The sequence below is a fragment of the Lagenorhynchus albirostris genome, chromosome 17 (assembly GCF_949774975.1).
Source record: "Lagenorhynchus albirostris chromosome 17, mLagAlb1.1, whole genome shotgun sequence".
Lineage (NCBI taxonomy): Eukaryota > Metazoa > Chordata > Mammalia > Artiodactyla > Delphinidae > Lagenorhynchus > Lagenorhynchus albirostris.
The window spans coordinates 62783996-62928174 of NC_083111.1; the positions used below are offsets into that span (position 1 = coordinate 62783996).

Here is a 144179-nt window from a genome sequence, read left to right on the forward strand (position 1 = left end):
AATTCAATGTCATTTTGCTCCAATGTCATTTTTTTAGAGAGGTCTTTCTGGATCATGCCATCTAAAACAGCAATTCCTGCATTGCTCTCTGCCTCCTTACTCTTCTTTATTTTTATTTTCAATATTGTTTTTTAACCACATAAAATATTATATACCACATTTAATTGTCTGTTTTTCACCACTAAAATTAAAGCTCCATGGAGCAAAGACTGTCTGTTTTGTTAGTGCAATATACGTAAAATGACCTACTTGGTTAAATAAAGGGGAAGTTTGTTAGGACAAATGCAAGCTCTACAGAAAGAAGAAAAAAGAGAATACAGATTTCTGCTAATAACTATTCTGTCATCATCGAGAAAAGCAGACCAAAGTACCATGTTCTGATCACTGCCGAGAGGTGTATCTTCCTTTAATTAAGATAATTCCTTTAAGGACGTTCAGTTCCCTTTACTGCTCTCTCATCAAGCAACTTTCTATCACTAAGTCAGTTTTCTAATTGCCTTTTTCCTAGTAAAGACTGTGAATGAAGGGCTATGGGGCACAAGCATTCTGATCACTAGAGTTGTTCATTCCCACTGTTCTCGGTATCTCCCTTAGTAATCAGTAAAGTTATGTTCCTGTTTATAAGAAGCATCAAAGGTAAAACTTAGGTAAACTCACAAAACCAGGTTTATGAACCTGGAAAGCCAAGGTCTCAACTCTCCACTGTGATTTCCCTCCAATGGGTAGCAGCCGTGATGAAACACATCTGGAAATGTTATCCAACCTTACCCATGGCTCTCATCTGCTATCCAACCTTACCCATGGCTCTCATCTGGCATACAAATTTTGGGACTGGTTAGTTTCAAGTTCATATGGGCTTAGATGCAGCAATAGTGGATCTTCATAATTAACCTAAATTAGCTTAAGGTTTATAGTGTGTTACTGGCAGAAAAGGGAGGCATTGCTGTAGCATTGACGGCACAGTTTACGTTTAATGGACAGATTTTCATTTAGTGAACTGCAGCAAAACAAAACAAAAATGCTGCAGACATTTATCTCTCAGTAGCTACCTAATAAAGCTTAAACTGGCCAACTTCCATGCCCTTCAGGGTGCCAGAAATACAAACAGGAAGTTAACATTTCCATAGCAATAACAATTCTGTAATAAAAGCTGAGGAGAAACAATAAAACAGAAGGTCAGGATAAAAGCAATTTACATTTTAACATCCTAACACTACATCAGAATAAATTTTAAATATCAAAATAGAGTCAGAGTAAAATTAGAGTAACATTTGTGATCAAATGACTTTTTTTTTCATTTTTAGGCATGGCTTCCGTCTGGTCTTGTAGCAAGGCGCGAACTTATATAGCATCTCTAAATTCCCTCAACTTGTAAGTTCTGCTGTGTCAGCCTATGGATAATTTTGACCAAGCAAGGCTCTCTATTTCAGGTATAAATGTTCTTTTCAAAGAAAAGATGATTCTCATATGATTCATTGTGTTGATCATTTGCTTATATTCACTCCATTATTGTGAGAAGCCATGCACAATAATGCGTGTAATGAAAACAGTGATTTTCAGCAAGTCAAATGGATTCTTCAAATATCCCCAGTAAGCCAAGAGGATGACAGATTATCCTTTGGGAATGGGCATAACCTGGAACTGGTAAATGTTCCTTGATTTCCCTGTGCTTGGACCTTTCCTTTCTAAACTATTAAACATTCTTTTCCTCTAACTATAGAAGATGGAGGTGGTTTTCTAAGACAGTGAGAAGATACTTTAACATTATGTAGAGGAAGGATGAACTGAATGTCAAGGAGACAGAAAAGGGACATTCTTAGGTTGAGATGAGTAACCAGGAGATAATAAACCAGTGTAAAGGACAGAAGAGAGGGAAGAGGGGATTTAGGTCCATAAACCATGAATTTGTTATTGCAACCTTGAGCTGTGCAAGCTTCCATGGCCTTCTGTCCTTGTAAGATAATGGGCTTATAAAGCAGATAAAATTGCTAACAATTGGGACACTGATACAGAAAATTAGAATACCTTTTATGGTGATAGACTCTATTTTTCATAAATTATCTTTCATTGTTTAAGGAATACATATTCAGTTTCTTTAAATGGTGTAAATGCCTTAACAGTAGTTTCTAAGCCTTCCACTCCTTTAAAAATGTGTTGAGCATCTAGTAAGACCCAAGTAAATTCTCATCCAAAAATGACTTTTTACCCTTTTATTTTCTCACTTTACCTCCTGTTACTGAAATGTGATTTTGATGTGGGACATTGGCACTGATTTTGAATTAGTTGCAACCGTGTACATTGCAGTTTACCCAGAATCCATAGAAAAATATCTCTATAAATCTACATCCTAGCCCTAGAATGTCCCCCCTTAATTGGGTTGACAAGTGTGTTTTAATATACTACAGTCCTGATGAGATAGAAGCATGATCTCCTCAATTTAAGTAAATGCAAGCCTGATAGCCAGAGAAAGAGTAAGATGACTCCCTTTTGCCTCTAGCTGTGATAAATTTATGTATTCACACTTAAAAAAGACAAATTACTTTTCTTAACGTAATCCTAAGGGGATTAATACTAGCAAATATTATGCCAATCTCAAAATCCTGTAATTTTAGTGTACTGAGCACTTACAGTAAATTGTGTAAGAAATTGTTTAAATGGAATACTGCCCTCTTATGGTTATACAGATCCTTCTAGAGCCAAACATAAAATCATAGTCCTTAGTTAGGGCAGTTAATAGAGGGATTTAATTAGTGGAGCGATCCAAAAAATGTAACACAGACTTCGATTTTACATGCTACAAAACGGAGTTGTATGGAGGCAACTCATTCTAGGTTTATATATCTAGGTTTCACAGAGGCAAGGATAGAACCCAGTTCATTGCTTTTTCCATTCTAATGCATATTTGAATAGAATTATAAATTCTGGTTTCATAATGCAGATATTTCAAGGGAAATTACAAAACATCAATTTTAGCAAAGGATTTTGTTAATAAGAGTCATTGTACTAAATCAATATGATGTCAAAACTTTCCAAACGTTAGAGGACTTCAGCATCTTGTCAAATCAGAAAATTTGGAAAGTTTTCAAATATCAAACTAAAAAACTTCCAGTTTTCAGGACATTTTATTTATATTCTCCAAAAATCATTCTTATTCTTATTTATCATCTGAGGAGTCACAGAACAAGTTGAATACATGTATCTAACACGTGGCAGTCTGTCAAACACTGGATAAAAAAAGCATTTATTTTTCCTAAAAACTTTCATCTCTTCCAAGATAACCATTTGCATTTTTATTTGTTCCCAGGCTGTTGCTTTTATTTGAATCAGCTTTATTGAGGTATAATTTACATACAATAGAATGTATACATTTTAGTGTACAGTTGAATGAGTTTTGATAAATGCCTGTGCTCATGTAACCATCATCAGAATCAAGATATAGAACATATACATAGATATATAGAAGATATATATCACCCAAGAAAGTTTCATTGTCCTTGATCTCAGTCGATCTCCCCATTCTGGCCCCAGGCAAACATTTATCTCTTTTCTGTCTACTCTATAAAGAATAGATTTGATCTATACAGACCTTCATATATAAGAAGTTATAAAGTAGATACTCTTCCATGTTTGGTTTCTTTCTTTCAGCATAATGGTTTGAGAGTCATCATTGTTGTTTTGTACATTAGTAGTTTGCTCCTGTTTATGGCTGAGTTGTGTTCCATAGTATGGATATACCACAATATTCATCTTCTCACTAGCTATTGGATATTTGGTTTGTTTCTAGTTTGGGGATTTTTATTAAAAAATACTGCTGTGAAAGTTCATGTAAAAGTCATAGTGTGGCCAGATGTTTTTATTTCTCATAGGTAAATACCTAGAAGTGCAATTGTTGGCTCATATGATAAGTGTATTTGAACTTGAAGACACCACTAAACTGTCATCCAAAGTGGCTGTATGATTCTACATTTCCACCAGAAATGTATGAGAGTTCCAGTTGCTTCAAATTCTTGTCACCACTTGATGGCATCAGTATTTGTGTGTGTGAATTTTAGAATTTTATTTATTTTTTTATACAGCAGGTTCTTATTAGTTATCCATTTTATATATATTAGTGTATACATGTCAATGCCAATCTCCCAATTCATCCCACCACCACCACCACTGCCACTTTCCCCCCTTGGTGTCCATACGTTTGTTCTCTACATCTGTGTCTATTTCTGCCCTGCAAACCGGTTCATCTGTACCATTTTTCTAGGTTCCACATATATGCGTTAATATACGATATTTGTATTTCTCTTTCTGACTTACTTCACTTGGTGTGACAGTCTCTAGACCCATCCATGTCTCTACAAATGACCCAATTTCGTTGCTTTTTATGGCTGAGTAATATTCCATTGTATATATGTACCACATCTTCTTTATCCCTTCGTCTGTCAATGGGCATTTAGGTTGCTTCCATGACCTGGCTATTGTAAATAGTGCTACAATGAGCATTGGGGTGCATGTGTCTTTTTGAATTATGGTTTTCTCTGAGTATATGCCCAGTAGTGGGATTGCTGGGTCATATGGTAATTCTATTTTTAGTTTCTTAAGGAACCTCCATACTGTTCTCCATAGAGGGTGTATCAATTTACATTCCCACCAACAGTGCAAGAGAGTTTCCTTTTCTCCACACCCTCTCCAGCATTTGTTGCTTGTAGATTTTCTGATGATGGCCATTGTGACTGGTGTGAGGTGATACCTCATTGTAGTTTTGATTTTCATTTCTCTAATAATTAGTGATGTTGAGCAGCTTTTCATGTGCTTCTTGGCCACATGTATGTCTTCTTTGGAGAAATGTCTATTTAGGTCTTCTGCCCATTTTTGGATTGGGTTGTATGTTTTTTTTATATTGAGCTGCATGAGCTGTATATATATTTTGGGGATTAATCCTTTGTCTGCTGATTCATTTGCAAATATTTTCTCCCATTCTGAGGGTTGTCTTTTCGTCTTGTTTGTAATTTCCTTTGCTTTGCAAAAGCTTTTAAGTTTCATTAGGTCCCGTTTGTTTATTTTTGTTTTTATTTCCATTACTCTAGGAGGTGGATCAGAAAAGATCTTGCTGTGATTTATGTCAAAGAGTGTTCTTCCTATGTTTTCCTCTAAGAGTTTTAGAGTGTCCAGTCTTACATTTTGGTCTCTAATCCATTTTGAGTTTATCTTTGTGTATGGTGTTAGGGAGTGTTCTAATTTCATTCTTTCATATGAAGCTGTCCAGTTTTCCCAGCGCCACTTATTGAAGAGGCTGTCTTTTCTCCATTGTATATCCTTGCCTCCTTTGTCATAGATTAGTTGACCATAGGTGTGTGGGTTTGTCTCTGGGCTTTCTATCCTGTGCCATTGATCTATGTTTCTGTTTTTGTGCCAGTACCATAGTGTCTTGATTACTGTAGCTTTGTAGTAAAGTCTGAAGTCAGGGAGTCTGATTCCTCCAACTCCATTTTTTCCCCTCAAGACTGCTTTGGCTATTCGGGCTCTTTTGTGTTTCCATACAAATTTTAAGATTTTTTCTTCTAGTTCTGTAAAAAATGCCATTGATAATTTGATAGGGATTGCAGTGAATCTGTAGATTGCTTTGGATAGTATAGTCATTTTTAGTCTGTTGATTCTTCCAATCCAACAATATAGTATATCTCTCCATCTGTTTGTATCATCTTTAATTTCTTTCATCAGTGTCTTATAGTTTTCTGCATACAGGTCTGTTGTCTCCCTAGGTAGGTTTATACCTAGGTATTTTATTCTTTTTCTTGCAATGGTAAATGGGAGTGTTTCCTTAATTTCTCTTTCAGATGTTTCATCATTAGTGTATAGGAATGCAAGAGGTTTCTGTGCATTAATTTTGTATCCTGCAACATTACCAAATTGATTGCTTAGCTCTAGTAGTTTTCTGGTGGCATCTTTAGGATTCTCTATGTATAGTTTCATGTCATCTGCAAACAGTGACAGTTTTACTTCTTCTTTTCCAATTTGGATTCCTTTTATTTCTTTTTCTTCTCTGATTGCCATGGTTAGGACTTCCAAAACTATTGGAATAATAGTGGTGAGAGTGGACATCCTTGTCTTGTTCCTGACCTTAGAGGAAATGGTTTCAGTTTTCCACCATTGAGAATGATGTTTGCTGTGGGTTTCTCATATATGGCCTTTATTATGTTGAGGTAGGTTCCCTCTGTGCCCACTTTCTGGAGAGTTTTTATCATAAATGGGTGTTGAATTTTGTCAAAAGCTTTTTCTGCATCTATTGAGATGACTGTATGGTTTTTATTCTTCAATTTGTTAATTTGGTGTATCACATTGATTGATTTGCATATATTGAAGAATCCTTGCATCCCTGGGATAAATCCCTCTTGATTATGGTGTATGTATGATCCTTTTAATATGCTGTTGGATTCTGTTTGCTAGTATTTTGTTGAGGATTTTTGCATCTATGTTCCTCAGTGATATTGGCCTGTAGTTTTCTATTTTTGTGACATCTTTGTCTGGTTTTGGTATCAGGGTGATGCTGGCCTCGTAGAATGAGTTTGGGAGTGTTCCTCACTGTTATATTTTGTAAGAGTTTGAAGAAGGATAGGTGTTATCTCTTCTCTAAATGGTTGATAGAATTCGACTGTGAATCCATCTGGTCCTGAACTTTGGTTTCTTGGAAGACTTTTAATCACAGTCTCAATTTCATTGCTTGTGATTGGTCTGTTTATATTTTCTATTTCTTCCTGGTTCAGTCTCAGAGGGTTGTGCTTTTCTAAGAATTTGTCCATTTCTTCCAGGTTGTCCATTTTATTGGCATATAGTTCCTTGTAGTAATCTCTCATAATCTTTTGTATTTCTGCAGTATCAGCTGTTACATCTCCTTTTTCGTTTCTAATTCTATTGATGTGAGTCTTCTCCCTTTTTTTCTTGATGAGTCCGGCTAATGGTTTATCAATTTTGTTTATCTTCTCAAAGAACCAGCTTTTAGTTTTATTGATCTTTGCTATTGTTTTCTTTGTTTCTATTTCATTTATTTCTGCTCTGCTCTTTATGATTTCTTTCCTTCTACTAACTTTGTGTTTTGTTTGTTGATAAGGTTAGATTGTTTATTTGAGATTTTTCTTGTTTCTTGAGGTAGGCTTGTATTGCCATAAACTTCCCTCTTAGAACTGCTTTTGCTGCATCCCATAGGTTTTGGATCATCGTGTTTTCATTGTCATTTGTCTCTAGGTATTTTTTGATTTCCTCTTTGATTTCTTTAGTGATCTCTTGGTTATTTAGTAAGGTACTGTTTAGCCTCCATGTGTTTGTGTTTTTTACATTTTTCCCCTGTAATTGATTTCTAATTTCATAGCATTGCGGTCAGAAAAGATGCTTGATGATTTCAATTTCTTTAAATTTACTGAGGCTTGATTTGTCACCCAAGATGTGATCTATCCTGGAGAATGTTCCGTGTGCACTTGAGAAGAAAGTTTAATCTGCTGTTTTTCGGATGGAATGTCCTATAAATATCAATTAAATCTATCTAGTCTATTGTGTCATTTAAAGCTTGTGTTTCCTTATTAATTTTCTGTCTGGATGATCTGTCCATTGGTGTAAGTGAGGTGTTAAAGTCCCCCACTATTATTGTGTTACTGTCGATTTCCTGTTTTATAGCTGTTAGCAGCTGCCTTATGTATTGAGGTGCTCCTATGTTGGTTGCATATATATTTATAATTGTTACATCTTCTTCCTGGATTGATCCCTTGATCATTATGTTGTGTCCTTCGTTGTCTCTTGTAATTTTCTTTATTTCAAGGTCTATTTTGTCTGATAGGAGAATTGCTACTCCAGCTTTCTTTTGATTTCCATTTGCATGGAATATCTTTTTCCATCCCCTCACTTTCAGTCTGTATGTGTCCCTAGGTCTGAAATGGGTCTCTTGTAGAGAGCATATATATGGGTCTTGTTTTTGTATCCATTCAGAGAGCCTGTGTCTTTTGCTTGGAGCATTTAATCCATTCACGTTTAAGGTAATTATCGATATGTATGCTCCTATTACCATATTCTTAATTGTTTTGGGTTTGTTTTTGTAAGTCCTTTTCTTCTCTTGTGTTTCCCATTTAGAGAAGTTCCTTTAGCATTTGTTGTAGAGCTGCTTTGGTGGTGCTGAATTCTCTTAGCTTTTGCTTGTCTGTAAAGCTTTTGATTTCTCCGTCGAATCTGAATGAGATCCTTGCCGGGTAGAGTAATCTTGGTTGTAGGTTCTTCCCTTTCATCACTTCAAATATATCATCCCACTCTCTTCTGGCTTGTAGAGTTTGCTGAGAAATCAGCTGTTAACCTTATGTGAGTTCCCTTATATATTATTTGTCATTTTTCCCTTGTTGCTTTCAATAATTTTTCTTTGTCTTTAATTTTTGTCTATTTGATTACTGTGTGTCTCGGTGTGTTTCTCTTTGGGTTTATCCTGCCTGGGACTCTGCGCTTCCTGTACTTGGGTGGCTATTTCCTTTCCCATGTTAGGGAAGTTTTCGACTATAATCTCTTCAAATATTTTCTTGGGTACTTTCTATCTTCTCCTTCTGGGACCCCTATAATGTGAATGTTGTTGGGTTTAATGTTGTCCCAGAGGTCTCTTAGTCTGTGTTCATTTCTTTTTATTCTTTTTTCTTTATTCTGTTCTGCAGCAGTAAATTCCACCATTCTGTCTTCCAGGTCTCTTATCCGTTCTTCTGCCTCAGTTATTCTGCTGTTGATTCCTTCTAGTGTAGTTTTCATTTCAGTTATTGTATTGTTCATCTCTGTTTGTTTGTTCTTTAATTCTTCTAGGTGTTTGTTCTTTAATTCTTCTAGGTATTTGTTAAACGTTTCTTGCATCTTCTCGATCCTTGCCTCCATTCTTTTTCCGAGGTCTTGGATCATCTTCACTATCATTATTCTGAATTCTTTTTCTGGAAGATTGCCTATCTCCACTTCATACAGTTGTTTTTCTGGGGTTTTATCTTGTTCCTTCATCTGGTACATAGCTCTCTGCCTTTTCAACTTGTCTGTCTTTCTGTGAATGTGGTTTTTGTTCCACAGACTGCAGGATTGTCGTTCTTCTTGCTTCTGCTGTCTGCCCTCTGGTGGATGAGGCTATCTAAGAGGCTTGTGCAAGTTTCCTGATGGGAGGGACTGGTGGTGGGTATAGCTGGGCGTTGCTCTGGTGGGCAGAGCTCAGTAAAACTTTAATCTGCTTGTCTGCTGATGGGTGGGGCTGGGTTCCCTCCCTGTTGGTTGTTTGGCCTGAAGTAACCCAATACTGGAGCCTACCCGGCTCTTTGGTGGGGCTAATGGTGGACTCTGGGAGGGCTCACGCCAAGGAGTACTTCCCAGAATTTCTGCTGCCAGTGTCCTTGTCCTCACGGTGAGCCACAGCCACCCCCACCTCTGCAGGTGACCCTCCAACACTATCAGGTAAGTCTGGTTCAGTCTCCTATGGGGTCACTGCTCCTTCCCCTGGGTCCTGATGCGCACACTACTTTTGTGTGCCCTCCAAGAGTGGAGTCTCTGTTTCCCCCAGTCCTGTCAATGTCCTGCAGTCAAATCCCACTAGCTTTCAAAGTCTGATTCTCTAAGAATTCCTTCTCCCGTTGCCGGACCCCCATGTTGGGAAGCCTGACGTGGGGCTCATTACCTTCACTCCAGTGGGTGGACTTCTGTGGTATAAGTGTTCTCCAGTCTGTGAGTCACCCACCCAGCAGTTATGGGATTTGATTTTATTGTGATTGCGCCCCTCGTACCGTCTCATTGTGCCTTCTCCTTTGTCTTTGGATGTGGGGTATCTTTTTTGGTGAGTTCCAGTGTCTTCCTCTCAATGATTGTTCTGCAGTTACTTGTGATTCCAGTGCGCTCGCAAGAGGAAGTGAGCGCACATCCTTCTACTCCGCCATCTTGAACCAATCTCAGCATCAGCATTTTTAAATTTAGGTGTTATAGTGGTTAATAGGACATCTCATTTCAGTAGGTGTTTTAATTTGCATTTATCTCATGGCTAATGATTTTAAACCTCTTTTCATGTGCCTATTAACCACTCAAATACCTTTTTTTAAATGATGTGTCTGGCCAAATCTTTTGTCCATTTAAAAAAAAATTGGATTTGCAGCCTGTATTTGAGTTTTAAGTGTTCTTTTTATATTCTAGATGCCAATCTTTTGTCAGCTACATGTATTGTTAATATTTTCTTCTAGCCTGTGGCTTGCCTTTTCATTTTCTTAATGATGGTTAGGCAGTCCCATGTGCTATAGATTGAATATTTATGTCTTCCCCAAATTCATGTATTGAAATTGTAATCCCCAAGGTGATGGTATTAAGATATAGGGCCTTTGGGAAGTGAATGGGTCATGAGGGTAGAACCTTTCATAAAGGATTAGTGCCTTATAAAAAAAGGCCCAAGAAAGCTCCCTTGCCTCTTCCACCATGTGAGAACACAGTGAGAAGATGCCATCTGTGAGAAAGTGACACTGAATCTTCCAGCACCAAGATCTTGGACTTCTCAGCCTGTGAGAAGTCGGAACTGTGAGAAAAAAAATTGTTGATGTTTATAAACCATCCAGTTTATAGTATTTTCGCTACAGCATCCCAAATGAAGTAAGACACTATGCTATGAAATACTGTACCCTCCTGTCACTGATCAGTATTCTGTTTAAAGATATCATTGGTTATTGAGCCTTTCAAAATATGACTCTCATAAATGACCACAATTCTAACAGGTATTCCTTTTTTAAAATAGTGCCATACGCATATTGCTTAATTACAGAAATATCTATGTAAAACTCAAGAATAAGCAATTATACTCCAATAAAGATGTTAAAAAAAAACCCTCAAGAATAGTGACTGGCTACTTAATGGGTATTGGGTTTTCTTTAGATGTTATGAGAATGTTTTGGAACTAGATAGAAGCCATAGATGCACAAGATGGTGAATCTACTAAATAATATTGAATTATATCCTTTAAAATGGTTAATGTTGTACGAATTTCACCTTAATTTTTAATAAAGAAAATAAAAAGGGGAAGAGGGGAGTGTACCTCATCCCATCTCTGAAGGACAGAATGATGCAATAGGGGTGGAGCAGGCGAGACTGAGCGCAGCAGTTAGAGGTCCCACTCCACCAACAGTCAGGCTCGCAGTGGTCCTCACGGCAGACAGTGCAGTGAGAGGCAGATCACGGCCTTCTCCCGGGGCCCTCCAGGCCCTCCGGCCAGCAGGTGAGCTACGGGACGTGGGGACAGGCTGAAGGCTGTGTCTCGCAGAGCTCCAGAGCCCTCGCAATGGCCACCCACTGGCGGGTCCCAGGCCTTGAAGCAGCAGCGAACCTCTCCCCAATCCCCACCTCAGCGACCTAACGGCAGTGGCAGTCTCCATGGGTCGCAGTCCACAAAGGCCTCAGCAACTGGAGTATATGGACACTGCCATTAAGGTAACAGCTTCAACTAGCTTCACTCTCTCCATTCAAATTTCAAAAATTGGTATAGCTTAGATCAGTTGTCTACCTCTACGAGGTGGCCAGAGGTCAGGGTTAAGTTGCAAGGACATTGCACAGCGTTACTTCAGGACAACCTCTGTGGTTGGGCTATTCTCAAAGAAGGGCAATTGTGAGCTGGGAATTAACCTGATTGATATTTGCTACAACACGTATTCCTATTGATACTATAAAAATGATTCTCTCCGGTTTAAATGAAAAGCCTGAGGGCTGGCTGGGTCCTGGGCGCCTGGCTCCCTCAGTGATGATGGCTGGGCAGAGTCTGGGGCCCTGGCCCTGAGGGCGCTGCCAGCTGAGATCTGCCTTTTCAGCCAGGCATGGGCACTGGCGGGAGGACCCAGACTGGGTGCTGTGCAAATACTCCCAGGCAGGGTAACCGGCTTATGCAGGAACCCCTCCCTTTAGCCTGGCCTGGACCTTGGAGGGCAAAAGTTGAGCCTTGGGCCCTTGCCCTCTCTTGCCAGAACAGAGGATAACATTTGTTTTGGTGGAGGTTAACAGGAGCATCGTGACCTGACCTCAAGAACAAAGGATCTGACACTAAGAAGTTTGCAACAAGGAACAGCTACCCGCCCTCACCTTCCCTATAAGAGGGCTTTGCTGAAAGCTTTCCGGAAGTTTGGAGTTTTTAAGGTATAAGCCACCAGTCTCCTTGCATGGCCCTGCAATTAACCTTTCTCTGCTCCAAACTCCAACGTTTTGGTATTGTTTGGCCTCACTGTGTTTTGGGCACATGTACTTACGTTCGGTAACAATGGGACTGCTTGTGGAACTGCTTCTGGAGAGTGGAAAAAAAAAAGACCCACACTTAGGTATAGTCTAAGTGGAACTTTAGAACTCCATGTACAAAGAGAAAATTCTAAAAGCTTCCAGAGAGAAAAACAGGTAACTTAAAAGGTACAAGAAAGATTGATAAGAGATTTATCATTTAAAAAACTGGCTCAAGAAAACATTTAAGCAAAATTTTCAAAATGCTGAGAAAAAAGATTATGAGCCTTGAATTTTATGCCCAGACCAATTGTCATTCATGTAAATGGCAAAATAAAGACAAATGAAGACATTCCTGGACTTAGGATGTTTATCACCACAAGCTCTATCTGAAATGTTTATTAAAGTTATATTTCAACAAACTTTAAAAAAAAACTTAGAAGCTACATTTCATCAGAAACATTGATAAGCAGCAAAACCAGTAAAACTTTTTGTTAAGAATAATAGCACTCTGATTTCAGCTCCAAGTGGTAGAGCTTAGAAGTCAGCATTCCTACCCTTAAAACAAGAAAAAGCTGGACAAACTAAAAATCAACAAATTTTTTTGGACCCACCAGTAAACTGGGGTCACATGGCAAACTCCAGAGTCAGATATGACACAGACTATCAGAGAATTTTAAATAACTATTTTATATTAAAGGCTCTAATGGAAAAAGTAGACAGCATGCAGGAACAGATGGATACTATAAGCAGAGAGATGGCTATTCTAAGAAAGAATCAAATGGAAATGCTAGAAATAAAAAACAAAGTAACAGAAGTGAAGAATGTATTTGATGCGTTCATTAGTAGACTAGACATGGCTGAGGAAAGGATCAGTGAACTTGAAAGTCATTCAAATTTCCCAAACTGAAATACAAAGAGAAAAAATAATGAACAAAACGAGCAGAATACGTAAAGCTGTGGAACAATATCGAAAGATGTAACATACCTATAATTGGAATATCAGAAGGAGAAGAAAAAGAGAATAGAGCAAAAGAGATATCTGGAGTAATAATGCTCAAGAGCTTTCCAAAATTAGTGACAGACATCAAACCACAGATCCAGACAGGTTAGGATACCAAACAGGATAAACTCCAAAAAAACCTCATTCATGGGCATAATACATTCAAACTGCAGAACACCAAGGACAAAGAAAATCTTGGAAGAATGAATAAAATCATAATCTTGAAAATTCTCAGATTGTGTCAGTGTGGTAGTAGCATGTGATGAAAGGATAAAGTTAAGCAAAAATTTTCTTTTTTATTCGTAAGCTATATATACAGATTAGCTCTATGTAGTAATAAATTTCTATACTCTGTATATACAGGTGTACCTCAGAAATATTGCCTAGGGATTCAGGCCACCACAATAAAGTGAATATGGCAATAAAATAAGTCCCATGAATTTTTTGGTTTCCCAGTGCATGTGAAATTTATGTTTACACTATACTGTAGTTAAGTATGTAATAGCATTACGTCTAAAAAAAAACTGTACATACCTTAATTTAACAATAATGAAATAATACTGTTGGAAAAATATTGCCGATAGACTTGCTCGATGCAAGGTTGCCACAAACCTTCAATTCATAAAAAAAAAAATGCAATATCTGTGAAGCACAATAAAGCAAAGTGTAATAAAGGAGATATGCCTGTACATACTGTAAAACTGTAAAGATAGCAACTTGGGAGTTTGAAAGAGGGCATATAACTTCCAAAACACTAGAGGAAAAGTGATAGATTAAAAAAGAAAAACGTATCAGCAAACTTACATCTATACTGAAGAATTTGAGATTATTAAAAAGAACAAGATAGATTTATATCCACTGAGATCAAAATCTCATCTGATATTGTTTAACAAAAAACATATATATATTTATATATATACATATATATGTAAATGCACAAAAAAGCTGAGAATATACTTCTAGGAAGGAGAAGGGAACTGAAGTGGGGGAGGGAGAAAAAACATTTTTTCTTTCCCATATTGTGTGTGTGTATATATATATATATATATACACACACACACATACACACACACACACACACACACACATATATTTGTGTAGAGTGTATGTAATTTGGAAAATGATTTTTTAAAACTACCAGCCTCTCGGAGTAGATCCTGTCTCAATATTGAAGAATGGAGGATGGGTCTAAATTTCTCATTTTTCACTGTAAATGGAAGGGCAAAATTAACATGGAGGACTATGTAAAAACACAAATTATTTCTCTCCACAAAACCTCCAGATGTCATGTTAGGAGACAGAGCTTCAAAGGGAACTAATTTGCTCCTGGAACACAATTTTTCATTTAAACACAATCTTCATTTTGAAGAGAAAACAAATAGACACGATATAACCTTGCTGGCCTTATGCCCACTCATGTCCCACAAGTGCCGTATAAAACCATGAAAGGAACCACATCAAGGCAGATTAGACCACTGAGAACTTCAAGGAAATCACGTCAGCCACGCACGATTAATCTGTGGACCTTTGTTAGAAAAAGCAAGCTGAGTGGCCCAGAGCTAATGGGAGCACTCATCAAATTAGAAGTCATCTTTTGAAATGACATGAGGAAGCAGGAATTTTGAAGAAGTCTGGAAGGGCCATCAATTTCATAGACTTGAGGCTTTCTTTCTTTTAGGGAATAAAAAAGAAGCATAATGCTATTCAGTGTGCTTAAAGGCATTATTATCCTCACGAATTGTACAACCTTTTATTCTTTCCGTTCAGCCCAAGGAAGAATTGTTTAATTAGTTTGTTTTTATCTTTATACATCTTTTACATATTACATATTTACACATTTATATATTTTTCAGCATTTAAAATATTTCTGGAACATCACATATATCCTTTATAACCTGAAAGTCAGTGTTGTATACTATGTTAGGAAATTGGGCTGTAAAGCCACACTGCCTGGGAAAGCATCCCACCTGTGACACTTACTGTCCAAGTGACATTCATCAAATATTTACCTCCCTGTGTCTTGAACTTGAGAATTGTGATCTAGAACACGTTTCATCGTCATTGTAAGGACTGAGTGAGGTACGATAAGCAAATTAACATCAGTGAAGAATAGCTCTTAAAATCCTCATATCAACCCCATGAGGTAGATCCTCATTCCACAGACAAGGACACTCAGACCTTGAGAGGGAAAGTAACTGGTCCAAGATTTTACAAAGGGTAGGTGGAAATGGTGGCGACAGAATGCAAATCCAGTGGAGTCTGGCTACAAAACCCCTGTTCTAAGCACTCATTAAAGTAGATTATTTTGTAGCTTTTTCATATCACAGTCTTCTGCCTTTATACTTAGATATAAACTCTAGTAAGTCAGGAGTAACTGTACCTTCTACTTGTAGGTTTTCCCATGTGACCCAGATCAGTGTCCTGAAAATATGTGGCAAAAAGTTGCTGAAAAAGAGGAAATTGACGTTTATAAAGCACTTAAGAAATGTCTGCGAAGAACTATGGCCAGATACTGAGATAAATTACATTTATATTTAATCTTTACAACAGTCTCGAGGCAGGTGTTAATATCCCTGTTTTACAGATGTTTTACAGATGTTGCCAAGAGGATAAATTTTTCTTCCTCAGACTATGTATTCTCTTTGTGGAACGCACACAGTAAATGAGAGCAGGACCTTAAAGCCAAATCAAACTTGGTACGAAGCTTGGTTCTGCTACTTACTGAAGTGTGTGATTTTGAATTATTAAACTTCTCTGAGATTCATCTGTAAAATGCAGACTACATATAACCTCTATCATTGGATAATTGTATTAAATAAGGCAATACATTTAAAGCCCTCTGTAACATCACAGTAAGCAGTTAATAAATGTTAGTTATTATTATTACTATTGTTATTACTGTTAATGTGAGTTTTAGTAGAGTCAGCTCAAGTAAAAGGACCTTTATTAAACTTTAACCTGACTGTCAGTGTCTGTTTTAAAATGAGAAATGTCCTCTCTAAAATGGGAAAGCTTTGGAGGTCAATTACACAGGTAATTGAATCAGATTAAATGACTCTGGGGGACAGTACCTGTCCAAAATAATCATTGTTTCAGTAAAACAGTTGGTATGACTATTTTAAATGAAACAGTGAAAATATTACTTCCTGACAGGAGTGTTGCCTTTAGGTTTATAGGAGTAGGCAGCCTGTGATGTGTCGGTAGAAATCTGTATAGAACAAGCTTTTCCTCTGAAGCTAAAGGATCTGACCTCAAAAGAAACTATGCAGCCAAACCTATTGAGATTTTATCATCATTTGTTGATTGCACTTCAGAAGTTCAAAATCCCTTGGGGAAGAAAACTTCACACATAATATTTTTATTTTAGAAGCTATGATAAACTATGTTTTATCCAGAATGATCAGTAAATTGAGAGTGCTAGTTACAATCAAATAATACTTGTCATATATCCTAAATTAAAAGCTAGAATATTCATATCAAACATTATACTGTCAATAGGAAACAGCATTAAACTTTCAGTGAGTAATATGATTCCTTTGGTTATTCTGAAACTGCTTTAGAATCTTAGCGTGTCCCAGTGTTATCATTATGAACCTTAATTGTTTTGATAACATAAATTTCAGTATAAAGTAAAGAAGATTTTCTCACAGAGAGCAGTTCCAAGATGAGATGGGTAATGCTGGAATTTTGTGGATTCCCTTTGCAGGGAGATTCAAACAAATGCTGCAGGATTGCTTGCCCGGAAGGTTACAAAACAGATGTTAGCACAGGATGAGGATTTTGTCCAGTCCCAGATCAAAGTGTCTCAGAGTTGATTTCTTCTGAGGCCTTTCTCTTTGGTTAGTAGGTGGCCATCATTTTCTTGTGTCTTCACACGGTCTTCCCGCTGTGTATCTGTGCCCTGATCTCCTCTTTTCAAAAGGACACCAGTCATATTGAATTAGGGCCCACCCTAATGACCTCATTTAACCTTAAATACCTCTTTAAAGACCCTATCTCCACATACAGCCACATTCTGAGGCACTGGGAGTGAGGATTTTAACATATGAATTTGGGGGATACACAGTTCAGTCCCTAACACTGGTTTTGCAGGAGAATCACTTGGGGCCCTGGTTAAAGATTCAGAATATCTCAGCTCTTCTATTGAAGATTCATTCACCAGGTCAAGGGAATTACATTTTTAACAAGTGTCTAATAGTTAGGAATTGTTTTTTTGCAAGTGGCATAAGGTGTATCTCAAGCTGGCTCAACCAAAGTAGAGAATTTCTTAGCTTGTACAACTGAATATTTCAAGAATAAGGTTTCAGGGCGACCTTGATCAAGAATCTAAATGATACTACAGTATAAACGATGTTATAACAGCCTCTTTCTACATCTCTTCCATCTGTTTTCTCAATGTTACCTCCATATTTTGGTCCCCTTGTGGTCGGAAGATGGCTTGACGCAGCCCCTGTGTCTTCAGAGGTTCATATTTCGTAGAGTTGAGGGGAAATCTGGTTAACTTTTTACCCGTAAAGTGGCAAAATGAATGTCAGTTTACAAAACTGTATCCTAAGAGGCAAAATAGAGGAAGGATAAAAATGGGTGAATTTCTGTGCTTTTGGGTAAAGTTGTCAAGTGACCTAATACAAAAGATACAAAGTATACAATTATACAAAACATAATTCAAAGTTTAGTAATAGCTTAATAATACTGATAGTGTTAACTTTGTACCCTCTCTCAGAGGGTACAGTTGCCCAAGGTGGCAGACTGGGTGAAGGAGGCAGAGCTGGGATTCACGTCTCAGCTCTTTGGTTTTCAAGTTCTTGCTTCCAGGTGTCACATTTTGCTGCAGCACTCTCTCTTTCTTCTAAAATTAATTAATTAATTAAATTTTTCCTTGTAAATTTTTTTCCCTTCCGTTTTACTGAGATGTCACTGACAGACAGCACTGTATAAGCTGAAGGTATACAGCATAATGACTTGACCTGCTTGTACTGCAAAATGATTACCACCAGAAGTTTCATCATCCATCCGCTCATATAGACACACACAAAAAGTTTTTTCTTTGTGAAGAGAACTTTTAGAATTGATTCTCTTAGCAGCTTTCAAATATACCATCCAGCAGTGTGAGCTTGAGTCGGCATATTGTACGTTATATCCCAGAGTTAGCTCTCTTTAGCAAAGCTGCACTACCTAAAATTTTAAAAGTTTTGATATGACAGTAATGTTGGTGATAAAAGGAAAACATATTCTTTATCATAATTTCTACACGTACTAGAAAGGCTACTTGTCTGACTTTTGCTTGCGAAGTTGTCTTCCAAACTCAATATATGACGGTCATTGTATCTCTTAGCCCTGGCCATGGGAATCTTCATAAGGTGACAACTTCTTAATTCAATTCAATATAGGCAAGAGGAAAAAGAGAGTCCAAAAATGCTTCTTTACTCCCTGCTGAAGCTATGAGTCTCACCTGATGACTAGGTCATTTGACAACCTTACCAACTTGCAGGCTGCAAAGCATGACCAATGTTACAAAACCAGCATTCAGAGTGTGTTGTCCTTATTCAGCTAAGTACATTTATTTAACTACTGGACAGTAGCAAAGGTATTGGTAGGTCTTTCCCTGGAATTTGGGCAGAATGCCTTTGTCCTATTGCTGAGAAAATGCATGTAAATGCCTGAGCCACTTTAGTGGTCTTTCCCAAAAATAGCTTGGCCTTTTGACTCACCCAGGCTGCCAGTAAACTGTTTTTTTTTTTTTTTCCCCTCTCCACAGATATGCTAAATCTAGTAACATCACGTCAGTCAGTGCATTCCAAATTGGAGGCAGCGCTGAATTTGTTTTAGTTTGGGAATCCTTATTATTGGTTCATAGGTTGAATCAGAGAACATTGGGACAGGAAGGGTCTGGCATATACTCAATATTCAACCCATCCTCTTAGATTTATAGATAAGGAACTAGAAGCCCCAGAAGGTTAAGTGATCCACACAGGCACACATTGCTGGTAAGTGGCAGACCCAAAATAACTCCGGGCTGCTGATGCGTGAAGCAGCCTGTTTTCTGCCAGAGTCTCAGCAGGAGATTTCATGGGTGGGATATGCCAGGTCCCCCTGGCATTTTACAAAAGCATTTTAGTAGAGTGATGGCAAGGTATGAGTCTTGGCTGTCCCTGTATCTACAGAATTTTTATTTTGCCATGTGTTGCTTTAGCAAGAAGGAATTTGAGAATCAAATAATACAAAACCCAGAAAAGCAAATAGATGTTTTGATGCTCAAACTTGGCCAGGGTTGGCTTTCTTAACAGGGCCTTCAGGAGAAGTTAATTAGCATTAGCAAGCTTCTCTGAGTCTTGCACTGCACCTGAGTCATTCCTGTGGCTAAGGTGTCTAAAGCCTCACACCTCCCTAGGTGGCCCGAGTCTACTGCTTTGCACGAGAAAAGGATCCCAGCAGTCTGCCCTTCACCTGGGAAAACTGGACCGCTACATGTAAAAGTATGAAATTAGAACACTCCCTAACACCATACACAAAAATAAACTCAAAATAGATTAAAGACCTAAATGTAAGGCCAGACACTATCAAACTCTTAGAGGAAAACATAGGCAGAACACTCTATGATATAAATCACAGCAAAATTCTTTTTGACCCACCTCCTAGAGAAATGGAAATAAAAACAAAAATAAACAAATGGGACCTAATGAGCTTAAAAGCTTTTGCACACAGCAAAGGAAACCATAAAGAAGATGAAAAGACAGCCCTCAGAATGGGAGAAAATATTTGCAAATGAGGCAACTGACAAAGGATTCATCTCCAAAATTTACAAGCAGCTCATGCAGCTCAATAACAAAAAAACAACCCAATCCAAAAATGGGCAGAAGACCTAAATTGACATTTCTCCAAAGAAGATATACAGACTGCCAACAAACACATGAAAGAATGCTCAACATCATTAATCATTAGAGAAATGCAAATCAAAACTACAATGAGATATCATCTCACACCAGTCAGAATGGCCATCATCAAGAAATCTAGAAACAATAAATGCTGGAGAGGGTGTGGAGAAGAGGGAAGCCTCTTGCACTGTTGGTGGGAATGTAAATTGCTACAGCCACTATGGAGAACAGTATGGAGGTTCCTTAAAAAACTACAAATAGAACTACCATACAACGCAGCAATCCCATTACTGGGCATATACCCTGAGAAAACCATAATTCAAAAAGAGTCATGTACCACAATGTTCATTGCAGCTCTATTTACAATAGCCAGGACATGGAAGCAAGCTAAGTGTCCATCAACAGATGAATGGATAAAGAAGATGTGGCACATACATACAATGGAATATTACTCAGCCATAAAAAGAAACGAACTTGAGTTATTTGTAGTGAGGTGGATGGACCTAGAGTCTGTCATACAGAGTGAAGTAAGTCAGAAAGAGAAAGACAAATACCGTATGCTAACACATATATATGGAATCTAAGGGAAAAAAAAGGTCATGAAGAACGTAGGGGCAAGACGGGAATAAAGAGACAGACCTACTAGGGAATGGACTTGAGGATATGGGGAGGGGGAAGGGTAGGCTGTGACGAGGTGAGAGAGTGGCTTGGACATATATACACTACCAAGCGTAAAGTGGATAGCTAGTGGGAAGCAGCCACGTAGTACAGGGAGATCAGCTAGGTGCTTTGTGACCGCCTAGAGGGGTGCGATAGGGAGGGTGTGAGGGAGGGAGACGCAGGAGGGAAGAGATATGGGAACGTGTGTATATGTATAACTGATTCACTTTGTTATAAAGCAGAAACTACCACACCACTGTAAAGCAATTATACTCCAATAAAGATGTTAAAAAAGAAAACAAAAAAAAACCCTCTGTGTTTCTCCTTATGCTTTTACAGCTGGGCAAAAGTGCCATTTTCATACGGAGCTTTTCTTTTCTCTCTCTGATCTTTCTATCATTTGCTTGGATTTCAGGATAGGTTTTTGTTGTGTTTTGTTTTTAACTGAAAAGGATATAAATCATTTCTATTTTAATTCAATTTGATAGACCTGTCTGTAATGTGAAGATGGAATTTGCAGTTAAAAAATGAAATTTGGTCACACTAAAGAAGGCAAGTATGCCTTTGCTGAGTAGCTATTAAATTTCTCTTTAAACAAATATTCAGAAGATAATAAATCCCAGATAATAACTGTTTCAGTTTAAAAAGGAGTAAATCAGGGATGGATCACGGAGCAGTGTTTATTGTGTGTGCCAATTTTGCAGGTGAGGAAACTGAGCCTCAGAAAATAAATAAGGAACTTGGGTAAGGTGCAAAGCTGGGAAGTAAGAAATAAGGCTTTAGACCTAGATTTAGATATGAGGTTCACAGGATGACTTGCTCTTTCCATCTTGCTGGACAATCAGTCTCTATAATCACTTTACTGTCAAACGTTTGACTTCTGGAATAGGAAAATTAAAATCTGGTGTGAAGTGTTTTCATATTCATTATGTCCTTTGCTCTTTCTAAAGCCTTGAAAGGAAACTAGATGTCACGTTCCCCATTCAAAAAAAAAAAAAAGATACCTGACCTTTTTGTTTTTTGCATTAGCAAGATGGTGGAATAGAAAAACCCTGACCTCACATTCTCTTATGAGCACACCCAAATCACAGTTGTCTGCAGAATCTATGAAAAAGACTGGAAGCTACCAGAAAAGATCGGAACCACAATGATATGGGGTCTCCCACCATCCCTATATTGAGGTATAATTGACAAATAAAACTGTACAATATTGAAAAATAAAATAAGATACCTGAGCTTCAGAGTAGTTGACTTCCGCAAAGTTGACTGCCCAGAAGCAGCTAATGTGGGACTCACATCAAGTTCTTGTACGTCTAAAGTAAAGTGACTAGTGAAAAGGATTTAGTATTTGGAGACCCAGGCTCAAGTTCTAACTGTTCATTCCACTTACTTGAAGTGTATCCTGGACAGATTACTTAAATCTGTGATCAGTTTCTAGCCATTCACTAAACGGGACTAAAGATAACACCCTGTGACTGGATTGTTATGAAATAAATATAAAATGCCTTTTAAGAATAAAAAGTAATTTATAAGTGCTATGAGTAAAACAATTTTTAAAAGTTATAACTTTTACAGTTTAAGAGTTAGAACTTTAAAACAATTTAAAAAGTTAATTGATCCATTTATGATGTGAATGTGGAAATTCTCTTTCGCTAATAAAGGTTGTTTACTCTTTTATCAATTTGATCCTCACAAAAAGATACTCATTTAAGTATTTTGGCCATTTTCTCTTCTAACTTGATGACTTATAGTAGAAACACTCAGCCTCTTTTACTTCCAGGATATCTGTGTAAGCTGTAATTATGGAAATACATCTTAAGCAGATTTCTAGATTCTGAAAATGAATACAGTTCACCTTCTAGTCCTTTTTCTTCTGTCCTTACTAATAATTTAGGGGCTAATTGAAGGAGAAAAACCATGATGTGGATGAGTAAAAGATGACATTTTTGAAAGAATAAAAGAGGTAGATTTTTAAAGGATCTCTGCATCTGATACATGAGATTATGTTCATTTATCAGCAAAAATCTTGCTGAGGAAATCAAAGCAATACCGGTCTAAGAGGTCATTTCTTCTTCAAACTAAACATAATCAAATTTGTATTAAGCATTTACTTTTAAAATGACATTTCAGTGGGCTGAGGATTATAAACATTCTAATACCTTTCATTCAGTTTTTCCTGCACTGAAATTTACAATTAATTTTTAAAAACAAGATGAATGCATTCCAAACAATTACAGAACAAAACAAGAGTGCACATTTGATTTTAATTACTCTCTACTGCACTTTGTAATAAAATGCCCGGTTAGAGATGGCCTTCCCTCTTCCTGCAGGGTGACATCTTTAACCAAAATGAACCAGTAGTTACTGAGGGCACTGCAGTGGGAACAAATACTTATTAAGCACGAATAATGTGTAAGGCACTTTAATCCTCATGATGATGCTGTGAATTAGTTATTAGGATCCTCATTTTCAGATGAGAAAACAAAGTATTTATGCTTCAAATGCCATAGCAAGGTGATGATGACCCAGCTCTGAGTGATTCTGAGCCTGCTTCTTAAAGAAATCTCTTTTCTTTAGCTGCTTTTGCCATAGCCCTTTCTCTTTCGTTGGTTATGCTTTGTAACTGGTGAGTGTTTGTGTGTCTTGCCTTATGGAAACTCTCAAGTGCTAATGTACCAGGTTTCATGGTTTGTAAAGTTATATACAGTAGACTAAAGCACAGATAGGTGCAGCTGCTTAGTCAGGGGGTATTAAGGAAACCTTTTAAATGGCAATAAAATAGACGTGCTGGTGTTAACAAGTGAAAAACAACCCATTCTATTTCATATAATAAAACCAGTTCATCACAAACTCTACCAAGGCAGCGTAATTGAGGACTCATACGGGAGTGTTCAGTAGACTAGCAATCAACAACTGCATTCCAGGAAGGAATTTACCAATTATAAACCATGGGAGTCCATTAACCTCAGTATTTGCAATTATCAAATAAAAATTATATTCTTCCTGACACCTCATAAGGTTGATTTAAAGATAAAATGAGACATTGTATGTAAAAAGTATTTGTATCCCTATAAAACTGTAAGAATTTAGAAGGAATAAGTTTGCCTTTTACTTATAGCATATTCCCCAAAGGGAGTAAATATTCTTATTATTCTCAGTGTGGATAGACAAACTCCATGTAACACCTACCCTAAGCTTCTATTCAGTTGACTCCATTCTTATGTAAAATAGAAGGAATGGATTGCCTTTGGACATGTGTGGTAGAGCGATGAAACCATCACCTTGACCAGATAAAATGATTAATCATTTAAATACTGTGCTGGGAAAGCTCATGAATAGAAGTTCTTGAAATGCCAAGTCATTTTGATAACCTTGTGCATCTGATCTTGGGATGAAAATTTAAGAACTTGGATTTGCTTGACTTAATTGTGCTTTTCCAAATAATGGCCCATCCCCCATATAACTAATATTTATTTTTGTGTTCACATTTATTGAGTGCTTTCTGTTTCCCAGGCACTATGCTAAGTGCTTCCGGTACATTATCATTTAATTTTCATGAGAACTCCAGACATTTAGTAATGTTACCAATTGAGGCATAAACTCATTAAGTAATTTTCCCAAGGTTACGCAGTAAGATATATACAAGATACATGCAAGATTATCAAAATAGTTGCACTATTGCCATTATTTACTTATCAAGATTAATTGAAGTCCTTTTATGAGGGAAATTGGTGTTTAGATGGCATTTAAAGCCGTAAGAATGGTTAAAATCACCTCAGGATGTGTGTTCCTAGAGGACCGAGCCCTAGGAGTTTCCTATACTTATAGGTCTGAAAAAGAGAAGGAGCCAGCAAAGGAAATTGAGGAAGAGTGTCCTTCAAGAGGGTAGAAAAAAAAAACTATATAAATATGGTCTCATAGCCTAGAAAGTGAAATTAAGAGATAGTAGTCAGATTTGTTGAATCCTTCTGAGATGTTGAGAAAAGTGAGAACCGAAAATTTGCCATGGACTTTGGGAAGACATAAGATGTTGATAACCCTGGTATAAATAATTTCAGTTAATGATTGTTCAATTACAGTCAGGTTAGCAAAGAATAGAATGTGAGGGAGTGGAAGCAATGAGTACAGAGAGTTCTTTCAAGTGGAAAGGGAACAGAAATCAAAATGATAACTGGAAAGAATTATGGGGTCTTTTAAAAGATTGGGGTTGACATATATACACGAATATGTATAAAATAGATAATTAATAAGAACCTGCTGCGTAAAAAAATAAATAAAATTTAAAAAAAAAAGATGGGTACTAAGGCACATCTGTGGGCAAATAGGAATGATCCTGCGGTGAGGAGGAAAATGAGGCTGCAGTAAAGAAAGAGAATAGTCCTGGTCTCGAGAGCATCAGTGAAGGGGAAGGCCTTACATGAGAGCAGGATAGCTAGTTCATTAAGACAGGAAGAAGGGAAGAGTGTACAGAGGCACATGGAAGGAAGTGCCTCTCATCAGAGAGAAGAAGATGATGTTGTTCTTTTCTGATTATTTTTGGGGGAATTATTGCTCAGTGTTTTCAACTGAGAATGAGACAAGAGGAAAGGGTGGCTATCTGAAAAGGGTGGTAGAGTGGAGAATGGGGAACTCATTTTCCTGGAGAAGTGTGATAGGATTATCAGACATTACAGAGGGCATAAATTAAAATGAGGCCAATCAACCTGCTTCTGTGCTTTCTTCCAGCATCATATAGCCTCCTAGGTGCAAGCGCAGAGCAAGTGGATAGCTGAGTTAACCAGCCTTGAGTTTCACCAGGCAAAAATGGCAGGGTAAGATAGAGGGAGGGGAAAGAGAATTGAGAGCATTTGCAAGGAAGTGACTGCATTTCTGAACATGGGATCTAAGCAGGAAAGGGAGCAAAATAAAAGGGTGATGGATATTTTTAAAAGAAGTAGTAGGGGAAAGTAATGGAGATCTGGTTGAGATTATGGAATTGCTTCATTGGGTATATTTGTTTTTCTTTTTTTTTAAGTTTGTATCGGAGTATAGTTGATTTACAATGTTGTGTTAGTTTCAGGTGTACAGCAAAGTGATTCAGTTATACATATACCTATATCCACTCTGTTTTTAGATTCTTTTCCCATATAGGCCATTACAGAGTATTGAGTAGAGTTCCCTGTGCTAGGTCCTTACTGGTTATCTATTTGATACGTAGTAGTGTGTATATGTCAATCCCAATCTCCCAATTTATCCCTCCCCGTCCCCTACCCCCTGGTAAGCATAAGTTTGTTTTCTACATCTGTGACTCTATTTCTGCTTTGCAAATAAGTTCATCTGTACCATTTTTTAGATTCCACATATAAGCAATATCATGTGATATTTGCCTTTCTCTGTCTGACTTACTCCACTCAGTATGGCAATCTCTAGGTCCATCCATGTTGCTGCAGTTATTTTGGGGGGAATTATTAAAACATCACTAGCCTGCTATTTCTTGAAACATATCACAATAATACAACTTAAACATTTCCCAATGAAATATCTGAAAGCATTTGGTTATTAAAAGATATGTTTCATATTACTAGAAGAAACTTCTTAAATTTTAAATTCTCTGAGTAAACAAATTACTTTTCCATTAAGATATTAAATATTGTTTGTACTTAAAAGGAATTGAACAACCATGGGTAGGGGCTGACACTCATCTGCTAAACATATTTAACTGATCACTTAATGGACTAGAATAAATAAGATCATGTAGACCAAATTTTCTGGATGATGGCATTTTATTTACAATGCTTGAATGTTCTATTCCAGTAACCAGATGCCTTCAAGTCTCTCCAATTTCTTATCTGGTTAATTACATTGCTCCACAAAGGAATCTCATTAAAAGGTGGGTGGAGTTTATCCAGGTTAGCTAGAAAAGGAATCAAATAGTATTTGGGGAAAGCTTTGTTGAAATATTTGGCCAAAAGTTACTACCTGGCTAGTGTAGGAAAGTAAAGCCAGAAATAGATAAATGCTTTTAGATTGGAGAGAGAGAGGAAACTGAGGAACTGGAAATTTTAATGATGTTGAAGAAAATATTTTATTGGAATTAGAGAACAATAGGAAGTTGTAGTTGGAGAAGCAATTCAAAGAAAGGGATTTGAATCAGCTCTGAGTAATTGTCTCATGAGGATGAAAATCCAGACGAGTGGCATAAATCACTGAAGACAGCTTCAAACATCATTCAAAACCCTGGACTTTGTTTTTTTTTTTTTTGGTGTGTTTTTCCAGAATCATGATTTAATTAAGGGAGCATATTCATTGTAGAGAATATATTGGTGATTGTAAATGTGACCCCTCATTACAGCCTTAAAATTTTTGAAACACCAAAGCACAAAGATGTCAATTATATATACAGGTACAAAACAAGTACATATATTTTCCATGCTCCAAAATTGAGTACACACTGTATTGTCAGTAGGGAAGGCAAAGCCCTGTCCTTTTGAAATCCTCTAAGCCTGGCTTTAATTCCCTACTCTTCCACTTTGTAACTGAGTAACTTCAGATAAGTTAGAGTAGGAAAGTTCTTTACGTAATCATATTTGATGTAATTTTCTCTTCATTGACCTGGTTCCAATTGAATTTACACGTTGCAAGGACAAATATTCTCACTGAATATAATTACTACTTTTAGTGACATATGTATAGGTAAACATTCAGGAAAAACCTCTTTGTGTGACCAGTTACAGTGGAAAGAAGAAGTGTAAGTACCAGATTGTGTTTTTCAACTGCTTTTTGTAAATCTTCTAAGTCAGATGACTTTGAAAGTGTACTTAATCAGAAAGCTGTGTTTCAGTGTGATGTGAAGATTCAAAGTCAGGGACCACATAAATGGAAATAGTGTGCAGAATAAATTACACTCTAGTTTACTGGTTCTAGTTTATTGGTTTTAAGGCTCCTCTGAAATCCTTGGTTGGGCCCCAAATGGTACAATTGTTTCCAAAAAGTAAGAAGTATTTCTCTTTTTGATAGAGTCTTAAAAGGAGAATACTTTCTGATATCATTGTCACAAAATGATTTCAGCATAAACAGAATGAGTCTGTTGTTTGCATCCCTGAGTATAGGATGAATTAGCTGGATGTCCTTTCTTATAGGAGGATGCTTGGAAAGCAAGGTGGTATCACTTAGAGGGAATCTGCATTTTTATCTTCTCTCTTCCGGTTTGATCTTTGTTGTGCCACTTAACCCATATCCTTGTCTATAAAATTGGCATAATAATACCTAGCAAGTTGCCCAGATTCTCTACCTTTTTCACATCATGGCACACATAATAATTGTAATATTGCCTAGCACACTAAGATGAATGGTGATGAGGTCAGAGGATACTAACCTGGGGTTTCCCAACTATGGTAAGCTGTCCAGCCTCCTTGAATAGATCAATATATTAGCATATTTATAACTAGGACGACCGTATAATTTATCATGTAGATATGGACACTTCTGAGAGCAAAATTGGACACATTAATAATAACATTTGGGTTGGTACACTAGGCAGAAGCTGAAATTTAACTGAGCCAACCAGAACATGTTCAACCAAACTATAACCACATCCACAGTAAGTGGCATACTTTTAGGGAAGTTCTAGACTCAAACAATACCTGATATATGAAGCACTCAAAAATGGTTAGCTGTCACTGTTATTTACAGGGAAACTAAGTGCGAAGAACCTTTCTGACCCTTGGGGAAATAATTTCTTCCAAATGAGATACTAGTCCAGCAATAATGCCCACCATCTATTCTAGCTCCTCCACTATGTAATCAAGGAAAACAACAACGATCCTAGGAATCCTGTATCACCTTTTCTAGTATCACAGACTGAAGTTCTTCAGTTTCAATCTTCTCCCTTTCCCCTCACAGCTGCCAAGAATTATCCTTGAGAGATCCCCGTGAATGAGTGGCAATCTCTCTGAGACTGATATTGTTTTCTAAGTATACCACCTTTATGCTGTTCTTTCCCACCCTACCCAGCCCAGGTCTCACTCTTGAACTCCATGCTGATATTCCCAATTATCTTTTGAATGTATACATCCAAATTTCCAAACCATTCTGCAAACTCTACATATCCCAAGTGAACTCTATGCAGCCAGTGCTTCACTGACACCAGTCAGCTTTTCCCTAGTCTATGTTTCTAACTTGTGTATGGCACTGTTAAGTCTCAAATTACTCATCTGGGAGTAATCATAGGTTCCGCTCTCTCCTATACCCTTCTTGCTCAACACAAACCCAGCCCATTGACTCTTCCTCCAAACAGCTTTCAAGTGAGCATTTCCTGTATATTTTTACTGCCCCGATTTTTACTATCATCATATCTCATCTCCTTGTGGAAAATAGTCTTATTTGTTGGTCTTTATATCACTGTACCAGCGTCTTTCATACTGCTTACAAACGTCATCATTCTAACAGGCAGGGGTGAGCATATTTTTTCCGTGCTCAAAATCCTTCAATTGTATCTGCTAACGAATGAAATCCAAAATAATTTTCATCACATAGAAGTATCCTTGGGATCAGGTCTCTGAGTGTCAAGCCTAATTTTGCTCAATCCTTTTTGCATTAGACTGCATCAGATACTTCTTTTATACCATGTCAAATCTTCTCAACTTTCACCTCTTACATCAGTCATGGTCATGTTATTATGAACAGTTCCATATAGAACTTGACTAGTTTCACCAAGGTACATTTCAAAATGCCTCACTTTGTCCTCAAGCCACATAGTTCTTCCTTCCCTAGGGCATATCTGAGGAAGCTTCTTAGTATCACACTTGTGTAGCTCAACAGTGGATGTTTACACGCATGGAGCCACCTTGACATGTGGGCAATAGAGGCCTGGACCAATGGTTCAGAGACATATTTTATAAATCTCTACTGCGTTATGCAGGTTTGAACACCTGTCACCTGTACCAATGGCCAACTCAACAATTCATATTTATATATTTTCTCTTCTTTTTTACTCCCTCTTTCCATAATTTTTGGCCCAAGAGATTACTTCCCAAATAAATTACCTTTATGTAAGCCTTTGACTGAGGTTCTGTTTTCAAAGAAATATGAAAAACTGTAATTACTAGAAGGGTTTGTATAAAATGGACTCCTGTGATGGGATTTAAAGCTGGATTACTCATAGATAAGAAAGAACTAAAACTCTGAATACTTGTAGGAAGTGGGTGATGATAATCTTTGGCATGCAAAGAAAATATTCCATATATATGTGTTAGCATACAGTATTTGTTTTTCTCTTTCTGACTTACTTCACTCTGTATGACAGACTCTAGGTCTATCCACCTCATTACAAATAGCTCAATTTCGTTTCTTTTTTTGGCTGAGTAATATTCCATTGTCTATATGTGCCACATCTTCTTAATCCATTCATCCGATGATGGACACTTAGGTTGCTTCCACGTCCTGGCTATTGTAAATAGAGCTGCAATGAACATTTTGGTACATGAAGGGACATAAACATTCAGCCCATAGCAGATAGTATAGGAGTGAGAGAATGAATTAAAATCATGTGCCTCAGGACCAGTTGCAGCAGCAGGAACTGGAGCTAGTTCCACTAGTGTACTTCTAATAACTGACTACTATTTTGAATGGGATTTTATGATGGATTGGACTAATGGAAGGCCAAAGTGGACCTGAGTAGTATAAGAGGTAGATGGTGCTGGAAGAGGATGATATTAGATATCTCTTGTGCACAACTTCAAATCCTCTTAGAGCAGTTATGAGACACATAAGTCTCCAACCCTCAGGCTCAAGCAACATGTTGCTTGTATCAGTGGCCAATTAGACAATGCAACCTTAAACTGGCTTATCTTCCTTTTCTGTTTCATTTTCCCTTGCCCATCACTTTTGCTTTGGGGGATCACTTTCTAAATACAGTATTTTCACTCAAGAATTTGTCTCGGGGGAACTCTTGCTAAGACATCTACTTTAAATAGTCTTCCTAAAATAAGTACAGTACTTAGCAAAGGGACTGATGCATGGTATGGACCCAGTAAATATTTATGTAATGAATACTGGTCTCTGGACATGCCATGCTCTTTCTGGATCTTTGCTCAGGAATTGATTTCTAACCCAAACACCTCCATCAGATTTATCACCTGTAAAACTCCTGCTCATTTTTCAAATCTCAGCTCATTTGCAACTCTACAATGTAAACTCTCTGAGTCCCTGTAGGAAACATAATGCAATTTGGTGACCAAACGATTTGATTTCTGGAAATACTGAAAGCGTACATTTCCTAGTCAGCACTGCATGTAGCTAGGACCATGTGGCTGAGTTCTCGCTAGGGACATGTGAGCAGAGGCGATCAGAGAGATTTACGACCCTAGCCATAAAATTTTATGCACGATTTTCCATTTTCTGTTTCTGACTATGCAGTTGTAAGTGAAGGATCAAAGATGACAAAACTATAAGTTGGAAGCAACCTGGTTCCTGGTTTATCACTTGGAAGGGAGTTGCCTAGAACTATCACCAAACCACATTAAACTTTACTTGAGTGAAACGTAAATTTGTGTCAAGCCCCTAAGATGTCAGTCTTTATTTCTACTTAAGTATACCCTACTACGCCATAACTAGTATATTCCAGGCAGACATAAAGAGTTTCTCTGTGTTCCTACTGGACTCTGATGTGTCTGTATTAAATAAGTAAATATCAGTTCTAATAATCTCATTTCATTTCCACTCATTTGACTGTAACCTTTTTGGATTCCCTAATGCTGGTACTACATTACATAGTTACTGATTGGATGGATGGAGAAGGGCGTATAGATTTACCTTGTAGGGTTCTAGGAGAAAAGTATTTGGAAATTATTTGGAGATATATTTTGATTGACTAGGAAAAAAAGTTACTAAAAATTTTAGCCTTGGAACAATGGGCTAAAAGGGCTGCTTGTAGAGGTGATGAGAAATTTATCACTGAGAGATTTACTTGGCCTGGAGTTTAGACCAGTTGTCCAAACTGTTCAACTTACTAGTGAATTAATTAAGTCCAGGGAAGTTAAAGGACTTTCCCAAAGCATGTTCTCAACAGAACTGGAAGTAAAATTGAATCTCTTATCTCTGATACCAATACACTAGTACATTAAAATTCAGAGTCTGAGCAACCAGAACATCAAATATGCAATAGATCTGAGTTCAAATCCTGACAATTTAATAATTATGTGTTTTTAGATTAATTACTTAATCTGTCTCAGGAAAGTTTTCTCATTTATAAAAATGGGATATTATATCTTCATAGATTTTCATGAGATTGTGTTAAATACTGAGCCTGGTACAAATTTGCAATTATTATTATCATATTTATTATAATTTTAATCATTACAAAAATATTATTCAAGTCTATTATTTACTTCACTGGTATGGTATTAAGTAAATTTCAGCTACATTATATGTCAGAGAATTTTTGGTAGCTAAATTGAGAATGTGAATCCTATGGAAAAATGCAGTTCAAGGCCCAAACCAATGAATTCTAAGGGAATTATGGAGCACGATAATTTTTTCAAACTGGGCACTCTCTGGGGAGATATTTTTATAAATGTGACTCCAGTCAGTTGCCAGCAGTGAGTGGAAGAGGTATGGGAAAGAGCGAACCTGGGAACTCACTGTGGAGCCAGAATGCCATTCCCCTTCTTAGCTTCCTAGTTTCCATTTTACTCTGAATTAGTATTCTTCATGATTCCCATGAAAATGAGCAATCTAGTAAATGTAAAATTATAGGGTCAGGGAAGGGCTAAATTGACTGAATCATTATCAAAAGAGTAATTTTTGTGTCATTAGGATTCAGCTTGTGCTTAAGTTTTGGGTCTATGATAGCTCGGAGGTTTGCAGTTGTTCAGGGAGGTGTTCCTAGAGAGTAGCCGTGGGATGGTCACTCCAGGAACCTGGCTGCTTGGGACGCTGGTGTGTGTCTCATGGGAGGCATTAAGACGTGTGTGTGATGATCTAGACTCTGACACACCTAGATAATAAATCCTGGCTGTGTCTCTTTATATCTTTGTGATCCTGAGAAAGTTAATTCAACCTTCTAAGACTCAGTTTCCTCATGTATAAAATAGGGATGATGATATCTGCCCCCATCAAATTGTGATGATTAAATATACGGCACCTAATAGGTACTCAAAAACAATTCCTTCCCTCCCTCCCTCCCTCCCTCCTTCCTTACTTTCCCTCCTTGCTTCCTTATTAAGCAAGAGTGAAAAGACATAGCCTCAATTAGTAAATCTAATTAGCAAATTCATTGAGCACTAACTTGGAATTCCTGAATACAAACACACACACTGTCCCATTTTCCTCCTTTGGGGCAGTGCCTTTCATACCCTGATATCTGCTGCTGTCAACACTGACCCATAAAATTCACCTTTGAGATTCATTTCAATAAAGCCCCACAGACACAGACAGGTGAGTGAGGGAGGAAGGGACCACTGGCTCAGAACCTGCTACGCAAATCCCTTCCCCTTAAGAACAGATTTTGTGGGAAGTTAGAATAAAGCCTATAGAAGTGACAGATTCAGGGGGCACAGCACAAGTGGGGATGTGGCTTTTATTTCCGTTCTGTTCCTTTGGGAAGCTGGGTAAATCACCTTTGAGCTGCTTATCTGTGGATTAAGGATTAAACTTACTTCAAGAAGACTGAAGACTGTGATTTGACTCTTGATGGTTGTAAAGCAGTTTAACAACTTACTCAGAAGTGAAGCAAAGAAAGCTTAGCTTTTTAATGCTGTCTTTATTAAAGTTAATAAAAAAAAACTCACCCTAGGGCACATAGTGTGTGCTAGGAAGTTATCTAATCCCCACAATTACTGTATGATATGGGCATACTATCATTCTACCTTTTACAAATGAAGAAACTGAGGCATAAAGAATCTAAGTAACATGTCCGAGGATGCATTACTAGGGAGCGGTAGAGTTGGAATCTGAATCCAGGAAATAGGTCTCCAGAGACTTTGAGCTTAACCATTGTGCTCTACTACAGAGTTTGGCAAGTGGGTTTAGCAACTCAATTAAAAGGCAACGCATCACAAGAAAATGTGTTGCATTTTTTGAGAAATTTTTATCGCATATCGAACCTCTAGTAAAGTCTTATCTGGCATGGCAGAGAGTAAAAGTTGCCAATTATTTCTCAAGGTGTTGGCCTTATAAAAAGAAAAGACTTTTCTTCATTTTATAGTTATATATTTCTCTTCTACCTATATAAATTCCATAGAAGAGAGGTCTTCTACATGAGGTATGAGAATCCCATGGGTGTGCACAGAGCAATCCATTGAGGTACAAAAAGAAATACTAGAGCATTTATTTATTTTATCTCATTTGTTCCACTGTTAGTGACTTTTAATAAGCAATATATTATTTATTATAGTAGTTCTACATAATTTATAAATTCATATTATACTCATTGGAGATTAATCCTCAATAATATCTTTTCTGATAAAGAAGAATATTACAACAAAGTTGGAGACCCTAGAATTTAGGAAACTAACCTTTAATGCTTTACTACAGTGAATCAGTTTACACTTTCACAGGATAATTTAAGCTGCATTCTAAAGAACCACTGGATTTATGGGCAATAACAAAGCTCCCAATATTTCTGAGGGATTCACCATAGCACAAAGTTTTGAGATTTCTACCATAAAATCTAATGCATAATAAACTCTCAAAGGATATAGTGGGAAGGAAAGGGGGGAGGAAGGGAGGGAGGAAAGGAGGAAGGAAGGAAAGAGAAAGGGAGGGAAGAAGGAGGAAGAGAGGGAAAGGTGACTTCTTCTTTACACAGTATTTTATCTTTAAGATTACAGATTTTGTAAACACTCTTGATCTTTTCCCCACAGCTAGGAAACTCTCTTGATAAGAAACACAGACTATCCTTGGGTTCATCCTATTGCAATGTTCATCTTAAACAGAACAAATCTGAGATTTGTTGAGAGTTGAGGGAAGCAGTCGCACACTGCTGAGGATATGGCACTTAGCAGACATGCAACAAATTTCTATTTAATGAATAAAAGTATGTCTCCTATTTATTGTGTGCTAAGCACGTAATGGGCACTGTTGCAAGGTTTACACATATTATTTCCTTTGAGCCTTACAGCATCATTAGGAATCAGGTTCTGTTAACCTCACTTTACAGATGAGAATATAGAGACCAGAGAGAGTAAGTAATTTGCCCAGGGTCACACAGCTAGTGGCAGATGCAAGATTCACACCGACATAATCTGGCTTCCAAACCCTTGCTCTGAAACCACTACATTACTACACAGGACCTCTCCCATCTCTTCCCTCTTTCACATTTTTAAACTTCTTTTCCCCTTTAAGGATACCTTTGAGTTTCATTTTAATATACTTATCCTGGATTTTGCAAGGTGGGGAGGAGGGGTAATGCCATGGGAGAATTCCCAGAATACTACGGAAAAATTAGTTAAAACCAATACCACGAGTATAATGAGGGACATTATCATGATCACCCACATCTTTTGTTGGTTTAACACTTCAGTTTTCAAAGTACTCTTATATATAATACTTTTATATTTAACATTTAACACTTTCAGAATAATTTCCCATTTCTGACAATGAAGGAATTTTTTTTTTTTTTTTTTTTTTTTTTTTTTTTGCGTTACGCAGGTCTCTCACCGTTGGGGCCTCTCCCGTTGCGGAGCACAGGCTCCGGACACGCAGGCTCAGCAGCCATGGCTTGCTGGCCTAGCCGCTCTGCGGCATGTGGGATCTTCCCGGACCGGGGCACGAACCCGTGTCCCCTGCATCAGCAGGCGGACTCTCAACCACTGTACCACCAGGGAAGCCCCAATGAAGGAATTTTTGATGTAAGGTTTAGCCACAGTCACAAAGCTAAGGCGTGAATGTGGATCATCTGATACTTGGTCTTGTGCCCTTTAAATAATTGATCCAACTGATACCCTTTGACAATGGGCAGTTTGGATGGATAACTGCTCTCAAAACTATACTAATAACAATTCCTTGCATTTGTAGAGAGCCAGATTAGCAAGTAGGGTCCATGCTAGCTTTGACTTATTGGTGGTGATCATCTGTGTTGAGAAGGATTCTGAGGCTGAAACTCAGCTCTGTCAAAATGAGTGCAGTGATTGATTTGTTGTGGCTTTCACAGGTACATAGGCAGTGATTGAGGGAAAACTTACAGCATATTCACTGAACCTCTTACTGAGATTTATACTTTGGAATTTGCTCTCTTATTTATTGCTTCTTCCAGATAGAGTTATCCCTTTGATGATTCTATAACACTATAGTCATACTTCTGTGATTTTATATTAATAACTGTATAAATATCTAATGATACTTTTCTCATTCTCACTCCTGAAATCAGAGACCTTGTGTATCTGGGCATTTCTTCAGCCTGACACAAATCCTGGCAGGTAGTAGGCCTCAATAAAGTTACTGAAAAATTTATGGCTGAAAATAATTTTGTGAGATGAGTATTATTAGCTATCTGTTTGAGACGGCTGAGAATTCTGTGAAAGCCATCTTGAGTTGATACAGAGTTAAGGAACTTTTCCTCTGGACTGTCTCTTAAGATGTAAGTGACTTACGTCATGACCACTGGGACTTCTCAAAGCCATTAGTATTCTAGGAGAGGACAGAAGAGTTCTGAAGTTGCTCCCTCTAACTGACCTACTGCACTTTGTTTGGAATTAAACTGCCTGTGTTTCCTGCAAACTTCATCAGTTCCCCACAAACATGAAAAGAAATCGTTTCCACCGAGCCGTCTTGCTAGGAGACCTTTACTAAAATTGTCCTGGAGAAGAAATTATTCTTCACCCCTGGGGTCACTTGGTAGCTAAAACAGACTTCTCCTTTTTCTTTTAATCTGTTCTACTTCACTGCCTCCTTTTTTGTGTGTTCTTGAAGGTATTGCCTTATTTACTTTGATGGTTTCTCAACTAATTGAATACAGCAGTGAGTTCTTTCTTCCTTGACTCTTTTGGATGTTTCTACTTCCCCAAGGGGACGGGTCCCCACCAGACAGCTTGACTTTGAGATACATGCTTATTGAAACTACTTTACAAGTTGTTATTTATGAGGCTGTTAAAAGTTTGCACATTTGGCTGAAACAGAGAACGGCTGGAGTGATACCAGCCTTGGCTTGTGGTGGTAGTATTCCTAATTTATAGAAAGGGAGAATCATCTCTAAAAACAAAAGGATGGATATATCCTGTGGCTCGATATTTAGGTCTCTGTGTATTGGGATCAGAAGGGTCCTGATATGATTTTTAAAAAAAACAACTAAGGAATTACTTGCATATGAAGATAAGAAGCACAAGCTAAGTCCAAATCAGGTAGAAACATTACTGAGGAGAAAGAAGTAATTGTCTCAGAACCGAATCCTTCCTTCTGACACAGAGATGACTTGTTTCTGGCCCCATAGTTACCAAATATTTTCTGATTCTTTAATACATGTGCCCATTTGTATATACATACACACCACCCACAGAAGAGTAGAATCTTCCATAACTGGTCATAATAGTATATATTTTGCCACTCTACTTCCTCCATCTTCATCTACTTAATCCATTTTATGAAACACTTTCAAAAACATTTTCTTCAAGATAAGGATTTTATTTGACAAGTTATAAAATTCTAAGAAAAGATTCTCACTGCCTTCTCCTTCTGCACACTGACTGGTACCCAACGAATCTCCAGGGCTCAGGATTTTCCAAGAGTCTATGTTTAGTATGCAGCATGTGTAATGAATCATAGTGTCCACCTGTAAGTGTCATAAACAGATGGTATAAATATGCTTGCATATTGTGACTCAAAACACATCTCCAGTTTTAGCTGGAGTTCAAACAATATTCGCAGTTCCAAGAAACCTGCGGCTTGCAACTTCCGGGTCAGTGGGCGGAGAATACCGGAAAAGGGAAAGCAAGTTCCCTGTCAGTACAGGCTGTCAGTGCAGTGAAGGGAGATAGTCAAGTGGGGGAGGAGTGACAGGAAAACCTGTTTTCCATTTGCTCTTGAAGCCATTCATTTTAAGGATTCCCAAGAAATTGGTCTTTGGAGCCTATGGGAATGGGTGGCATCACACATGCTCCTCCCTCGTCCTGGAAGGTCTTTCTCTCCTTTCCACCCACTCCTGTTTTTTGTTTTGTTTTTGTTTTTCCTCCCCTGTTTGTCTCTACTCTCACTCATCAGGTCTCAGCTTCAAAGCTTTTTCCTGAGGGAAGGGAGGTCTTCCCAACCCAAGGACATGCTCAGATGACACACAGGAGGGGTGTCCTCTAGGGCAGGGATTGTGCTGCCTCCTACATTGATGAGTGCCTGACACTGGGCACAGACAGTGCTTGGCATTTTTTTTTAACTTTTTATTTTGTATTGGAGTATAGTTGATTAACAATGTTGTTTAGTTTCAGATGTACAACAAAGTGATTCAGTTATACATATACATGTATCTATTCTTTTTCAAATTCTTTTCCCAATTAGGTTGTTACATAATACTGAGCAGAGTTCCCTGTGCTGTACAGTAGGTCCTTGTTGGTTTTCCATTTTAAATGTAGCAGTGTGTACACGTCGATCCCAAACTCCCTAACTATCCCTGCCTCCCACCCTTCCCCCCGGGGAACCATAAGTTCGTTCTCTAAGTGCTTGACATTTAATACATCCTGTTCGTTTGAAGGCCTAATCCAAGAAACAAGCAGTTAATAAAGCTTTGCAGCCCAGTTAAAATTTCAGTATGATGTTATCTGGCTTCTTAAAGAGTGATAAGAATTGACTTTTGAAGAAGAAAAAAGAAAGGAAGAAACAAAGAAAGAGAAAGGAAACTGATTCATCATTTATGCTGTGAGGTTTCATTCATTTCTCAGCATGTCTCCCTCACAATACCGAAATCAAGTATCCTGTCCTCTTCAAAGTCTTGTCTGACCTCCTCAGACAGGCAGTAGTCCTCTCTTCCATGATCACACAGAGCTCATTCCTAGCCTGGCTTCTTTGCCTCCTTTTATCCTGCCCTACTAGGTCACTAGCTACTTAAGGTTGTGAACTGGGTCTTTGGCTCTTCTGCCTCCTTCTACCTTTCCTAGGACCTAGCATATTGCTTAGCATAGAGTAAGCACTCACATTTGCTGAAATGATTAAATGTTGGTGCAAAAAATAGAACATCTATTCATTTAACCAACATTCAATAAATATTTATTGAGAACCCAACTGTTTACCAGGAACTGTTTTTGGTGCTTGGAATACATCAATTAAAAATTCCCTATTCAAATAAACATTTTAGAAGTTTTTAACTTTTCCAAAAGCTAGAGTAATGGTTTCCAGGTTTGTTTTGTAACTGTGTTTACCTAAGAGATGCACACAGATACCTAGTACAGGTTGCTAAATACTAGGTGTTAAATTCCAAGGTTCTGATTAACAGTTAAGCTTAATAGTATCTCTGCAGTTGTGGATGAACCTAGTACCCTGAAGCTGTGTATTCAATAAAGGCAATACAAAAAGGTAGCTGAGTTAGCAAATGATTTCTGTCCACCAGTTTCCCACGGGCACAAGTATAATGGTGAAGATTCTTTGCAGTTTTTCATTATAAGCATCCTAAAATGGCCTGAAGGTTAAAAGACTAGCAATCTTGAATCAGTTCCAAAAATTGTACTTAATTAAATTTTGGTTTTTTTAAAAGTGCCTAGTCCTTCTTGAGAAACTAAGCTTCTCTTTAGTATGCTTAAATCAAATTCACCTAGAAATATATTGTTTCTGTATGTTTGTTTTAAACTAGAATCATTAAAAATGCACAGAAATTTCATGCTGTGCAATCTTTATCTTTTCTAATGATGCTACTTCAGTTGTAGAGTGTTTAAACAACTAGAACTTGCTCATTACCAGTCATTTTGACATTGTGGATGATATATGGAATGTAGCAATTCATGTCAATTATTATCCACTGGCATACTTCATTTCTGAGCCAGTAAGCACAGATTTTAGGAGCAAACTTTCAGTGTTAATTGGAAAATCAATAAACTTCTGATGGAATGAATTTTGTACTTTCTATTTCCTTAATTTTACAAGCTGCCTCAATTTAAATCCATGGTGTTAGCCCCATTCATATTATTTTAGGGAAAGGCAGATGGTGACATTTTATTCTTCTATTCTGTCGAGGGGACATGTATTACATTATTTCCAGATTTATACTAACAGGACTTAAACTTTCTTAAAGGGCTTCACAGCACTGTAGACTTCATACACAGGTCCTCTCATTTGTCATAGAACTTTAGTCCCTGCAGATGAAGTACAGCAGCAATTATATCTAAGATAGGGACACTCTATAAGGAGTTTAGGGGCAGAGAATGAACGTCCTCTGCAGTCAAAGCATAGGGGCTGGCAGGAATTACTCCTGCTGGAGCCAGTAGAGGCTGAAGGCTTCCCTCTGGAGGGAAGTGGAATAGGCAGGGTTTCATCCTGGCTGAATCTGCATCTCAGGTCAAGGCCCTTAGAAATCCTATAAACTTATTAGCCACCATCACCATATGTTCCTGGAAAGACCCATCCTTAACAAGACTGTGAAATAATAAAGTTATTTTATGGTCCAGTTTCTCTTTCCAGATCCATCAACTGCAACATCGTGGAAATATTACTAGAGTTAAATTTTGACCCCAATTTTGAGCCTGGCTCTGTCATTTATCAGTGACATGACTTGGGGATATCAGTACACCTCCGTGAGACAATATGTTCCTCTGTACCATGCAGCCAACAGCACATAATCCACAGGTTTGCTGCAAAGATTACATAGGTTGACGTATGTAAAACAGCTTAGTCAACTGATCTATATTCTTGATCATCATTACCCATAAAGCTGCCTTTGGGACAAATATCGGCAAGGCTGTCTCATGGTATTGCAATCGTCTTGCTCAAATGCCAAGATTCCTCTCGCCTCTCTCCCAGCAACATCCAAATAGAATATCTTGATGTTTCAGAGTAAAATAAAAGCTGTTAACTGTCAGACGGTGATGGAATTGTCAAAAGTAAATTAGATCGGCCTCATAAATTGTTCTGTGACAATTTAAGCACTGGCCAGTTTTTTTTAAGGAGAGCAAATGAAAAACAAAGAAACTATCAGCATCCCCTTTCAGACAGGCAGGGCCCTCCCACAGTCAAGCATTTGTGCCCCTTAAACCTTTTATTTCCCATCTAAGTCTGTGCTGGATAAAATAGCAAAGATATAAAAATCTAGGTGAAATGTTAGCGTTATATAAAAACGATTTCAGCACTAAGCAGAAGAAATTTGCTTGAGGTGGGGAAGAGGTAGAAGAAGAGTTCATCATTCATGCAGCGTAATGACATTGGGAAAAGCAGCCCATTTTTTTCACATTCCCACATCCGATTTCTAAGGAAATCCTTTAGGCTCTTCTTTCAAAATAGATCTAGGGACTTCCCTGGTGGCGCAGTGGTTAACAGTCCACCTGCCAATGCAAGGGACACGGGTTTGAGCCCTGGTCTGGGAAGATCCCACATGCTGTGGAGCAACTAAGCCAGTGCGCCACAACTACTGAGCCTGCGATCTAGAGCCCTCGAGCCACAATTACTGAAGCCTGTGCACCTAGAGCCCGTGCTCCGCAACAAGAGAAGCCACTGCACTGTGAAGCCCGCGCACCGCAACGATGAGTAGCCCCTGCTCGCCACAACTAGAGAAAACCCGCGCAGCAGCGAAGACCCAACACAGCCAAAAATAAATAAATAAATAAATAGATTTATTTAAAAAAAAAAGATCTAGAAAGTGACAAAGTGAGAACTTCTTACCACCTCCTCTTCTTCCACCCTTGTATGAACTACAATCACCTATTGCCTGGATCTTTGCAGTAGCCTTCTAACCAGTCCTCCCCAGACTGTTCTCAACTCAGCAGTCAAAGTAATCTTTCTAAAATGTAAGAAGGGTCGTGACGTTCTTCTGTTAAAAAATCCTCCAGCGACTTACATCTCACTGAGTAAATGCCAAAATCCTGAAAATGCCAGGAGACCCTCCTTCTGTCTTTCTGGCATTGCCCCTTATTAGTCTCCCCTTGCTCACTCTGGATTCCTTGATCTTCCTCCTATTCAACAGGCACCTCCTGCTTGAGGACCTTTGCATTGGACACCTGATCATTAGCGGCAGCTACCGTCATCCGTGCTCGTCCCTCAGACACCCACCTGGTTGTACGTGCACCTGCTTCAAACCTTTCCCTAAATATTGCTGTCTGAATAAAGCTCACCCAACTACCCTATTTAAAACCACAAGCCACTTCTCTCTTCCCAATATTGCTGACTCCGCTGTGTTTTTTCTGTAGCACTAATCACCATGTAGTATGCCATGTATTTTACTTGCTTACTCTGTTTATTATTTATTGCCTGTCTTCCATCCATTTCCCCCAATATAAATTCCAAGAATGCAAGGATCTATATTTATTTGTTTCATTTATGTATCCCATTTGTAGAATGAATAATTGGATGATATTTCTGACCAGATATTTTTGAGGTTGGTATTTTTAAAGGAAACTTCAGAGAGAAGCAGAGAACTTGGTAGAGAGTACTTTTTAAATGTGGGATAAAAGTGACTGAGTTGTGGAAGGAGAAATGGTGCAATAGAATTTAATGAACAGAACTAAAACTGAGATTACTTATGTTCCAGAGAATGGTTTAAAATTCCCAGTTTCTAAACACGTTAAGTATTCAGCTTAGTTCTCCCTTTGTGATTTCTATGAAAATTGGAAAATATTCTGGTTTTAAATTTTAGTGATGTTGAAAGAATGGATAACATTTAGTGAAACAGAACAATGATGTTGTTTCTGTTAGAATGTATATCTCAATCATTACATCTTTCAGCAAAAGAAGCACCCCATTCTGTATTTATCTTTCAATCAATTTATTGGATGTAAAGACAATCTATGAAAGCTGCAATTACAAACCCTCACTTGAAATCAGAGAAATAGCTTTGTAAGAGGCAGAAGCAGGATTTTTTGTTGCTGTTTTTGTTTTAAGAGAGGCTGTGACAGTCCTGTACTCCAGCTGCTTTTGTCCAGAGCACACGGACACATATTCCTTCTGGGAGGTCTTGTTTGTCAGAAACATGCTAATGTGATAAGGGCTGGGAGGTGAAGAGTATACAGCACAGTTTAGATTTTAAATTTGTTTTGTTGTAAGAAAAAACTGTGACTTTTTCAGGCTTCTATTTCAAGAAAGTGTTTTAAACTTTGTGTTTCCATGCCTCTGGTTGGGTAGGGGACAAGTAGCTTTTGACAAAAGACAAAGTTGATGGTTACCTAGCATTTATTTCTTACCCATTCCTAGAATATTCTTTGGGACCTTTGGTCTCACTTTTTATGAAGAAAGGCTTCAAGAATTGGGAAAGGTGGAAGTGGAACAAATTAGGAAAAAACATACGCGCAGGCTCAGCGGCCATGGCTCACGGGCCTAGCCGCTCAGCGGCACATGGGATGTTCCTGGACAGGGGCACGAACCCGCGTCCCCTGCATCGGCAGGCGGACTCTCAACCACTGTGCCACCAGGGAAGCCCAGGAAAAAAACCTTTTTTAATATTTTTAGAGCTTTCCCAGAGATTGGGGGAGATGACATTTTACTTGTGGTCTTTAATAGTAGGACCCCTTGTAGGGCCTCGATTATGTGTGTGATCTCAAATGGGAATGGCCACATGGATGGTCTTGGGATGCTGGGCGCTGACTCTTAAGGCTCAGCCCTTCAGGTAGAATTGCCTCCTCCCCCCAACACACAAAACACACGTGGACACACATACACACACGCATACACAAATGTTCACACAGACACATCTATAATGAGGTGCCTTTTAAGGGTAGTGGGCAGAGTGACCTTCATTGAATACCTAGATGGCATGAAACCTTTACTGTTCTTGTATTACACTGAGGAGGAAGTGTCATATTGAAGCTTGGTTACATTTTCTTTTTTCAGAAACATGGAAGGTCAGAACAGGCCATCTGATTTACTGAAAGAGAATAATGTGAAATTTCTTGCTTCCAAGTTTTATAGAATAAAAGTTATACTTGTTAAAATGGTTCAAAAGGGAACCTGAGGGAGGTTTTTTAATTTATCAAGTTCTCACACTAGTCTTTTTTAAGCTACAAGAGGTCTGGGCAAGACCATTGACATGTCATCTCTCAACCCAGTTACAGTGAGCTGGGAGTTTACATGGATTATTATAACTAACAAAAAGACCCCACTTTCTATAAGATATTCATACAATTGAGGTAGCACGTATTTGCATCTGCGTAGCACCATACTTCAGAGCTCGGTCTCCAGCTCAAATCTACAGTGTCTGTTCCTTCCAGAATGTGGAAATTGACTGTGAGGTCATGCATTTTATCTTTGCTTTCCAAAGCTAAATGGAAAGAAAGTGATACTGAAATATCTAGCAATTCAATCCACTGAGTGGAACATCTGAAATATTCCAGTCCAACATTTGTTTTCAAATTTACCACAGAGATTATTTTTTAAAGTTTTAGCTGCTCTTGCCTCTCTTACATAATGCTCGGTACTGCAGTCTGCTGAGAATAAACAAGCACAAGCACCAGCATTTCAAACATGGGTTCTGTGCTCTGTGGGTTTGTGGGAAATACTTTCTGTGGTTAATTCCCCTGGGCCACCCACCCCTGTGGCCTTGGGTCAGGAACTTCTTACCTGAAACAGTTCCTGGTGTGCTTCATAGTGTAATGGTGGGGCAAGATGTTAGGGGAAACTTGGGCTTCCAAAAAATCGACAGTACGGACACCAAGCACAAAGTGACTAAGCACTCGGCTTGACCACATCACAGTGTGGGGTTTGAGGATTCACTTCTGGGAACCTCCAGTTCTTGAGAAAGGAGAAGATGTGGTGCAAATGAGTGTTCACAGAAGCTCAGATGTTTGCTTAAAATTTATGACAAACCGTATTACTCCAGGCTTCTTGTGCTTATGCAGCAGACATAGACCCAACTCAACCTTAACACATGAGCAATGTTAGAAAGCACCAAGACTCTATCCTGGCTCCTTTGAAAGCCAAGTTCCTTGACATCACAGTTTACAATCACTCCTCATCTTTACATTCTCTCATCATCTCATTTTCTCATCATCCCATTCTGTCTGTAACACAGCAGTATAATTTATGCTTACATTATGTCACGTCAACAGAACTCACTTGGATTGCTCAAACCATCCCATTGCCAGAGCCATTGGACGTTTATTAGTCCTTATCCCATTTAATCTTCCTTCAGTACTTGGCGTAGTTGACTAGTTCCTGTTTCTCGAAACCTTCTCCTCCCTTGATTTTGACAGTACCTGGTTCAACATCTTCTCAATTATCTTCTTTTCAAGTATAATTTTATTGAATGACTGTTCTGCATTATGAACTAATACAAAAAGTAGAAGTCATGATGAGTTGAGAATCATTTTTGCAGTCCTGGGCATTGCCCTAGGGTCTTTGACTTTGCAGAGCTATATAGAAAAGTGTTTAAAACCATGGCTATTATAACCAATCTATCTGAGTTCAAATGCTAGCCCTTTCATTTGGTGGCTGTTCAGAAGGGATTCCTCAGAGAGCAGACTCTGAGATGAAGATAGGTGTGTAGGATGTTAATTAAGGAGTGCTCTTGAGATCAACACTGTGGGGATTAAGGAGGGAAGCAGGATTGGGCAAAAAAAGAAGTAGAGCTATGTGGATTCTCATCAAAGCCAAACTTGTGTGAAGCTGGAATGGGCTTTCAGAGTTAAGTGAAGCTGGGGAGGGCCTTTGTAACCCTGTATCTATCAATCATTGGTTGCAGGCTGCCACTAGGAAGGGTATCATGACTTTGGGCAATATGGCTGTCTTCCCTTACTGGGGCTAGGAGCTGAGGACAGTCAGGTAGCAACATGGCCAGCCATTAGAGGAATATGTCCTGATCCTAAAGGGAGTCTGGGCAGAGCTTCACAGTCTGCATTACCATAGCTCTATATCCTTGGGGAAATTATTTAAATTCTCTGTGCCTCACTTTCTATAGCCATGGAATGGGAATAATGATAGTACCTACCACATGGGTTTGTTGTGATGGCTTAAAATGATATCTGACACATAGTAAGTGCCTGGTAAAATCAGTTATTATCTTAATTCCATAGCCACTCAAGACAGCTGCAGAAATAACCTTGTGCTACAGGGCTAAATTCAATAGATTGCCAAACCGTAAGCATGCCCACATTCAATCCATGCATTCTATTGATTCTTTGTTTTAAATATCTTTGTTACTCGTGACCTCTTCTCCAGCCCCAACCTCGCTACTTCTCTGGGTCAGATCCTTAGTTGCTGTTGTCGAGACTAATGTGTTTGCCTCCAATCTTTCTTCTTCCCAAATGATCCTTTATAGATAGCTAACGATCTTTTATACAAATTCAAACCCAACCATCATTTTCCTGCTTAAAATCCCATTTCCAGTAAGGCAGAGTACAAGTTTCTTAGCATATGGACAACCACATCATCTATTGCCACTCCCTTATATGTAGCTAATTTTCCAGCAACAGCTAATTTACTCTTTTTTTTTATTGAAGTATAGTTGATTTACAATATTGTGCTAATTACTTTGAAGTCATCAATCTCTTGCATAGCTCTGGGACCTTAACCGATTGTTTTGTGAGTTTAACTTCTCTCCACAGCTAAAATATCTTCTCTTCTATGAAGCTTTCTTCAACTCATATATGTGAGTGTAGAAATACACACAGACTTTCCTTTCTCTGCCGGTGGAAGAATTACTTTCTCTCTCCTCTGTTACCCTGCCTTCTCTATTCAGCCTGGATTAAAGTCCTTAACGTGTTGTCTCATAATGTCTTACGGTGAGCCCTGAGATTGGACAGTCCTAGGTTTAAATCCTAACTCAGCCTTTATTAGTTAAGTGACCTTGGACCAATTACACCCTTGATTTTCTCAGCTTACCTTGGAAGTTCCCTGTCAAGATTAAATGAGAAAATGTGTACAAAATGCACTAAGCATGTACTCAGTATTAACAGATACGAGTATTATCGTGGTTGCCTGCATGTCTCCTCCATTTAGTTATGAGCTCCTAAGAGGAGCTTTATCGTATCCGTCTTGGTTTCCTTGACATCTCGGAGAGTGTCTGGCACATTGAATGACTAATTGCTGGATACATGGTTAAGGAAAGGTTTGATACATATCATATATCATACTGAAATTGCACAGTAGTGTAAAGGACAGACTTTTGGAAAAAGTGAAATGTCAAGTGTATGACACAGAAACTTAAGGAGCTGTTATCTCTATTTTAAAATGAGAATGCTTCATAATCTTCTTTTTGAGAAAGTGAAAGATACTTCAAATGTTAATTCATATGTGGTCGTGTCATCTCAGGTAGAGAAACATTATTTTCCTTCCGCTGACAGGAATAAAAATCACAATGGCTAACTAATGGTAGTGTGGTATTTATTTATTCATTCATTCATTCAAAAATTATCTGAATGTTAACCATACTAGGTACAAGCAATTAAAAGATGAACAAAGACAAATCTCTGAGCCTCAATTTCTATCGCTAAGAGAGAGGGAATAATGGTAGTTACCTCATTGTGGTTGTTGGGAGAATCGAATAAGTCAGTACGTGTAATGAGCTTAGAGTGAGTCTTGGCACATAAACAGTACTTATTATCATATTGTTGTTCTGAAAATTTTTAAGAAACTGTAGTGCTTTCCATCAACAAATTACCATAAAGCTCTGAACATGTGAATGCATGCCTGTGGAACTAACCATATTTCATATCAAAGATAACGACTACCCTACCCCTCACCTACAATTTGGAGTTATTGTGTGAAAAAGTATTTATAATTATTCATCCTGTATTTTCTATGAAGATTTCAAAATTCCACTGATGACTCTGGGATGGAGGGATGGAAGTTGTGAGAGAGCATCACATCATGTTGGGTTCTAATCACCCCAGATGGAAACCATATTTAAAGGTCCAATGTATTCTTTGGAAGGAAAGACGTAGGGTGGTGCCAGTGTTACATCATATTCCAGACCAGATTAAAGGTTTCTGGAGTTGTGGTTGTGCACACCCTGTTTCATGGTTGTGAGAATCCACTCCACAACCAAGGGTACATGGAGCTTCCTCCAACATTCCATCTCTGAAATATGTGGACCAAATGAAATATCACGTGGCAATAACTGATTATCAGTCACGAGTCTAGATGGTTCTCATTCATTAAAACAAATCATTTGAGTACTCACTCCCTGCCAGGTATTAGGATAGACATGAGGGTACCAATAAGAAGAAAACACTTACCCTCTAGCCAGGAAAGTTCTAATTAGTGGAGGAAAGAGACAAGTAAAAAATTCCAAAACAGTACAGTAATAGAGGCATATAAAACTCACAGTAATGAGACCTGGGAAGTGAGAACAGGGCGCTGTTAGATACAGAGGAGGCTGCTTTCAGGGAGGTATAACCTGAGCTGAGTTTTGAAGGATATATAAAAGTTAATCATCAAACAAGATAGTGTAATGAGAAGAGCATTTTAATCAGAAGAAAAAATTAAGACCAGACATCTTGGTGTGTTTGGGAAACTACAAGTATTTCAACATGTTCTGGACATACAATTTGATGTGGAAATTGTTGGGAATTGAGGCTGAAGAGGGCTTTTTGTCTTGTATGTCTTGTCAAGGAATTTAGGCCTTATTCCGTGGACAGTTGGGGCCCCTGAATGATTTTGATTGACAAAACGGAAAAACAATCTTATTTTTTTGCTTTAGATGTTACCTTTGGCGGCAGTGTGGAAAATGGGGAGGGGGAAGTAATCGGAGATTCTTGCATAATTAAAGTCATAAATGATGAGAGTCAACATTTATGTGATTATGGTGAAAATGGAGAGAAGGGGTAGATTACACACAGATTACAGTGATAAAACTTAGAGGATTAGCTTGAAGTCACTGATTAGCTTGAAGCGTTGGATGAAAAAGTAGAAAAGTAGTTGAAAAAGATCACTGTATTTCTGACATAAGCATATCAGTTGGTGAATAGTGACGCTGATGACTGTCATGGAACATGTAGTTGAAGGAGATGGTAAATTACATGAAGGGCCAGACCATACAGAGGGCCTCCCCATTCCCCTGTGTCTTACTGAAAACACTTATCCTGGTTATTCAGAGTTCTTTCTCTTGATCATGTTAGAAGTTAATCCAGAAGAAGGGTAAATAGGAGGAAGAATTACGTATTATGTATATATTATGCTACACTTGACCTTAATTCAACTTACGATGACAATTGAGCATTCATAGAGGGTAAATGTAATTTTTAAATTTATTTATCTATTTATTTATGGCTGTGTTGGGTCTTCGTTTCTGTGCAAGGGCTTTCTCTAGTTGTGGCAAGTGGGGACCACTTTTCATCGCGGTGCGCGGACTTCTCACTATCGCGGCCTCTCTTGTTGCGGAGCACAGGCTCCAGACGCACAGGCTCAGTAATTGTGGCTCACGGGCCCAGTTGCTCTGCGGCACGTGGGATCTTCCCAGACCAGGGCTCGAACCTGTGTCGCCTGCATAGGCAGGCAGATTCTCAACCACTGCGCCACCAAGGAAGCCCTAAATGTAATTTTTAAAGCCCATATATATGACATCTTAGGGAATAAGACTTTGATTTGGAAAACACTGTATTAATAATGATGATGATGATGATGATGGTGATAACATATTAACTTGGCACTTACTGTGTATCAAGCACAGCATTAACCTGCAAGTACCATTAATCTTCCCATTTTACAGATGGGGAAATTTGAGACTTAGAGACTTTGGTCGCCCACTGTTAAGAAGTTAACCAGGGTTCAAAGTGAAGTCCTCCCATGTTGTGGAATGAGCAGAGGGTTGGAAATTCAGAAATTCGGTTTAGAGTCCTAGTTTAGCTATCTATTGGCAAGGCAACCATCATGTCACCCTTCGTCTGTAGAATATGCGTTGAGGGATGGGTTGCTAGGGTAGGGAGGAATTGGAAACGTTGAAATTTTTGAAGGCTCTGTAGCCCCTTCAACCTTTGCATTCTGTGGTTTTGACTGTATAGCGGAGTATTCACTCTGATAGTGACTCTGAGCTCAAAGGGATATGGTGACTGAGCCACACAATCTACTGAGAGGACAGGCACATCACCAAAAGGAAGGCATGCCATTGTCCAGTCAGTGTGGCTCTTGGTTTAGTTCATGCATTTTTTAAAGCTCTTCTCCAAGATCCTCATGGCTATGAAGTTTTCGGTTTGTTTGGTTTTGTTTTTTTTGCAATACGCGGGCCTCTCACTGTTGTGGCCCGTCCTGCCGTGGAGCACAGGCTCCGGACGCGCAGGCTCAGCGGCCACGGCTCACGGGCCTAGCCGCTCCGCAGCATGTGAGATCTTCCCGGACCGGGGCACGAACCCGCGTCCCCTGCATCGGCAGGCGGACTCTCAACCACTGCGCCACCAGGGAAGCCCATGGCTATGGTTTTGTACTCAGCCTAAGTATTGCCCTTTTCTTAATAGAGAAAGTAATAAGAGCGGTTTCTCTGGAAAAGGAAAACCTTGTTCTTTAATAAACAAAGGTCTTCTTGGCCATTGTCTGTGTTTTAAAACAATTCAGAAAGGGACTTTTTGTGATGTGTTCTCTTGAATTTTGTCATCTCTCTTTCACCTTGTAGTTCTGCTGCCCAAATATGGTAGACTAGAAGCCCTTCTAAGTCGAGATTTGGAGAGTCTGAATATTTCCAGGAAAACCCACAGAAGGGTCTTTTCAGGCTGCAGATGGGGACAGAAAAATATCAGGGGGTAAAAATCTCAGAAATGTCTAACTTTGGTTTTTTACATTGGGATATTACCTGCTGGTTCATTTTGGCTGCAGGGAAGTTATTGGGGCTTTGGGGTAATTCACTCTCTTTAGAGATAAAATAGCGGCCACTTTGGTCATTTAAAGCTCTGTGATGTTAGTCCCACTCTTGGGCTTTAGAAGAAAAGACATGTACGTTGAAGACAAACACCGGCTCTGCCATTTATTAGCTGTGTGGAGCCCAGATACTATTCCTGAACTTCCATTTCTCATCTGTAAAGTAGGAATTGAATCTTTATTTCAAAGTTTATCATGCAGTTGAAATGCAATAATACATGTAATATGCTTAGTCCAGTGCCTACCTGTAGTTCAATAGATGAGAACTAATCACATCATTCAAAAATAGCAAAGAGTAATACTTTGAGTTAGCAGAAGTAATACAAATAACATAGTATTCCCTGTTCATTGAGCAAGACCACCTACGGAATGTTTTCTTCCACCTTTTTGCCTCTTTAGCCTCTTTATAGCATATGAGTAACAATCACAATAGATGCTGTGTCAATAAGCAAGAAGAATGGAAAATATTTAATGCAATACGCTTGTGTGCATGGAAGTTTCTATCAGAAATTACAATGCTTATGATCTGAATTCTTCTAAAAGGAAATTTAAGCTCAAAATGCTTTGTATGTGCATTAGCTATTATTTGGTACTTTCGGGAATATCTGCTATCTATGGTTGGTTGTGTTTATTTGTGAAAAGCAGAAATAGGAAGAAGAGATATGAAACTGTGCTGGATTAAAAAGAGTGCCTGAGGCATGGACAGAATATTAATATCGTTTGCACAAAAATGGGCTGAGCCAGTTGAGCTCAGATATCAAACCTATCTGTACACAGGAGGATGTTAATTTTCAGTGAAAAACCTTGGATAGATGCCAGTAAATTCCGGGAAAAGGAAATAATATTATACAGATTTCTTCTCTGCGATCTTTGATGTCCACAAAGAAACCCTTTCTGAAAAGACAACTATTTTCTTCTTTGGTTCATCTTTGAGAATTGCTGCAGCTAGGTCATTTTGTACCCAAAGACCACCACGAAGTTCAGAGAGGGTGGGAGGGGCCTTCCCATTAAATCCTTGGTCAACCATTTGCATTTTCCAAAAGTTAGTTGACAATTACAAGGTTTGGGAACTTTCAGTTATAATTGCACTGCAAAAATAATAAGAGGAAACAGGCAGAGGTTATGTTAACAGGCCCCTGGTGGCTGTCAAGGACATGTGGTTCAGCCTTTGAAGTCAGTTTCAGTAGATTTTCATGTGATATAAGTGGAGTAAAATGCCCCCCTTTCAGGTTTCACAAGTGATATTGTTTAATGTACTGATATTGTTTCTTGTAAATTTGTTTTAGGGAGTTATTTCCTCTATTATTTCAGAACTCCTCTATTAAGCTAAGCAAAACAGGGGCTTGAAATTACATCTCTATTTCTATTTTTATGTTATTTAAAAAAATTAATTTAAGCACATGTTATTTTTTTTAAAAAAAGTAAAACAGACACAGAAAGCTAAAAGAATGTGAAGTAACAATCTCCCTTCCCTAGTCTCTCGTCATATCCCTTTCAAAATCTCTTTTTTTTAATATGTCCAAAAAATACGAAAACAAAAACAAATTTTATGTGTAGACCCAGTCATATAGCAGACCCACTATATTGTATATTTTACCCAAATAGGTATATAAAATACTATTGAGTACTTTGATTTCTCACTTAACATATCTTGGAGACTTTTCAATATTATTGCATACAGATCTATTGTATTCTTTTTAACATCTGCACATCATCCTGTTGTTTGGATATACCATAATGTATACAACCAGTGATTTCTGTATCTTGTTACTACAAATAACACTGTAATGAACAGGATAAATTCCTTACATGGTATTTCTGGGTCAGAGGATAAGTGCATTTAAAATTTTGACATATATATAAATTAAGTTCCTACTAAGAGTATGTGCGAGTGCTTATTTTAGGCAGGTATTCTATTGTCGCTATCTGAGTGTTGTCCTCTACACCAGGTTGAAGGTGTGATGTCAATCGATGTAAGCAGAATAAGTAAATAAAGGATAGAAACTTGGGTACAGCAAAGGTGTTAGTCAGGGTCCTATAGGGGAACAGAAGACACACTCAAATTGAAATAATTTAAGGATGAGTCATTTACAAAGAGACTATTTACAATGATTCAAGTGGATAGAGGGGAAACCCATGGAATCATGCAATAATCTGCAGGTGGTGAATAGCAGTTGAGTTGTTACCACCTCTGAGCCATAATGGAGAGAGAAGATATTGGACCTCAAGGGGAGTCACGTGGAGAAGTTCACCTTGAGAGGAGCAGTAGCCTTACATTGAAGGTCAAGGTATCATGAGAGTTCCCATCCCTGCAGTGTCACGGGGGCTTCCTGTTGACTTAGCCAAGCAGAAGCCAAAATATATTCCCCTTCAATGGGGTCCATATGGGTCACCTTCACACAGCAAATAGGGCAGTTGAAAAGGGTGAAGAGTAGATCTGAAGGGGAAAAAAAATTCATATCACCCCAACACAAAGATGATTTCTATCATTATTGATTTCCAGAATCACCCATTCCAAACCAGATAAGGACCCATACAACCTTTATACCTATCTAGGAGAAAAGTCTGTATTTTTTTCTGGTAAAGTGTATCTTTTCCATTATCTAATTATTTTATTTTGTGAGTTGTCTAAGGGGAGGGACCATATCTAACTTATTCATCACACTTTTAGCAGAACCCAGAACAGTGCCTGACACAGATGAAACACTTAATAACTAGTTGTTGGATAAATAAATGCCAGAAAAAATTTCTTGTTTCTGAATTTGACATTTTATAATGTTATTTAAGCCAAGTTCTTCATTATTAATGAATTATTCCCTGCTGGTTGTTGGAAATTATCTTCTGAAGGTTGGCTGGACTCTAGTGCTTTCATGAGATACCAGCCCTAGAGGTGAAATCATACTTAACTTGGTTCTTCCCAGGTGTATGGGATTTTACTCATATACAAAGCATAGTTGATGGGAATAATTACAGACATATAAATGGCATTCGAGGTAATGGGATGTTTCCATTCCTGCTCTCTCCAAAAAGGTTTTTTTTTTTCCCTTCAGGTTTATTGAGATTAAACTGACAAATAAAATTGTATGTATTTAAAGTGTACAATGTGACAATTTGATACATCATTACCACAAATTAATTAACACTTAATTCATCACCTCCCATGGTTACTATAATTACCACGCTCTACATTAAATCCTCAGTCCCCAAAGTTTTCTGAATCCTAAATTGATCATCTCAAGCATCTATACACAGTATGAACTTCCTTGGTCGAAACTTCTCTTCTTTTGCCCTTGTACACCTAGATTATTATTCTTGGAAGCCTTCTCTGATTGACACTCATTCCATAAAAGCAATGATCACATTGAACTGTATTTTTTTCTCTCAAGTGACTGTATTAAATACAAAATTTTGTTGTCTAGCTGTCTGAAGGTTTGGGCCCTGTCTTTTTCATCCTGAAATCCACAACATGAATCTTGGCACTTAACAGAAGCTCAATAAATAGAAGTTGAATTTATTCAGGAGTTCAACATTCTTCTTCCCTTTTCTAGGCTCTTCTGGACATATCCCTAGACTTTGGAGATGCAGCAAGAAAGCTGATTCTCACTCTCTTCTGCTGCTGAATAGAGAGCCTGAAAACGAACACGGTAATGTAGAATAAACTTGGGTTTTAATATGAGACCAAGCGGGGCTCACATCTCAGTTTTGCCGTTTCTAGCTTGATAACCTTGAATATTATTCAGTTTCTCTAAAGTTGCTGAGAGAATGTAATAGGATTACGTACACAGTAAATTCACTGACATGATAAAATACCAGCTTTCCTTCTTCTATCACCTTCTTTCCCCTTAAGGATATCAAAAATTGTGCTCTGGTTAAAGTCAAAGGATGGGGCAGTGGACTTAAATGGGGGATTTAAGAAATTTCTTGTAATTTTAGAAAACGGGCATGGCATAATGGGAATCAACATTCTTCCATTAAACTTCCCTTTCCAGGAGATGTGAAGACTTAATCTTAGTATTACTTTAACTAAATGAACAACTGAACAAAATACCACAGGGGTTTATGTACATTCACTCCCCCTTTTTCTCTGCAACTTGGTATTTAGACTCGTTTTAAGAACGTATTTCAATGAATGGATGTTGGTGTTGAAATGGTAATGTTATACCCTCATTCTCATTCATTCGTGAATTTGTGATCCACCTTTGTGAATCTTTAGATCAATCATGGATATCTTATTCTTGAGCTAACCTGTCCACACGACTTAATAAACACGCCTGAATTGTTTCCCAACCTTACCAGACCCTGCCCCTCAAACACTGCTCTCCCTCTCTTGCTTATCTCCAGCCACATTAGCTTTCTTTGAGTTCTTTGCAATTTTGCACGACCGTCTAAGTATTATACATAAAATTACAACACATATAAAATTATAATATACATTAAACTTATATAGAAAATTACAATATACATAAAATTAAATATACACAAGAGTAGCCGTCTTACTAATAGCATTAAATTATATCACCCAAATTCTGTTTCTGAAGGCTCAGGATTCACAGTCTGTGGCACGTATAGCATTGTCCCTTTGCCCCTGCTGACGTCAGCAGCCCCCTCTCCCACCATGCTGTCTCTTAAGCCTTTATGCCAGTCAGGCAGAAACTTCTCTTGGCTTCACCAAGGCCTTCTTTTTTATTCTGGAACATGCTCTTACTTCTGTTTATATCTATTGTGCCCCACCTCCACGCCCAATTCCACTTACATCCCCAGGGTCAGTTGCCTCTGCTCACCCTTCAGTTTTCAACTTGAAACAGTCGCTTCTACAGAAGGCTTTCCTGACCCCTCCTAGGGTCACACCCCCTGCTAGGTCACCCCTAGCACACTGCCCTTCTCTGGATAGCACTTCCCCTATGTCAATGTTAAAGCTGATTTAAATTTCTTTTTTTAATTTAATTTTTATTTTATACTGGAGTACAGTTGATTTACAATGTTGTGCTGGTTTCAGGTGTACAGCAAAGTGATTCAGTTATACATATACATGTGATTTAACTTTCTGACTCTATAAGACCTAAGAGGAGAGAACCTATGGCTGTCTTATTTCTTGTTATATATCCAGTGTCTGGCATAGTGCGTGTTCCATAGAAGATGCTAAGTAAATAATTACCAATTAAAACTCTAAGCTAAAGCCGTAAGGGTATTTGGTTTAGAATGATATTAGTTTCCTTCTGCTGCTATAGCAAATTGCCATAAATTTAATAGTTTAAGATGATGTAAATTTATTATCTCACAGTTCTGGAGGTCAGAAGCCCCCAAATGGGTCTCACCGCACTAAAAGCAAGGTGTTGGTGGAGTTATTTAACGTTGGACGCTCTGAGGGAGATTTTGTTTTCTTGCCTTTTCCAGCTCCTAGAAGCTTTGGCTTGGGGCCCTTTCCTCCATCTTCAAATCCAGCAACATTGGACCAAGTCCTCTCCTGCTGCCATTTCTTTACCTCTCTCTTCTTCCTCTCTCTTCCACTTTTAATGACCCTTGCGATTACATTTGAACTATCGAGATAATCCAAGATGAAGCCTTTATTTTAAGTTCAGCTGATTAGTAACCTAAATTCCATCCGCCACCTTCACTCCCCTTTGCCATGTAACCTAAAGTATTCATAGATTCTAAAACATTAGAGCATGGGCATCTTTGGGGGCCGACATTCTGCCTATCGTAAGAATGGTACTATTTTATTCACCTTCGTATCTTTAAAATGAGAGGTGAGGTTAGTGGACCTCAAAGGAATTATCTGTCTCTGGCCCAAGCAGTAGAGATAATATTAAATTATTAAATGGATGTATTCTACTCCTTTCTTCCTGTAAATTGTGTTTGGCTATAACAACTCCAAGTCATGAGACATAAAACACCAGAAAGAAGAAAGCAGATGCCAACCAGCCAACAATGGCATCATTAGTTGGGCTTGACTCGTAAATGAGTTATTATTTTGTTTTCCTTTTGGGGGCGCCTAGCATGGCTATAATCTTAAAAGCAGACATTCTTTTTTTTTTTTTAAACATCTTTATTGGAGTATAATTTCTCTACAGTGGTGTGTTAGTTTCTGCTTTATAACAAGTGAATCAGCTATACATATACATATATCCCCATATCTCCTCCCTCTTGAGTCTCCCTCCCACCCTCCCTATCCCACCCCTCTAGGTGGTCACAAAGCACCGAGCTGATCTCCGTGAGCTGATCTCCCTGTGCTATGCGACTGCTTCCCACTAGCTATCTACCTTACGTTTGGTAGTGTATATATGTCCATGTCTCTCTCTCGCTTTGTCACAGCTTACCCTTCCCCCTCCCCATATCCTCAAGTCCATTCTCTAGTAGGTCTGTGTCTTTATTCCTGTCTTACCCCTAGGTTCTTCATGACATTTTTTTTTTCTTACATCCCATATATATGTGTTAGCATACGGTATTTGTCTTTCTCTAAAAGCAGACATCCTTTAAAGAGAAAAAGTTGTTCTCAATTCTTTAATATCTTGTTGGCACATCAAGGTGGAAGGTTGAAAATTGTGCTTTATTCTAAACCATTTGAAATGAAATTCAGGATATGATGTAAGGGATGTAGTTATCACAAAGAGAAGAGCAAAAGCCCATCCCTCCTAGTCCAGTGGCATGTCGGGAGAAAGAGGAAGGTCAATGGGAAACATGTAGTAAAACAGGTATTCTGTGACTTTCTGCTTTGTTTAAATCCATAACGAGAATACCCATACAGATATGAGATTTACTAGTCAAGTCCTTAGTGGCAAGATGTATATTCAAGGCTTTGAGCAAAGAAAATTTGATGAAAGGACCACTTACAGAGAGGTGTGGGCAGGATTAAAGGAACCAGTAATAGATGGAGAAACACCAAGAACTATCAACAGAGGCGGAGGACCAGAAGGGGGAGATGGGTTTTGGGATCCACAAGAGTAAGAGTTTTAACTGTACGCAAGAGGGTCATTCAACGGGAGTTGTGGCCATTGATAGAAGAAAGAGCCACTGTCAAACTATGCCCCTGCAGGGGGAGTGTGGAGGGAACACCTCCACTTTTCTCTCTCCCCACCTCCTGATCTCCAACTGGTGCCGCTCTCTAATTTGGCAAATTCAAACCTGGAAGCCATAAGGCAAGTGAGACTGTGATCTCGTCTATAAAGGACAGTCCCCCAGGAAAAAATAACAGGAGCAAATGGAGAATAACTCACATAGAATAGAACTAACATCTGAACATAGGGGGTTATGCCTGGGCATAACCCGGGTGAAACTTCACCTTTAGGTTGGCACCATGACAAAGGGGTACACAAATCCTTGTCTAAGAGTGGACTTCTGGGGAACTTAGCCCCAAACGCGGATGGAGCTGGGTTTCAAACCTATTTGCCTTCCTCCAAAAGCCATGTTATTATCTACCACCACCTAATGCTGGCTCTTGTTGTCAGATCCTCAGGAGAGAACCTGCTGGAACACCATTTCTTTTTTCCAGTCTGATCTCCAGATGATGGAGTACCATTTAATTCTTGCAGGAGACTCTGAAGGTTTTTTTTTTTTTTTTAATGGCATTTCCTCCATACATCGATTCAGTAGAAAAACACTATAGGAATGCAGTTTCAATATTTTTATGAAATGGATCCAAGACTAAAAGAATACCACCAAACAGAATTGCTGAGTGCTAATGAGTTTGAAATCTTAATTTTCCTAAACTGTACTAACTGGGTTCAAATTTTTACCTTGCCTCTTACTGTATTATGACTCTGGAAAACTGTTTGAATTGATTGTACCTCATTTTCTGTACCTGTGAGATTGAGGTAAAATAAGATAGTTTTTAGGATTAAATATTGTAATACAGCTAAAGTCCTTACAAGAGTGGCTGGTATATATTAAACAAGACTCAGTAAATGTTATTATTACGTGTCTTAACAATAACACCTTCTGCTTTTATTCAAGAAACTTTTAGTGAGCAACCACTCTACGGGAAGACCTATAAGAAATGGTTTCTGTACTTAACATCAGAATTTGGTAGGAAAAACAGACTGTCAATATAAGGTGGTGCATGACAAGACAGAGGGAGTCATAGAGGTCTGGGTTATATTACCTACCATCATTTATTGGTGTTGTCACAAATTCAGACTGGCCAGACATTGGTTGAGATGTGAAATAGGCAAGAAGGAAAAACCAAATTTTGTTAAATGTTACCTCTAGCATTTATGATTAATATGGCAGTTGTTCCTTATTTATGATTGGTTAATTATGCTTTTGAATTTTTGTTTCTTTAAGGTTTTATCTTACTTTTTAAAAAGTCTTTCAAGAAATAACTCTGGTTTTATGGACTTTTCACTAGGGCAGCAGCCCAAAGACACAGGTTCATTTGCTGGCACTACAAATGACTAGCTTTGTGATGCTGGACCATCCTCTCTGAGCATCCTCATCTATAAAATGAACCTGACATCCACCCTTTCTGCTGCCCTAGTAGAACATTATGAGGACCAATAAGCTAAATGGATGTGCTAGTAAGAGTGTTAAAAACATAAGACTTTGTGCAAATGTAGAGAAGGAAGTTGTCACCCCATGATATACCCTGAGATAAGACTATAGTTGTTCAGGACACAGGGTTTGGATTTCAGATATACTTGGGTTTGAATCCTGGCTTTGCCACTTATCAGCTGTGCAAACTTGGTTGAGTAAATGATCTTTTTGAACCTCATTTTATGTAATAGATCATTTTGAGGATTGGTTGAGGTTGTATGTAGAAAATGCTTAGCACATTGTTAAGCTGATAGCTCAATAAGCTGTTGTTTTTTTAGGTTTTTTTTTTTTTTTTTAACTATTCCTTATACTGCAGCTTGGGTAGGAACGTATGGTAGTAATCAAATGAAGAAGCAATCTTGCACCTAAAATTTACAACCAAGAGTCATAGCAGAAGAGAGAAACCACCCATATTTGTATTTGTCTCCCTGGCTCAGCAAGATGACTTAAGGAAGTTTTGAAATGTTAGAATTCAGACAAGCATTATGGAAAGACAAAACACTGTCCCAAACTGTGCTGTAGCATATGCAGAAAGTAGATAAGGCTTATCGCTTATAATTTAAATGGGGGATTTATTAAACTAGATAAGTATCTAGAATTTCTGATAAATTCTGTTTCTGCTTCTTATCCAACCACTTTTATGCTTTTAATCATTAACACCTCTGAAGTTACACGGGGCATGTAACACTTTTATCACCCAGACTTTCCTCTCAAAAGACACATAAAAGATTGCAAGGACTTGCAGACACCAGAAACAATAGCAGGAAGCCAGAGAATTTGCCTAAAAATTGAAGGTGAGTCAAATAGGAAAAGTCTTCGTAACCAGGAGCAACCAGACAGCGTCTAATGTGACTTTGCCACATAAAAGACTCTGTTATAACAAAAAAACCCACCAGTACCCTAAGCTGTAGAGTTTTGCCAAAAACACACATGAAAAAACATTTCCTGTCTGTACTGAACTACCAAGTTGCTGTGACATTATGTGTCTGGGTGTGACTTTCAATATAGGTAAACAATTTTGCTTTTTTTTTCAAAGATAACATTACCAACAGTGTATTCCAGACTCAAATTCTGGTTGTTTTCTTATTCAATGTTTATTGAAACTTCATATTCTTTTCATAACTGACCTCTATTTTTATATATGTATATATGTGTGTATACACACACACACACACACACACACACACACACACACATTAAATGGAAATCTGGGGGGCAAAGAAATCCTAGACCATTAGGGCTAGAAGAAAACTTAATAGTGACTTAGCCCAACTCTATCTTTTAATAGATGCAAATACTAAATCCAAGAAAGGACAATGATATTTTTGGCTCACAGAAGTAGGACTCAGACCCCCAGATGTTCTTCTTTGTATATTTTTCTACCTTTCCACTATATAATGCTGCCTTTCAATGTAAGAAAACAAAAACAAACCTTAAAAAATGCACAATAGAACAAATACCTGTACAGGGGAATGTTTACTATTGTGGATATGGGAAACACTAAAGCTAGGGAGATCCCATATCCTAGTTTGCCAAGAGTAGTTCAGTGTGCACCTGTTGTCCTGTTGTAATAATCAGTACTACCCCATCTGCTCTCACAGTTGTGTGATTTGGAAGATAATTTATACGGTCACCTTAATGAAAGCACAAGTTTCTTGTTGAAGGTAAAGAGCCACATTTTACTTGCGAAGAATCTGAAGGTCCATTCTAAAACTTGGCCTCCCATAAGGAAATCCACACAACCTATTACAAGAACTTGGGATTAAAAAGGCGGTGTGGGTGGGAGATGCTGTGTACTTGAAAATGAGCAAGGTCACACACCATGGCCATAGTAGAGCTAACCGTTGCCACAAAGACCCAAGCACGTATGTGTGGCTTTGCAAGATGTCTTCAATGAGAATTTTCGTTCTGCTTTTATTTTTGTTTGTTTTTAACAAACAACATGAAAGTACATGAAAGAGTAGTCAGGCTATGCTGTGACTGTAAAAACTCAGCTGGGAGTTGAAACCCAAATTCATGTCTCAGCAAAGTGTGACTTGAGGCTGGTTGCTCTAAATCTCTGGATCTTATGTTCTATAAGATAAAAGGATTGAATGAGACTCTGTTTCTTTCCAGCTCCAGTTTTAGACTCCCATGGATTTGTTAATTAACTTCCATGATTTTATCCTTTCCCAGGAAAATGTATTACCCTTACCCACACCCTCACCTCCACCATCACCAATTTGTCCCAAGCTCTCGATGAAATGTCCTCAGAAATTTCCGAAAGCGGGATAAATGGGAACCACAAAGAACTTCTCCTCCTGGAATTTGCCTTAGACTTTAATACAACTTAACACAACCTAACAACATAAGGTTGAAACAGTGAGAGCCCATCTCTCCATCCCAGGGTCCTGACTGGGACAGATGTCACTTGCATGTCTCATGTTTTTATTTTATTAGCTCAGTGGCAAACTAAGGCTCTGCCTGTACGTGTGGAATGGATAAAATATGCCATGGCCAATCGGCTCAACTCTGCTTTTACCCCCAATTGGTTCAGACCACAGCCCAGCAACTCATGATGACGATAGACAAAACTGAAACGGTGAGATTAGATATGCTATAACCTCATTTGATGGCATGCATAGACCTAGCCTCATTTTTTCCAGACTCCATTGCTGAGTTTTAATGAGAAGTCCAAAAGGTCAATTACTTTTTGACTGACTGTATGAAGAGAAAATTGATAGCTGGGGAAAGTTGATTGTATTATTCACTCTGCACACACAGCAAATTGGTTTTCTATTTATGGAGAATGTTTTTAATTAGTGCTTGAATTGTGCATTAAAATTGGGCAACTATAAATAGTTAACAGCTGTGATATTTTATACCTTAAAATTCAAAACTTTTTTCCCCCCTCATTTGATGAATTCTAACCCATAGCTCTCTGTTTACATGTTTGCTATTTTGGTTCTGTGTAATTCTAGAAATAACTAGTTTCAGACAGTTATGGTTTAGTGAACGCAGGGAATTGCTTTTGCTAAAATTATTGTTGCTTGTTTCTAAAACTCCTACAGAATAAATCTACGGTCTTCAGAAAAGCAGAAGTTATTTCCAATGACACACACTATTTGCTGAAAATTTACGGTAGATTGACTCATGCATCTTTGCATTGTACTTAAATTAAAATACTATAGCTTTGGTTGAAGGGTAGATGTGTCAGTGGCCTCTCTGTGGCTTGACGGTTTGTTTTGATAGGACAGAGAAAGTTTACCTAATTATAGGAGGCTCATTATTGGTTCTGAAGGAGGAAAAAAGTCATCTCAACATTGATTTCTTCTGGAAATGAATCATGCAGTTGTATAACTTTTAGCACCACTGTCTGTCTCCATCTATGATCTTTTTTTTTCTTTTAGTTAATGTGAAGTTTGTCATTTCAAATAATGTCTGATGTCTGGCCCCAGGCTATTTGTAGATTTATCCTAGCCAACATGTGTCACTCATCTTTGTTTAGAATCTGCAACCTTCATCCTAGCAACCTCTTTTTATTTTATCCTTGCTTTTGCTTCCTTGGTGGCTCTGTACAGATTATAATGGGCTCTCTCAGAAAAAGTATGATTAAGGGTGGGTATCGTAAGTCCATAGATGTATAGTAAATTGGAATTCTTGACATGAATTTATCATTCAGGTAAATATTGGCTGCATCTTATTTCAACAGTTGCTTTGCCCATATTTTATAGTGGCCGACCCATCCTTTTAATGGTGTCACTCAAAGAAACAATAGACAGTTCAAACTATTCACTCAACACATCCAATCTCTAAACTGAAGCTGGAGATGTCAGAATTCTCCGAATATGAAAAAAAGATGCCTTGATTTTCAAACAATTGTCATTTTAAAATTAGACTTTCATGATTTTTATGCAGTATTTGCTTTGTTTACCTGCTTACTAAACACATAAATAAAAAATGGATTCCAGCATGTTGTTGCCTCTTTAGGAATCAATTTCTTTTCATTTAACCCTGATCCTGAGCCATTGACTGTCTTCCTATGGCCTTATGGGTTAGTCAATGACTTCACCACACATTGAACCATAGAATTTTCTACCTCACCTTTAGCTTGTGTATGAAGTAACCAACATGAACTTGCATGTCAAGAATTCAGCTAAGAACATCATGAGGTCTTGGGAAGAGCATTCCCTTAGGAAAGTCCTAAATGCTGATTTAGCTCTCCTAAGTAATCTGGCTCTCCTACTTTGGACTGTATTCCAAAATGGTTTTTTTTTTTTTTTTTGGAATATATACCAACATGTATTAATGGGTGTTTTCTCAAAAGAGACAGTACGTCATTATCACAAAGGAGCAGCCACTTTCAAATAAAAGAGTATATGGATTAGTGTACAAGGTAAACATTTTGGGTACATCCGAGCCTTGGTGAAACTGGTTTACCACTTTGGCTCTGTTGCCACATGGGTAGTGGATCAGGCAGCCAGAAAAGCATGGACTCATTTCAGCTGTGGAAGTTCAGGGCGTGACTCCAAGCCAGAAGCGTGGCCATGGCCAGCTGTCTCAAGCCTCTGTGTGTACTCAGTAACCAAGAGTGTGTTACAGCATATGCTGTGTCAGATCCAGCCATTAGCCTTCCAGATCAAGTTAGGGGAGTCTTTCCTGCATTTGGTGCCCTAGCAAGAAAGCTTCAGTTGAATTCTAGGGACCAGCAAGCAGAAAGGTAGAGAGACTAAAGCTCAACATACAATTTGGACTTTCACTTGCCAGCTCTTAATAGTAGCGTATCTACTTTTGTCTCCTTATAGAACTAACGTATACATAATATGTAGATGCAGGTTTTTCAACACTCCACACATCAGCTGGAATGGAGAAATTTCCCCTCTGAAAAATGTGCAATAGAGGATATATTTACTCTTTTAAACATAAACCCCCAAGTGGTGTTGTTTTCTTTCTGTACTAAGCCTCTCCCGTTTTCTACATTTTTTTCTATAGGAATGTGATTACGTAGTATAAAGAAAAACAAAAAGCTAATAGGAGAAAACAAATGACTTTGAGAGTCCAATGTCAAAGGTGTCATGCCAATTACAGTAAAAATTCAATTAATAAGAACACAGCTCTCAGCAATAATGCAAATAAGTAGAAAGTCTGAATTGCCCTCTTTTATGTAAAAAACAAAAAATGTCAGAAAAACAAGCTTATCTCATAGATGTCAGGAAAGTATGATTTTCAAGGTAAATTCTAGAGTTTGAACAAATTAAATCTATCTCCTTACATAAACCCATCTACTATAGAATGAGTCATCTTTTCACATGGTAGCTCCAAATCCTTGATGCTCGATCATCAAAGAAAGAGATGATTTTTTTGACGTCCTTATTTACTAAGCCACAAGAATAGCATAATAGAATTTTTAAAGTTTGGTTTCTTTTTTTTTTTAATTGGTTTTTAACAAAGAGGAATTCTCAAGTTCAAAGACTAAGTTGTATTCATTGTACTGCTTCCAGTGCTTAGTTAGGCAAGTACATGGCACAGAGTTGGTACTCATAAATTCTTGATGAATCAAAGGAATTTTAACACCAATTGTAGGAGCTGTATAATTGCCCTGAAGAAGAAACAAAAAGTCATCTCAGCATTGATTGCATCTGGAAAAGAACCACGCTATAACTTCTATCACTACTGTGTCTCCATCAATGATCTGAGAATTCAATTATCTAAAAATTCAGTTTCCCCCATTTTTCAGGAATACATTGTCGGTATGGTTGAATTAGCTTTTGCTAGGAGAGACAGACTGGCTTTCGGGCTGAAGTTGCGACCCTGAAGCTGATTGCCTGTACCCATGGTCCAGATGGTCGTTACTAGCCGTGAAACCTTGGGCAGGCTGCTTCACTTCTAAATACCTGTTTCCTAGTAAGAATAGTGCCTACCTACTCGGCTTTTTGTGAGAATCTAGTTCATATATGTAAACCACATGTAAAATGAATGTTCCCTAGCACTTCATAAGTCTTACTATTTTATTTTTAATGAGATTCATAAAAGGAAAGCATTGTATCTCAAATGTCTTATCACTTATAATTTCTAAGAATTTCTAGAGTAACCAGAGAATAACTGATTTGCTTTTTAATATATTCCTGGCTGTCAAAAAAAAATAAGTAAGAAAGTTCATTTGGCCTCTAAAGTTTTGGTTTAAATATAAACCCACTATTATCTCTTGAAATCATCTTATGGCAGCCTTAAAGTGATACGATTTATTCAGAAGTTAGTAAAGAGATTTTCTATCCAAGAGAAGCTTATAAATCATTAGCCAGAGGCTGCAAGAAACATTATATACGCATTTAGAGTCTGATTAAATGTCTGGTTGGCTATTTTTTCTTAGGAAAAAATTTTTCTATTTTTTGGCTTGGTAATTTATTTTACTTTAATAAAGCCAGTACTTTTTAAGACAATGAAAAATTCAATAAAATGACTATGATTCTAAGACCCACGTGAAAAATATTCTTTTTTTTTTTTGGAGATAAAAATTCCGATAAATCATTTCACATCTAGGTCACTGACACCAAGCAATTCTCTGCCACTATGGAAGCATGTCTGAGTGGTTCTGTCCTGAGATTACTGACTTGTTTATAGAAAGGGAACAACAGGACCAAAGTTATATTCTTGCTGCCTCTGTTGGTCAGGTAGCTGTGATCTTTCCATCGCTCTTACAGTGCTCCTTATTCAGTAAAGCAAATTAATTTTTCACACATCTAAATATTCTAAGAGTCTCACCACCAACAAGAAAGGTTAAAGTATCAATAAATACTTGGATTAAGGGTGAAATAGAGAAAAGTGAAAGCTATTTGCTTTTTAAAAATGAATAAATCCTTACTTCAATCCTTTTCCCAAAGCTAAGTGCTTAAGAGAAACATACGTGTCTTTCAGAGCTATGGACTGAAACCAGTTTCCAAGTTGGAGAGATAAGAGCTGCAAAATTCAAAAAAATGCTTTCATTTACTTATGGATAATAAGAGTCTGTAACAAAATCTAAAACGTAATTAATCAATTATAAAAATTCAAATAGAAATACACTGTAAGAGCACGAATTATAAGTAATGTACCCATTTGTTGCTTTTTCCAGATTACTATTTTAGGTGGCTCTTGGATTACTGAAACGTTTTCCTTTTTAGTGAGAAAAACAGTGAGAAAAGCATCAAGATAGCAAATCAGAAGATCTGAATTCAAATCCCTGTTATTTCCCATCCATCTGGCAGACGGCAAGTCTCTTGACCTTCCTGAGCCTTAGTTAATATACCGATAAAATCAGAATTTTATGAGGAAGATAGAGATCATGAACCTAATGAAAATGTTATCAGTGTTTTAAAACAGCAACAAAAGTATCTGACTCAGGAAGTCTGGGCCTTGATCACAAACAAGAGTGCCTGGCACAGAGATGGAGTGAAATATATGTTCATTTGAACGTTCATCAATGCATGAATAAACAGATGAATGTATAGTAGATAAAAGACTGTGACATTTATTTCCCAGCCTGAGCAGAAAAAATAATAATAATAATAGAAGCAGGAACATCACCCTCATTTGAGATAGCGATTATACTATTTAAGTTGTCAGTTTCTCTAATGCATAAGATGCACATTGCTCAATATATGGCAAACTACAAAGGTAGAGATTCTGAATCCAGGGGCAGAGAGTGGAGATGCTCAGGCTCAGCCTAAGTATAGCTTTTGGAGCTTGAATCCTACCTCTGCAACTCAACCGCTGTGTGATATTAAGCAAGTCACTTAAATACTCTGTGCCTCAGTTTTGTCACACATCAAATAGGAAAGATAACAGTTTTATTACAGTGTATTAAGCATCAAAAGAGATAGCTGAAGTATAGCACTTGGTACTCCCCAAAATAAACACATTTCTGGGGTAACTTCATCAGGGAGAACTGATAGAAAATACACCAAGATGGCAACATTGCTATAATTATTTCCACCTACAACATTATCAAAATTATCGAAGCTTCTCATTCTTAGGCAAAGTTATTTGGCTTGGTTTTAGGGGACCAACATGGTCCCAGCAACATTCCACAGTTTCAGCTAGAACTTGCAAAATACATGCATTTTTAAATAGGAGGTCAGATGCTAGACAAATTATGGAAATAGTAGCAACACCAAGTCTGTGCATATACTGATCTCTTGTAAAGATCGTGTTAATGTCACTTAGGTATAACTCTGAGAGCTACTTACTAGTCTTCTCTGACACGTAAGTATTTTAAGTTAAAAAAACAAGTCTTTCCATTATCCAAGGCATTGTCTCATTTAATTTCTAAAGCTCCAAGGCTATCACTACTGACCTTAATTTCTAAGATCTGAACTTTAGTTCTGGTTGTGACACTTATTAGTTAGACAAATTTATTATGTCACTTAAAGTCTCTGAGTTTCTGTTTCCTCACGGAGTTAATGAGATTCTCAGATTAATATAATATCTGTGGAACAAATTACAAAAAGCAAACCAAGCCAGTGCTGTCTCCCAAGGTCAGTTGATGATGTTGTTTTCGTGCCCATTCCATTTTCAGAGGAGAGAAAACTAAGTATTTTTACATTTTAATTTAATTGAAAGAAATGTTGCCGGTGACAGTATGTTATCTTAAAGAAAAAAGGGTGTTTTATCTTAGAGGTTATTGGGCAAATTTAGTGGAAGGCACACAGTGAGAAAGCAAAATTATCTGCAAAACGCCACAAAAAAAGATTCTGGAGCAATTTTGGCAACCCAAGAAGGAGGAAGAGTGAGGTTACATGAAACCAAGAAGAGAGGATTGGAGGTAAAGTCCTAGAGAAAAATGTTGAGAAGGAAAGGCCTGAGAGAAGATGGCAAAGGGGAAATTCCTAGCATATTATTGGCTAGGGAATTTTGAAGAAGAGGAATGCCGAATACTCAATTTGAAGTTGTTTGATCTGCTCTTGAAATAATCATCCTCTGTTTATCCTCAGCACTTCGGTAGAAAGGTACCGCGTATAACTGTCTTGCACCGGCGATGCTTCAGGGTCAGGGAATAAAGTTCCCTTCTGTGATGGATTGCACACACTTGAACTTAAAAAATGGGATTTAGTCTTTCCTTCAGTCTTAATTTAGTTGATCAACTTGAAATAATTTACCTTAAGGCTGCAACTTGTGAATGTGATTATTCATCAGGGAAATTCTCCCATAGCAACAGATTGCCAACAGGTCATGTCACCAATGTTTGCATTCTAAAATACACGTATGAAACATATTCATAGAGGAAGCATGTGACAGACAAGGAGCCACTTAACAGAGACACCATGGACCTGGGGTTGAAGAATAGAACACAAAACCAAAATTGAGTTGAGCTCAATGGTGTGGCCAAGATATCCTAAAACATTGACGCTGTACATATCCCCACGGTGCCCCATCACACACAGCATTACTTCTAGGAGTCCCTAAATTCTGGCTTCCGTTTTCCGTGATGTATTCTTGCCTCTGAAATTAACGTGTTTAAAAAATATTTTTTAGCAACTAAATGATCATTTTTAAGCAAAATTGTTCCCCCATGTTGTATCCATTGTGACATGTCCTTGTAAGCTTTTGGATCCTTTGAAAGAAAGAGAACTAGGAGTAAAAGACTTCAGTATCTATGCCTGTTATGAAGGAGGAGTTTTGGAGTCGTTTATCAGAACTTAGAAAATATATTTGCTTGACATTAAGTTTAGATCGTCTCAGAAGTATTTCATGAAAAGATGTGCTGAAAATTATATATAAAGTAAGCAGCCAAATTTCATATGAAATCTCTGAAATATAAACAGACCATTAAAAAATGAACATATCATTTATTAGGCACATGCTTCCCAGCAGAGCTGAAATAAATATTTATCTCTATAATGCAGGAAATATTTTCCCAGAAATGGGTTATATTCTGTGTTTCATCAGCTCAACAAATGCCTGATGATCTCTTTTAACTTCTCTGTGTTGAATGTCAACCAAATACATCAGGTCAAAAGTCAACCACACACTCTTCAATCTTTATGGAGACCTTGTTGCTAAGGCTTCTCAGAAGCAAGGGGTAAAAGAAGTGGTCAACAGCAATTACGCTGAAGAACGTTCATTCCTGACCTCCGTATACAGTGAGGAGAGAGGCAAAGATGCCCTTTAGTAATTCAACCTGTACCTGTTTAGTGCCTATCTCCAGGGAACTCAGGTACCACGAAATTTTGTTTGACCCATTCCATAAGCAGAGCATGGATCTGGTCTCCACACTTGCAAAAATAGAGAACTAAGATGTAGCACAAGTAAATAGTCTTCCCCAAGGCAAAAATCTGTAATGGTATTGAAAGTTGGGCCCAGGCTTCTTAAATGTCGAGTCACCGCTATTGTTTAGCATAGTTTCTATTAAAAATATTCAGTTTAGTCATCTTTTTTTCCTAGAGAGCAAAAAGCAATTTAAAAGAGATCATGTATTTGAGCTGACTACAAAGAATAAAGATGCCTTGTCAAAAAGGAAGAAAAAGTGCATAAAGTATTAATTTCCCTTTCACACTGCCGAAAGCATTAAAGAATCTTTCAGTTATAAAATGTGAACTTTCTTCCTCTATATGGATTTGGCAAGTTACCAAACTCTATTAACTCTTCCTTTATAATACATTGGCTATCTTTTCATCTCACTTTCTATTCTTTCAAGATCTCATCCACTCTGATGGCTTTAATTACAACCTATATGTGGATGACTCTCTAATCTGTACCTCTGGCTGAGATTTTGTTGGGGCCATCAGATACCTCCCCTTGAATATTCCAGAAGGATGTTGAACTCAACATACCCAGAATTTAATTTATCATCTTTTCTCTGAAATTTGCATTTCTTTTCTCAGTAAATGGCATCACATCCAATTGTTCAAACCAGGAACCTGGGAATTTCCCTGACCCCTTCCTCTCCCTGACCCTCCATTTCCAAGCAATCAGTAAGTCTTGTTACTTCCGCATTCTTTTTTTAATCCATTTGCTTCACTTGATACTCACCCTTGCTTCCAAAGCCCTGATTTACCTAATTGAACTATTTGATCTTTCAGCCTCCCTTGCTGCTAGCATAATTCTAGCCAATGAGATGTAAATGTATTTCACCCCATAAGTTTTCCAGGATGGTTCTTTGAAAAGATGACTAACTAGCTGTCCCGTTGTCTCGGCCCTTGGTCTGCAATTTTTCCCTTCATCCTGCGTAGAATGTAGGTACAATGTTTGAAGTTATAGCAGCCCTTTTGTGGCTATGAGGAGAAAAGCCACATGTAAAATACGGTGAAGGCAGAAAATAGAAGTCTTGGTGCCTGATGACAACATAGTACTACTGTGTTAGGATTCTCTGCCTTCAGATTTCTTATTATTTGAAAAAACAAACCAATAAACCACAAAATCCATCTCTTATCTCACTGAGCAAGTTACTTGCTGCGTTTCTATTACATGAAGCCAAGAAGGCCTATCTCTGACACACCTCTCATATTCTGATTTTCAGATCCAGCAGCAACATTCCCATTTTTTTTTTTTTGGCCACACCCACATTGCTTACGGGATCTTAGTTCCCTGACCAGGGATTGAACCCATGTTCCCTGCAGTGGAAGCGCAGTCTTAACCACTGGACCGTCAGGGAAGTCCCAACATTCCCTTTCTTAAAATCCTTCATACGCTCCCACTGCCCTTGGTATCTTTTTCAAACTCCTATGCAGCACCTACAATGTCCTTCAGATCTATTCCTTACCTTCAGGTGAGCCTTATCTGCCCCATCAAGTTCCAAACGCTAGCCTCAATGAACTACTTTCAGTTCCCCACACATATCATTCTATCTCTCAACCAAGACTTTGCATATGGTACTCCTTCTATGCAGAATGTCTTCCTTTTACAACTTCTCAACTTTATTTGGCTAATTCCAATAGTTTTCCAAAACCTGCTTAGGAAACATCCCCTAAAGGGAACCTTTCCTAATCCGCCAAGCCTAAATCAGGTTCCTCTCATCTAGGTCTCCATGACAACTGGATGCCCGGTATTTATCCCTATCAGAATGGGAAAAAGATTTAAAAAGCAATGGCAACTGTTTTTAAACTTCTCTCTCTTCCCCAAAAGACAATAAATTCCCTAAGAAAAAGACTGTCTTAAGGACTATTGTAACTCCAGATATTGTGCTGCAGTATCTGATAAATCATTCATAGTTGTTGAATGAGTAGATGAATGAATGCATTTACATCACACATATCTATCATTCAAACTCAAACCCCTCTCATTATGTGCCCATGTAATTATTCATTCTAATTCATCCACTATTATTCAAGAAATTGCTGTGTATAATTAAACACAGAACAAAAATAATGAAAGTCAGGAGCTTGCCTTGAGCCACATTTTAACCAGAAGAAGGTATTGATCCCTGAGTACGTAAATGGGGATACCCGTGCTCTTCAGTGTAAGTAAGCTTATACTTAGATGTATTTAAATAATAGAATTTAGTAATTTATATATATTAATATCTTTTCTTTTCTCTGGTTATTTTTTTTTATTGATTGCTTTGATTGAAAAAGCCTCACATAAAGACACTCTTTAGGTGCACTGAATCAGTACATACTGACCTGGAAACAATCTTAAGATTGATGACTTACTGAATCTATAAGAACTGATTTCCAAAGTGGAGACAAAGCCAAATTTTTCTAATTGATGATTTCCAGGCTTACAAACACTACATTCCAAGAGTTTGGAATGTAATGTTGATGTTATTTTTTTTTTACAGTTTTATGAAGGTATAAATTATATACCATACAATTAACCAATTGTAAGTGAACAGTTGGAATTTTTAGTGTATTTATATAGTTGTGCAGCCATCACTGTAAAACAAATTTATAACACAGCTATCACTTCCCGGAGTTCCACTGTGCCCATATGAAATCAATTCCTGCTTCCGCCCCCAGCCTCAGGCAACTACTCATCTGCTTTCTATCTTGAGAGTCTTGCCTATCCTAGAAATTTCATATAAAAGCAATAATATAATACTTAGTCATTTTTGTCTGGTTTCCTCTACTTTGAATAATTTGGAGAGAAGCCATCATCTCTATTGTTCCATGTATCAGTAGTTTGTTCCTTATAGTATCGATCCATTGAATGGACACACTGCTTGATGGACAAAATCCATCCACTGCTTGATGGACATTTGTGTTGTTTCCAGTTTTTGACTATTATGAATAATACTGTTATGAAAATTCATGTACAAGAATTTGTGTGGACATATGTTGTAATTTCTCTTGGATAGCTCTCAAAGAGCTGAATTGATGGCTTATATTTCAAGTTTATATTTAACCTTTAAAGAAGCTGCCAAACTGTTTTCCAAAGTGACTGTTTACATCCTTACCAATAAAGAATGAGGGAGCCAGTGTATCACATCCTAGCCAACACTTAGTACTGTCACTTTTAAAAAAACTATTATGGCTAGTCTAATCTGTGTATAATGGTATCTCATTGGAATTTAATGAGTAATGGCATTGGGCTTCTTTCCATACATATATTAGCTATTTGTTGTCTTTGTAGAAATGTCTGTTCAGTTATTTAGCTCATGTTTTTTTATTTAATCGGTTGCATTTTATTACTCAGTTTTTTACAAGTCCTTTATGGAATATATGATTTGAAAATATTTTCTTCCAATCTGTGACTTGTCTATTTATTCTTAATGAGGTGTATGTGTGCTTAAGCACAAATGTTTTAAATTTGGAAGTAGTATAATTTATCAATTTCTTTTATGGACCGTGGTTTTGGTGTAATATCTAAGAAATTTTTGCCTATTTCAAGGTCACAAAGTTCTTCTTCTATGTTTTCTTCTGTAAGTTTTATAGTTTTGTCTCTTATATTTCAGTTTTTTAATCCATTTTGAGTTAATTTTTGAGTACGGTGTGAGATGTGGTTCTAAGTTCATTTCTTTTCATGTGGCAATTCAATTTTCCATGTGGCATCATTTGTTAAAAAGACTATCATTTTCCCCACTGAATTGCGTTGGTACCTTTGCCAACAATCAGTGTGAGGATTTATTTCCATTTGATTTTTTTTAATGTGTTTTTATAAATATGAGGTTTAAAATGTAAAAATAAAATAATTTTGATTCCTGTTTCACCCCTAGGTTTTTCATGACATTTTTTTTTTAATTCCATATATATGTGTTAGCATACGGTATTTGTCTCTCTCTTTCTGACTTACTTCACTCTGTATGACAGACTCTAGGTCTATCCACCTCATTACAAATAGCTCAATTTCGTCTCTTTTTATGGCTGGGTGCTTTGTGACCGCCTGGAGGGGTGGGATAGGGAGGGTGGGAGGGAGGGAGACGCAAGCGGGAAGAGATATGGGAATATATGTATATATATAACTGATTCATTTTGTTGTGAAGCTGAAACTAACATACCATTGTAAAGCAATTATACTCCAATAAAGATGTTAAAAAAAAAAAACAGAATGTAAATAAAAAAATAATAAAAAAATAATAATAATTTTGAGTGTTTGGTTAGCATGTTGCTTTCTAAATATGTGTCATTTTAAAAGCCATTCTATTAATTTCCATTTTTTACAAACTGCATGCAATTAAATTAACTTATAATAGAGAACTTTAATCGAATACGATGCTTATATGTGAATGGACAAAGATAAAACCAAGTCCAGAGTTGAGTTATATCACCTTGCTAGGAAATCCCTTCAGGAGATGAGGTTGTCATTTTGCTGTTATCCTGTTTTAACTAGTAGAACACTTCAGCCTTGGGATATGCTTGTTTCATATTCTGTTCGTCATTTCCCTCCAGATATCACCTAAGCTGGATGAATAATAATTAAAATGCACAAGAACAGATGTTATTCGGTCTCTGTCAGGCAGTGGATAAATGTCTGATGTGTCATTCCTTCCCATTCACTGTGGATGAATATCACAAGAATGGTATCTTAGTTTCCTAGGGCTGCCATAACAAAATACCACAAATTCGGTGGCTTAAAATAACAGAAACTTATTATCTCACAGTTCTGAAGGCCAGAAGTATGAAATCGAGGTGTTGGCAGGGGAGGGTGATTCCTTGCTTCTTCTAGTTTCTGGTTGCTCCAGGTGTGCCTTAGCTAAAGGCTGCATAACCTCGACCTCAGCATCTGTCCTCGCATGGCCTTCTCATTTTGTCCCTGTGTCTCTTTTGGGTGTCTCTTATAAGGACACTTGTCATTGGATTTAAGGACCACCCAGATAACCCAGATAACTCATCTTGAGATCCTTAGCTTAATTACATCTGCAAAGACCCTTTAGCCGAATAAGATCACATTCACAGGTTCCGGGCATTGGAAAATGGACATATCCTTTATGGGGCCACCATTCAACCTATGAAAAAATGGGTAGAAGACTGGGGAAGGAGGCAGAATATCACTTGTTGTGATATTCACTTCAGTGGCATGTCATTTTTGGACAAGCACAAATCTCAAACCTGGGATTTCAATGCCTTGGGAAGTGGAAGATGAAAAATTCAGGAAAATGTGGAATCACGGAGACAATTTCATAAACGAGCCACTAATTCTTATCTTTTTAGATTTACTTCTTTTTTTGAGGTTTTTTTTTAACATCTTCATTGGAGTATAATTGCTTTACAGTGTTGTGTTAGTTTCTGCTGTATAACAAAGTGAATCAGCTATACATATACGTATGTCCCTGTATCTCCTCCCTCTCGTGTCTCCCTCCCACCCTCCCTATCCCACCCCTCTAGGTGGTCACAAAGCACTGAGCTGATCTCCTTGTGCTTTGCGGCTGCTTCCCACTAGCTATCTATTTTACATTAACCTCTTCTAATTTTATACCAGCTGAAAACTTGATTGGCTTCTTGTTTATGTCAGAATTATGTTTTAAAGAGAAAGCATAGTTGACTTGTATTTCAACGTCTGACTTAATTTTCTAGATAACTGAGAGTTAAGTCTTTAAAGTTTCAGTAGAAATCTTTCTAGTGGGCGATAGATATTTTTCACACACTAAAAAGGATACATTTAACATCATTTGACAACTTCCTTTCATTTACTCAATCTTCTCTTCCCTTTTAAAATTTATGTCATTCATTTATTCCATATTTACTGGGTTAACAAGGAACTTGTACAAAGTTTTTAAACAATAGCAACAGGCTCACAACTTTCAACATTTCACAGACCAGGTTCCATTAATACTTTCTTTACAACATTTTTTTCTTCATCAACAAATTTCATAGTAGATTATGCTAGATTCCACTGTCTCATTTACCACACCATTCGATTTTAACTGCACTCTGGTTTAAACACTGTTTAGAACCCTTAAGAAGAAATACAGTATATTCTTAGATGCTGAGAGTAAGTAAGCAGGAGAGATAGGGGTCAATAAAGGTAAGTGATATTATTAGTTTTCATATTATTGTGACTGTTCAGTAATGACTTTCCCAGTGGTTATGAGACTCCTTGTCACTCCTTTCCTCTCATCTTGATGAAATCTCTTCACTGAGTGATCTCTTTCATTCATAAGGTGGTATTTATAAATTATTGACTTCTAAATCCCATGACGTATTCTCAGCCTTCATCTTATGCTTCCATGCATTAATTGGAACCAATTATACATTTAGACTTTCTTGTTCTTTGGCTTCCATGACATTTTGCTCCCTCTGTGATCTGTTTGCTAGCCCTTCTTTTGCCTTTTGGCCCCTGAATATAGACTCTCTTGGTAATCATACTCTTGAACTTCTTTTCTCACTCAAAATTCCACTTTTATCTCTAATCTCCATACTTATGACTCTCAGATTGAAATCTCAAATTCTAGATTTCCCCCTAGAATCAAGACCCGCATTCCAAAATGCCTGCCTGTAATCTCCATCCTGTTATTTCCCTGACCCTTAAAGTCACCCAGCCTCATTATTTTCCCTTCAAAATTATTTTTTTCCACAACCGGGGTTTCTTAGTGGCAATAGTGTTTTTCCTGTCACCCAGATTGAAACTGAAAAGTGTTTTTTAAGATCACATTTCTTGGTAAATCCTAGCTAAAAGTAGAGCAGTCCTCTCTAGTCTATGAAAGTCCTCTACTTTGAATATCCACCTATTTAAAAGCTCCCATATTTATCAGTGAGGGAAAAAGGGAACTATATTTCCAAGCCAGATAAGAAAAAAATTAATCCATGAGAAAGGAAAGCACTATATGATTACAATATATGAGTTATTTTTTTTTTAAATTTCTGTTTAGCTGTTGCTCTCAACATTCAGTGACTTACCAAGCCATATACATTTGTCTTCTTCAAGATCAAAAAGACTGGGAACACAGATTGAGCTCTAAAGATGTTTATCACAGAGTTATAATATTAGAAATTTTAAATTCCCAACACTAGAGCATTGATTGACTAAATCATGTTTTACATATAAAACATGTGGTGCATAATCTGCACTAATTTAAATTTTGTTGTAACAGTCTATTCATTAATATAGAAAGATATTATATGCATCATTGAGTTTAAAAAAAATGCTGGAAAGAACGGGCATAGGACATCCAAGGAAAAATACTAAGGACTATTGCTTCAAACTGTTACCAGTGGATTTCTGCTTATAAATGTAAAGAATGTACGTTCATTGTGTGCCAGGCAATGCTTCAAAAAGAAATGAAAGAACTAAAATAGATTTAGAATAGTCTAAATAGCTTCAAGAACACCTATTTTCAAAGAATCATAGAATTCAGAAAGTACATTAAATATCAAGTCCAAACTCACTTTCTATGCCTTGTGGCAATTGAAGTTGAGTGATTTGCTCTATGTCATACAGTTGGTTATGACAAATGTGGAATTTGAGGCCTGTAACACCATCCTATTAATTCCCACCATTTTCCGATCACTGTGAACATGACAAATGCATCCACTTTTGACATTTTAAGCATGTGTGAAAATGAATGCACCTTCGAAGCTGGAGAACATTCAGCTTTATGGAATCCAAAGAGCATTTTAAAGCAGGAATTTTTAGACATAATTTGTATTTGAATTTCTTTTGTCCCCTTTTCAATGGGGGACTATTAGTCAGGGTTCTCCAGAGAAACAGAACCAACAGGATATACCTCTTTCTCTATCACTATCTCTATCTCTATCTGTATATAGCTATTTCAGAAAGAGAAAGATTTATTATAAGGAACTGGCTTACATAATTATGGAGGATGAGAAGTCCCACAGTCTGCAAGCTGAAAGCCCAGGAAAGCTAGTGGCATAGCTTCAGTCCAATCCCAAAGACCTTGAGAATCAGGGGAGACAATGGTGTAAATCCCAGTCCCAGTACAAAGGCCTGAGAACGAGGATAGATGATGCTGTAAGTTCCGGTCCAAGTGCAGGAAAAAGCCAGTCCCAGTTCAAGTGCTCAGGCAGAGAGCAAGTTCTTTCTCTCTCTGTCTTTTTGTTGTACTCAGGCCCTCAGAGGATTGGATGAGGCCCATTCACTGTGGGGAGGCCAACCTGCTTCACTCAGTTTACCAGTCCAAATGCTAATCTCATCTGGAAACATCCTCACAGACGTGCCCAGAAATAATGTATAGCCAAGTATCTGGCACCCACGATCCAGTCAAGTTGACTAGTAAAATCAACCATCACAGTGACCTTGGCAAAACTGCTTAACTTTTCTGAGCCTCAGGTACTTTGCCTGCAAAATGAGGGCATTACTATCTATTCCACAGGGCTATTTTAAGGTTTAAATAAGATAAACAAGTTAAGAGACCTATCCTTGCACATAATGACTGTTCAGTCAATGCCAGTTCCTTTCCCTCCCTTTCCCTGTATTGCTTATGAAAAGATCAGTTTAGTTATACTACAGGCCTGTTGTTATGGGTTGAATTGAGTCTCCCCAGGCAAAAATAATTACATGTTGAATTTCTAACCCCCAGTACCTCATAATGTAACTCTGTTTAGACACAGGGTTATTAAACAGGTAATCAAGTTAAAATGAGATCATTAAGGTGAATCCTAATCCATTGTAAATGGTATGTCTATAAAAAGGGAAACATTTGGACACAGAGACACACACACAGGGAGAACTCTACTTGAAGATTGGAGTTATGCTTTCACAAGCCGAGGCACTCAGAGGCTATGAGATGGGCCTGGAACAAATCCTTTCCTGGTGTCTTCAGAAGAGGCATGGCCTTGCCAATACCTTGAGCTCAGATTTCTAGCCTCCAGAATAGTGAGACAACAAATTTTTGTTGTTTAAGCCACTTAGTTTGTGATACTTTGTTATAGTAGCCATAAGAAACAAATCTACCTGTATTTCTTAGATTGACCATAATTTGAAATGACATCTCTTAGGGATAATTCCTTATTAGTTCTTATCAGAATATGTAAGGTTCTTTTCCAATTTCAAAGAAACTAGGTCCAAAACCCCTTCTGGCCCAACTCTTAGTTAACATGCCTCTCCAAGAACGGAGAAGGTAAGAAATCTCCCTGCTATAGGACCTGGTTCTAGTTTTTCAGAATCTTACTAAGTCTAGGCTACTCATACAGGTCATGGGGTTGATGGAACAGATAGGTAAGCTGACAGATAGATGGATAGATAGGTAGATAGATAGGTAGATAGATAGACAGATAACAGATAAATGTAGAAAGAGAGAGAAGGAGATCTCTATTTCTATCTCTGTATATATGGCTGTATTTGTAGTTACATCATCTGTATCTATATCTGGTCTGCTTTTTAACAAATGTGATACCACAAGGTTTTTTCTCCCCATTTTATCAAAAACTTGCTGAAAACACCATTTTAATAAAATTGTCATGCCGTACTCTCATGCATTTGTACTTAACGATGACTTGCCAACCATTAACATATCATTAAGCAACTGATGTCCTTTCGCCTTTTGGCCACATCTTTTAAATAAAGCTTTGCCCACATTTCAGAATATTTTTTTCAGACAGTGTACCAGAAGGCCAATTACTAGGGCAAAGCCCATAAACATTTTTAATACTCTTGATACTTTTTGCGAAATTGCTTTGCAGTGAAGTGGTGTTCCTTCCTTTGGGGTTCAATCCCAAGACAATTCTTTGTAGCAAGAGAAGAAAGAAAGAAGGTCATGAAGATCAGTTGGGAGTATTAGTGTTCAACTGCTACCAGCAGCAAGTAATGAATATTTCCTTGTGAAAAAAGCTCAATGCCATGCATAACGATTACATAATATGTAGGTAATTCAAGAAATCTCTGACTCCATCTTTCTGGAACCCCAACATTTAAGTGCAATCTGGGTATTAAATTATCCATTCATGCACTGAGTTGAAGGAATCTCTGTCCCCTCTATTCTCTGAGATGTTTCTGCTGACCCGCACACTTGAGTGTTTAGTTCAGAGATAACTTTCAATAAACTGTTGTCACTTGAAAATAAACAGTCTGGACAATGTATGGTTCATTTGGAACACTGAGAAAATAAACAACCTAGGATATGCTTCCTTCCTGTTTTTACAGCCCTTTTTGGAATGTGTGTTCCAGATATTTCCCCTTCTTCCCCAAAGAAGAAGGTTTTATTTAAAATAAAGCTGTTTATTTGGCACTTCTGGGCGGCCCTTTTTTGAAGAGCCACAGCAATGGGTGGCTTCGGAGCCCATCTTCGAAGGAATCAGTTCATCCTTCTGTTGCTCTTTCTTTTGCAAATTCAGAGTCTGGGTCTGGACATTGATAGTCGTCCTACGACTGAAGTCTGTGCCACACACATAGTTTCACCAGGACCCAAAGGTGAGGAAAGAAAAATGAAATGCTCTTATCTAGTAAGTAAGCTCTCTTACTTCATCTCTCAACCCCACTCTAGCCCCCAATGACTTTCTCTACTCCCTTCCTTAGAGTTCTCTCACTTTCTTTCTATTTTAGAAAAATCAATGTCTTGTTACTTATTTTAAGATCTCCCTTGGTGTTAGGTAAGAGAACGTGGGGAGGCGCTGGAAGGCTGGGGCAGGGCTGTGATGGAATTCACCAGGGCAGGGGGGAGTTCCATCTTCCATGCTGCTCCAGGGGAGATACACAAGCAAGACATCAACCTTCCGGAATCCTTTTCTTAAGAGCATCTCTGTTCATGGGCTGTTTTTACTCCAGCTGCTTCCTCAGACTGATTTTGGTAAAGCTACTAGACCAAAGCTCAGTAAAGTAAAAATGAATTCTTTCATGTATTTCATAAATTAAGGGGCTTCTGAAGAGGAAAATATTCATCAAGGATTGGAGGTAGCATAGAAATGAACATTTCTTTATTTGAAAGTGGAGTTTTAGGGCCAAGTGCCTTCAGCTGAAGGATGATAGAATATTGCAAACGTTGTTTTTCAAGTAGAGCCAAGGTCCAAATGCGCTTCCAGCAACTGGTTGGTAAAAAAATGCTGTTGTTTTCCCGGTTTCAGCTCTGACCCTTTTGTTCTGAAAGTGGTCACTGCAGCACAAATTGGTGCTCCCTCACTAGTAATTCATGCTATGTTTCTCCAGGCTAGATGGTGGAAGAATTGCATCTGCTTAAAATTTTAAGTAGAAAAAAAGGGTCTTTAAAAAAAAAAAAGAAAAACATTGCCCCGTGCTTGTCAGTTATTTAAATGTGTATTGCTTAAAGTGCATTTTTCTTAATCAGTGAATTAATTTCCTCCTAAGATTGCAATCCAAGTTTTAACCTTTGATACCATAAAATAAATGCAGGGAAGAACAATGAGGCCTTGGGGCTTCCAGATAATTTCTTGGGTGAATAAATGAATAATGCGAGGGTAAATGTTCAGAAAACAAAGTTTCAATTAGAAATAAAGTACTTACTTAAAACCATTACTGGACTTTTCATAGAATAGAGGAAACTTTGTATTATTCCTGGGGTTTCATGGGAAATGCTAAAAATTAAAATTAAAACTTTGTCCCTTCAAATGGGAGAACCCATTTTAGAATAGAACTGTTAAGCAGTTTTCCTTGCAGAGAAACTGCAACTTTCAAACTGGAAGAAGAATGCACAAAGAATTGTTAAAATAATGTCCAAAATATCGTCCAATTCAACAATTCTATTCATTCCAACTCAGCCAGCATATATTGAATACCTATTAAGTGCTAAGCACTATTTTAGGCACAAGCGATGCATTAAATGATATATATTAGTGGCATGAGCAATGGGGATGTAAATAATTTAGGAGGGAGAGCAGAGGGCAATTAATACTTGCTGGATACCAGCGTGGGGTCCACCATGAGTCTTCCAACCCTCATTTTTTAACGTAACACAAAACTTCTCCCTTCCCATTAGAAACTCTAAGGTTTCAAATAATGGAAACCTCTTTAACTCTCTGCCTGAGCCTGTGTAGAAATTATGAGATGATTACAAGCAGAAATGTGACAGAATGAAGAAGCAAGTGCTCCTGGGGAAGAAAGACTTGGGAAGAAGCCCTCTAGAACTCCGGGTTTCAGAGCTAAGTTATGGACTTGGTATGATTTCTTCTTCCCCTAGAACCTGGGGACTTGGCATCAAATGGGTTCTCAGTGGCTTTTTTATTAAAAAGATTCCAAGATTCTGGAACGTACTGAATACCAGCTAAGTCCCAGGCATCATGTGGGATTCTAAAGGTTTAAAGCTAAGGAAGAACTTGTCTTACAACTTGTACCTACATTGAAAGCTGGTGTTAGAGTGCAAACTCTTGGGGTCAGTTAACTCATTTTTAATTTGCAAATTGCCTGTATGTGTACCACATGCATAACATCAAAAACCTATTCATCACTGCCCTTCCTCTGCTCTTTGTCCTGTGCTAGACATTGTGGATACACCAAAACACAAGGCATGTTTTTTTTTGTCTTCTCTCAAGATATAAACTGCCGTCTTACTTCATCCTGTCATGAACATGGTGACAGTCCTCCCCACCCGTGAATAAGGCAGATTTGTATATTTATCTCTACAAAATGACAAAAAAAAAAAAAAAAAAAAGCTTGATGGCTAAGCAAACATTTTAAAGAAGTGGATTATTGCTTTTGTTTAATATATTTTTTTAAGAGCAAGCTGGTCTGTATTTTTCTCCCTGGCTAATCATCTCAATACCATAGCCATCAGCACTGTGCGCAGACACTTCCAGATACTCTGAGAAACAAACAATAAAAGGAGTTTTCCCTAAATTCATTTGGGAGACTTGGAATTTAATAAAAATATATAGAGTTGCAAATGGAAAACCATTAATGCTACTCTGTCATATAATATATTGTCTAAGTCAGACACACCATTTTTTACTGCACTACTTCCCATGCTTGACTTAGTGAGAAAAAAAGACATTGGATTGAATCTGCTTGATCTTCAGGATGGTATTACATCTGTTTATGCTTCAGTTTCTTTATTTGCAAAATGAGCTTCATCACAGACCTCTTTTAAGAATAACATCGGATAATCAAAGTGAACTTTAAGCTGTGTAGACATTATGAATAGATACTTAACAGATTCTATTTATCTTTCCTCTCCTTCCTATTTGTCTAAGTCTGTTGAGTAGTCATTTTGAGAATGAGTATTGCTCTATTTATAAAAAATTCTTCGTTGAAAGCCATTTTTATTTTTCTTTCTATGCCTTAAACTTATTATTTTATGCTGCTTAGTAGGAAAATGTTCCCTCCTTTTTTCCCCCACGTTGGTGGTTTCCTTAAACAATTTGTGTGAAATTCTGACCTCTAGTGGTTTTACTTGAAAACTGCAATGACAAGAAATTTTAACAAGAACTGTTCAAAAGAAATGTAAAACCAATAAGAAATATTTGGGTGATGCTCCACAATTTCCAAGGAACTTTCAAATACATTATCTTGTTTAAGTTTCACAATTTTTCAACGTGGTAGCAATTACTTTAACCTTAAAGATAAGGAAACAGTCTCTATGAGGCCAAGTGGAGGTCCCAAGGTCTTCCACGTAGATATTGCACAGTCATGCAATTTGAACTTGACCCCTGGCCTTCTGGCTCTGTGTCCACTGTCATTCCATGACATCTACTAGAGTCTATCAGAATCATGTTTGAAAATACAGCCCACTGACCCCTTTTTGATAAATGGGTAGGACTCTGCCTCAGAACATGGAATTTATGCAAGCTCACAGCCCAACATTGTACTGGACCCTAAAACATGCTGAAAGTGATGACGTGCCTCCTCTTTGATAATGAACTCCATCACTTCATTCGGTTGTTTGGAAATTAATGATAATTCACCCTATTGCTTATTTTGGGGTTTGATTTAGGAGGTTTTTCTTTCAATGAAATTTGGGTGTATGTCTATGTATGTGGTCTTAAAGCTCCTTTGCGATCCATCTGGCTTATCCCAACTTCTCCCACCTCAAACTACTTGTCCACTTGTAGTTTGCTTCAGGCATCCTTGCTTTGTCTCCCATTCCCGACCCAGGATTTTTGCACTTGATGTTCCCTCTGTCTGACCCAAACTTGCCCCAGATCTTCCCAAAGAGAGTTCCTTCTTCTCATTCTGGTTTTAGCTCAAATGCCATTTGCACAGTGGGGCCCTGCCTGACGACCCCCTTCACTCTCTGTCATAGTTCCAAAGACATTTTATTGTTATTTTCACAGACTTACTACTAAATGAAAATCCCTTGTGTTTTTATATATCTACAGTCCGTCCTAGAATACAAGCTTCATGAAAGCAGGGACCCTGTTCATCTTGCTGAGTGTGTTTTCCTGCTGTCTAGAAGAGTTCCTGACACATAGAGATTGCTCAATAAATACTTTTGATGAAGTAAACAAACCCAAATTTTCCAAGATCCCCTGACCTTTCCTTGAAAATACTTTCCAAGGATGTCTTGCAGTTCCCCAAAATGTGTTGCAATGCTTCCAAGAAAACAACTGGTCTTGGGAGACACTGTCATTGTACCACTTCAGTGGTCAAAGAACTTTCCCACCAGTGGCCACTGGTTTTCTGTAAGCACAGCCGTACCACCACTTCCCTGGTGCCCCTGTCTCAACCTGGCCTGGCCACTAACTCAGTGCCACTTCACTCAGTAAGGAAGGCTTTCCTTTGCTTCTGAGGGCACTGCAACTCCTACAAGTAACCATCTTGACTCCACGCAACTGGCCTGTGATGAACTCATGGGGCCAAGAAAGGCTCTCTGCCCTTCAGCATGACTCTAATGACCACCTCAATCATGGTGGTGGCAGCAGTAATACTAACACACATTGAATAGATGCCATTGACCCGGTACTGCGTGAGTGCTATCCAGCCATTTTTAAGTTGAACTATCTCAATAGTCTTTGAGAAAGAAGACATTTTAATTCTCATCTGACAGATGAGGAAACCAAGGTTCAGAACTATTAAGTCACTAGCCTAAGGCCACACAGCTGGAAGGTGGCGGGTTGGAACCTGATTCAATTCTAGTTGGACTTCATGCTCCATTCAGAATGCTAAACCGTCTAATCAGCTGGAGGGACCCCTAAGCAGTGTTGACTGCATCACAGGATTTTACAGGGCAGGACGAAACAGCTACTTTAGTTTTTGCTTAAAGCTCCTATTGGTCCCTATGGCCCACATCTGAGTGCCAGACGCTACGAGGTACATGTGGCTTTGCCAGGGCATAAACCTCTGTCTTATGGGACAGTTTCTTTCCCAGAAAACCCCTTACCTCTAGGAAATGGACTTCAATCTGGCCAGTATTTTTGCTGAACATGGCTCTGGATCCCAGCAATTGACACACTTGAGTTATTTCCCAGAAGTGTTCTCAAGCCTCCAAACAGATGACTAATATGCCCAGCAATATCTGGGTCACTTTCACACTCCAATGAGAAGTCTCACTATGTATAAAGTAACTTCAGAGTTTATTTGGTTTAACACCAGTTATCTTTACATTTGTGAAAACTGAAGCCCAGAGAGGTAAAAATCACGTGTTCTAGTTCACACAGCTGTTCATTGGTGGCAGAGCTAAAACTCCTCTTCCAGATTCCCAAGCCAGTCATTGTTCCATCCCGCCGTGTTCTACCATTGTCCTCGGGTTTTATCATCCTCATTAGGCATGAAATGATCCTTCCTTAGGTTTTATAAATTAACATTAGAAAAGGAGGTCAATGTATAAACATGGTACAGAACGGTTTTAGCTGGGTCACCTTGGTACAAATTAAGTTGCTGATTTCTTTCTGGTGACTTTATCAGAGAGGTTAAGCAAGTAGGTATTTTCCCAGAACCTTTTTTTTAAATTGTATTCATTCACCGGATTCTTTCATTAAGAGTTTTAATATGTATGTTATGCATAAGGTCAGACCAAAATTTTAAGAGACTTGGGTTTTTCAACTTTATATTCCAATGGATGGATGTTCTGAACCAATTTTTCTCCTCTTTTTCCCTTTGAATAAGATGCCAAGAAAACATTTCAAGGTTAGGTCAGGAGGGGAGGAATAAAAGTCCAGGCAATCCAAGTGTGGGCAAAGATGAGTGAGGATGTAATAACCAAAAAAAAAAAAAATTAGCTTGTTTCGTTTAAGAAAGTTGTATCCTTTACCTATACCATTTCTCCCCCCAACTCACTTACATAATAATTTGGCTATATATCAGTCGTTACTAGGGACTGTAGTAATAGGTGCTTGCATGTTGGTAAAGATCATGGGCTTTGGAGACAGAATATATGGTTTTGAATTTGAGCTCTGCCACTTACCTACTGATGTGATCTTAAGTCTCAGTGTCCTCATTTTTTAAATGGAGACAATTTTATGGCCAATCTCAAAAGCTTAATTTGAAAATTAAGACACGTGTAGCATATAGCTCAGCTATCGTCTTTTTTCATTAGCTTCCATTGCTGTTACTAGTCACCCTAAGTCTTCTCTCCCACATCCCTAAACAAAGGCTCATAGGTTGTAACCTTGGTTCTACAAACAGAAATCTACCAGGGAAATGCACCACCTTCTGCTCCTTGCTGCCATTTCCTACCTATTTTAGTCTCACTGCAAGGTCAACTTTTATTCATCAGACGCTCACAAACTTGAGACCACCCTTTCTCTTCACTAATGGTGCTTTCTTTCTGTAGTTCTCCAGTTGAGCCTGGGGCTTCCTATCAATTAAATAGAATAATAATAGTGTAAATACACCCGGTAGGATTAAATGAATTAAGACAGAAAAAAACCAAGCCTCAGTCCTTTTATCTGTAACATGGGTTAGTAATGGTATGACTACTTCATAGGATTGTGAGGAGGAAAACTCAGCTAGGCTGCATAAAGCATTTAGCACCATCTCTGACACGTTGTTAAGGACTCTTTAAATATTAGAAAACCACAGATTAGCAAAACCCAAGGGAGAATGAGAATTATTTTTCCATGTTTCCTTCTTCTTCTTTTTTTCCTTTAAGGAATATTTTCCTTTAGCCACTGTCTGTACCCTAGGTAGGCAGTTCTGTTGGTCTTAGGTCATTAGCCATATATGTAGGCCATATACAACTTAGGTGTCTCTTTTTATTTGTGTTTATGAAATACTACTTCTGGAAACTTTCTAATTCTGTTAGAAACGGTTTTATTTGTCCTCTCCACATCTTTTCAGGGTATTCCAACTGATAACCAGTCTGTTGGGTTTTCACACTGCTATAGGATCTGCTATAGGATCTGCTATAGGATCTGCTATATGATCTGCAATATTCTGTAATTTTCCAAAATTCTTTCAGTTATATTTTACAGCTTCCTCTGCTCTTTGATAAAAGAATTATAAATATATGCAGTTACAATCTGACACTCAGAGACTCAAGTCAAGTAGCATCTGAATAATTTAATTGTTTTCAAATTGTTTATCGTGACTGTTCTTGCTTTGAAAACTCTGGAAGCATCCTTTCAGGTCTCTTGACAATACTTGTATCTGTGAAATCGATCATATAAATACGAGTCTTTAAAATTTACAAAGGGTTTATCCATTATTTCGCTTTTAGCTCCACTGACGTATTATAGGAATCATTATCCCTATTTAAAGAGATAGTGATCCCTCTGAAGGTCATTTATGGAACATATCACCCAGGGATGGGTGTATGTGTAAGACATTACAATACTGGTTGCAGTCAAAAATACTTTACATGGTGTTGTTCTGCCTGGCCTGAGATGAACAAATATTTAGAAAAAGATTTTGATATTCAGAGCCAGTAGCTATGACAATGTCATCTCTCTCTCATCAGACCACATGCTGAGTGACCAAATGACAGGACCACCAAAAGGAAGAGGCCCATATGTCCAATGGGAAGTTGGCAGCAAGTGTGACAATGTGCTCCAGACCAAAATGAAAGTCCCCAAAGAGACTGGGAGACTTCGATATACCACAAGGGAGCGTCTCTGGAACTGTTTTATCAGTGTTGCCCTAGCACTTGCAGAGCAAGGCTGGACAATGCCACCAATGATCTTGGGGAAAAGCCAGTACTAGCCCATAGGCACAGACCAAATACACTGAAATAAGGCTCACCTAGAGTGTACAAAGGCAAGGGCTATGACCTGCCTTCCTAGATTAGAGTACTCCTAAGGGGACATTATATTTTTATTAAAATGGGCAATTTTTGATTAACATATACGTAGGTATCTATATCTATATTGAGAAATAAAATATTGCCTGTCATATCAGTAAACAAAGGATGTCACAGTTATCAGCGATTACAGATTGCAGCCACCTCCAAAGGCCAGCTGGTGAGCCCTGAGGGAACACAGGAAGGAAAGAATACCTGCCATTCAGCAACCATCAGACTGCAGCCACTCCCATCGGTGAGCCCTGAGGAAACGCGAGTGTGAAAACACAGGATACTGGCCCCAGAGAGCTGAGGTGCATAGCAAAGGAATGATTTCTGTGAGCCCAGACTCTTGCATCTTCCCATACGTAGAAAAGCACTAAATTCCTAAACTTGAGATATCTAGTTTTCTTTCATAAATAGTAATCTTTTGTTCCAACTACCTGCCCTTTGTTGCAAAACTCCTCTATATCCTAGCTCCCCCTTCGCCTCCCGGGAACAGTTTTCTCAGGGTTACCTGAGATGCTGCCTCCAGGGCTTGAAGTCCTCAGTTTGTCTGCCAAATAAAACCTAACTCTCAACTTTTAGGTTGTACATATTTTTTAATCAACAATATCTGTATCTATATCTATATCTATCATCTCCTGATGATCAAGGAAAGCAATACCACGTTGGTATTATTTTAATGTTGCCCAACAATACTAACATGGAACTTTTTCCTGCTCCCTCTTTCTGATTGACTAACATTTTAACTCTGAACAAATGAGCGTATGCAAAACTAAAACCTCCAGCATTCACAGCTCCCAAGGTGTTCCTGTGCCTTCCTAAAAAGTTTTATTACTGGGAACTGAAACTACCAAAATGCATCATTCCACTGCCTGTCCTCCTATATCCCTCTCTGTCTTACCTTTTGGAATGAGGTTAGGGCGCAGTACTCTGCCATGTCAAAAAACATCACTCATGTAACAAAGTTACTGACTCAACTTTCTTGTCAGTAGAGACCTCGTCTTGGAGCAGGGGTGTCCAATGGAAGAGGAACTAAGTTTCGTTCTACCTCCTTTTAGCTAAATAGGATGGATCTTTTAATAAGGTAGAAGACAGAATTATTTTCCCTATCCCAGCTCCAGTGGCTTCTATGTAAATATTCATATGCTTCCTTATGCTTTGTTAACCTAATCTTCATTGTACCTTGGGTTGGTTTTCTTTTTCCTTCTTTCTCTGTCTTTCTTTCTTTCTTTTTTTTTTTTTCCAGGTTTCATAGCTATTCTGTAGAAGTTGTATTTATCAGGTCTGAGCAGCCAATTGATCGTTTAAACCAGAGTAGCCAATGGAAGTTTTTGAGTAGGAGAATGATGTAATTAAATTTGTTTTTCAGGCAGATAAATCTCTTGGAAGGGGTGATGATAGACTGAAGGATGTGAGAAGCTCTTGGTGGAACATGAATTAAAAACAAGGGATGCATTAAGGCTGTCGGGAGAGGGTGTATTAGAGAGATTTCAGAAGCAAAATGGCAGATTATAATGAGTTCCAAACTGTGTTTGAGCCACCTATGAACATCCAGATGGAAAAGTCCAATAGGCAGTTGAAAATAGACACATCATAAATACTTTTTAGGCGTTTTTCCTTAATAAAAGCTAATCACATTACCTGTAGCCTCGACTCTTAGTTTTTATATTTTGTCTTATTTAGTGATAGCAGGGAGGACTGCCTTTCTCACAGATAGTTGGAATATACATGGACCAGGATATTCGTTTATATAATAGCAGTTACGACTTACACTTAATAACAACACTACTCTTTTTCTTTAAATTTGTTTCTGCCCCACTTTGTACTGAAAGAAAATTTAGACAGAATATTGTATGTCACATCTATAGAGTATTGTAAACATTTCAATGCCAGAAGCACAAATCTCTGGAAGCAAAAATATATATCAGCCAGGGCGTGGGAGACCCGCACAGCCAAGGTGTGAGCTAAAAGATGCATCGCTTCCCCTTGGCCTCTTCTTTTTATCCCTCTAATTTCTTTTTCTTTCTTTCTTTCTTTCTTTTTTTTTTTTTAGGGGGGTTTCTCTTTATTTTATTGTTTTTTTAATTGAAGTATAGTTCATTTACAATGTTGTGTTAGTTTCAGGTATACATATATATGCATATATATGTGTGTATATATATCCAAGATATACATCTATATTTTTTTCATATTCTTTTCCCTTATAGGTTATTACAAAATATGTATCCCTGTAATTTCTCGTGGCTAGAAACTCTGGGGGCCGATTGGGTGATACTGTCATAATGTCATATGTGCTGAGTGCTCACTGCATTCCAGGCACCGTTCGGCCCTTCACAGGTATCATCACATTTACTCCTCCCCACGGCACCCTGGGGAAGATATTTCACTCTTCTGATTTACTAATGAGGTAACTGAGGCTGAAAGAATTGAAGTAGTTGCAAAATCTCACAGCCAGTGAGCGCCTGATCCCAGATGCCCTGTTCTTAACCACTGCATTGCATTTGCAGCAACACAGCACTCAGTCCTAGATGGATGGGATACCTCCTCTTTGCATTTGTTTCTGCTCACTTGGCTGTGAATGCGTTTGAATAATGAATGCTATGTTCAGGCAGAAGAAAACCTGCCCCACAAAACTTAATGTTGTATTTTTCATTAAGGATAATGTTAGTTGTGTTTTATTTTTTGTTTTTTTCCTCCCTGTTACTCGGACATGCAGTGACTGCAAAAGACTTGCAGGTTCCAAGTAGGAATTCTTTTTAAACAAAATAAGCCTGAAAACGAAGAGTGGGTGCTTTGTAATTCAAGTAGGAAGGATTGCAGGATTCTTGAAATTCTCACTTTTCTTTGCTAGGTTACACAGGAGTGAGGTGAAGGGGGAATGAAGTTTATGGGTCCCTGGAATGGATGGGGCACAGTAAAGGGATTGGCTGACAACATGCCATGCATATTAACAGCCCAGGTAGGGCCATATTAAGCACCCGATAAACATTAGATGTTATCATTATTGACGTTGATATTATTATTATTGTGATAAATTAGTCACAATATACATATCTCCTTACATTTTGTATTTCCTTGCATTTGTTTAGCATATTAATATTGAAAAAGCACTTCCATTTTATTTTCTTATTTGATATGTAGTCTTGTCATCTGAGGAGACAGCAGTAGAGATGAGTAAAAGCCTAGTCTCCTTACCCCTACATCATTGATCTTTCCAAAGGCTCACCTTGTTAGAAGCCAACAAAACAGGCAGTAACTTCCCTTTCAGAACATTCTTGACATTTACAAGACCTTGCTTGGTGCCTCCTTCCCACCAAGCTTTTCGGCTTAGGTCATGTCTTGTCCAAGCTAACGTTGTATCCCTAGGGTCCAGCACAGAACTTGGTAGCTGGTAGAAATTCAGTAAATATTTGTCCAAGGAATGAATGAGTGAGCACATTGTGAAGTTTGAACAGCTCTTGAGAACAAAGTGTAGAATGTCTGCCCTTATCACAAGGAACTTACATTCTGAAGTTAAGTAACAATGCATTTTTAAATAATACTTCAAGGCAGCAATCAGAAACTAGTAACAAGGAGCCAGATGGTGAATTACCAAGGAAATAATTCTACCAGTAAATTCAGATGATTTAGAATTTAATTTGAGACACGACTCATTGGTACGATTTATAAAAGGAGAAAGGGCCACAGTTCTTTTATATTATTTATGATTTATTTTTTAAATCATAAAAGTAATTCAGGCTTGTCGTAACACATAGAATGTATAAATGTATACAAAATAAGGATACATAAAGAAAAAGCTAATGATCTCTCTTTTCACTGTGACGCTGCCCTTTACAGATCCAAATCTCTCCTGTAACCATCATTAATAGCTTATTATTAACACTTTTCTCTATATTTGTTCTGTTCATTTGTTCTTTCTTCTAAATGGGATCATATGCATATGACTCTCTAAGAGGCATTCTTTACATAATAGAACCTGGAGCTCACTCCTTATTCAGAGATCTTTCTCATTATTTTTAGTAGTTGCACAATATTCCTCATATTTTCATCAGTCTCAGGATGATAAACTTTCAGATTGTTTATGTTTTGGGGTTTTTTTTGCCACTACGAGCAAACATTCTCATGTATACATTTGTTCTTACAGTTAAGTCCCATAAAATAGGTTCGCTAAGGTAAAGTAGAGTATGTGGATTTTTTATTTTAATCATGATTGACAGATTATTTTGCAGAAATGTTATAGCAGTTTATGTTGCCAAAAGCAATGACTGAGTGCTTTCTGTAGCCATGGCAACTTCAGATGCCATTAATCTTTTATAATTATTACTAAATATGATGGAAAAATATGACATTGACATTTACACATATATCTTTTTGTGACTAATAGTGAGTCTGGGCATCTTATCCATCATTTACTGTTTATATTTTTAGATTACCTTTTAATTTCATTTGTTGTCTTTTTTAGCAAAGCAGTTTGCAAAAACTTTTTGTACATTAAAAATATTAATCATTTTTTTAAGTCAGTGTTTGACTTTTTCCTTGTCTCTCATATTTTTGTTGATAAACTTTATTTATGTGGCATCTTTTGTCATATAAAGACTTTTAATTTCTCATATGGTCATATATGTCTTTTACTTTATAAGTTTTTCCCCTGAGGAGATGAATTTCAAACAGAGAGAAAACCACGTGCCTTTCAATGGGAGCAGACATTGAAAGACATTTTAATGAACAATGAATAGACAAGTCGGGCAGGAATAGAAAGTTATGCAGGTCAATGTCAGAAAATAATGCCAGAAAGTTCCATTGATACCAGTCTGTGAAAGCCCAAACACTAGACTAATTAGTTTGGACTTGGCCTAGAAACACAGAGGAACTGCTGAAATGTTTTGAATGGGGCAGTTTTATAATGAAAATGTGATTTTATACAGATTAGTTTGCAAGGTGGTTTGAAAAAGTGAAGTTCAGATCCAAAGAAACCAGGATTTCAACAACTATGTATACAACAGACACGATTCTAGGCCCTTGGAACCATCAGTGAATAAAAACACCATGAAGACCATTTAGGGCTCACCTGCAAGGAACACGGGTTAGTGTATAAGGACAGGAAGAGGTAAAACAATGGCAGTAGAGATGGAAGGAAAAAGAAAGGATGGACGTGAGAAAAAATAAGAATCAAGATGGGAGTTAGGAAGGAGGAAAGGGTCAAAGCCAGTTTGGGTGTTGAGCCTGGGGGATTGGAGCCTGGGGCACTGGAGCCTGGGGGATTGGAGCCTGGGGCATTGGAGCCTGGGGCATTGGAGCCTGGGGGATTGGAGCCTGGGGCATTGGAGCCTGGGGGATTGGAGCCTGGGGGATTGGAGCATGGCAGTGATACTGGAAGATGGGTAAATCAGAAGAGGAAACAAAAATATGAAGTGGAGGGAACAGTAGAGACAGATATTGGTGTACAGATCTTACTCAACTTACAATGCAGTTGCATCCTGATAAACGCTTCCTAAGTGGAAAATATCATAGTTGAAAGTGCATTTAATACACCTAACCTAGGGAACACCGTAGCTTAGCCTAGCCTGCCTTAGACGTGCTCAGAACACTTACATTAGCCTACAGTTGGGCAAAATTATCTTTTTAAAAATAAAGTGTTGGATATCTCATGTAATTTATTAACTACTGTACTGAAAGTGAAAAACAGAACGGTTGTCTGGGTACAGATGGTTGTCATATTGATTGTTTACCCTCGTGATTGCATGACTGACTGGGAACTGCAGCTCACTGCCACCGCCCAGCATCAAGAGAAAGTATCATATTGCAGATCGCTAGCCTAGGAAAAGAGCAAAAGTCCAAAGTTGAAGTACAGTTTCTACTGAATGCATATCACTTTTGCATCACTGTAAAGTCAAAAAATTGGTACGTCAGACCATCATAAATCAGGGACTGTCTGTATTTGCCTGGGCTGCCTTACTAGATTATAAGCCTTTCCCATAGACTCCCCCCCAGCAAGCTGAAGTCAATTCATTAATCAGCCATTATTAAGACTGACATTTCAATCAATTAGTAATTAATTTGACTGTATTTTCATTAACCTCACATTCATCCATCTTGTTTTTAAGAATGTTATTCCTTTTACTTTGAAACCTTTATTGAGAAAGCACCTATTGCATCTGAGACCCTGTGCCAAGTACTAGGGATACAAAGAAAATAATATATCATCGCCAACGCGTCCCATCATCTATGACACAATGTGGTGGATGCTATGAAATCTGAGGGGAATTACCTTCAGAGAATGAGATTAATCCAGACTGCTAAAGAGGGAGATGGGGGCAGATGCTGAGAAGACTCTTGGGTAGAGGAGGTGACACATTAGCTGGACCTACAGGGTGCATGGAATTGGACAAAAGATAAAAATCCACATGAATTTTATTGACGAGAACGTTTTAGTATCAACCTGCCCTAATATATTGACAAATTTGTATTTTAGGTTATTTTCTTCTGCACTTACCTTGAGATATAGTTTATTCTGGTGGAGCCCAATGAAAGGGATCTCGTTTACTTCTTCTGGAGAAAGAATAGAGGAGAGTTTTAGGTGTGAGCAGGCAGAGTTAGATGTTTTCTCCTTTATGTTCCCATAACTGCTACTCTTCCAGCATCTATCACAGTAATTATGTTTACTTGCCCATTCTCTCCTGAAGTTTTGATCTCCTCATGAGAAGATCCTGATCAGTGTCTAGTAGTTATAATAGTAAGGAAACTTGTGTTTGCAAGTGAAAGAAACAAAACCAAATCCAACTTAAACTGGTTAATCATACAAACAAACAAAAGCGAGAAGAGGAGTTTATAGACTCATGTAACAGGGAGGGTTTCAGGCAGAGCTATATCCAGGCTCAAGTGATGTGTTCAGAATCAAAAACACCTTGGTTCTCTTTTCCCCTATAATGACTTCATTTTAAAGAAGGGTCTTATTTTGTGGTGCTAAAATAGATTCAGATACTTCAGTAATAGTCTATCCTCTCTGCAACCCCTGTAGAAAGAGCAAGTCTCTGTCTTGAAATTCATAACTGTCTGAGTTATTGAGGAGACTTATCTACCAATTGAAATTTGTTGGCTCTCATTGGGCCACATGTCCACTGCTGAACCAGTTACTGTGGAGAAGGTTCAAACTACGTGGATCGAGAATAAGCTAGTATTGTTTCCTATGGCAAGTTGTGGGGCCGTTACCAGAAGCACAGGTAGAAGCTCCCAGGTAGGTGAAAGTTACAGATTTTGTGGATTAATGAGTCCCCTCAGTGCAAGGGACTCTTCTATAAATTTTGCCATCCATAGTATTATTTAATATTACAGTAACTCCATGAGACACCTGTAACTATCTTAATTTTCCAGGGTAGAAAATTGAAGCAGAGGGGATAATTATTTAGGATAAGATTAAAGAGCTGTTAAGTGGAGATTTAGGATTTGCACCTAGATCTCTGTGACTATGATTCCGTCTGCTAGGGCTGCCATAACAAAATATCACAAACTGGGGGGCTTAAACAACAGAAGTTTATTGTCTTACAGTTCTGGAGACTGGAAGTCCAAGGTCAAAGAGTTGGCAGATTTGGTCTCTCTTAGCCAAGACCTCTCTCCTTGGTTTGCAGTTGGCTGTCTTCTCACTGTGTCCTTACATGGCCTTTTCAGGGATGTGTGCACGCATCCCTCATGTTCCTTTGTGTGTCCAAACTTCCTCTTCACGTAAGGACACCGGTCAGATTGGATTAAAACTGCCCTAAAAGCCACAATTTAACTTAACCACCTATTTAAAGGCCTTATCTCCAAATATAGTTCCATTCTGAAGTGCTGGGGTAGGGCTTCAACATATGGATTTTGTGGAGAAGATACAATTCAGCCCATAACAGACTATAAAACTCCAGTTCATTGCACCAAGCTTCTGGAGGAAACTTGAATGACAGTCCTGTCACTCATTCAGTTTGAATAGACTTAATGGTTCTGAAGGCTGAGCCCCTTGAAAATTTCACCTTGGTTAAAAGCTGTCACCTTCCATGTAAGATTCTCCCTGGGACAGCTTTCCTCCTTAAAGACATGAAGTTTGCTATGGACTAAGATGAACGTGGTTCTTTGGTAAACATATCCCTACTGTGAACAGGAATAAACAGTGTTTTGCGAACACGTTAAATGTGGAAAAGGTACGAAAAGCGTTAACTGTTTAGAATGGTCTTATTTCACGCACATTCATCATAACCAGGTGAGGTAATGTTAGGGAAGAATCTCAGAAAAATCTCTTAGAAGACCTATGTGCTACCACCGTATTTTTACTAATCATGGAGAAACATACTGTTGTTTATTTATTTATTTATTTTTGCGGTACGTGGGCCTCTCACTGCTGTGGCCTCTCCCATTGCGGAGCACAGGCTCTGGGCGCGCAGGCTCAGCGGCCATGGCTCACGGGCCCAGCCGCTCCGCGGCATGTGGGATCTTCCCGGACCGGGACACGAACCCGTGTCCCCTGCATCGGCAGGCAGACTCTCAACCACTGCACCACCAGGGAAGCCTTACTGTTGTTTATTGTTCTTAAGCAAGGTTGACCAAGGTCAGGGTCTCCCCTATCAACAGATAAGCTACCTCACGGCCATGAAGATGCCAAACACAATGTTTACAAGCGATTTTTCACTTAGAAATCATGCTTGCTTGCTCAATTTTTATGTTTTCATTAAAAGAAATATGAAGAAAATTGCCCCTCAGAGTCTCAAAGAAAGAAAGATGCTGTGATAAAATGTCACTATGGATCTGTAGTCTCTCGACACTGTGTACCCAGTGCTATCTTTGGGGGATCAGTAAGCCATACCTGGTTTTAAATTAAAGATAATCTCCTTAAAAAAATTTAAAATATATATCTAAATATAATATTTTCCTATTGGCTCCCAATAACCAAGTGATGGGTGCCAGTTCTAGGGTACAGGACTGTTTAGACAGTTAAAGAATCCCACTTGCAGGCAATGAACAGGAGCTGTACAAGTAAGACTAGACAGGGAATAAAGGAAGTGAGAAACCTTATTAGTGACGTTTTCCTCTGCCCGCAATTACCATCCCAAAGCTATTAAAATGAATCAAAGTACCATGTGTCTCAGAGGAAGGAAACAACCCTCAATATGGGAGACTAAACACGTAGGGACTCTAGTCATTTCCAATTACAGATAAAACAGAAACTTTGGAAGGTTAAATATTACCCCTAAGTTCACAAAGCTGGAAAGTGATATAATTAGGACTTGAACTCAGGATATGTAAGAGTGGAACCTGTGGGCTTCATCAATATATCACTCCAGCTTCCCAGGAACTGCTGTCTTCTGTGAAAGACCAGTGGAAATTTGTCTTCTTCCAATCACTCTGGTCATGGCAGTTTTCTTAGTAGTCCTTAGTAGTCCTTTCAGAAGAGAAAATGAAATTATTTGTCATGATTTGTCTTCAAAGAACTTCGGTTTACTCCTCTGAATGTCTTCTCCTCTTTCTAAGTGCTTGCCTGTTTTTCATTAGATTATATGCAGCACAGCAGTATGGGCTCCAGATAAATGAAATCACAAAACACAAATCCCCGCAGCCCACTAAAAAGTAAGATTGATATAATGGTATTTCGTTTACGTAGGAGAATGTCCTTACCTTTTAGAGACACTTGCTGAAGTCTTTGAGAAATATTGGTTATAATTTACTTTAAAAAAAATCAGTAAAAATAAAGAGATGAAGCAATGACAACTTGTTAATTGTTAAAGATACCTCAGTATCTTTAATGGGTGTATATTTACTTAGCTATCTTAGCGTGAAAATCTTCATAGTAATGAGTAAAAAAAATGCCTAGTCAAATAAAAAAGTAAGTAATGATTTTAAAATAAGGATTGAGATAGGTTCAAAAGAGATGACCTTTCATCGTAATCATCATCATCATTTTTGTACCTCCATTCTGTTCTCATTAAAACAAGAATAGATGAGTTTACCAGACACTGTGCTGAACACCTCTCATGCATTGTCTCCTTTAGTCCCTGACAATCCCTTGACGTAAGGAATTTTTCCTCCATTTGACGGATGAAACTGAGACTCAGAGAAATGAAATGACTTTCTCCAGAGCTCTTTTCTCCAGTGCAGTGCACTCCTTTTTCCTTAGGGTGAGCCTTGTGAGTGTGACTGAGTTGAAGGGATCCAGGGCATATGGGGAGGTAGGTAGAGGCACAGAGGGACTGGTAAGCTGGGTGAATAGAGGAAAGGCAAACAATAGCAGGTCCCAGTAAGGCCTTAAAAGTTTTCTTTTTCTTTTTTAAAACAAATTTGTATTGGAGTAGAGTTGATTTACAATGTTGTGTTACTTTCAGGTGTACAGCAAAGTGAATCAGTTATACATATATATCCTCTCTTTTTTAAGATTCTTGTCCCATATAGCCCATTACAGAGTATTGAGTAGAGTTCCCTGTGCTCTACAGTAGGTCCTTATTAGTTATCTATTTTATATACAGTAGTGTGTACCTGTCAATCCCATCTCCCAATTTATCCCTCCCCCTCTTCTCCCCCGGTAACCATAAGTTTGTTTTCTACATCTGTGACTCTATTGCTGTTTTGTAAATAAGTTCATTTGTACCATTTTCTTTTAGATTTCACATATAAGCGATATCATAAGATATTTGTCTTTGTCTGACTTACTTCACTCAGTATAACAATTTCTAGGTCCATCCATCTTGCTGCAAATAGCATTATTTTGTTCTTTTTTATGTTTCTGGGGAATAATGAGGTCGTGATTGCGGAAGGAAAAGTACTGGAATGTGGTCCACTTTATGACCTTACTAGTGTATCTCATATATATGAGAGGTCCAGACGATAATTGATACAACTATGAAAATTTCCAAAAATGAAGATGCAATCAGCATACGTGGGAAAAGGGCGTAAGTAGGGTTGGGGAGGATATATTTTAGGTAGGAACCTGGCCTCACTGATAAAGCACACCATAACACCTGTATCACTCAGTTCCAAGGCTGACCAGGAGAAGGATGGTTAACAACTTGCCCCCAGTCCATAAGATTATTCTGGCCGTGGGAAAAGTACAGCTTCCAGTGAATTTTTTTAAGCATTTCCAAAACCAATTCACTAAGTTTTAATAATTACTTCCTTTCAGCAGGGATAATGACCTAGGTTCGGCTATTTCATTTCAAACTAGAATTTCATTAAAAGAGTTTTTGCTTTTTGGGGAAAAAAAATTGTACCTAAGAAAAATTGGTCAGCTGTGTGCTCTGCTGGAATTCTGCTGGAGAGATTATCACAACAAGCTGGTGGCCTGGCAGGGGCTGAAACAAATAATTTTGTAAAACTGAAATTAGTCCATCACAGTTTATAGTTTTTCATTTAATTTTAAAATGTAAGTGGCTATTTTTAAAAGAAGGAAAGTAAGTCTCAATTGCCCTACTAATCCAATGAAATCTCGCCAAGAGGGTGAAAGCAGACAGCTGTGCTCCATGTGGGAGATCCTTTCCAAAGCCTGCTTCTACGCCTCTCTTCCGTTCTCGTTAAAACAAGTCCCAAAGGTCAAATGAAGCTGGGACCCAAGCTGAAGGCTTGGTACACGTTGTTTACCTCATCGCTGCCAGCAGCCCTGTCACCGCCAGGCTGGGAGTCAGGCACGCAGGTCAGAAGAAGAAGAATCCTGCTTTCACCCTCCCAGGTCTCCATCAGGAACCACCAGGGAGCAGCAGATGACTAAGTCACTCACCTGGCTACCTCCAGTTAGATACTTGCTTGAAAATGAATGGGAAAGCTCCTAAGAAGGGGGAGAGAAGAAATAATAATGGCACCAATAATTCACATTAGTGTGGTTTTATGATTCACCAAACCACGTACATGCCTGCATTTGATTTTGCCCTTTGGTGAGCAGGGCACGCATCTTTGGTCCCGTTGTGCAGAACAGCAATCCCCAAACCCAGAAATGTTAAAACAGAAATTTGTTCCCGATCATACACCTTGTTCAGAACAAAAGCTTTGAAGGCATTTTCCCTGGTTTGAATTCTGGCTTTATTACTTACGAGCTGTGTGACCTTGGGAAGCTATTGAACCTCTATTTGACCTCATTTTCTCATCTGTAAAATGGAGCTAAGGGGCTTCCCTGGTGGCGCAGTGGTTGAGGGTCTTTAGAGGGCAAGGGGAGGTGAAGAAAGAGGCAGGCCACTCCAGATTGGTAGGTGAGAGGTTTAATAAGCAAGGGGAGTTACAAGGCTCGTCTTGAGTGGCCTTAAGACTAGTCGATCTCTGCACTCACCCACCAGAATCTTAAAGGTTTATATAGATGCCTTAACTGGGTTCGGGCATGTATTCAGTCCAGGTGGTCTCAAGGCTGCATCCTTGAAATGGCTTGGGCTATGGGAACTGGGTGGAACATACATTCCAAGGACAGGGGAGAGGGTAAGGAGCCGCTGATTGCCAGGGTCTAGCTTGCTGGTCAACCAATGGTCACATCCTCTTGATTACCTCTTCTAACAACATGGAAGAAGTGAAAGAAAAATGCTAATGGGAGTTTCTTCTCTTTCCCTGAGTGTCCCGTTCACATGGGCCTATAGACATAATCAAATCAAAGTTGTAAAGCCAACACTGAGCTGAGGGATGGATTCCAACCATGTTCAGCTTTTCCCGGGGCGTCTGTGCTTATGTTACTATTTGAGCTGCTCCACTCATTCATTTTCCATTTCTAAAGGAGATGAGGGTGAAAAAGGAAATCCAGGAGAGGAGGGAAAGCATGGCAAAGTGGGACGCATGGGGCCGAAAGGTAGGTAACATGATATGACTTTGACACTTTGCTCTCTCTCTACTGAACTTGCCTTGGAAGTTAGCAGCTTTCATAACACCCTCCGCTCCAGAGATTCATGAGATGTGTTTCCTAGATGAATTTACTTGCCACCAGAGAGTTCCTAGGAGATTGCCTGTCGACAAGACTCGAACACATTTCTCAAGCTTCATCCTTAGGGCTGGTGGGAGAGGAACACCCTGGGAGCCCTGGAGAATTGCAGTCTCTGGGAATATCTAAGAAACTCTGAGTTTTAGAAACACAGCCATGTTCACCGCTGTGTCTCCCCTCAGATGCCGTGCTAAGCACCTCTGGCTGGCTGGCTTAGTGTGTGAGGGGGAAGAAAAGCAAGAGCAGAAACAGCTGTCTGATCCATTGATTTACTCACTTTTCTCCAAGATCTCTTGGCAAATGGTGGGGTATATACGGGAAGAACAGGAGAAAGGAAAATGAGAATAAAACACACAGGCTATTAGGGAATGGTTCTACTCACAAGCCAAGACTCAGCCTCACCAGAATACAGCTTCTGGATTGTGACGTGTCAGCGCGTGTCTTCCAAGCACGAGAACTATTCCTTGCCATCTGCTGCAAGGTGGTGGCCCTAGACCACTGATTTTAAAATCTTCAGTAAGTTAAAGAGAGAAAAAGACTCATAGGATTTTGAGACTTCAATTTGAGAAATGCTGATTTAAACTCTTCTTATTGTATAAATATGTACAATCAACTGCAAAATTATTCTCACAACTAGATAGCTTTACAACTGGTAAATATTTTTTAGATAATCATGGATTAAAAATGCAAATTAGTAACAATTTTGTAGGCACTCAGGAACCCCTGATTATATTTTTTTGGATGAAAACTTGGTGGGACAATCTCTGATGTCTCTTTAATCACTAGGTTTTATGATTGTATGTTCCCTCCCCTTTGAAAAAATGGCTAAGCTAGTCCAATTTGTTTTAAAGTAGTGAGGAAATAGAATCCCAGACTGAAGCCAAAATGGATCTCAGGAGGAACAGAATTAGAAAAAACTGCAAGAATTTTTTCACTCAGCTCCTTACCTGACCTTTAGATTAAACATCCTCTGCTGTAGTTCTTTAGAAATATTGCATTTTAATATCATCAGGCCCAGGACTGTCACACTCACCCACATTTTAATTTTAATACGTACATTATAATGCTATTAAAATAGTCAATATAGCACAGGGTGTATATAATATAGCACAGGATGTTTATTATATACCACAGATAGAAGAATGCACTTTTCAGTATTTCCTTCAAGTGAATATCATATACTAGGCACATCATTAAAGGGAAGATAAAACCTTAGGATATAAAGATGACATGCTCTGCTTTTCAGGAATTAAAGGAGAACTGGGTGATGCAGGAGACCAAGGCAATATTGGCAAGACCGGGCCCATTGGCAAGAAGGGTAAGCTATATTTTACTATTCTCCAGTAGCAATTTAAAGCCAATTGAACCTACCCTCGATATATGTTGAAATGTTCTGTACCATGAAAAATGAGCCCTTTCCTTTCTTTAAAACACGAGTTTTCTCTTCCCTCCTATCTTGGCAGTTTCTTCCCTACGTAAGCAATGTGTCTTTGAAAAAAGGCCTTGAGCAAACTTCAACTGAAATTCAGGGACAGATTCAAACATAAAGTTCAGTTAGTCTCTACCCAGAACTCTCTCCTGGGATCTACTGGTTATAATCCTTTATGCAATTAAAACGGGTGTCATGACCATGAAGCGCACTCAGTTGCAGAAAACAATTATTCATAAAACTCAGTGTAGCTGAGGACAGTATAATATTCCTTTTTAATCTGAATGGAATAATAATAAGTCTGTGTCTGAGATCTACTAACAGGATAGGAATTTGAGGTGCGTGTATATACATCCTTTTGTTTTCAGTCATATCCTGATCCTGCATGTTCCTGCTTCCATATTATAAAACACAGGTAGCCTCCCTTTATTATCTAAGCACCCTATCCCATCGTCTTCTCCAAAAGCACCACAACGGTAGCAGGTTCTTTTTTTTTAATAGATCTTTACTGGAGTATAATTGCTTCACAATACTGTGTTCGTTTCTGTTGTACACCAAAGTGAATCAGCCATATGCATACATATGTCCCCATATCCTCTTCCTCTTGAGCCTCCCTCCCACCCTCCCTTATTGCTTCTGATGGTCAGCAGTTCATACAGACATCATTCTGTGGGTTTGAAGTTACAAAGCGATCTCCTTTAACCTGGATACACAATTGATTTGAGCGTAGGAGAACGGGCTCAAGTGCGGCTGATTTGCATCACAGGGGCATTTTAAGCAGATACTTGCTACGCTGGAGCTCACCACAGTAGTAGTGGGAGGTGGCTATGAAGTTATGACCTAAGCACAGTATTTACTCCAGTTAATTTTATGCAGTTATGATCTAATACTACATCTTTACATTTGCTTACATTTCTCGCAACTGGGAATGGCACCATGTATGGTCTGTAGTCACGTCTGTAAGTTTTGATAAATTTTAACGTTTTATAATCAGTTTGTGTATATTTTATGGTGTAAATGATAAAATAGACTAGTATCTACATATATTTTATACATTCATGACATACCTAAATTTTTCTTAATTTTTTTCAGTACTTCTAGGCTACGTGGTTTATCTGTGAGTTTTTTCAAATTGTTGAAAATCTCCCAAAACTTCCCCAATATATTTATTTTAAAACTTTGCACATAAGTGAACGTGCACATTTCAAACCCGTGTTGTTCAAGGGTCAACTGTATAATGCTGAATAACCACAGGACTACTATAGGAGCCATGTCAGAGAGTGAAGCCAGATTGGTATGAAAAAGAACCAGGGCTTCCCTGGTGGCGCAGTGGTTGAGAGTCCGCCTGCCGATGCAGGGGACACGGGTTCGCGCCCTGGTCCGGGAAGAACCCACATGCAGTGGAGCGGCTGGGCCCGTGAGCCATGGCCGCTGAGCCTGCGCGTCCGGAGCCTGTGCTCCGCAACGGGAGAGGCCACAACAGTGAGAGGCCCGTGTAAAGCAAAAAAAAAAAAAAAAAAAAAAGAGAGAAAAAGTACTGACCGAGATCTTGAAGAATAGTAACATGTTTATGGAAACGGGGATAAAGCATTTGAGGAAGATGCAAGAGATACTTGTGCAAAGGTGCAGAGTGGGGAAACTCAGTGCTATGGGTAATAGAACTCTGCAGCCTTAATGTCCCCTCCAGCCTTCCATATGTGCTTTAGCAGCTGCGTAATTAAACCAGCAGTGGCCAGCAGTGTGTTCTCCTGGGCAGGTTGATGGATGGCAGGCTGAGCTGAGGCTGTGGCCCCTCTCCTCTCATTCTGTGGCTTGGAACACCCTCCAGCTCATTCCTTTGAGAAACTTCCTGCGACCTGCATTTGAGGGCAGAAATAGAAGGCAGTACCACTGAAAAGAAGTTATTATGGTTCCTTTTGCTCCAGGGGCTTATATCCACCGTATAGTGTATATTCACTTGAAGTTGAAGACCTCGTAGCTGAAGAAGAGCTACATGGACCCCTCATAGTTCATGGTCCTGCTGTAGGATGTACCTGTGGTGGTTTTACCATGAAGCTGATGAAGTTTTGGCTGCAGAGCCCCACACTTGTTTGGGTTTTTCCCAAGCCGCCAAGAGGAGCCTCAGCGATGGGTTCACGTGGCCACAAGTCTTGGTGAAATTTGTAAAGTAACCTTAACTCATCAAAATGGTGCCTCTCAACATTTTAAAAAGCCAATGCCTTGCCAGCAAGCCTTTTGAGACATATTTGCCCCCTTAATGAGCTGTTTAGACATATTTTTCCTTCTTGCCCACCCCTCCGTGAAATTTTAACACCATCCATGGACTATATATTATGTAGTTTGTGTGTATTTATACTTTATATATTAAAAAGGAGTAAGATTTTTTCACCCCCCCACTGCACTGACTTTTGCATCCATGAGGTGGTACTGTCCCCACTGGAATGCATGGATTAAGGGTACTGTCTCCTTTTGCTGTTTCCCAAACATGCCAAGGTGCCTTCTTCTGCCCTCTGCCTTTGCTCAGACAGTTTCCTACCCCTACACACCTCTTCGTCCATCACAGTGTGTCAAAATACCACTTATTCTTCAAGACCATGAAACCTAGGCTTCTTTATAAAGCTTTTCCTGAACCCTTCCTTTGTGCTCTCAACCTGAGTTTGAACATCTATTAAGGTGTGAACATCTTCCATCATGGATTACTTGGGCTGCCATACAGCAGAATATTTGAGCTCTTGAGGTTTGAAATCGGAATGATTGGGTTTCAATCCTGACTCAGTGTCATTCTTGCCGTGTGACCTTGTATACATTTCTTAACCTATCTGTGCTTCAGTTCCCTCATGGACAAAATAAAGACAATAACAGCCTTAAAAAAAAAAAAAGAGAGAGAAAGAGAGAGCACTGTCTCCTGCACCAACTTCCCTCCAACATACTTCTCCTTGTATAAGTTTTTGGAGTGGATACAAGTATTTTGGGAGCTAGCTAAGAAGAACTTGAGTGGGGGAAATATTTTGTTTGGACTTAATGAGATATATCTGTGTAGTTTGCAGTTATTTCCATGTACAGTTAAGTTCTTGCTAACAGTTCCAAAGTAGGAATAACTTCCAAGAATACTCCTACCACCGACTGTGCAGATCTATCCAAAGTCATAATGAAAAAGTGCAGGGGTAGAAGTCAGATCATCATAAGAATGTGTCCGGGGCATCCAGCCCAAGAAATGTGTCGATTGTGCAAAAGAAACAAGGCTTGAAATGTACCAGGCCAGAGTTAATCTGTGGAAACATTTTTCAAATCTAACAGCTCAGATATGAGCAAGACTTTACAGAGGTATTCTCAAAGTTGACAATATTCTTAATTTACATACGCCATCAATAAGAAGTTGTGAAGGTGAAAGTAACTTCTTACGTTATTAATAATAAAAATTAAATTCAGATTTCTGCTACGGGCCATGAGAGAGTCACCTGCATTAATCCTTCTGCTAAGCATGACTAGTTGAGTCAAAAAATAAATAAAACCATATCTGAAGGCATGAGAGGGCAACCAAACTGAAAAAGACTTTAGGGGAGCCACGCTAAGGTAAGCTCTACATCCTGTGCTAATTTTCCACATTTACCAATTCATACTTGAGGCAGCATTAAGAGACCAAGAGGCTTGAGCAGACAGCTGCCCAAACTGAATTGGGAATTCAGGGCCTGCCAGAGATGAGTAGCCCAGGAAATGCCACTCTTTTTCTCATTTCAAAAACAAACATTTCCAGTTAGAATTCCAGGAATTCTGAAAAAACATTTCATTAAACATAGGCCCATTCGTGTTAAAAAAAATGTAGCAAACTAGAAATAGAGGGAAACATTTAATATGAAAAGAATGTCAACAACAACAGAAACCTATTTAAAAATCATAGTTGGTAACGAAATATTGAACACTTCTCTCCTGATATTGGAAATGAGATGAGCATAGCCTTCATCACCAAGTCTAATCAGCAATTATACTCGAATAAAGATGTTAGAAAAGAAAAAAACATTATATTATACAAGAGGTGCCAGCCAGAGGAAAAATGCAAGAACAAGAGATAAGAATCATAATAACTGGAAATGAAGAAGAGGATGATTATTTCCTGACGGCATGATAACATACCCAGAAAATACAAAAGAATCTACAGATTAGCTATTTGTATTAAGTTTTTTAGACAGCTTAACTTCTAAAAATCAATTTTGTTTCTAAATACTAGAAACAATTTTAAAAACTGAAATTAAAAAGATTCCATTTATTGTAGCATCAAAATGGTCAAATATCTAGGAATAAATCCAACAAAAGGTGCATAAGCTCTCTATGACAAACACCACATGTTGATAATGAGAGAAATTAAAGAATATCTAAGGAGATGGAGGTAAAGCTACATTCATAGATTGGTTGACTCAGTATTGTTAAGATGATCAATATTAATAAGATGATCCTCAAATTGATCAATAGATTCAGTGCTATTTCAATTAACATCCCAGAAGTAGTTCTCTTGGAATAAGATAAGCCAATTCAAAATTTATAGGGAAATGAAAAGGACCATGAATTCCCAAAGACCATCTTGAAAAATAAAAACAAAAGTGAAAGATTTAAATTACTGCATTTAAATATTTATTATAAAGTTAAACAATTAAGATAGTATTGATTTAGTGCAGAGACAAATAGACCAATGGAAATGAATACAGCATGCAGAAACAGACCCCAAACTTGAATTATGCAAAGACGATATTTTTTTTGAAATGGGAAATGATGCACTATCAATAGGTCAATGGATGTATATGAACGCAGCCAAACATATGCAGCACATAATATATGAAAAAAAAGAATTATAGAAATACAAAATTCTTTTATTAAAATTTTATGATTTTTAGTGAATTTTGTAATGTGGTAATTGGCTACTTTTAAAATTTAGTGACTTAGTTTTCTTTTCTTATAACAAGGATTCATTTTTATAAGTACTTTGTCATTTGTAATTTAGTATTTTTTTTAAAGACGTCTCCTCAAATTGTGTAAGCTTCAGATAAAAATACATCATGAATCTGCTTCTGGCTCTATCAGCTTCATTTAACAAATGGTTAAAGGGAGGGAAAGGTGTAGCCAGAGTGTAGGATGTTGGACTTCGAGATTTCTGAGATGCGACCAAGTTATATAAGGTTAAGATCTCAAGTATTGCCCTAGAGATGAGCAGAAGTAGAGTGGGAGGCTAAGTCATTGCCATGAACACGTCCAGAATTCAAGGCCTTCATTAATTATTCTAGATGTTGCACATTCCTAGATTTAGATGTGCCAAATCTAGATGAGGCTCCAATCAGGAGGGTTGAAGTTCATGATCTTGAGCCTGGTCTTAATCCTGTCATAGAATAAGACTAGGTAACTTTGGAAGGAAGGGTGGTAGACGACGAGTCAAGGGGTAGGATCAAAAGTTTTCATATGATTTTCTGAGCCTTAAAATGCATGAACTTCCAAAAATTGGAGAAGTAACAGTCTGGAACGGATAGTGTTAACTAACCTTATCTTCTTCAGGCAATTCCTTATTCAAACTCAGTTGCCTATACATCTAGTGCACACCTCCATCACTTTATTATCGTCATGGCTTGTTAGGTTGTCTGTTTCATCCAATACACTGTGGATTTCTGGAGGAAACAAATGAACAAAAGCTATATCAGGTCTCTTTGTTTAAAGTGTATGTGAGGATGCTGCTTTTTAACCATTTTATTCTAATGTCTACTATACAGTAGAAACTTTCTAAATGTTTGTTGCATTAAGGATGAAAAAATAAATGATATACATTATTTCCTATGATGTGACCTTCTTTTCTACTCTTTATTTCTAAGTACCACTTTCCCTTAACATCAGTTTTCACCATTGGTTAAGATTTTTTACTCCTCCAGAGCTATGTCATGTCCTGGAATTTCAAAAAAAAAAAAAAAAATGGAGGTTCATTGCTCTGGCTCACCTGGATTAATTTCATTTTTAATCTGAACTTTGAAATTTATTGTTCTCATTTTGTCATTGGTCCTTCTAAATGACTCATTGATCCTTTTTCACTGACTCAGATTAATCTCAGCTTTCTGGGCTGACCTTAATGTTGTCACTTGAATGGATAAGGTAGCTTTCTGGATGTCAATATTTCATTTCAGGAATAGGAAAGGATGATTTAGCATAGGTAAATTCAATCCCACGACAAAATAGATGCTTTTACTTAAGGTTAATAATCTTTTTTACAGTGAAAGTATTATGGTGCTTGTTTGTTTAAATGCAACCTCTAATTCTTCAACATTAAGACAGTTAATACAGAGGTGTTCTCACTTATGGGTCAAAAATAAATTTTTGCGTATGCTTTAAACCAGATTTCGTTTTGGGGAAGTAGACACTATGAGGTCACATTCACCATGAATTGGCTAAGTACTTGGCATGCTTTCCTTTACCATAACTCTGATTTAGGGGGCAGAAGCTAACCCTGGTTGAACATCCTCTGGGCGTCAAGCACAGACCTAATCCCATGATAACATTATCTAATTTATCCTTCTTAATGATCTTATGACTTAAGGTACCACTATTCCACTTTAAAAATGAAAGAAATGGAGGCTTAAAGGAATTAAGTAACCTGTCCATGTTTAGCTATTAAATGGCATAGTCAAGATTCAAGCCCTGTTTTTTCAGACTTCCATGGTCTTTCATTCCACCACACTCCATTGACTTTCCCATCTGTTAAAAAACAGGAAAGGAATTCATGTCAAAATACTGGAAAGTAGGGCTTCCCTGGTGGCGCAGTGGTTGAGAGTCCGCCTGCCGATGCAGGGGACACGGGTTCGTGCCCCGGTCCGGGAAGATCCCACATGCCGCGGAGCGGCTGGGCCCATGAGCCATGGCCGCTGAGCCTGCGCGTCCGGAGCCTGTGCTCCGCGACGGGAGAGGCCACAACAGTGAGAGGCTCGCGTACCGAAAAAAAAAAAAATACTGGAAAGTAGTCACAGTGCTTACATCTTCTCAGAAAAAAAAAAAAAATCCATGCATCAATTCAAGTATCTATTTCCCACATTAAGATCCAGTTAAAGGCTACTGCTTCAATGAATCTTGCCCTACTCTGATCCACAGCCGTCTTTACCTTCTCTGAAAACCTACCAGGCAATTCCTTTATTTCATTCTGTTTGTAGACAATGGTGCTAATGTCTCATCTCCTTGGTCTCTTATGTGCACTTTGTTTTCCTTAAAAACCTATTTTTTTGGCCGTGCTGCGTGGCTTGCAGGATCTTCGTTCCCTGACAAGGGATTGAACCCGTACCCTCGGCAGTGAAAGAGTCCCAGCCACTGGACGGCCAGGGAAGTCCCCCAAAACCTATCATTTTCTAAAGCAAATACTCTATGTATGCTTTTTTTTTTTAATATTCATTATTGGGCTTAGACCAGAACTAGGGTCATAGCAGAACTAGAATCAATTTTCAACCTATGTTGAATTGAAAGGATTCACATATAAAGAAAATAAACGATTTGTAATTAAAATATTAAGCCATATTCATATGAACCTTCAAGTCCATATTGCTTTTGGTGATGATAGGACTGATATTCCTTTCAACTTTTTATAACGTTTTTTGAAAACTTGGCTTCCCTTCATTAAGTCATTGGTTAAGTTATTTGAAAAGCACCATGAATTGGGGAGTCAGAAGTGGTTGGGTTTCAATACCAGCACTGCTATTGAATGGCTGGATGTCCTTGAGCAATTTATTTTGCCTCTTTGATCTTCAGTATCTTCAGCTGTAGAATAAATATAATGATAGTACCTAGCTCATTGGATTTAATATGATAATACCTATAAAGTACCTAACTTGACAAATGATTGGTACTCAGCAAGTATATATTCCTTTTCTTCCATTAACATACTCTCAAAATCTAGTCTCATCTTTTCCAGTTTACATATAAGGGAAATGAGGAGTTTGCAGGACACAGCTTAGGTGTGTCCAGATCAATCTTCCTCATCAGGGTGCTGGGCATATGTTTATGCTTCTTTCCCAACTGTACCTCTGCTGTACCTTGTTTCCTATGTTGCTCCTACCTTCACCTGCTGAAGCTCCAATGCCATCTCTTCAGGAGAGCCTTCCTTCATTCTTCCAGCTGGGGCACTACCTCTTCCAACTCCCTTCTGCATTGGACAGAGTATGTTATCTCTGTTCATGGTCTTTCTTATAATATTTATCACATTCCATTGTCATAGATTTCCCCATTGTTTCATTTCATCCAAGTACAAGTTCTGAGGCATTCCCCAGCATACTTAAACTACATTTGGGGTTTCAAGGACTCCCCTCCTTTTGTCTGGGGAGCTGTGGCATCACTGTAAAGAAAAGTGTCCACATGGGTCAATTTGGAAAGGCTCAGCAAATCCTGGGGGCCCTGGCAGGCATGCCTTTCTGCATGATCAGTGGCCAATAGTACGGGACTCAATGAAAAGCAGTCAGCAGACAGTGATGAAAGAATGGCTAGTTGGCAGGCAACATGGGGAACCTTTTGGGTTTTAGAGTGGCTCCCAGGTTTTCCCTTTTGCGGGGAAAAGAAGGGGTTAGGCAGAACCTCAATGCTGACCCCATTGCCCCTTACATTGCCCCCTCGGTCATATACCCAATTCCTGGCCACATCATTATCCTACAAGAGTAAGCCTCATACTCTTTTCTAGCCTGGATGACCTTCATCCTGTATTCATCCCCCTGAATTCTTTCTTATTCTTTTTCCAGATCACCGTTGAAGCATAAACTCTGTTTTACTTCTATCAGGGTCTTCTCTTTGGAGAAGAGTACTTCAGGGCCCAAAGCTTCAGGCAAACACTTCCTCTTATAAATCAAAAGTTTTGCTTTCAATTATTGTGCCTGATGTGGGCTTCAAGAGCTTATTTTGAAGTTGAAAAAATTCAACCTTTTTTTCCTCTCTGCTTTAATAATTCTGATTCTCTGAAAACTGTTTTGTGGATGTCTCTGACTGAATAAGAAAAGGGTCAAATACAAAAAAGAGCAGAGAGGAAAATGATCAAGGTTGATATGTCAGTATAATATTTTTGACACAACTTTAAAATATGGATATTTGCATATATCACATCTCTTCCAAAAAGCATAAACTCTTTCAAGCCAGATGTTTAATCTTGTCTCTCTTTATACCCTTTCAAAGTACCAAACAAGGCTTTTGTCTTGCATAGAGTAAGTAAATAGTAAGTATTTGTTGAATTAAATTGAAAAAGCACGATACATGTTTTTGAAAATCCAAGGGCAGAGGCACATGGAAGAACTTGGGGGCACAATAAATACACAGACACTGTGTAGTGCTAATCAGTTGATCCAGATGTGTAAAACAATGGCACTTTTTAAATTAAAAACATGCAGAATATTGTCTTAGCTTTGCCCAGAAGGCCACATTATAAAAACATGTTAGTAAGATCAGTGACACAAACTTAAACGTTTATACATCCAACTGGAATTCTACATTCCATCTAATTAAATTATGACTTGTTTGATTTGTTGTACCTGTAGAGCCAACTCAAAATCAAATTATTTTTATAAAACCAAGGAATATTTGTTGGAGATATTGCAATGAATTTTAAAACCTCTTTCCTGTTGTTTTAGGTGTATAAGATATTGTCTGCCTGAAATAATTCTATTTCATTAGATTTTATGCGTTCTCTTCTATTCATCAATAACACTATTTTATTTAGTTGTTCTTTTCATGGCTATTGTTTTTCTTCAGGTGACAAAGGGGAAAAGGGTTTGCCTGGGATACCTGGAGGAAAAGGCAAAGCAGGTATAATATACTTAGTTTTTCTTCTTAATTTTTAGCATCATTCCAAATCTATTCATCTTAAAAATGAATATATTTTATAGAAAAACAATAGTCTTTTCAGTGGGATTAACCTCATTTTCCTTGGGCCAGAAGCAAGAGAAGAATGAAAATTTCCTCTGTATCTGCTGGTGACTTTCCAAGCCTCTGGGGAAGGGGAGGATGGTGATTCCACCCCTCCCATGCTTACCATGAGGCAGCAAACCCAGCACCTCAGGAAGCAGCCCTCATTCTCCGAGACCAGGAGGAAAATCCACGAGGGCCACAACAATTGGACCAGCACGTCTTACATTCCACCAACATCTCAGCCAAATACTGGCCAAGCAGTTTGCCAGCAGCAGACTGGCCTGATCCAGTGAGGCCCTGTGGTTGCAGAACATGCCTCAGTGGCCGGGGAGTTTCTCCCTGATACTGAAAGAGAGGTCTATTTCCAGCGCTTGATGCAAGGAAAAAAGTAGCTTGTTCTTGGTGAGCTTCAATTATTTCTATCCGTAAAGGTGTAGTGCGGACTAATTCTAAGAGCTCTTTTAACTTCCTTATATTTAACTGTGAATGTGGATAAATAAAGCCACAGATATTTTTTTTTCCTTTGGCTAATAGAATTCATTTTGCTTTTCAACAACCAAAGAAACAAAGCAAATGGAAATGTTGACATGAAGCAGCCATTAAATAGGAAAAGGGAATCATTTGAATTTTTTTTAACTTTTTATTTTATATTGGAATATAGTTGATTAACAATGCGTTAGTTTCAGGTGTGCAGCAGAGTGATTCAGTTATACATATACACGTGTCTATTCTTTTTCACATTCTTTTCCCATTTAGTTGTTACATAATATTGAGCAGAGTTCCCTGTGCTATACAGCAGGCCCTTATTGGTTATCTGGGAATCATTTGAATTTTACATCATTTTCCTTACAGTTCTTTCTCTGCCACATTACCAGTAGGTAACTGAAAAGGTAAATGAGCAAAGGGGAATTAATGGCAGAAGTTAAAATCATAGTTAATCCACAAATGGAAAAACTGACTCTTGAAATTGTAAGATAGATCTATTCACAAGATTTAAACTTAGTCCTTGAAACATAAGCTATACTCCAAATGGATAATCAGAATTAACATTTATTTCATCGTGAAAGTTTTCTCCTGTCTTGGCAGAGTTGTGTGAGCCAGTGAACAATGCAGTAACAGAAGAGAAGACTGGCTAGAAATATGTTTTTTAAAAGCTGTAAAGATTTTATTCTGAGACTGGTATGTTCTGTGTTCAACAAAATGCCAAATGGTCCACAATATGTGTACCGTGCTTAGTCATATTGACAGTTCTTTTAAAAAATCTCGTTTAGAACTGTGTTTTAACTAATTTAAAATATTTAAAAAGATATTTTCTGAATTCCTAAAGACAAGGTATATCAGAAACCCTGTATTACATAAAAGACGAAAAGCATAGCCGTTCACAGAGAGACGTAGCCAGACCTGAAGAAGACAGTAAATACTGGGAAGAGAGCAATTGCTCTTTTCAACCAGTCTGCTAGTGCTTCAACATGAATTCACAGCTTTGTCATTTAAAAGGGACTGTTTGTGATTGCGGAAGATACCGAAAAGTTGTTGGACAACTGGATATCAGTGTGGCTCGCCTCAAGACATCGATGAAGTTTGTCAAGAATGGTGAGTCTCTTCTATTGCTTTGTACTATTTATCCGTGGATTTATCTCTTTCAACACTGCAATTCCAACATCCCTAGCAGGAAATAACTTTGGGCAAAGGCCTACTGAGATAGTGTCAACGGTTTAAAGGTCTCTCAAAATCCTAATTATCCACTCACTCTAGGACACTTCAGGTCCACTTCCTGTGGACATACATATGTGCGTTCCTATGGGTAGAAATGGGTGCTGTAGTGAGAGAGGGGAAGGAAGAAGAGGCAGAGTTTAGCTAGCTGGGCCTTAAGAAAAAAAAGGCCCAGCTTTCAAACAGCCAGCATCTCAGAAGGTAAAAGTAATAATAAAAACAACAGCTACTTTCTTGAGTACTTGGAATAACAATAATTTTTATGATTAGACCAAAGCTTAGAGAGATTACCTTACCCATAGATACAAGCTAAATGAACAGTGGAGCACGGATCTGAACACAGGTTTCATGACTCCTCTACCCTCAGTGCAAATCAATAGGAACATTATGCATTTCTCTAAATTGTGCAATTTTCCATATCAGTCACTTTTGTTTTCCCTTGTATTTCCCTATTAAAGTGCTCAATAAAGCCCTTAAAGTGGGGCTTATGTGCCCTCTCCTGAGACAGTATGAATGAGGGAATTCATTCATACTGTCTCATTCATACTGTTATGGTTGGTTTCACTTTGTTGTACTTTTATTTATTATAATCCAGCCATATTTATTGTACAATACTGGAGGCGCACGGTTGCCATCTTGTGTCCATTCTCGTCTTGTAATACTAAAGGCATAGGAAATGTTTGATATGAACTAACCCTCAGTTATAACTCTAGTTATAACCTATACAGAAGATGCCGCATCTGACATGACTTGGACGTTAATGAATAAACCAGACCCCAGAGGTTCAACATAGTGCAATAGTCCTTAACATTTGAGTGCTCATAGATTTATTTGTAAATTTTAACTTATAGACCCTAAAAAGATGTATGTAGATGCCCCCATAGGCCAAAACGTACATAGCATATTATGAGCTCGGGATGATTCTGAGTCCCCAATTCTGTCCTGAATCATACTCAGAAGCTCAGTCTACTTCATGTACCTGGAGTGAAGTATAGACCATCTATCTCAATTGATGTATACGTTCACAATCTAGGAAGCTGGCCCATAGGGACAAACTTCTGTATTATTTCCATATCAGTCCAATAAGCCTTTACCACCCCCTAACACTGTTCCAGGCACTGAGGCTACAGAGTGGCAAAGACATGGTCACTGGCCTCAAGATGCTCACAGTTCAGTAGAAGAGACACACAAACAATTAGACTAGAATGTGTCAAGTGCTGTGAAGTGAAAGGGGCAATGGAAATATAGGGGAGAATGCACAGGAGTGCTCACGTCTGTCCAGGAGCATTGAAAAGGCTCTTATAGGAGAGAACACTTCCACTAAGATCTAAAGGATGGGTAGGAATTTGCCGGATAAAGCAGTAAGAAGACCTTCCAGGCATGAAAGGTACGGAAGTGGAAGAGAGAAGGTCATGCTCATGGAACGGTAAGTGTGGCAAAAGCATAAACTAGGAGGGGAAAAATTGTCTGAGATGAGCTGAGTGACAGTTCATATAACACATCTTTGTCAAAATAGCTCTCTGCTTCACATTGTGAGGGAAGTGAAGGAGAAAAAGACAAGGGAGGACCAATGACAGGAGTTTTTTCCCCATTTGACAGCTAGAAAGGTGGAGAAAATATTGAACCAGTGCCCACCTCATGATAGGGTCTTGGAAAAGAATTTTAAACGTTGAATAAATGAATTTAAGTTAGCAATATTTTATACTTAGCGTTTCTCTTTTTGACATATATAATCACATTCTTCTTTTCCTTGCTGCAAAGTCATAGCAGGGATTAGGGAAACCGAAGAGAAATTCTACTACATTGTTCAGGAGGAGAAGAACTACAGGGAATCCCTGTCCCACTGCCGGATCCGGGGTGGAATGCTAGCCATGCCAAAGGATGAAGCTGCCAACATGCTCCTGGCAGACTACGTCTCCAAGAGTGGCTTCTTCCGGGTGTTCATCGGGGTGAATGACCTTGAGAGAGAGGGCCAGTATGTGTTCACCGACAACACTCCACTGCAGAACTACAGCAACTGGAAGGAGGGTGAGCCCAGCGACCCCTACGGCCACGAGGACTGTGTGGAAATGCTGAGTTCAGGCAGGTGGAATGACACAGAGTGCCATCTTACCATGTACTTTGTCTGTGAGTTTGTCAAGAAGAAAAAGTAACTTCCCTCTTGCTGCACATTTGTCATTTCCCTGTGACTACCATGGCAGTTATTTTTATCCATCTTTCCTGTCTAATTACACTAAATTCATTCTGACTCAAGGCAAGTGAGAAATGCTAGACTGAGGTTTGGAATCTCCATCGCCATGCTCGTCCATGACGATTTTGAACATTTTCATACACGGTATGTTACTGAGCCATAAGCTCACCAGGTTATGGGTCCCAAGAGAGAGCTTGAATTACTAGTTGTGCAGGAGGTGGTTGTCTATGTCTCCAATGAAGTTCTCACTTGGCATTTGCTCTGCCATCTCTCCCTAGAGCCGTAAACCACTGTCTATCTGGCCCAGTGGATAATTGGATAGTTGGTTGGGGATGATTAGGCGCCAAGCCAGACATATGAGAGGCTCTTCTCTTAGGAATGTCAAGGTATTATCTGTCTTTGAACCCAAGATCCCCAGTTCTTTGACCAGTCACCCACCATGGCCATAGCCACACACGCAAGGTCCTCTTCTTTGCATACCCTCAGAAATACTTCAACTCTAAGCCTTTATAGGAGGAACTTCTAGCCTAGTGCCCTGTTCCAGACCATATGGAATCATGCAGATAACTTCTGTTCTTCTGGTTGATGGCCTTCACTGAAGTATACCCAGCCTTGGCCCCCTTTCTGTAGGCCCACAGGTAAATTCCAGGCCTCCAGATATTAACCCTGTGATCTGAGGAAAAGGGAGCTCTAGAAATTGAAAAGAAAAAAAAGAAAAGGCTAGCTCCCACACAATGTTATTTATAACCCTCCTGCTAAATTGCCCCCTTTATTAATATGGCTCCATGTTTCCTCATCTTAAGTTTATCCATAGCAACTTTTCTCCCTTTGGGCATGGAGAATGAAGGAAAGGGTTTGTGAAGCCTTCAGAAAACTCTAGAAGCTTCAGGGTGCTACCAACACCAAGTCTCTAAGACCCTTGTCTGCCTCTAATATATCATGCATGGTGACATTTTGTGGGAGGCCCTTTATTCTCTGCAACTGTATGTTGTAAAAATCTCACATCAGTGATGCCTTCAAGTACTTTCAAGTACATCACAAGAATGTGTCAAGTGTGGAGCTTGGAACGTGCCTGAGGCTCACATTTACTAAGCTGGTAAAATTCTACTTTGAACTGCAGATCAAACCTCAAAGCAGCTCTAAATTGAAATTTTAAAATAAAAGTTCAACAAAACCCTAGATTATCCCCTTATAAACTGATGCTCCAGTTATAGTTTGTGACATATAATTAGACGTTTAAAATGCTGGCAAAACAGTTAATGAGGGGCTTCCCTGGTGGCGCAGTGGTTGAGAATCTGCCTGCTAATGCAGGGGACACGGGTTCGAGCCCTAGTCTGGGAAGATCCCACATGCCTCGGAGTGGCTGGGCCCGTGAGCCATGGCCGCTGAGCCTGCGCGTCCGGAGCCTGTGCTCCGCAACGGGAGAGGCCACAACAGTCAGAGGCCCACGTACTGCCAAAAAAAAAAAAAAAAAAAAAAAAAAAATTACAAAGCAGGACACCATATCAAATCCAATATCCTGGGGTAGAATGCCAGCCAAGAGCTTGAGGAACAAGAATCTAGAAGCACTTAGAGGAAAAGAAAGGGATTCGAAAAGAGGAGAGAGGGAGCAGACAGTAAACATTGCCTATGGGCAGCTCACACCGGGATCCATGTTCTGATTTGTTCTAAGCCCCCCAAGTATGAATATTAATTGTGTGTACCGTCCATACTATTCTAATTTCTATTATGATTATTATAATAATAACAACATTTCTCTCAATGACTCATCGTTGCTGCCAGTGCTTCCAAGAGAAGATGACAAGAGTTTCAGAGATAGGATTCATCCTGAGACCTTGCCTGGGAGAAATTTTGAAGGCACTACACACTTAATTAGATTTGCTATAAAACTTACTTTGTGCTTTACAAAATAAATGTCTTCACATAACATTTTCCATGTGATCCTGATAAACTCTGTGAAGTATGAAGGGCAGACGTTTTTACTGCCATCTTTCCAATGAGAATACCGAGGTCCAAGGAAGCTAAGCAGTTTACCAAAATCAACTCATTTGAAAGAAAAGCAGGATTTCACTCTGCTGATTGAAACTGTCAATCCAGTGTTCTCTCCAGCATATGTTTTTTGGTCTTATATGGAATGGAATTTCATCCACGATTCTCTTATGATAACAGGGGCTCAAATAATCTCTCTTGATTACTTTCCAAAGTTAAAGATTAGGGTTAATTAATAGAAATGCTGGGGATTCAGAAACTTGCCTTACAAATATGGTACTCACTGGTTTCTTTTGAAATTCAGGAATGTCTACACATGTCATTAATGTTGAGGAGGTGATTTAGTTCAGTGTCACTACAGTTTTGCAAATAACTACAGATTTAGGGAAAGCAAGGCAGGTATATTAAAATTAAGATTTGCCAAAACTAAAAATGAGCAAGTAATTATTTGCCCCATAAGAGAATAAAGTAGATAATTCCCTTCAATAATTAGCATTTAAAATCAATTTCATTCTCCAAAGTTAAATGTATATTCAACTTTTCAGGAACATATCTGGGCACTTCCCAAGGATGACATAAAGGTTCCAGGGGAAGACAATTAAAAATTTATTCACAATTGCACAATGCTGCCTTTTCAAAGCAACACGCTCTATAGCCAGACAAGAAGAAATATCTTATGTCCAGAGTCATTGCCCAAACACTGTAGAAGGGTATACATCCTGTGTTGAGAGAAATATAACAAACATTGATTACACTTTGGACAACTCACCCATAAAAACTACTGACATTAAAGAAGATGTATTTTTTCCTGCTTAGATGTACGAGCTTCTTTGATTGTTATTAACCAGTTAATTTCCAGCTCTCTGGATTGCATACCTGGAGACCATAAGATGTCTGTGGAATAGGACAGGTTAACTAAACAGCAGCATGCACTGCGTTTGCCACAGATGGTATACATACGTACATTGTTTTTCAATATAGGGCTTTCTTTTACTGCACTCCTAACAGGTGGTCACACAGTCCATATTTGAAGGTTTTGGCTAATTTTCTAACCCCATTAGAAAGTTTTTCCTTACAGTGAAATAAAATATGCTGTCTCTAATTTCCATCTACGTCCTTGTTCTCCCTTCTGCTGTTCATAACTCTGAGAGGTCTGACCCTGAGACCAGCTGGATCAGCCTCTAAATGAAAGTACAAGTCAGGGCAGGGAGAACTGTGCTCACTGCGGCACTGGTTACTAAGGTGGATACCCAGTGTTTTTTTTGTTTGTTTTGTTTTGGGTTCGCGGGCCTCCCACTGTTGTGGCCTCTCCCGTTGCGGAGCACAGGCTCCGGACACGCAGGCCCAGCGGCCATGGCTCATGGGCCCAGCCGCTCCACGGCATGTGGGATCTTCCCGGACCGGGGCACGAACCCGTGTCCCCTGCATCGGCAGGTGGACTCTCAACCACTGCGCCACCAGGGAAGCCCGATACCCAGTTTTGTACATTTCTCTAACTCTATATAGTATGCCCCACTCCCATTGAATTCAAATTTTGTTGGTGAGGCATTAGAGGCACAGATATAGAGTAGAACTGGGATTGAAAGTCATGTGGGGCATCTCAATTATAAATAATCTATTCATCAGGAGAGGGTATTCAGTGGAGAGGGTTCAACCCTAAGGGAGGAGGCTGTTAAGAGGTTGATGGTTTGGTAAGACCTGATTGAGAGGGTTCAGGGCAGGTGTCCAGTGCCAGTGGGATGAAGTCCAAGGCAGAGACCAGGTTCATGAAACTGACATGGCGAACAGTTGGCTTAGGTGCCCAGTAGAGCTCACTAACTCATTAATTCATCAAATGTACTTATGGAGCATTACCATGTGATGAGGACTGGAGACACAACGGAAAAGAAGACAGATCAGACTTCCAGCCTCATGAACAGAACTCTCCTTTGGCTCATTGAACATCGAGGTTACCACACTGAAGCCCAAGAGTTAATCCACTGTCATGGATGGAATATATAAACCTATTCTATTTTTACTCCTACTTCCTCTTCAACATAACGCCTCTTCAAAATTATACTGAAATAGGTTGGACAAAGAGAATTTTTTTTTGTAAAAGTACAACGTTACCATTTCTTGAAGAGCAACATTGACACATCTCTTCAAATACGTTTATAAATTCCTGTAGGCTGGCTAATTTTGTTGTGAACAAGAAGTTCTCATGTCGTCGTGTATGCTCACCCACACCACTACCTCACAAGGCAGAATATATCCTTGTGATTGTGCATGGATGGGCGGTAACACTTGGTAAATATTCCTCCACATTATTTTTTTCTGGTGACCTACAGCTGACATTCAGTGAAACCCGGATTTCCCACAGACTGTCACTTTCATACTAAAATAAAGACAGGTAGGGAGAAGGGGGAAGGGAATCAGAATTTTACAATTTATTAAAATGTGAGCACAGCAACCTTAAAGTAATCACCATGTTGGCATCTGCAGCTGGGAAATAATGCAGATTCATGTGTGTCCACACAATTTTAAAGGTATGTAATGCTTTGGCCTATGTGTTTTTCACTTTAGAACCCTTAAACAGATGAATTTATCAAGAGGTAGGTCTTATCCTTTGGACAAACTGGGTTAGTGGGCTTCTGGGGGAAGTGATAGAGATGAGGACTGTCTACAACCCACCCCTTGATATATTGATAGAACGTCAGTGGGGAAGAATACTCAGAAGCTCCACCATGATATGTGAAAAAACAAGGCAGGCACAGAAATTTCCTAAGTCTTGAGAAAATGAGGTAAGTGGAGACATAATTGCAAAACACATTCAATTTACATCCAATAAAGTCTAGGTGAATATTTTTACTAAGTGTAGTGCACATAATAGACAACTGCGGAAGACTCTTTCCTAGGAGATCACAATTTCATATGTATATTTCCTGAATCAACTCAGAGAAAATGATTCTGGAGAAAGCTTACCGGGAGAAACATATGTGTTTTACAAATAGATGCTTTTTGGAAATGTTTATGTTTAAAATAATAATGTTTCAAAATACGTTTCCCCAAACTCCCTGGTTTGTCTGACCTTATCTTTGATTCTCTGATGTTGGTACTTTTCAGGGACTCAGTCTCCAGGAAGGATGAAGGATCTATGTACAGGCACAAAATTACAATCACCACAATTCTCTCTTCCACAGAATAGGGATATTATCTTTGCCCTAAAGGACCTTAGGGCTTAAAGAATAGAGTGAACAAACATAGGAAGCTATTTCCAAGAGTCCAAAATTTTGATCTCTACATTTGAGAAAAAGGAGATCCAAAAATACATTTTGAGACACTGGAATGAAATATCAAAAAGCACAGTTTTTAAAGAAGCTTGAAAATATTTCTTCTGGGGTTTCTAACCTTAAACACCCTTGCATGGAGATATTTTATAAAAAGTGCAGGGCAGGGGGTAAATATATATGTTTGTGTCTCCATCTTTGAAAGTGTAAAAGAAAAAATACCTAAGCTCTTCTTTCCTCAGACAATCTATGTTACTGGGGATGGGATGAGCATTACACTACTGCTCCTTTTAAAAAGTTTTGTTGTAAGTTTTCCTCATTCTTACATTTTCAAAAATTCAGTAGCTCAGTATGCACTAATGTCCAGGCCTCATTGATACATGCCTGTATGAATTATGAAGATAGTATTTGGAGGGTGAAATTATACATGAAAAAAGGATGTGTTCCTTTAATCACCACAAACAATCCCTCAGTTCCATATGGAGAGGAATAATGTGATATCTGGGCCCTGGTACGTAAACACCTTACACTGGAAATCTTTACTGTCAGACTGTCTGTAATCACTCCAAAGTGAATCAGCTATACGTATACATATATCCCCATATCCCCTCCCTCTTGCATCTCCCTCCCACCCTCCCTATCCCACCCCTCTAGGTGGTCACAAAGCACCGAGCTGATCTCCCTGTGCTATGCAGCTGCTTCCCACAAGCTATCTATTTTACATTTGGTAGTGTATATCCGTCCATGCCACTCTCTCACTTTGTCCCAGCTTACCCTTTCCCCTCCCTGTGTTCTCAAGTCCATTCTCTATGTCTGCGTCTTTATTCCTGTCCTGCCCCTAAGTTCATCAGAACCAATTTTTTTTAGGTTCCATATATATGTGTTAGCATATGGTATTTGTTTTTCTTTTTCTGACTTACTTCACTCTGTATGACAGACTCTAGGTTCATCCCCCTCACTACAAATAACTCAATTTCATTTCTTTTTATGGCTGAGTAATATCCATTGCATATATGTGCCACATCTTCTTTATCCATTCATCTGTTGATGGACACTTAGGTTGCTTCCATGTCCTGGCTATTGTAAATAGCGCTGCAATGAATATTGTGGTACATGACTCTTTTTGAATTATGGTTTTCTCAGGGTATATGCCCAGTAGTGGGATTGCTGGGTTGTATGCTAGTTCTATTTTTAGTGTTTTAAGGAACCTCCATACTGTTCTCCATTGTGGCTGTCTCCATAGTGGCTCCATACTGTTCTCCATAGTGGCTGTATCAATTTACATTCCCACCAGCAGTGCAAGAGGGTTCCCTTTTCTCCACACCCTCTCCAGCATTTATTGTTTGTAGATTTTTTGATGATGGCCATTCTGACTGGTGTGAGATGATACCTCATTGTAGTTTTGATTTGCATTTCTCTAATGATTAGTGATGTTGAGCATCCTTTCATGTGTTTGTTGGCAATCTGTATATCTTCTTTGGAGAAATGTCTATTCAGGTCTCCTGCCCAGTTTTGGATTGGGTTGTTTGTTTTTTTTAATATTGAGCTGCATGAGCTGCTTGTAAATTTTGGAGATTTAATACTTTGTCAATTGCTTCATTTGCAAATATTTTCTCCCATTCTGAGGGTTGTCTTTTCATCTTCTTTCTGGTTTCCTTTGTTGTGCAAAAGCTTTTAAGCTTCATTAGGTCCCATTTGTTTATTTTTGTTTTTATTTCCATTCCTCTAGGAGGTGGGTCAAAAATGATCTTGCTGTGCTTTATGTCATAGAGTGTTCTGCCTATGTTTTCCTCTAAGAGTTTGATAGTGTCTGGCCTTACATTTAGGTCTTTAATCTATTTTGAGTTTATTTTTGTGTATGGTGTTAGGGAGTGTTCTAATTTCATTCTTTTACATGTAGCTGTCCAATTTTCCCAGCACCACTTATTGAAGAGGCTGTCTTTTCTCCATTGTATATTCTTGCCTCCTTTATCAAAAATAAAGGACCATATGTGTGTGGGTTTATCTCTGGGCTTTCTATCCTGTTCCATTGATCTATATTTCTATTTTTGTGCCAGTACCATACTGCTTAGATTACTGTAACTTTGTAGTAGACTCTGAAGTCAGGGAGCCTGATTCCTCCAGCTCCGTTTTTCTTTCTCAAGATCGCTTTGGCTATTTGGGGTCTTTTGTATTTCCATACAAATTGTGAAATTTTTTGTTCTAGTTCTGTGAAAAATACCATTGGTAGTTTGATAGGGATTGCATTGAATCTGTAGATTGCTTTGGGTAGTATCATCATTTTCACAATGTTGATCCTTCCAATCCAAGAACATGGTATATCTCTCCACCTGTTTGTATCATCTTTAATTTCTTTCATCAGTGTCTTATAGTTTTCTGCATACAGGTCTTTCCTCTCCTTAGGTAGGTTTATTCCTAGGTATTTTATTCTTTTTGCTGCAGTGGTAAATGGCAGTGTTTCCTTAATTTCCCTTTCAGATTTTTCATCATTAATGTATAGGAATGCAAGAGATTTCTGTGCATTAATTTTGTATCCTGCTACTTTACCAAATTCATTGGTTAGCTCTAGTAGTTTTCTGGTAGCATCTTTAGGATTCTCTGTGTATAGTGTCATGTCATCTGCAAATGGTGACAGTTTTACTTCTTCTTTTCCAATTTGGATTCCTTTTATTTCTTTTTCTTCTCTGATTGCTGTGGCTAAAAATTCCAAAGCTATGTTGTATATGTTGTATAATAGCGGTGAGAATGGGCAATGTTGTCTTGTTCCTGATCTTAGTGGAAAATGGTTTCAGGTTTTCCACCATTGAGAACGATGTTGCCTGTGGGTTTGTCATATATGGCCTTTATTATGTTGAGGTAAGTTCCCTCTATGCCTACTCTCTGGAGGGTTTTTTATGATAAATGGGTGTTGAATTTTGTCGAAAGCTTTTTCTGCATGTATTGATATTATCGTATGGTTTTTATCCTTCATTTGTTAATTTGGTGTATCACATTGATTGATTTGCATATATTGAAGAATCCTTGCATTCCTGGGATAAATCCCACTTGATCATGGTGTATGATCTTTTTAATGTGCTGTTGGATTCTGTTTGCTAGTATTTTGTTGAGGATTTCTGCATCTATGTTCATCAGTGATATTGGCCTGTAGTTTTCTTTTTTGTGACATCTTTGTCTGGTTAGTTCCTTTACTCTTAACATGACTTCTTCCACTGACATCCAATGATGAAGAGTAAAATGCAATTCTACTTTATTTTGTGCAAAGATCACTGAAAGTAACCCCACCCTCATTTAGCTTATGTGCTCAATGCCCATAAAGGACTTTTGGTTAAGCCTTTTATCTAGAGAATCTCCTTCCCATCAAGTTCAATAAAGTCCACTTTAACTCAACAAAACCAACCAAATTGATTATCTAACTGGTATCCCAGCTTCAGGAAATATTTTTCCTAGAAGAATGCCATTTTTACAGTTATACTTCTAGCTTGGGTCTCAAACACTTCTCACCATGCTCCTACTAGATGATCTCAGCTGAAGCTGCTGGTTGTGGTAAAGGATAATGTGGAAAATACTCTATTCAGTGGCAAGCAGAAGAAGAACCTGGGATACCCAATGGACTTTAGAAACCTCAAGGAATTAAAGCTTTGAGACTTCGTCATATTTGATCATTTTCTGTACCCCAGCTCTTCCAGGGCTTTCCTCAGAAATCTCATGTTTAATGAATTCCCTCTAACTTAAAGATTCCTGGTGGGCATTGAGGTTTCTGGCCATGGCCCCATCACCTGCGTGATCAGCAACTCCATGTACTGCCTTTTTGATTACTATGTGATCTGGAGAGGTGGAGGTTTCTGCACTCTGCTTCCCTGTTCTATTCTCAGCGTCCTACCTTTCTGCTAAACTTGATCTCTCTAGCTATCCTAGAGTTAGTCTCTAATAAAGAAGGGTTAATCTCTAATAAAGAAGAGTTAGTCTCTAATCTATCTCCTTTTGAATCCATCAGCATAAATTCCTCTTTTTTCTCATCAAAGGAATGTGCCCAATAAGACTTTTATTCTTTTACCACCAGGTACCAGGCTTAGCATTAGCCTACTCTGACATGAGGAGAGTGCTGTATTATCCTTGTTTCCTTTCCTCCCATATAAGTTATTAGATCATTTTTACCATCTAACTCGTGATGCTAAACGTCTTAAACCTAGATCAGAGAAATCAAGGATGAACCCAAAGACTGAAGAAATAAAACGCATTGATACTTTATTAATTAGGAAGAGTGATATCCACCAAATTACACATCTGAGCAAGTTTCCTTTCTATTTCTCACTAAGAATCACTCAAAACAGTGGTAATACTCAGCACCCCACATGAGGAGAGTAATGCAGTATGTCTGAGAAGTCCTGAGCAATCAAGCTTCTTTCTCTTCAAAAGACCTTGTCAGGGCTTCCCTGGTGGCGCAGTGGTTGAGAGTCCGCCTGCCAATGCAGGGAACGCGGGTTCGTGCCCCGATCCGGGAGGATCCCACATGGCGCGGAGCGGCTGGGCCCGTGAGCCATGGTCGCTGAGCCTGTGCGTCCGGAGCCTGTGCTCCGCAACAGGAGAGGCCACAACAGTGAGAGGCCCGCGTACCGCAAAAAAAAAAAAAAAAAAGACCTTGTCAGAAACAACATATGCTCTTATATAACAATAATTCTGCAAATCTGCAAGCCATGTCATATATGCCTAAAGACCAGGTTCTAGACCTTGAAATTCTGTGCTAGCAATTTTAAAATTTCAGTTTACTTGAGTCTGTATCATAACACGTAGACATGTCCCATTCATCTTATTTTAGAGACTTTCTATGGGCAGTCCTGGCCAGAGTCCCCCACAGAAATCCTGGGTGTAGAGCTGAGATTTGAAGGTACAGAAATGGGAGAGGTTGCTTTGGGTAAGAATGTTGAGTGAGGAGAGCAGATATCCGAGGCCTGAGATCTAAGTTATTCTAATATTTAAAGGTTAGGAAGAAGGATAAGGGTAGGTTTCTTAAGGTTCATTGATAAAGGGTGGGCAGAGAGTAGTAGTAGAATCAGGAACATTTCAGGAAGGGAGCATCAAATTTATTGAATGTCTCTGAGAGTTCAAGTACAAACAGTTAAAAAGCACCTATTGGATTTGTCAACATGAAATCCTAAAGGAACTTAGCAAAAGTCTCAATAGTATGGGGGAGGCAAGAGACAAAGTAGAGCTGTGTTGATGGGGAAATGGGCTGCAAAGAAGTAGAGATAGTATATACAGGTAATATTTTCCAGAAGCTTTTCAGTAAAGGAGAGTTGAAGCAATCCAATCAAGAATGGAAGTTGGACATTGTCAATCAAAATAATAGTAATAACTAATATAATTTGAGTGCTATGTTAAGCATTTTATATGTGGTTTCAATTTAGTCCACAAATCAACCCTATGTAGTACATACTATTACTACCTCCATTTACCTATGAATAAATAGAAACACAGAGGTTACGTAGCATCTCTAAGGTCCATTGCTGGGCCTTAGAGCTGGGATTTAATTACAGGCAGTTCAGTTCAGTGCTTTCATTGTTAAATCACTACACTATTCCATCTTACCATATGATAATGGGCATATTTCGAAAGTCCAGAGTTTCTGCTATGGCTTTGCTACCTAGGTTCTAGATGAATTTCACAACTCACTCAGTTTTTCTGGGCATGTTGTCAGCATGTACAACACACTTATTGATGGATGTATGGAAAAGAGGAAAAACTGTACAAACACATTCCTGTTTCACAACACCTCCATCAGTCCTGAATAGGTTTGAAACTTAAGAACATATTGTCCATGCCTCAAAAGGAACAAATAGATATTTCAAGAATTCTGAAGACTACTCTTTTTTCTGTCCCTCAGAAGGCAAGGAAAATTACAGCTTCACATAAAGGAAGTGACTAATAGAGACAGAGCGTTCCAAGGGGATCTGGCGGAAAGCCCTTAAAGTCAGACATGAGGAAGTTCCTGAAAAGCACCTTGAGAAGCAACTGCTCTGATCAAGAGGAGGAAAAATGACATAATTGGGGTCCCCTGGGCTGAAGTGATGTGATCCTGGGATGCAGTGTGGCAGGAAGATGGAGAGCTCAGGGGTCTTCTTAAAGGACACTGTGAGTGCCTCTGGGGGGAAGTGTGGCCGTGTGGGTCCCCCTTAGTGAGGACATTGGGTCCTCTGTTTGGGATTCTGAAAGCATTCAGGTCCCGCTGCTGTAGACAGTATTCTAGCCTGGAAAAACTACTCCCTATCTTCCTCTTTTATTTCTGTGATGTATATAGTGGGATATGCTGTTTTTATTTAATTTTAAGAATGAAATATCACTTGTTCCATGATGGCAATAATGTTCTAGCTTTGCAGTTCTACATCACAGAAATCTTGCCTCCAATCCTGTCCTGTACTCTTATAGTCCTATGTGATAAAGTCAAGAATTCATAATATAACATGCTATGAAACTTAGATACTTGATGAACGAATATGCAATCTTTGTAATATGGCTTCAGCCCCTCCATTCACCACCCCTTCTAAGTACACACCTCCAAATCTGCACATGTACTAGAAGTTTCCGTGGCATTTTCATCTCTCTGATTTGTGTATGTTGCCTTTGAGTATTTTTCCCTATTGTCTGCTTAGCAACTTTTCACTCATCCAATGAAACGCAACTTATACATCTCAGCTTTCTAAGAGACCCTCAGGGGTTTCTTCCACTGTTCTCTCTCCACACAATTCTATATGTTCCTGTCAGGACATTTCTGTTGAGGCCAGGGATTATACCACATTCATCTTTGTAGCACAATGGCTGAGGAAAATAGGATATAATGAGTAACCAGTATATGTTGGCTCAATAACTACCTTATGAAGGGTGAATCCAGGAACAGAATTCAAAGTCTCTTGGTGTACCTTGGTCCTACTATGTTCAGAGCAGCACTTTAGGACCAAGGGGTGTTTTATTCAGGGTCCTTATGGGAAAGAGATGGCACATGCAAATGAGGTGATTGAGAAGCCTTGAAAAGGGAAATTTTACAAAGGTGTAGATAGAGTTAAAGGAAACCACCAAGAGGTGATGAAACATGTAGGGTAGTAACAACAGGACCTGTAGGACCAATGTGAGGAATGGGTTACCAGACCTGGAGAGAGCTCATGGGAGAGCTACCCAAGAGGATCTGTGGCCTTAGAGGTAGGAAAGCAACCTGCTGCCCGGTAGGGAGAGAAACCAACAGATCATTACTGACTAGCATCTCCTACTGCTTCCTGTTAACCCACAAGTGCTTCCCATTGGCCAATCCCAACCAGAAACCAGAGAGTAAAGGATCCAGTTGTTGTAGGCTAAAAGATTCAACCTCCCCAGTCTCTAAACATGGTGGAGCCAGGTAAAGATGTAGTTGAAGGGCGAACAAAAATATCTAGCACAGAGACCGGAGTCCAAGCTTTCTTCTTCAGCAAGCAGAGGCTGACAATGCCTATTAGGGATTTTAGGAACTAGGATAAGATAAGGAAGTTGGAAGATCATTGAAATTAGAAAGGCAGCAAGCAGTGGACAGCCAGGATTAATACAGACAGTTCTAATAAAGCATCAGAATAAAGAGATAGGCAGAATGGTGGATACAATTTGTGAGGCAATGGGACATGAACCCAGGATTGAACAGGAAATTTTCAATGAAAATTAGAAGGCGGGGCCAGGAGACACTCTCTAAAATAAAAGAGTTCATTGTAGGGACTTTTCACAAAATGTTTACAGATTTATTCACAGGAGAAGAAGGAGCTACTAAGTCTACAGAGCTGAGTTTGGCATATGCAAAGGGGACTAATGTATGAGTCCTAACTTTAGGAGCTTTCTAAATTGCCAACGCAAAAGGGTCAGATGGAATTCAAGTGTGCCGTCCACCCCTTGGCATATCCTGGCTTCTCAGGTCTTGGAGGACACTCTTATGATCCCCAATCCTTGAGAACTATTTTTTAAAAATTCCACAAGACCCTGAAACCCTTTGCTGTCATGGCCATCGTGCTTATAGAATGGAAATGTCTATATACAGTTATATGTTTAAATTCTTCAAAAAGTTACCAATAAGTTCGTTATCATGAGTCTGTTTTAATTCTAATTAAAACTCAACACACAGGTCAACTCAAAACTTTATTCTCAATCACAATCAGCTCAAGCAAGCAAAAGTCATTTGTGCAGGTAGTATGGTTACTCTAGAAATGTGTTTCCCCATTCCCTCTGCACCACCACTTCTGGGCTTATAGCTCTCCCTTTGTATTTCTTTCGGCCAGAATATTTTAATAGCAAGAAAGAGAAACTCAACTCAGACTAACTGAAGTAGGGAAGGAAAGTGGGAAACATAGGGCTATAGCTGGATTGTGCTACAGCTGCCTTCTCTGGGTTCTCCTTGTCTTTGTCTCCTTACAGACTCTCATCCCATGATGCAATGCTGGTCACTTGTAAGCCTCATGTTGATTCTCATTCTTCCTTTTCACTGACCTCAAGGAAAATACAGTGTGTCTTCCTGACTGGGACACAATGTCCTGTTGTTGTCCCCAAGTAGCTCGGTTTGGTCTTATGCCCTCCACTATGGCAGAAGAATAGGTGGGATGGGGCAGGAGTAAGTAACAATTCCATTAACTCATGGAATCTCTTTCTGTGTGTCTCTCTTTTTTTCTTTCTATATTTTGATTTATCTATCTATCTATCTTGAAATACATGTGTCTTTGTATGGAGTAATAATATTTTGAATTATGTTGATTTCAATTGGACTGAGGGGCTGAATAACAGAAAGGAAAAGAAATGAAAAGGGATAAAGGACATAGCTGTGCTATTACTCCACCTTCATTTCACCTGGGAGACATCATACATCACAATAAACCCCAATTCCTTGTAAGGAACATTCATCCTTAAAAGTCCTAGACCTGAATTTTGTTCTTCTACCCAGTGACTTAAGACCAGTGGGATTTTAGATATAAATATCTAAAGGAGGCACCAATATCCATCCTGCTAAATTGTAAAATGCCTCCTACACCCCTTCTCTCCTTCTGTTCCCTCTCACCTCCCAGTTTCTCAGTTAACTAAGGCAGGCAGAATTGTCTCTGCCAAGTGATTCAGCCCAGGGAAGCTGAAGTTTGCCAATGCCGCAAAAATACATTTATTTGCAGTTCTATAGCTCATCTCAAAAATTCATCTAAATGTCGCAATCTCATCTACAATATAGTGTGTTTATTTTAATATAAAATAATGTGCCTACCGGCTGTTTCAGGAAAACTGGCAGCAGAGAAAAGCAGACCGCATTTCTCCTTTCCACCGTACCTTTGTGGCATACTGCTTGGAATACATCAGTCCAATAAGCAAGACTGTGCTACTGTCTCACATGGAAACCAAAGTTGGGTAAGACCACGGGAATATGATTGCCAGCTGGAAATCCATCCGATTGTGCAGTATCACTTTCACATTTACTGAAATTTTAGTTGCTCTGAGTGTTTTGACAATTACTAGACATTTCCCAGATGAGGAACTAGCAATTATTGCAACGGCCATGAGGTATTTCAAGTTGTTATAATGTTCATGGCGATCTTATTATCTATTTATTTTTTTATCAAGTTGACATTGTTGAGGTGAAAAAGGCTCTTTCTATGATTTAAAGCAGCGTATGGCTATCAAATTGACACATTATACCTGGCAATTTGACAGGGCCATCAGCCAATTCAAGAATCTAAAATTGTTCAGGCTGCAAGAATAAATGCACGTGTGCCCTTTTATTCTGCTGACCTACCACTCTCATTCTACTCCTGGGGGGAATGCATTTGACCATTGTACCTTACCACCCCTGGTTCTATCTGCAAGGAAGTTCCTCCTGGTTATTATTCTCCTTGGCCATATCTGATGTGGGTCTTAGAGACCACGCCTTCTTTGGGGGTTAAATAGCCTTTGAAGCTTGACTCTTTTCCTCAAAACTTTGGGACCTAGGGGTTGTTTTAGGTCTCATCCAGTCAAAGGATTTTTTTTTAAGCCAGAGTTGTGTTTTCTTTAACAATGCAATTCCTTAAAAAATTAGTAGACTTCTGATCTTGCTTTAGGTTCCATCAGCAACCACATACAAAATTCTTTATAGGAAGAATTTTCAAGCCTGATGTATTTCTCTGCTTCCTTGCTCTGTGCCTGTCCCATCCGCTCTCTCTGAGGCTCTCTGGAACTGTGTTTGGGAAGTCTACAGTCTTCACCTGTCTTTGCTCAGATTACTTTATTCATCTCAGAAATTTTATTAGACCTTTTCCTTGAATGTCTTCTGACATCTCATCTTCTTTAATTATTTGGCATCTTCTGACATAGCAAGACCCCAATTTCTGCCCTCTACTCTCTTTCAATTCTATTTATTACTGACCAGTTTTTTTTTCCAATTTTTTTTGGTAATAACCTTGCCAAAGGCAGCCAATAATAGCCGATAGACACTAGTGGTCTTTTATTCATCCATTTCTCCTAAAACTACAAGTTAAATGTTCCTATTCTGTCTCCCGAGTTACTAAAAGCAACAGTTATTTCCAGTTGCTCTTCCACAGTATTAAAAGAATAGCTAGTTTCTCATATATCCTAGCCTTTGATATGGACCTTCTTGATGCCTAACAATGAAGCCAATGTCATATAATTGATTTTAAAGCAATCTGATTCAAAATACCAATTTCTTTATTAGTCAGGATACATCAAGGTACGTGCAAGTAAATGTACTCTCAAATCATAGTGGTTTGATGTAATAAATGTTTCTTTCTCACTCATATTATCATTGAAAACAGATTGGGGAGTCCGTCTCCATCTCTTGTTGGTCCCATGTGGAACCCCTGGCTTCCTAGTTGCCAAAAGAGAGAGATCTGGAGGACCTCAAAGGATGATCTTAAAGGCCAAGCCTGGAAGGAAGTTTACATCATTATTGCCTACATTCTTCTGGCCAGAACTCAGTCATTGGGACTTATCTAGTTTCAGGGCAATCGAGGAAATGTAGCCTTTCTGTGTGATCTGGAAGAGGAAAACGTAGTAAACACATACCATTTTCTCTGCTACCTGCGACTACAAACTTATAGTTAAGTGTAATGATTCTGATCTTACCATATAATGGCCATGGGACACTGAGCAAGTTACTTAACCTCTGTGTGCTTCAGTTTCTTCCCCTGTAAAGTGGGGTTCATGAAAGGGTAACTACATCAGACGGTCATAGGTTTATATATATATATAAAGTAATTAGAAAAAGCCTGGCATACAGTAAGTGCTATGTAAGGTTATATAGCAAGTTGTTGAAATGCCAGTAGAGAGCACACCAGGATAATTAGCAAATGAGCCATTTTATTTAATTTATATTTTTAATACATTTATTTATTTATTTATCTTTGGCTGTGTTGGGTCTTCGTTGCTGTGTTCAGGCTTTCTCTAGTTGCGGCGAGCAGGGGCTACTCTTCATTGCAGTGGCTTATTTTGTTGCAGAGCACGGGCTCTAGGCGGGGGCTTCAGTAGTTGTGGCTCACAGGCTGTAGAGCACAAGCGCAGTAGTTGTGGCGCACAGGCTTAGTTGCTCCACGGCATGTGGGATCTTCCAGGATGAGGGATCGAACCTGTGTCTCCTGCATTGGCAGGAGGATTCTTAACCACTGTGCCACCAGGGAAGTCCCCGCAAATGAGCCATTTTATAATAAGTCTATTTGACTGGAAAGACAGATATTTAAAAACCCCAGCCCAAGCTGAGGCTCCGCCTTTGGTCGGATCCGAGGGAGAGGACTGGGGTTGGCAGCGTGAACACAGCCTGAAGGGGGCTAGTGCACCACAGCTAGCCGGGAGGGAGTCCGGGAAAAGGCCTGGAACTGCCGAAGAGACAAGAGACTTTTTCTTGCCTCTGTTTCCTGGTGTGCGAGGAGAGGGGATTAACAGCGCCTTTTAAAGGAGCTCCAGAGATGGGCGCAAGCCGCGGCTATCAGCGCGGACCCCAGAGTCAGGCCTGGGATGCTAAGGCTGCTGCCGCCGCCACCAAGAAGCCTGTGTGCGAGCACAGGTCACTCTCCACACCCCCTTCCGGGGAGCCTGTGCAGCCCGCCACTGCCAGGGTCCCGTGATCCAGGGACAACTTCCCCGGGAGAACGCACGGCGCGCCTCAGGCTGGTGCAACGTCACGCGGGCCTCTGACGCCGCAGGCTCGTCCCGCATCCGTACCCCTCCCTCCCCACGGCCTGAGTGAGCCAGAGACCCCGAATCAACTGCTCCTTTAACCCAGTCCTGTCTGATCGTGAACAGACGCGCTCAGGCGACCTACACGCAGAGGCGGGGCCAAATCCAAAGCTGAACCCCAGGAGCTGTGCGAGCAAAGAAGAGAAAGGGAAATCTCTCCCAGCAGCCTCAGGAGCAGCAGATTAAATTTCCACAATCAACTTGATGGACCCTGCATCTGTGGAATATCTGAATAGACAACAAATCATCCCAAAATTGAGGAGGTGGACTTTGGGAGCAAAGATATATATTTTTTCCCTTTTTCTCTTTCTGTGAGTGTGTATGTGTATGCTTCTGTGTGTGATTTTGTCTGTATAGCTTTGCTTGCTTTTACTATTTGTCCTAGGGTCCTGTCTGTTCATTCTTTTTTTTTTTTTTTTTTTAGTATAGTTTTCAGTGCTTGTTATCATTGGCAGATTTGTTTTTTGGTTTGGTTGTTCTTTCTTTATTTCTTTTTTTTAAATTAAAAATTTTTTAAATAATTTTTGTTTTTTATTTTAATAACTTTTTAATTTTATATTATTTTATCTTTTTCTTTTTTTTTCTTTTTTTTTTTTTTTTCAGTACACGGGCCTCTCACTGTTGTGGCCTCTCCTGTTGCGGAGCACAGGCTCTGGACGCACAGGCTCAGCGGCCATGGCTCACAGGCCCAGCCACTCCGCGGCATGTGGGATCTTCCTGGACTGGGTCACGAACCCTCATCCCCTGCATCGGCAGGCAGACTCTCAACCACTGCGCCACCAGGGAAGCCCATCTTTTTCTTTCTTTCTCCCTTTTTTTCTCTCTTTTATTCTGAGCTGTGTGGAGGACAGGCTCTTGGTGCTCCAGCCAGGTGTCAGGGCTGTGGCTCTGAGGTGGAAGAGCCAAGTCCAGGACATTGGTCCACCAGAGACCTCCCAGCTCCAGGTAATATCAAACAGCAAAAATCGCCCAGAGATCTCCATCTCAATGCCAAGACCCAGCTCCACTCAACAACCAGCAAGCTACAGTGCTGGACACCCCATGCCAAACAACTAGCAAGACAGGAACACAATCCCACCCATTAGCAGAGAGGCTGCCTAAAATCATAATAAGGTCACAGACACCCCAAAACACACCACAAGACGTGGACCTGCCCACCAGAAAGACAAGATCCAGCCTCATCCACCAGAACACAGGCACTTGTCTCCTCCACCAGGAAGCCTACACAACCCACTGAACCAACCTTAGCCACTGGGGACACACACCAAAAACAACGGGAACTACGAACCTGCAGCCTGCAAAAAGGAGACCCCAAAAACAGTAAGTTAAGCAAAATGAGAGGACAGAGAAGCACACAGCAGATGAAGGAGCAAGGTAAAAACCCACCAGACCTAACAAATGAAGAGGAGGTAGGCAGTCTACCTGAAAAAGAATAAGAATAATGATAGTAAAGATGATCCAAAATCTTGGAAATAGAATGGAGAAAATAAAATAAACGTTTAACAAGGACTTAGAAGAACTAAAGAGCAAACAAACAATCATGAACAAGACAATAAAGGAAATTAAAAATTCTTTAGAAGGGATCAACAGCAGAATAACTGAGGCAGAAGAACGGATAAGTGACCTGGAAGATAAAATAGTGGAAATAGCTACTGCAGAGCAGAATAAAGAAAAAAGAATGAAAAGAATTGAGGACAGTCTCAGAGACCTCTGGGACAATATTAAATGTACCAACATTCGAATTATACGGGTCCAGGAAGAAGAGACAAAGAAAGGGACTGAGAAAATATTGGAAGAGATTATAGTTGAAAATTTCCCTAATGGTAAAGGAAATAGTTAATCAAGCCCAGGAAGCACAGAGATTCCCATATAGGATAAATACAAGAAGACACATATTAATGTGTCAAGACACATTAATGTGTCAAGACACATATTAATCAAACTATCAAAAATTAAATACGAAGAAAAAATATTAAAAGCAGCAAGGGAAAAACAACAAATAACATGCAAGGGAATCCCCATAAGGTTAACAGCTGATCTTTCAGCAGAAACTCTGCAAGCCAGAAGGGAGTGGCAGGACATATTTAAAGTGATGAAAGGGAAAAACCTACAGCCAAGATGACTCTACCCAGCAAGGATCTCATTCAGATTTGATGGAGAAATTAAAACCTTTACAGACAAGCAAAAGCTAAGAGAATTCAGCACCACCAAACCAGCTTCACAACAAATACTAAAGGAACTTCTCTAGGCAGGAAACACAAGAGAAGGAAAAGACCTACAATAACAAACCGAAAACAATTAAGAAAATGGTAACAGAAACATATATATCGATAATTACCTTAAATGTAAATTGATTAAATACTCCAACCAAAAGACATAGACTGGCTGAATGGATACAAAAACAAGACCTGTATAAATGCTGTCTACAAGAGACGTACTTCAGACCTAGGGACACATACAGAATTAAAGTGAGGGGATGGATAAAGATATTCCATGCAAATGGAGATCAAAAGAAAGCTGGAGTAGCAATTCTCATATCAGACAAAATAGACTTTAAAATAAAGACTATTACACTACATAATGATCAAGGGATCAATCCAAGAAGAAGATACAAAAATTATAAATATTTATGCACCCAACAGAGGAGCACCTCAATACATAAGGCAGATACTAACAGCCATAAAAGGGGAAATCGACAGTAACACAATCATAGTAGGGGACTTTAACACCCCACTTTCACCAATGGACAGATCATCCAAAGTGAAAATAAATGAGGAAACACAAAATTTTAAATGATATATTAAACAAGATGGACATAATTGATATTTATAGGACATTCCATCCCAAAACAACAGAATACAATTTCTTCTCAAGTGCCCATGGAACATTTTCCAGGATAGATCATATCTTGGGTCACAAATCAAGCCTTGGTAAATTTAAGAAAATAGAAATCATCATATCAAATATCTTTTCTGACCACAATACTGTGAGACTAGATATCAATTACAGGAAAAAAATCTGTAAAAACTACAAACACATGGAGGCTAAACAATACACTACTTAATAACCAAGAGATCACTGACGATATCAAAGAGGAAATCAAAAAATACCTAGAATCAAATGACAATGAAAACACGACGACCCAAAACCTATGGGATGCAGCAAAAGCAGTTCTAAGAGGGAAGTTTATAGCAATACAATCCTACCTGAAGAAACAAGAAACATATCAAATAAACAACCTAACCTTACACCTAAAGCAATTAGAAAAAGAAGAACAAAAAACCGCCAAAGTTAGCAGAATGAAAGAAATCATAAAGATCAGATCAGAAATAAATGAAAAAGAAATGAAGGAAATGATAGGAAAGATCAATAAAACTAAAAGCTGGTTCTCTGAGAAGATAAACAAAATTGATAAACCATTAGCCAGACTTATCAAGAAAAAAAGGGAGAAGACTCAAATCAATAGAATTAGAAATGAAAAAGGAGAAGTAACAACTGACACTGCAGAAATACAAAGGATCATGAGAGATTACTACAAGTAACTATATGCCAATAAAATGAACAACCTGGAAGAAATGGACAAGTTCTTAGAAAAGCACAACCTTCCAAGACTGAACCTGGAAGAAATAGCAAAAATAAACAGACCAATCACAAGCACTGAATTTGAAACTGTGATTAAAAATCTGCCAACAAACAAAAGCCCAGGACCAGATGGCTTCACAGGCTAATTCTCTCAAACATTTAGAGAAGAGCTAACACCTATCCTTCTCAGAGTCTTCCAAAATATAGCAGAGGGAGGAACACTCCCAAACACATTGTATGAGGCCACCATCACCCTGATACCAAAATCAAGGATTTCACAAAACAGGAAAACTACAGATCAATATCACTGATGAACATAGATGCAAAAATCCTCAACAAAATACTAGCAAACAGAATCCAACAGCACATTAAAAGGATCATACACCATGATCAAGTGGGGTTTATCCCAGGAATGCAAGGATTCTTCAATATTCACAAATCAATCAATGTGATAAACCATATTAACAAATTGAAGAAGAAAAACCATATGATCATCTCAATAGATGCAGAAAAAGGTTTTCACAAAATTCAACACCTATTTATGAAAAAAACCCTCCAGAAAGTAGGCATAGAGGGAACTTTCCTCAACATAATAAAGGCCATATATGACAAAACCACAGCCAACATCTTCATCAATGGCGAAAAACTGAAACCATTTCCACTAAGATCAGGAACAAGACAAGGTTGCCCACTCTCACCATTATTATTCAACCTAGTTTTGGAAGTTTTAGCCATAGCAATCAGAGAAGAAAAAGAAATAAAAGGAATCCAAATTGGAAAAGAAGAAGTAAAGCTGTCATTGTTTGCAGATGACATGATACTATAAATAGAGAATCTTAAAGATGCTACCAGAAAACTACTAGAGCTAATCAATGAATTTGGTAAAGTAGCAGGATACAAAATTAATGCACAGAAATCTCTTGCATCCTATACACTAATGATGAAAAATTTGAAAGTGAAATTAAGAAAACACTCCCATTTACCATTGCAACAAAAAGAATAATATACCCTGGAATAAACCTACCTAAGGAGACAAAAGAAATGTATGCAGAAAATTATAAGACACTGATGAAAGAAATTAAAGATGATACAAAGAGAAAACCTATGGGAACTTGGGATGAACATACACACACTACTATATATAAGATAGATAACCAACAAGGACATGGTGTATAGCACAGGGAACTCTACTCAATATTCTGTGATAACCTATAAGAGAAAATAATCTAAAAAAGAATGAATGTATTTATATATATACACACATTCACTTTGCTGTACACCTGAATCTAACACAACATTGTAAATCAACTATATGGCAAAAATTTAAAATAATTAAAAAAAAGAAAATGAGAACTTAGGTCCAGGATGTAGCATATCCAATGTGACCCCACAGGAAAGGAACTGGGGCCGTAAACACTCAAAACCTCCCTCCCTTGGATCTCCTGCCAGTGTTTCTCATTGGCCCAAAGCAAGTGGAAGCTGGATAGATGCCGTTCAGCCTCCAGGAGAAAAGAAGGTGGCAAAAGGAGAAAGAGAGTGAATTAGAGGGGAACATCAGAAGACATACAAGGTGGAAAGTGGAGGAGAATGAATCTGAAGTGGCAAACAAGATAGTCATCACAACCACTTTCATAAAGGGTGAGCTCACCTAATTATACAGCCATTTTTCTGGAAAGTTATATTAGTCAAGATTTTACAATGGATTTAACTTAACAGTCACAGAAACAACCCTCTTTTACTATAAATATTACCTCTGTTCATTAATATTTAATTATTTTATTATAGTAATAAGTGAACTGGAAAACAGGTTTGGGAACAAACACACTTGACTCTTAGTAAGCGCACATAGCAACGGTTGATAGTTGAAGCAGGCAGGCATGATCCAGATGCCCACTCTCTGCAAGGATTCAGTGACCAGTGGAATGGGTCACTGTGATTTACCAAGTGACGAAGTACATCAGTGAAACCAGCAAATCAGATCAGAAAGGCAGAGAAGAGCTTCTAGTGAAGTTCTATGCTGAGCATCTGGTCATTTTACTTGATAACTTAAATGGAGAAATATTTGTCTAGCTAGATAATATCAAATCATTTTTTCCTAATCTTATCTTATAGTGTCAATAATCTTCAGTTTCTTATCAAAGCTGTCAATGATGGTTAATTTCTGTGCAGGCTTCGTGCCTGAAAATTTCATAGATCAGCCTCCCCTGCACCACGTGCTTGGTCCATTTTAACAGACCAGTTTTGCAGGCAACATCAATGATTAATGAACCCTATGAGCTGAACTAGCAGCTTGCTTGGTGTATCTGAACTGGGTGCTTTAAAACTCATTACTGGTACCTACTGAAGCTTTTCTAATAGATTTAAAATAGATTGCACTGCTATTAACACGATTCTGCTCTTATGTGATCTAGATTTTCATGTTCCTTGTTTGTGTGTTGTAATTTATTGTTAGGCACTATTAACAGACATTCATTAAAAAAAAGTCAATCTACATTCAGGATAACAATTTACCATGTATCATTTAGAAAAGAAAGACTTTTACTCTAAAGTTACAGTCTAAATGATGGACATCTGACACAAGATAGCACTCCTTTAATGTAGAATTTATATGTTTAATATTATAAAGCCAGCTCTATACGAAAATAGTGCCCTGGAATACTCCCTGTAGTGGATATTGGTTATTTGCTCAATATTTGTTCTTCTATGTGGTTGTGATGGAGCTGCTAAACATGTTACTCTATCTCTTCCCTCATGATGGGAACATGTTCTAGGCTGGCCAAGCAAATAAACTTCTTTTCCTAATCACTGTGATTGGTTCAAAAACGTGACTCAAGCACAAGGCCAATCACTTTTTGTCAAGGTTTAACATATGGATAATGGGAGATATGATGTATCTCTCTTCCTCTAGGATTACAAGTAATAAAGGTGATGGGAACTGGAGTTGTCACAGACATCTTTCTGTCGTGAATGGAGGAAGCCACCTATGCTAGGAGAGAGTAGGAATAACTCATAATCACCTAATTTAGCACATAAAAAATACATTATTACCACTCCTTTCTCTGATGTAAAGTATAAAATCTAGAATCTCCCTGCATTCTTAGATGACTAATTTATGCTAATTTAGACTTCAGTTTTTAAGGCTTTAGACACCTCTTGGTTTAGGAAGGTCAGGGAAACCTGATGGATATCCCACAAAGGCTACTTTATGTAAGGGGGGAGAATTGGGGTTAACAGAAGAAAGAGGAATGAATGTGAATGACCAGGAAGAAAACAAAAAAGAATATTTTAATTTTATTTTAGATAATGTGAGCCTGCTTTATGTTTTCCACAGACAAATTACTAGAAGTAAATAAACTAGAAGTAAATAAACTGATTTATAAAAAAAGGTTATTGTCAAGTGATAAAATCATTGATATTTTTGTTTCTTTACACTTCCAATATTTTCTACTCTTCATTCATTATAATAAAATCACTTAATAAATAGTGCAATCACTATAGGCACTATAAAGTAAATGGAAAGCAATGTCACCCTTACAGTTTGGCCAGCTTCTCATATACTATGGAAAAGATAAAAAGAAAGAAAGAGAGAGAGAAGAAAGAAAGGTAATTAATTAATTAGTTCTTGATCAGAACCTGTTAAATACACATCAATGTAGACCACTCAGCTAGAAATTAGGTCATGTCCCCTGTTGCAGGAAGAAAAAGCAGTTTAACTGGGTGTGGTTCTGCAGTATGTACACTGCAGTATATTCCATAGGTCTTTTTCACTTCAGGCTTGCTTTTTGTATTGTACAGAGTAGACAGAAATGACTGAGTAAACAGAAAATGGCAAATTGCACTAAGTAATTCCAAGATTTCACATATGCTAAAGAATTCCACAGAATCAAGATAAATTTAGCAATAACTGGTGGAAAATAAAAGATTGTATCACAGGGAAAGATAACACAAGGTGGACATTTCCATTGCCCTTTATGAAGTGAAAACTCAGTTTCTCTTGATGTAAAATGGATATTGAGTCCTGAAGGCTCCTAACATATAAGCCAAATAAGTTTAGTCAATGTTGTAAGTCTATCAGCACAGCTTTGTACGCCACCTTGAGGAGAGAGTGACGTTTAGTTAATAAATGTAATTTATACATATATATTTAAATGTGTGTTTATATGTAATATAAATTCATGTTCATGTAAAATATAATTTATTAATCTCTTTACATAAGCCAGGTATCATATGGAGTACTTTTCACTGGATTATCTCATGTATGGCTCCTAATTTTGAGGGTGTTATTACTTCCTCACTGTGAGGATGAGGAAGGAGAAGTCAGTAACCTATCCCAGTTTACACAGAGTAAGTGATAGAGTTCATCTGAACATAGGCGGGCTGACTCTACTGCTCACGCTGTGTCACTGTGTGACTCTTTGGAAGCCAAGTTGCATTTGATAAGGGCACACCAGCAACTGGCCCAAGCGCAATTACTGTAAACGTTGAGGTGGAAGCAGAGAAATAAGTCTGCAGGTTACTACTGACCTTGGTCAGACTTGAGCTAATAAGAGTCCCGACTGTGGCTGTGTGTGACCGTTGGGTTGAAGAGGAAGAGGCAGACACAAGAGCTACTTAGGAGATTGCTTGGCCAGAACTTGGCATCCATTAGATGGAAAGGTAATGGGGGAAAGAGGAGAATCCTTAGGTTCCTGGTTAAGTGATGAGAAAGTGTGCCCCCCCAATACATAAAGATTTAGGAAAGCAGTTTGTTAATTATTTTCAGTAGAAAAGTGTTGTATTTGAGGTAACTGCCCTTCTGTTGGAGATACTCAGAAGGCAGATAAATACGTAGGAGTGAAACTCAAGAGAGATTAACTCTAGAGAAAAAGATATTGGGAATTGTTAGCTTGGGGGTGAGGCAGTTATTAAATGTGATTAAACCCTCAAAATTATACATAGATTAGAGAAAAAGATAGGAAATCAAGGAGAGGAACCCTAGAAACAACCAGCATTTGAAGTGTTCTGCCATGCTTCCAAGATCAAGGCTTGATTTCTTCAAGAGATTCTTTAATATTTGGTCTTAGTTATTAAACAGTTTTTATACTAATAAATTATGCTTGGATTACAATAAACATCATTTGAATAAAATAGTAACCAAATACAATAAAAATTTTAAAGTAAAATAATATATCATAAATATATATAAATAGAAAATAAAAGTATAAATAAATATAATGAAATAAATAAAATATAATATAAATAAATAATAATATATAAGTACTATCAATAAATAACACATAAATAAATATAAAATAGGATATCAAAAATTACAGTATAACCATAGACTACAATAGTGATTGCACTATTTAAGTGACTTTATTATAATGAATGAAGAGTAGAAAATATTGGAAGTGTAAAGAAACAAAAATATCAATGATTTTATCAATTGACAATAACCTTTTTTTATAAATCAGTTTATTTACTTCTAGTAATTTGTGGAAAACATAAAGCAGGCTCACATTATTTAAAATAAAATTACAATAATGCTGTATATTTAGTTTGTGTTATTATTTTTATTTCCTTATTAAGGTAAAACTAATATACACTAAAATTCACACATTTTAAAAACACAGTTCAGTGAGTTTTGGCACATGAGTATACCCATGTACCCAACAAGATATGGGATGGCTCCATCATCCCAGAAATGTTTCTTATGTTTCTTTCTAATCAACACCTCCAACTCGTGGAAATCCCCTTTTTGATTTCTATGGCCATGGATTAGTTTTGCCTGTTCTAGAACTTTCTATAAATGGAAGTCCACAGAATGTATTCTTTTGTGTCCTACTTCTTTTGATACCACAATGTTTTGGAGATGTAGCTACGTGTATCAATAGTTTACTTTACTGAGTAGTATCGCAACTTGCTTATCCATTCACCTACTGATAAATATTTGGGGTGTTTTCAATTTGGGGCTATTATGAAATGCTTTCTCTGACCATGTTTTTACAAATTTCATGAACATATGTTTTCACTTCTGGCTTTCAGAGCTCTAAGATAATAAATTTATGTTTCTTCCTGCCACTGAATTTAATTTGTTACAGCGGCATTAGCAACTAATACATTTTCTTTTATTATTTTCAGAATTGGCTTATTCTAATGGCCATTAGCACATCAAAACCTCTCTAAACTCATTCCAAATTGCCACCAAAACTCATATTAATTTAACTAAAATTCCCAAATACGAGTACTTAAGTCAGACATCTCTTCTAAATGCAGAGTTCTTAAATAAAAAAAAGATATGTATATGCATGTATGATGAGAGGCAGCCATGAAAAACTACTAGCAAGTATATTTTTGCCTAAAACGAACACCTGTTATTGACACAACTATTTTCAGTAACTTGAGAATTGTTATCATTATGCAATGTGCTCAATTTTGTCAAAGGACACAATTGACATGGTGATAAAATTGTCTTCTTATTCCACTGCTCTTCAGACAAATCTAAGCAGTACCAGAAGCTTCCCCTCCTGCTGACACTGAACACCACACCCGTTACTTGACATCCACACCTAATTCTCTCTTGTGACAGCTTTCATTTATTCCCACTTTTAAATGCCGTGAAAAGATAACCCACAAGCATTTCTGCATTACTCCTTTCCCCATTTACACTAAAACCTTACCTGTGTGCAGAGGTGTAGTTAGCATCTCCATTGAATCAATAGCATGGCTGATAACAGAATATGTAAGATGAAAGAGGAAGTTTTTTTATCTTTGATCTCAAATGCCAACATAAGCAGTAAGGTACATGTCCTTATAGTGTCCTAACAGTGCGAGAGGGTTCCCTTTTCTCCACACCCTCTCCAGCATTTATTGTTTGTAGATTTTTTGATTATGGCCATTCTGACTGGTGTGAGGTGATACCTCATTGTAGTTTTGATTTGCATTTCTCTAATGATTAGTGATGTTGAGCATTCTTTCATGTGTTTGTTGGCAATCTGTATATCTTCTTTGGAGAAATGTCTATTCAGGTCTTCTGCCCAGTTTTGGATTGGGTTGTTTGTTTTTTTTAATATTGAGCTGCATGAGCTGCTTGTAAATTTTGGAGATTTAATACTTTGTCAATTGCTTCATTTGCAAATATTTTCTCCCATTCTGAGGGTTGTCTTTTCATCTTCTTTCTGGTTTCCTTTGTTGTGCAAAAGCTTTTAAGCTTCATTAGGTCCCATTTGTTTATTTTTGTTTTTATTTCCTTTTCTCTAGGAAGTGGGTCAAAAAGGGTCTTGCTGTTATTTATGTCATAGAGTGTTCTGCCTATGTTTTCCTCTAAGAGTTTGATAGTGTCTGGCCTTACATTTAGGTCTTTAATCCATTTTGAGTTTATTTTTGTGTATGGTGTTAGAGAGTCTTCTAATTTCATTCTTTTACATGTAGCTGTCCAATTTTCCCAGCACCACTTATTGAAGAGGCTGTCT

At 38.4% G+C, this 144179-nt stretch overlaps 1 protein-coding gene across 3 annotated transcripts; it reads left to right on the forward strand.

Moving 5' to 3' along the window:
• The first annotated feature begins 1407 nt into the window (after positions 1 to 1407).
• COLEC10 (collectin subfamily member 10) lies at positions 1408 to 118703 on the forward strand. 3 transcript variants are annotated; one of them, XM_060128107.1, is made up of 7 exons: positions 1408 to 1430; positions 54177 to 54272; positions 100254 to 100325; positions 101701 to 101772; positions 111625 to 111678; positions 113278 to 113373; positions 115255 to 118703. In XM_060128107.1, the coding sequence occupies exons 3-7, from the start codon at positions 100313 to 100315 to the stop codon at positions 115644 to 115646; spliced, it is 627 nt and encodes a 208-aa protein (XP_059984090.1). In that variant the 5' UTR covers positions 1408 to 1430; positions 54177 to 54272; positions 100254 to 100312; the 3' UTR covers positions 115647 to 118703. The 3 variants fall into 3 exon arrangements, with proteins under 3 accessions (XP_059984090.1, XP_059984089.1, XP_059984088.1); XM_060128106.1 differs by lacking the exon at positions 1408 to 1430 and adding an exon at positions 50395 to 50513; XM_060128105.1 differs by lacking the exons at positions 1408 to 1430; positions 54177 to 54272 and having other exon boundaries at positions 99719 to 100325.
• The last annotated feature ends 25476 nt before the right edge of the window (positions 118704 to 144179 follow it).

Bases quoted from the DNA above. Each gene is read 5' to 3' on its own strand.
- COLEC10 (XM_060128105.1), top strand. From the start codon at position 100,163: ATGGATTCCAACCATGTTCAGCTTTTCCCGGGGCGTCTGTGCTTATGT. The intron at 101,773-111,624 runs GTAAGCTATATT...GTTTTTCTTCAG, and splicing joins CGGGCCCATTGGCAAGAAGG to GTGACAAAGGGGAAAAGGGT. The intron at 111,679-113,277 runs GTATAATATACT...GTCATTTAAAAG, and splicing joins TGGAGGAAAAGGCAAAGCAG to GGACTGTTTGTGATTGCGGA.